The sequence below is a fragment of the Pseudochaenichthys georgianus genome, chromosome 5 (assembly GCF_902827115.2).
Source record: "Pseudochaenichthys georgianus chromosome 5, fPseGeo1.2, whole genome shotgun sequence".
Classification (NCBI taxonomy): domain Eukaryota; kingdom Metazoa; phylum Chordata; class Actinopteri; order Perciformes; family Channichthyidae; genus Pseudochaenichthys; species Pseudochaenichthys georgianus.
In genome coordinates, this window is record NC_047507.1 from 16,404,160 (window position 1) to 16,540,089 (window position 135,930).

Genomic DNA, 135,930 nt, shown 5'->3' on the forward strand with positions numbered 1-135,930 from the left:
AACATAGTCATAGCCAGGACAAGTCCTATGCCCAAGTACCAGACATAGATGGGTGGTTTGTAGAACGTTTTCCATCTGCTGGTTTGAGTAAACAGGAAAACCGTGTGGTCAACCACAGTATTGGTTGACCTGTGTGTCTACATCATATACACTCGAACACACTGTAAAACTTATCTGTCCATTGCTTTGTTAAGAACTGTGAGTGTACAACTGAAAATATCATCTAACCTGGTGTGCACTGGTGTTCAGTGGCTGGGTTTCGGTCCCCAGTGGGCTGGGTATGTTTCCATTAACCATCAGATTGCTTGGACCCTGGCTCGTCTCCAGTAAGGAGGCTCTCTCCACCAGGAGGTAGGCCACCTGCTCACTGGGGCTGCTGTGAATCAGCTCTGTGAGACCCTGCTGGTACAGCATTTTAGCCACCTCGCTAATCTGGGAATCTATCACAACAGAGAATGGTGACAGTGTAACATTTCTAAGGTATTAAGTTATTTCATTGTCATTTTCACAAACTGCAGTTGTTGTCCCTTGTTGCTAAACATGTGATAATATAATAATATAAATAATATATGAGTTTGAGTTTATGAGTCTCACAGCCTGAGGAAAGAAGCTGCTCTGTAATCTGCTCTCCAGTCCTTTGTTAGTATGTAAGTGCTTAGTTAGTATATAAGTGCTGTTTATTTTATTTAGTTTTTTGTTTTCGGATTTTCATTTTATTGCTCGAAGTGGAGTTGAAAGAGATGAGTTTTCAGTCTGCGCCGGAAGATGTGTAAGCTTTCTGCTGTCCTGATGTCAATGGACTTGCTAGTTTGCAATGTTTCTCAATCCTGTTTTACCCCTATGTTCCTCCCTTGTGCCACATGCTCACTTCCCTAGGTATTGCTATACCCAATCAGTCCGACGAGTCTTTCACCTGTCCCAGTCACCTGACTCTCATTCACTCTTGCTCACCTGTTTCTACTTTGCCTCATCAGCCCTTTATATATCTGTCCGGTTTGCTTTAATTGTCCTGCAGATTGTTTATTTTGAGTCATGCTGTTGCCTTCCAGACCCTGAACCCTGCAAGTATTCTGTTACCTGGAAACTGACTCTGAATATGTGCCTTTCTGCCTGCACTATTTATCCCCTGCCCAATTTCTGTTACCTTTGGGCTCTCTTTTTCTTTTGACTGGACATTATACTCATGTCAGTACATAGGCCTACTTTCACTTTATCAAAAAAAATCCCTGATATCTTCCTCTCTATCTGAATTTGGGTCCTTTTTCTTGTTGCCTCATCGTCTCCCACCATGTTAGCCTGTCACGACAAATATATATTTTTAAGTATATATTTTCCGAGAAATATTAGCTTTTTATGGGACCACCTTGGACTGTCTCCCAAACAGTCAAACATCAAAGACAACAAAGCTGATGACACAGTCCAGAACCTGAAGATTGACATCTCAACAATTGCCAAACAAGATAGGTAAGTTAACATGGCTTGTGTTACTGAAAAAAATTGTAAATTACATTGGAAAGACATAAGTAGAAAGCCTTCATATTTTTTATACCTGCAGTCCTGCACTGCAGTATAATTTAAGAATTTGAACGATTAGCCTTTTGGAAAATACCATACAACAAATTAGAAATACTATTTCATAGTGCAGATTGAAGGTTTGGAAGTTTGAATGTGGTCACTTACACTTTTATAATTTGAATATGTTTATTTATAGGTACAACTGTCAAACCTTGAAGGGATACTATAGGCCAGGGGTGGCCAACCCGCGGCTCTCGAGCCGCATGCGGCTCTTTGCCTAGTTTCATGCGGCTCTTCAGTTCATATCGAATTGTATATTGCGGCTTTCCCACCAGCGCTTTTCAGTTTCTAGCTCCGAGCGGGAGCTTTTCTGGTTCAGCTCCGGTTTCCCTTTTCAGCTCCCGCTCTGTACACACCGCCCACTGGCGCCCCAGAGCTGCCCCTGCTGCGTCATGACGTCACCGTTTTCATCGCTGATTTGCTCCCCAACGGCACCCATTACGGCGCTCACAACAACAACAACTGCGTCGGGTCGATGATCGTGTTGCTTTTAATCACACGAAGCCAGAATAAATTGAATAACGACTTCTCCAACCTTATACTTTTCTCCAGAGTGCCGTGGTTCATTGTTTATTAATGTGTTTCTGCAGCATTTACCGACCGCTGCAGTGTTGGCTGCTCTTCCACGGGAGTTTATTCTCCCGTTAGCTCCCGGTTAGCTCACACTGCAGCGGCCGCTCTAAAGTATTCACTGTCCGACTCACACAAGCAGCTGATGCATATCCCCAGTTCCCCTTAGCCTAAGTGAATGTGTGTCAGTCTGAATTGACACTGTTTGGTATCACAACGCTGTTATGAAAGTTTCTCTGGTATAAAACGGGTGATGTTAGCATAGCAACCGAAGCTAAACTGACTACTTGCATCCGATAGCTGCAACAAAACAACACGTCTGCCTCTCTCCACAATGATCGATAACAGTGAACGGATGGTCAAAGTAAGGTACAAATAAACAGAATCACACGAAGCCTGGTTAGTGTTGCCTGACTTTATAAAATGTGTTTATAAGCACTACTGCTTGTAGGCAGGCATAACAGTCGACCCATGTTCAGGGGAGGTGGGTTTAGTTTCCTGCACGCCTCGACGTGAGAGAGACGTAAGTAGGGTTGGGTACCGAGAACCGGTTCCGGTTCGGAACCGGTTCCAACATTTCGATTCCAACGGTATCATTTAGAAATGTGAATTTCGGTTCCGCTTTTCGATTCCTGAGGAAATGTTTCTCGCCGCTCTCCGTAGCCTACTGCATGCCTGCGGGAAATGTAGCGTTGTATCTACATTTCCTACAGTGTAATCTGAGACCAGGGCCGGCCCGTCGCACTGGCATTATAAATGTTCGCCTAGGGCGCCAGATCTGTGGAGGCGCTGCGCTGACAGCTCTGGGAGAAAAAATAAATGTTTTGACCGTTGGTGCTCATCCTAATTTTCGGCCTTGATGTAACAACATTCATAATTAAGTACATGTAACACCCTTTTCACCCCGGTTACACTTTTCATTTGCCCTGTACGATGGGCGCTGCAATTGATGAAAATGGGGGATGTTGGCTTATCTGGCAACCGCAGCTCACAGCCAAAGTGCGCGTGAGCGAGGGAGAAAGGGAGGGTGCACTGGAACCGGCGCTGTTGTTATTAGCATCTGGTGCTAGCTGCTCTTACGGAAGAAGATGTTTCTACATGATGTGGAGGGAGAGTCCTCTCCAGTCAGACTGAGAGGCTGATAACTTCAGCTCAGTGAGGTAAAGGACTCTGAGGGTTTAGATAGTTCACTTTAGTCTAAGTTATCTCAGTGGGTCTCAAACGTTTTGATCACAATTTATGTAAACACATATTTCCAAGGCACTCTTTTATAATTATTCGGATAAAACAGGTTTGAAATCATTCCAATGTATACTATAGGACAGTAAACCAGACATATCGTTTTAAACTGGAGAGATAAGAAAATATGCATAAATAAAATAGTAAAATAAGATATGAATGAACAACAAAAATAAAATGCATTACATGTAGGCTATTTGTTATTTAATTATTAAAATGTAAACCGATCTTTTTCATATGGGTGTTTAGAGTTGTACCCCCTAGATCTAGTCTCTAGTAATTCTGCGTGTGCACCAGATTGAAGCATTTTACTTCAAAATGTTCAAACATTTCTTCCCGTTATGCCTGAGAAGGCAGATATGCTTGTTTTTCTCAACAAGAACTGTTTTTAAAAGTTGGAGTGTTGCACTGTTGTAGCTTCAGTGGTTCTCAGGTTAAAGTTACATAGCAGTGAATATAAACAGACTGATTAATGTGAATATTACTTTAAACTAACCTGTGTAAAAGTTTCTCGAATAAATGTAATTTTTTTGGTGGAAGAAGCATGTATCATTTTTTTACCCTGCCCCTCAAAGAATCGGAATCGAGAACCGGAATCGAAAAGTAGAATCGGAATCGTGGAAATTCAAACGATACCCAACCCTAGACGTAAGCGACGTCGCCTCTTAGCTCCGAAGCTCTTGCCTCTGGACCGACAATTTTTTGGAGCTGGAAATGAAGCGGATTCCGGAGCTAAGAGCCGGCGCCACTGCGGTGTGAACAGGAAAACCCGGCGCTTTTCAGGCTCCAGCTCCGAGCCGGAGCTGAAAAGGCGCTGGTGTGAAAGGGGCATATGTGTGAGTTTGGGGGAGAGACACTGACCACTGACTAGTGTTGCACGGTGTAACGATACTTGAATGGTAGCGCGATACCCTGCCGTTAAAAACGTTACGATTCCTCTGTTTCATTAGTATCGGTACTTTAAGAATGACGGGGGAAAGTACTCCGGTGGGAAAGCGCCGTTTTAATAAGAGCCGTGTGTGTTCAGCACTCTGCTTCCACTCCCTGCACTGCAGCCGTGCCTGCAGTCCCTCCCTCTCAAGCACGCTCTAAGTCCCTCCCCTCTCTCGTGCACGCGCTAGCTGCCAGAGCATGTGAGAAAACGAGAAGCATGGCTGAAAGTGGGAGTGCAACTCAGTGTGCGAACTATACCACGGTCTCCAGGGGAGCCGGGATTTTTTTTTTGCAGGGGGGGGGGGGTGGGTAAATGCTGATCCGTGCATTAATAGCAACAGCACAGACATAGGCCTATTATAAAGAGAAAACCTGTTGCACACGGGGTGGTGCCACAGGTCTACATTTACATGAAACGTCCCGATGGATCATGTTCATGTCAACAGATTTCCCGAGCATGTATGGGCTACGCAAACTTCAATCAACTTGATAATAAATAATCCACGGACCACCAATGTAACGTTTGACTGTTTAATTAAATCAACTTAAAATGATATATATCGAACACACGCGATAAGAGCAGCCAGCGGCACCAACCATGAACAATATTAATATTAATATTAATAATACAGCTATAGCACAACACAACCCTCTCACTGCCTGGAGAGACGCGACGCCACACACACTACACCACGGCTCGTCTTCTTGTGTCTCTTCAGCCCCCAAGTTAACGTTAGCTGTCAAGTTAGCACTAACACTGACCTTAGCTCCCTCCTCTCTCGGTTCTGTTGTAGCAGCAGTCACAACGTACGATATGCTACCACCAGCTACATTCGGTTGGTCGTCTTTTTAAAGAAATTGCTATGTTTTTTTCTTTTCGACATGTCAGCAGCAGCAACAATGCCTGGTAAACATGCAGTGCTAACTAAACGAGCTTGTGACTGAGTGGGTAGTGGGTGGAGCTGCGGGCAGCGTGCACGGTGCAAGCAGGCGACACTTTTTTCATGAATCATAAACTCTAAATATAATTTTATTTCACTTATTTTACACCTTTGAAAAAAAAAACATTTTAGAGAGCTCCCCCCAAATTTCACAAACCATGTTCCCAGGGGAGCTCATGTCACCACTAGGGGAGCTATAGCTCCCCCTGCTCCCCTCCAGTTCGCACCCTGGTGCAACTGCCGCTGCGCCTCGGCTTGTTGACAAAAAAGACGCCAGAAGCGAAATGTGGAAGTATTTTAGCGATATCTCTGACAGTGAGGGCAAGCCTACGGACACCACGAGGCCTATCTGTAAGAAATTAATTAATGAATTAATACATTTTATTTAATACGAATTATTGTAATCTATTTTATTTATTGTTCTCATTGTTTAAATGTTTGTGTTATGGTTCTGATGTGAAATAAAGCACAATAATTACATTTAAGACTGGTTCCCTTTTTTTTTAAAAAAGGACCGAAAAATATCGGAATCGCAATTCTTGACTTGGTGTCGGTATCGTGACAACACTAGCTACTCCTGACAGTTAAACCTGATATTTAGTAGGTCTGTTAAGTATTGAATGCTGATAATTCTGACGTAATTTGGCCGGTCAAAGTTGTTTGGGCTCGGATAAAATCGCTCCGTTACTTTCGTCCCATATTACTTTCGTCCCATGTTACTTTCGTCCCGGCTCTCCCTACGTGTGTATGTGTGGTGTCAGGTGTCAGTATGAGAGGATGACAGCGTGTCTAATTTTGATGTGGCCCAAGAGCCAATCACAATAATACCTGCGATGCAGTGAACCAATCACCTTTGAGGGGGGGGAAACCTATCGTTGATTAAACACTATCCAGTGTTTCCCCTACCATTGTCCGCCAACGGAGCCCCGCGCCCCCCCTGAAATTCAAGGTGTTATATAATTAAAAAAAATATATATATATATTCCACCAAATTGCAAATAATCTATAACTACTGTCACTTTTCACATTGAACATGTGCTCTTTTATTAAATAAACTAAACGCTTTCATCTTAAGTTGTGAGTTTAGTGTTTTTGACCCTAAGAAACACTGATTCATTAATCAATAACAATAATCCACAGCTCCTCTCTCTGCTCCAGAGGATTTAAAATATATATCCCAATGCCACAAAAATGCATCAGTGACGTGGTTGAAATCTTGTCTCCAGAAAACAAAACACTGAAACAACCGGTATCAGTGACTGTGTGCTTGATGTGGCTCTTTGCAGTAACAGAGAAAAAATGTGGCTCTTAACCTCTGACTGGTTGGCCACCCCTGCTATAGGCGTTGCATCTGGTCCTTGAGGAGATCGTTTTCATCTTGTATCTCATGCGCCAAAACATCTTTGTGATCTGTAAAGAATCGGATCTGCTCCAAGGACTTGCGTACCTTGCAAATGGACCGAAGCAGACGCAGAAATTCACTAAATCTTGCTCTTATTGGCAGTTTCTGATGTCACTAGTAAAGCAGCAGTGATTACATACCGCCATCTCTGCTAAGTGCTGTGAGCGCTGCGTGTCCAGGTCCCATGTCACACTGTTCAGATGGCTTCTGGTGCGCTGGAGGGCACTCCACAGCAAACACAGCTGAGCCTCCTTTGAGGAGTCAGGAGCGAGTCCTCCTGTAACCATGTGGAGATCTGCTCCATTTCCTCCTAGAGATGGTTGACATGTAAATATGGTTATAGACAAACCACCTTGTGTCACACTAATAAAAAGGCTAACTACTTGTAATGAACATTATGTAATTTAACTGTGTGTATAGGATCAATAACAAAATATATTGTTTTTATTTAATCTTATCCTGTCACTTTTATTCACACTTAATATATAAAGGGCAATAATATGTTGGTTATTTACAACCTTGTGTGTTATTTATTTTTTCTGGGATTATTTTAAGATAAAAGGCTTGTCAAATACATCTTTATCAATGAAGGGCTCCCCAACTCTGAATTAGACTGAGATAACTGACACTTCTCTTGGCTGTTTGCACATTTCGGGGAACAGCTGTTTCTTTATGTGGGGACAGCTGGCATTGCCAATGTGTTACTGCTGGAGTTTATTTTTACCATGCCTTTCTGTGGTAGTCTGAAACTGGGAAAAACTAAATAACAAAACAAAGTCACGGTTAACCACCCGTGTGTGTTAACGTGTACCCCTTTAAAGCACAATCATTATTTTAGTGCAACGCTTTGCAGCCACACTTTGAACCTATGTTATACAGTCTATGGCAGTGGTTCTCAACTAGTCAGGCCCCGCCTCGGTACCCATTTTATCCTTTGACAATAAATCGCGACCCGAATTTTGAACCACTCAAATCTATTCAACGAAAAATCGTGCTGTAATATATAGGCTTTTCAGCATACAATATTAATTAAAGTGAAGTACAGTGCATATATCCCTTCACAGAACTTAAAAAATGCTTTTAAATAAGGTTTAGATTTTTCTGAAATACTAATATATAAACTACGCATTCTGGTACACCCTGAGAAGAAAATAAATACATCTATTACTACCCAACATATTAATAATATTTTATGGCATTGTTTATTTTTCACTTTGTTCTGAGAGCTGAACTTGCTGCTCCACACAGAGAGAAGAGGAGAGGGACCTGCAAAATGCACCTTTGTAAGTCTTTTATACATGAATATGTGTGTCAGGGAACTCACCAAGTGTCAGAAAACACAACCCTCTCTCTTTTCCTCCATACCCAAAATCTCTAAAAACAGGGCTTTAACAGATCTGATACAGACTGATACAGATTTGAAAATAGTCTGATGTCAGTGACGAGGAGCTCCGCCTATATGGCCAACTCTCCACCAATCAGGGGAATGAGAGGTTGCCGTGGCATGGTAACAGCATGGTAACATGAGGCTCGTAACTCGGCCCCCTCCTTTGCAGGGGGGCGTGGTCAGCTGCAGCGCATGCAAAGACGGGGGTGGAGGAGAGCAAAATAGAACGAAATGAGGCATGGCTAAAATGCATGATCTGTTTGATATTTTGAAAAAGAAAACGTAAATATACCTTTTATATAGGTAGGGCCCTACAATATATTATTCAAATATAGCATGATAGGTCTCCTTTAAATTGTGGGTAGGGTAGATAGCCCCCATTGTTCTGTGACCTGTCAATCATCAAACTGGGGGTCATATTTCATTGTGTTCATTTGTATCTGAAGTTGTACCCATGGATGTATAAAGAATAGTTCTACCGTAGTTATTCTCCGTGGGGACTTCCGGCAACAATCTTGATTCTGATTGGCCAGAAGACTCGAAAAAACATTAGCAAAGATGTGTTATTGAGAAGATAATTTTTTTTCCCAACTTTTTTTTTTCTTCACTCACACATCTGCGACCCACTCGAAAAGGGTCCGCGACCCACCAGTTGAGAACCACTGGTCTATGGGACTCTGAACTGAAAACTCACAATATATATATTTTGTTTAGTTAACATCCTAACGTTTGCAACGATTCAAACTGTATCAGGATGAGGATAAACATGTATTGCATGACGCACAAGAGATCTACAACATTACAATTGATTTAATGGCTCAGGGATTCGAAAACAAAATAAACAACGAACACGAAAATATTCCGTGTAAACATATAGCTTGCAGAGCTGGAACAAGCTGGAGATATGTTTATAATCAACTTTGAAGTTTAACTTAAGTTGGGATAAAGGAAGAAACTGTAAATGGACTCACTTAATTTCATCACCAGCTTTGTAGCGAAAAATATAATCAAAAGTGTTAACGGTCTGACGTTTTAGATGAAGTGTAGCGGTTAGGTAAACTAAACAAATGTCAAATGTATTCGGTACCTGTGGTTGATCCATTTGTCCTGCGATGAAAAACAACTATCGGTCGTAGTTTACAGTCACATTTCAACCTTAAATGTTTTTCGTTTTCCGGAAAAATCCGACCTCGACTCCGAACACCAAAAATCAACGGTATAGGCTACGTAGAAAACAGGATCACACCCAATAAACTGCCCACATACGTTGGGGTTTCATTAACAGATCATTCTACTCAAAACCAGCGACAAAGAGAGGAAGGCTAATGTGGGTTTAGGCTGAGGGAATATAAACATTATCTTTGTCGGTGGTTGCAGTTATAGCGAGGTTCTGTTACTACTGGTAAGAACTCCCGGCTGTGATTGTGGGCTGTCCGATGGTCCTGGAAGGAGTCTTGTAGGAACCAGTGTAAATAGTTTTAAATCACCAGTAGGCCCACATCTCAGTAAAAACTATGCTTTTTTTAAGCACCCATGTCCTATTTAATGCTCTCCTTTTTCCGTTTTCTAAACTTGATGAAGCTTACTTACTTTGCTTCTGAGTATTTCAACAGCATACGCTATTATAGCTCAAACGTTACACCACTGCATGTAGGAATTTGTTGTTGTCTATTAGCAGATAAAAAAAAAGGTCAAATGGGTTAGAATCTGCCTTAACAAAATACACAATTACACAAATAAAGGGCAACGTTGAGACTAAACAATAGAGGAATGAACAAATATGAAGTTAGAGGAAATAGATTAACTTCATGATGTGATAAGAAGAAGGAACCTTTTTTTAAATGATTATTCTGCTTTAAGTATGATTTATAATTTGTTGTAGTAGTACGTGGGGTTGTGCTACATTTATTGCTAATTGTTCTTTTTATAGCCAGATCATATAATTGAGGACTGTTACACTATAATATTATAAGCTATTTAAGCTAACATAAAGTTGTTGAAAAAATTGTATAATGAATACATAATTAATAATCAGTTGAATAATAGAAAAGAACATGCACTGTACTACTGAGAGCACCATATATTGTATTTCTACTTTTTGTCTATTTTTACGTTACTATATTTTATTTTAATGCATTTTTTAAAAATTCTAGGTTCATGTAAAAACTTTTGAAAGCCTTTGTGTTAAAACAAATAATATATATATATATATATATATATATATATATATACGGATAAATACTTTGTATTACTTACAAAGTAAGCCATGTCCCCCAAGGCCGGCCCTAGACTTATGGGGGCCCTAAGCGAGCTTTGGCTTGCACCCCCCCCCCCCCCCACGCATTCTCACTACACACAACACGGAACCAACTTTTGTCTTACGGCCCGTCCACACTACAGCGTCGGAAGCGTCGACAACTCCGATCTGCCCATTCACTTTGAATGAATTGAAAAGCAAACTGCCTGCAGTTTGCTTTTCATACTGGAACAAGAAAGCAGCGGAGAAGTAACGGGGCAGAAACCCTCCTTTGTACGCAGCGGTCCAGACATAGACATCAAACGGCAAAACATACAGTGGGCAGTTCCTTTGGCATTAGGGCAGGGATATCTAGATACTTTCCATGGTTTGACATAATGAGTTGTGCTACTTTTAAAGCAAGCAACGATGTTTTCAAATCTGTAATCAAAGAGGTCCGCAAAAATACTATCGGCCAATCAGATTGCTTGATTTGACTTGTCAGTTTTATAAATATATTTACATTTCTTCAGTTACGGAACAAACTTACAAAGCATAAGATGGAAACATTTAAGATTAACTTGGACCTCCGGGGGGGTCTTACTATGGAAGAGTGGATTGAGGAGTGCCTATCTCCAGAGAAAAAGCACCTAAACGACGACATGCAGAGCTACGTGAAGAGCAGGTAGACCAACTGAAAAAGTAGCACCATTCAAAAGCTTTCTGATGCGGGTCTTGAAACAAAGCAGAGAAATTATGACCGTTAGTGGCCACAGGTGCGAAAGCTCTCTCTCTCGAGCTACTGTAAACCGAATCTCGGGGACCGGAGAAAGTGGAGCAATATTCTCACCACGCCAAGCAACAGCCTAGAACAACCTCAACAAGTAACCACGTAAGCCATGCTACTGATGCTGGACAGGTTTTCAGTGGCTGCACAATAAACGGCAACATACAAATGAATGTAAATAAATAGCCAAATAATGGATCAAGGCTCTCTGTCTAATATGTTCGCTAGCTGTTAGTGTTGTTGCATAGCAACAGAAGGCAACGGAGGGACTATTTTATTTTGAACATCATTATTTACGAATAAAAACTATTTAAATTAGAGTGTGTATTTTTTTCCCATATTGCCACACTTGGTAACCGTTTTATAAAAGCAATAGCTCACTTCAGGCCGTGATATATGCTCATTATATCACAGCTAAGGGGGTTGTCGACCCTCCGCTTCGCGTCGGGCCGAACCACGCCCCTTAGCTGTGATATAATGAGCATATACCACGGCCTGTCGTGAGCTATTGCTTAAATAATATAATACATGACTTTGAGAGTAGGCAATCTAGGCATATTAACACAATTAATTAAACATACTTATCACGGTGACGGTGTACTGAGATTTTGTTGTTGTTGCTAGGGGCCCCTTAGTGGCTGCGGGGCCCTAAGTGGCCGCTGATGTCGCTTAATGGGTCGGGCCGGTTCCCCATATGTCAGCTGTTGTCTCAGTTTCAGAATTTGTTCTTGATTTCCTCTTTTCAAGGAAACGGCAACATCTGATACTGATCAAGATTGGTCTCACTTCAGTAACACACAAAATACATTTTAGTCAGAGGAAGTGATGGTTTTTACCAGATGAGATTCTGGGACAGTTACTAACAGCAGCACAAATACACACATGTCCGTGTTATGTGTAAGAACGTGTAACGTTGCTGCCTTCTTGGCCAGGTCAGCATTGTAAATGAGATTTTGTCTCAATGTTTTCATCTGGTTAAATAAAGGTTAAATACAATAAAAAAATATATATTTGTTATATGTCAGATTCCTCCGCGTACCACTAGCGGGAGCTGGCGTACCACCAGTGCACCAGCATTGTTGAGAACCACTGGTCTAGTATGACAGTTAAAGTGACTTAAAAAAAATGTAAGAAATGTGTAGTGTAGGCGATGCTAAATGTTTGAGTTATGCATTGTGTTGTTTTCAGAGGTGGGAGAAGTCAGATCTTGAGTGAAAGTAGAAGTACCAGAGTGTACAGTAGCAAGTAAAAGTTCTGCATTCAAAATGTTACTAAAGTAACATTTCCAAAGTATTAAGATGAAAAATATACTTAAAGTACTCATTATGCAGATTGGTCCATTTTAGAATAATATGTATTTATGTTTTCATTATATTTATTGATGTATAAAAGTGTTTATTAAAGCTGGTAAAAGTGCAGCTAGTTCTAATGACTTTGTATACTGTACACTGTAAAATATTACCATGATTTCACAATATTTAGCTGTAATATTTACAGTCTTTACCTGTAATGTTCACAATATAATACTGTCATTTTTAATTTCACAGTGAAATAAATACAGGCACAGTTAATTACTGTGAATGTACAGGATAAATGATTACCAGGATTTCACAATATGTTACTGTATTATTTCACAGGAAAATACTGTATTCAGACCATCCTCTGTGATAACACAACAAATTAAGTGATTTTCTTGCTTTCATCGCTCTTGCTTGGCTTGACTAATTTCTTTCTTTGGTGCAGGTTTTACTTAAATTGAAAGGGGCACCGCTGCATGTGCCTTAAAATAAACTATGCAACATATACATCTATGTAAAATTGAAATGGTTGTCCTGGCTTATTTATTTCAGGTGCTTCCTGGGCATTAAACCTGAGACGGGCTCGAGGCATGGCAATTTAAACCCCCATGTCAGCACATTCTTCAGAAAACTTGTTGACTTTGAGTGGATGTCTGCACATGTTACGTGCTCCCCTCCTTGTTTTCTGTCTGTCTCCCTGCTGCAGGTGCACCTGGTCTGCCCCTGGCTCCGCCTCTGCCCAGGTGCACCTGGTCTGCCCCTGGCTCCGCCTCAGCCCAGGTGCACCTGGTCTGCCCCTGGCTCCGCCTCTGCCCAGGTGTTCCAAATTCCACTTAGCCGTGTATATATAAAGAGAAGCTGGAGGAGAAGGATGTCTCGTCTGTCCTAACGCCGGGAGACACTCTCCTTAGAATACCTCTTTGCCATTTTGAGCTGTAGGCCATATTTTTGCAGGTGTGTTTATGTTTAGCCTGGAGGACCTGGTAGTCCAGTTTTCGCGGTTTTATTTTGTTTCCCATAGGGTTTATATTTGATTTCTGGTTAGGGGGGGGAGTTCTGGGTCCTACGGCCCGTGGTGTGGCTGGCTCGGGTTCCTACCTTCTGTTTATTCCTTTTGGCCAGTCCTCCAGACCTCTTTTTGTTTCCCGTTTCGCTTGTGTGAGCAAATGGCTGATTATCAATAAATGCTCGTTACCAAGTACCGGTTATTGTGTGTATTCTTTCATGTTGCGGGTCTCAGCACGAGCCACCACCGCGGAGTAGAGGTTGGGGCCGTAACAACATGTCCAAGACACTGTGAAATGTACTTTGCACTTCAATGGAGTAATAAAAAGTTAAAATGGGCATTTTCTTTGTTGATTGAGCTGATTGAATTGTGTAGTTATGGTAAAATCCCAGTGAACTAGTCAGATTTACAATATATTATCGTATTATTTACATTTTTATATTTACAGTAAATTACTGGCTACTGTGTTGCATTACTTCTACAGTACTAGTGTGAAAATGGAGGTAATTACTGTAATTGATGTACATCAAGGTACCATAATACCACAACTCTGTACTGCTATATCACAGTAATTCCATGGGCATGGCAACTGTAAAGTCACAGTATGTAGTTGTACTTTTATTCTAATTTACTGTAAAATATATACATTAAATTACTGTGAAATATTCACAGTCAATTACTGTGCAATATTCACAGTCAATTACTGTGAAATCCATGCAACTAGTAGCCAGTAATTTACTGTAATTTTACAGTCAAACATTTTACAGTGTAGGGTATATTGTGAATTTACTGCAGGTGTAACTAAAGCCTTATTTAAGTGTTTATATTTCACATCATTAATCCAGGTTCAAAAGACCTATGAAAGAAACAAGAAGTGAGGATACCCGGCCCGGAGGAAGCCCGGGGTCCCCTTCTGGAGCCAGGCCCAGAAGGAGGACTCGTCGGCGAGCGTCTGGTGGCCGGGCTTGCCACGGAGCCCGGCCGGGCCCAGCCCGAAAAGGCATACGTGGGCAACACCTCCGCTTCTCCGTCCCGCGGGCCCACCACCTATGGGAAACAGCGATGGGGTCGGGTGCGCTGCCAGAAGGGTGGCAGTGAAAGCGGAGGGTCTCGACGGACCAGACCCAGGCGACAGAAGCTGGCTTTGGGGATGTGGAACGTCACCTCTCTGGGGGCGAAGGAGCCGGAGCTTGTGCGGGAGGTGGAGCGTTACCAGTTGGATCTGGTTGGGCTCACCTCTACGCACAGCGTCGGCTCTGGAATCTTACTTCTGGATAGGGGTTGGACTCTATTCTTCTCCGGAGTTGCTCAAGGTGTGAGGCGCCGGGCGGGTGTGGGGATACTCACAAGTCCCCGGTTAGGTGCTTCGTTGTTGGAGTTTACCCCAGTGGACGAGAGGGTCGCCTCCCTACGCCTTCGGGTTATGGGGGGGAGAACTCTGACTGTTGTGTGTGCTTATGCACCCAACAGCAGTACAGAGTATACGGCCTTCTTGGAGACCTTGGGAAGAGTCCTGTATGGGGCTCCTGAAGGGGACTCTTTAATCTTGCTGGGAGACTTCAACGTACATGTGGGCAATGATGGAGACACTTGGAGGGGCGTGATTGGGAGGAACGGCCCCCCTGATCTGAACCGGAGTGGTGGTTTGTTACTGGACTTCTGTGCTAGTCATGGATTGGCCATAACAAACACCATGTTCGAACATAAGGATTCTCATAAGTGTACGTGGTACCAGAGCACCCTAGGCAGAAGGTCCATGATCGATTTTGTTATCGTATCATCGGACCTGAGGCCGTATGTTTTGGACACTCGGGTAAAGAGAGGGGCAGAGTTGTCAACTGATCACCATCTGGTGGTGAGTTGGGTCGAGTGGCGGGGTAAGCCTCTGGACAGACCTGGTAAGCCCAAACGTGTAGTTCGGGTGAACTGGGAACGTCTGGAGGAGGCCCAAGTTCAGGAGGCCTTCAACTCACACCTCCGGCTGAGCTTTTCGGGCATTCCTGTGGAGGTTGGGGACATTGAACCAGAGTGGTCGGTGTTCAAAGCCTCTATTGCCGAAGCCGCGGCGGGGAGCTGTGGTCTCAAGGTCCTAGGTGCCTCAAGGGGCGGTAACCCTCGAACCTCCTGGTGGACACCGGTGGTCAGGGAAGCCGTCCGACTGAAGAAGGAGGCCTTCAGGGATTTGTTATCCCGGGGGACTCCCGAGGCAGTTGCAAGGTACCGACAGGCCCGAAGGGCAGCAGCCTCATCCGTGGCCGAGGCAAAGCAGCGGGTGTGGAAGAAGTTCGGAGAAGACATGGAGAAGGACTTTCGGGCGGCACCAAAGTTGTTCTGGAAAACTGTCCGACACCTTAGGAGTGGGAAGCAGGGAACCATCCAAGCTGTGTACAGTAAGGATGGGACGTTGTTGACCTCAACTGATGGAGTGTTAGGGCGTTGGAAGGAGCACTTTGAGGAACTCCTGAACCCGACAACTCCGCCCTCTATGTTAGAGGCAGAGCTGGAGTATGACGGGGGATCAACACCAATCTCCCGGGGGGAGGTCACTGAGGTCGTCAAACAACTCCACAGTGGCAAAGCCCCGGGGGTGGATGAGATCCGCCCGGAGATGCTGAAGGCTCTGGGTGTTGAGGGACTGTCATGGTTGACACGTCTCATCAACGTTGCGTGGAAGTCGGAAACAGTACCGAAGGAATGGCAGACCGGGGTGGTGGTTCCCCTTTTTAAAAAGGGGGATCAGAGGGCGTGTGCCAATTACAGAGGCATCACACTACTCAGCCTCCCCCGGAAAGTTTACTCTAAGTTACTCGAAAGGAGGGTCAGGCCGATTGTCGAACCTCAGATTGAGGAGGAACAATGCGGATTCCGTTCTGGTCGTGGAACGACGGATCAGCTTTTTACTCTCGCAAGGATCCTGGAGGGGGCCTGGGAGTACGCTTATCCGGTCTTCATGTGTTTTGTAGACTTGGAGAAGGCGTATGACCGAGTTCCCAGGGAGTTACTGTGGGAGGTGCTGCGGGAGTATGGGTGAGGGGGTCTCTACTCAGGGCCATCCAATCTCTGTACTCCCAAAGCGAGAACTGTGTCCGGGTCCTCAGCAGTAAGTCGGACCCATTTCCGGTGAGGGTTGGCCTCCACCAGGGCTGCGCTTTGTCACCAATCCTGTTTGTAATATACATGGATCGGATTTCGAGGCGTAGTCGTGGGGGAAGGGGTCTGCAGTTCGGTGGACTAAGGATTGCACCACTGCTTTTTGCAGATGATGTGGTTCTAATGGCTTCATCGGTCTGCGACCTTCAGCACTCACTGGATCGGTTCGCAACCGAGTGTGAAGTGGCTGGGATGAGGATCAGCACCTCCAAATCTGAGGCCATGGTTCTCAGCAGGAAACCGATGGACTGTCCACTCCAAGTAGGGAATGAGTCCTTACCCCAAGTGAAGGAGTTCAAGTATCTCTGGGTCTTGTTCTCGAGTGAGGGAACAATGGAGCGTGAGATGGGCCGGAGAATCGGAGCAGCGGGAGCGGTACTGCAGTTGCTTTACCGCACCGTTGTGACGAAAAGAGAGCTGAGCCAGAAGGCAAAGCTCTCTGTCTACCGGGCCATTTTCGTTCCTACCCTCACCTATGGTCATTCATGACCGAAAGAACGAGATCGCGGATACAAGCGGCCGTGATGGGTTTTCTCCGCAGGGTGGCTGGTGATAAGGTGAGAAGTTCGGTCATCAGGGAGGGACTCGGAGTTGAGCCGCTCCTCCTTCGCGTCGAAAGGAGCCAGTTGAGGTGGTTCGGGCACCTAGTTAGGATGCCACCTGGGCGCCTCCCTAGGGAGGTGTTCCAGGCACGTCCAGCTGGGAAGAGACCAAGGGGTAGACCTAGGACCAGGTGGAGGGATTATATCTCTTCGCTGGCCTGGGAGCGCCTTTGGGATCCCCCAGTCAGAGCTGGTTGATGTCGCCAGGGAAAAGAAAGTTTGGGGCTCTCTGCTGGAACTGCTACCCCCGCGACCCGACCACGGATAAGCGGGAGAAGATGGATGGATGGATGGATGGATGGATCATTAATCCAAATATGTAAAGTAACTAAAGATATTAAATAAATGTAGTGGAGTAAAAGTACACCATTTAGCTCTGAATTGTAGTGGAGTAGAAGTTCAAAGTAACATAACATGGAAATACCCGGGACGGTACTTAAGTAAATGTACTTAGTTACTTCCCACCTCTGGTTGTTTTTAGATTGATTGGCTATAACCGTAAAGTGCTGATGAACATGTAAGAACATTATCATATAGTGACAATATTTCTGTATTAAGTACTTTTGTGCTTTAAGGGGGAGGAGGTCATGCAAAATTGTGGCATGTTAATTATTTGCAATTTATGTTGTGTATTACTTTGCTTTTACTTTTTTATGGTCTTCTTAGTGACATTAGATCAGTGGTCGCCAACCAGTCGATCGTGGTGTAGTGTGGTGCGGTTAGATCGCGGACCGTTAAAAAAAAAATAACAAAAGAAATACAAATAAAATAAAAATGTTTGAAAAATACGTTTTTAGATGCAAACCTATCATCCACCACCCCGTTAGCAGGTGCCACTTGATTGACGTATATTCCCGGAGGAGCATCCCTCCGGACCCCCCTAGAGGAGATGAGGACCTAGAGGAGGTGAGGACCCCCCTAGAGGAGGTGAGGTCCGCCCCCCACTCATAAAAAAAGCACTTTACCCCTGCCTATATGCCGTGAGCTGATTATGGAGCCTTCATTGTAACAGTAATTCAGATGCAATTAGCCTATATAAAAGGCCTCAAATTGGAAGCACTGTCTGGGCCGTCTTTTTTACTCAATTCTGCAATAGGTAGATCTCGCCTTTCACCTATTGGCCTATAGGCCGAGGTCGGTGATCTTGGGCTTAAAAAGGTTGGTGACCACTGCATTAGATGATATATTTTCGCCCTTGGTGGACAAATAATATTGTTCCCCCATTGTTTTGTCATTTATCAAAAAGGAATACTTGTGCAAATTGATATGTTTCCTAGTGATTACATTTATTAAACACTGTATGTTGTGTCCTGGGAGGTCTGAGATTTAAGTAAAGATTGGGCAGTATTCAGCCCTTTCAATCACCTCACTCTGGAAATACTGTGGTGGTCCTCATGCCAGCTGCACAGCATGAGAACAGCTTTTGCACAGGTGAGGCTTTAATAATACAAAATGTAACCATTGCGAGCCCACACATCCAGCACAGTTGAAATTACAAAAATGTGTTTCAACTGTGTGAAGTCTTAAAAAACGTAAGCACACATTACTTTATCTTATTTAGTTCTACAATTCAATACAGATTGAATGTGTGCAGCTTTTGAGGAAATATTCAGTTTTTATTCAGTTCTCGAGGAATGTTATTGTTGGTATTGAGTTGGTCCAGACCACACATTTGAGGGGGAGGGCAGAGTAACTCTAGAGGAAATGGGTGTTGAGGACTCCTCCTATATTTAACTCCACATTCCTTTTCTGTAGCCTTTTCGAAGTTTTGGAGCCAAGACTGTGAGACCAGAAAAGGGCAGAGGAAGGATAACTGCAACTAGAAAGCAGTTGTCAACAACCACTGAACATTACAGACTCAAAAGCTCTGTAGCTGAAGGGTAAGAACTTCATCTTTGTTATGTGAGCTTAAACAGACATTATTCATGGACTTTCACGTACAGCTTAGTATGATGAATCTATTGCCCAATAAAATGCAGGTCACTCCCTAATGGGATCAAATGCTAAAATACGGTTTCATTATGATATTTAACCTTCATAAGGCTGCGTTTCTGTTGATCAACAGTGCATTTTCTGTAATCATCACCTTCCTACTGCCTGTGCTAGTTACCACAACATTATTTAAACCAGATGTAGCACTATCTAATCAAACACATGCCTCTCTGAATTGTCCACAATGGAACAGAAACAGTGGTTTCCCCCTCTGGACAGAGCTGGGTGGGAAAGACAAACATGAGCAAGGCGTAGGATACTCATTCCTTAATGTAAGCTGTCTAGTTAAGAGAGGACCAATTACAAAAAGGAAAGGTCTACCCCACCATTTGTATTTCAAAAGTGATTTAATGATTTATGAAATTGGCTAGCAACAATTAACAAAATGCACAGTTAATGTCCCATAACAGCATAGAAAAACTGCACATAACACTTGTTTCTGTTTTAGGATTATTCGTTTTTTAGTTATTAATGTATTTACGTTTGACATGATGTCCGTTATGTTTTTTTTGCCGTTAGTTATTTATACCTGTATCTATGGGAAATGAAACCAAAAAGTCTTGCTTAATGATGCGATTGCCTGTTTTTGCAAGTGTCCTCAAAAATGTTGGATAGAGAAAGTGAATCATACCATTGAGTCATTCATTTCTCCTTTTTAAAGTTGTTCCTATTTAACCCTTAAGAGTCCCTTAAAAAAATGTGTTCCTAAGGCCATAAATTGCCACCTTCACAAAAACTGCTATAAAAATATGATATATTAATATTTATTTCCACTTTAAAAGAGTCAATCTTTTAAAACCACTCCAGCCTGACATACACATATGAAATATGAATTATATTTTAGGAATTTTAACCCTTTAAATGCCAGTTTGTTGAAAAAACTCCACAGTTTTTGTATTGAAAAGAACAAAAAACTAGAATCATTTAAAAAAAATACATTTCAAGGAATATTTGATTATTGTTATTATTAGGTCCCTAGATTGGTCAATGATTGGCAACAACATTAATTTGAATGCATTGTTATTTTTTTTGCAGTGTTAGATTTAAACAAAAACTCACACTCGTGTTCCTAAGGCCAGAAAATGCCACCCTCACAAAAACTGCCATAAAAATATGATATATTCATATTTTTTCCCACTTTCAAAGAGTAAATCTTTTAAAACTATACTCCAGCCTGACTAAAATGAATAATACAAGATTATTTTGAATCGTTTCTGCTGCTGCCAGGATGGCTCGATTGATGTCCACAGGACGTGGCGTTGTAATGGGAAATGTCGACCAGGTTGTGGAAGAAGGCAAGTGGCCAGCGATTTGTTCTCCTCCTGTGGCAACAACCTAACAAAAACATAAAACAAGACAATTTGAATAAATGATTCCAAGCATTTTCTCTCATGATGCAAATATTAATTATTTTATAGGAAAATGCTCATTTGAAAAAAACCTACATATATTTCGGACAAGAATATAAAAGTATACCTTATCAAGGTTGTCGACACCTCCTTTGCATCGGTAGTCTTTGATTATGACTGGCTTTCTCTTCATTTCGTCGCTTACGTCTGGACTGGGGTGTTTCGTGCTTAGGAGCAGCACATTCCTGCCCTGTTGAGGGATGTAAGAGACCAGTGTGTGGGTCTTCGTAAAGGCAAAGGTGGAGGAGAGGATCGCTCTCGCTCTTGCCTGGAGCAAAATAGGGGGAAGCTCAGGCTTGTTTCGGCGAATTGTGCCAACCAGGGCCAGTTTTCTCCTGAGCAGCTCCTCAGCCAGTGCGAAGGACGTGAACAAATTGTCACAGGTAATGATGTGTCCCTGGAGCCCCTCTGTCATCTCCAGGACCACCCTCATCCCCTGGTTGACTTCAGGACGACTGCCAGCTGCTTTGCCTGTATACACCTGCAGTCTCCAGGCGTAGGATGATTTTACATCACAGTTTGCCCAAATCTTTATACCGTATTTGGCCAGCTTTTTTGGCATGTACTGCTTGAAGCTGCACCTGCCTCTGAATGGGACGAGCTGTTCATCCACGCAGACGTCGCTGAATGAGCTGAACAGCATCGGCAGGCGGTGCGTCCACATATCCCAGACTTTGCGGAAGGCAGCCAGCTTGTCATCACGGCGCCGCAATCGGGATAGCTTGTCGTCGAACCGCAGTGTTCGGCTGATTTGGTGAAACCTCTTGTGGGACATCGTGGCTCGGAAAATGCTCCGTCCCGGAGTGCATGTGTGCTGTAATGCCTTGCCATCTCCAAAGAGACTACTCCTGCACTGATAGTAATACCATGGCTGCAGTGCACCTGAGCGAGAACCAAAACAAAGTCCAATTTTGTTTTGGTTCTCGCAAATCATTGTTTTTATTATTGAATTAGATTATTACGCAGTGTGGCCTTCTAAGAGAAAAGTCTTTTGAGGTTACACACACACACACACACACACACACACACACACACACACACACACACCATTATCCAACATCAAAAGTGACACACACATCATTTCAGTAGCAAGTAACCCTTGCTGAAAACAGTCACGTGTGACATTTTGCACAGGCTTCAAAGGGTTAAAATTATCACCATCTTGTAGACAAATGTAAAAATTGAAAATTGAAAGCTAGAAGTCCAAAATGAAATCTTAACATAAAGGAAATCAAGAGTTTATGATAAGATAAATGTGGGGTCAAAAAAAGCATTTTCAATGGTTTTCAATGGGGCATTTTTTGCCGCTAGGAACTAATGTGTCGGTTTATGTGTAGCTTAGCCATTTTAGGCTAATTAAAAAAACTGAGACGACAATTCAATATACAACTAAAAAAGAATATCCTCTGGCAAGTTTGAGCAATATTCATTCAACACAGCTAAAATGGCATGAACATGAAAACCCGAATGGCTGAAAAATGGCCCCAGGGACTCTTAAGGGTTTTAAATGCCTTTTTGGCTAAGGGCTGTAAAGATTTCAGACTTTCACTAAACAATTATCATGGCAAAAGCAATGCACCAGTGATAATATTATCACAATATCTATAAAATATTTGAAAGAAAAATAGCACTATCAGTCTGATTCATTATTATCCTCTTGCCAATTTAACCTTGCTCAATATACGGTGTAAGAAAAATGGAGAGTCTTTAACCATAATTGTACAAAAGCGTACAAAAACAAAGAAACGGAAGTTATTCAAGAGGCGCTAGATTGTTATCAATCTTAACACAATATGACATTGTATCATAAGATAATTTAAATGTTTTTTTCTCAAATTGAACCCGATGTATTATGATGGATAATCATCCTTTATACTGCAAGGATCTTTGACTTTGGATATGTCAGACCCTTGTTAGGTAAAGTTTCAGGATAAAGCTTGTTTACAATTGTTCCAGGGAGTTGATGTTCTGATTCCTCAGAGACCGGAGCTGCTCTGGAGACGAAGAGAAACTCTCTGTGTCTTGCATGCTTGTGGCTGATAAATGGGCAGAGATTGTCAGTGCAGATGTTGAGATGTGTGATGAAAGTGCTCAAAGTTTCCCCAAGAGGCAGACACAGGGTCCACTGTTTCAGGCCACTTCCTTTAGAAATCTGATGAGCATTTTGGAAATGGACCATAAAGCTGCTGATTCACAAATATCAAAGTTTTATCATAAAAACGGAGAATTCAATTTTTTCAAAACGTGCCTTTTAAAAGGCAACTTCACTTTCATTCAGTTGTGATGTCACACTGATACTTTACATATAGGCAGAAGGTTCCGTCACATTGTTGTTCATTCCCTGGCTACAATGGCAGAACAAACACGCAGCTGCTAAAGAAGTGTCAAACAAATGATTAATACATATAGTCAGATGGACACTATTAGAAAAAAAGGTATTTTGAACAAATACAATACAAGAGGAAACCTGCTGATGAGCATTACATCACTCCTGTAGCCCAAACAGATTTTACAGATCTATAATTATAACTAGAGAATGCAATTCCTGAAGAAATTGCTAGTGGGAATGCTTTATGCTGAAAAGCTAACGCTAAACTGCTATGCTGAAATGTAATGTGTAAGAATAAAGTGAAGAATTGAGATTGAAATAATGATACATGAACACTGGGTGCTTGAATTTGTGATGAGAGAAGAAAAGAAAGTAAAAAGGCTTGGAAAAGAAGCAGAATATTTGAACTGCAAACTTTTGAACTAACTTAATGGTGAATAATCTGTCGCCATGCCAACGGCATTTGATGACATCCCATAATACGCTTAGATGCGTTGATGGCTGCATCGTTACCAAACCTGTGAAGTTTTGGGGCGTTTGGAGCATTTTCACTGAAGTTATGAGAAAACCGTGAGTGTAATTGTTGTGTACTTTCGGGTTAATAATGTGACCTTTTTGGCAGTTTAACTAAAGGTGTGCGGCTGCTGTCGTGAGGAAATATCAACCTGAAATTACACTGGGCTTTAATGGAAGCATGTTGAAACTTTTTGTCACTTCATGCCCTCAAGAGGCATTTTGTTGAATTATTTTCCTTAATTATTTGTCATTTTTCAAGCTACGAGATGTTTTCCTACGTTTGTCATGAAAAATGATGTCTCAGGAATGTAGGGTTTGGGAATTATGGCAAAATTATGAAGGCAAATTTCAAGATTTCCGACCCTCTAGCTGTGACATCACGCACTCTAGTTAATGTTAAAATCTGAAGAAAACCTCTTTAACAAGGTCTGAACAATGTTTAATATCTCTAAAAGTAAGAATCAGATTTAAGTTGTGTTACATGAATAATGTCAGAAAGATGTGTAACATTTTAAAGTTGGAATGAGGTTTCTGAGTGAAAGTATGAATGAACAGTTAGCAGTTGAAGTCGCATGAATATTTGTTGAAGTCTGAAGAATTTCTCCATTGACTTCAATGTTAAAAATGTGATGAATTATGAAAGTTATGAATGAGAAAAGTAATAGCCATCGATTCCCGACCGAGCTGAACGTTGTGATGTTTGCACGGAGTTTCTGCGATGTTCAATGCGGGAGGAGAAGAGGGCCAAAATTCCGGCGGAATAATAATAAACTTTTTGTGCGTAGAATAACATATAGTGGGAATGCTGTATCAGCATTCCAACTAAATTACATTACAGGTTTGTTTGTACACAGGATATACCACACTCTTCCCTCATTTCCAAGCAGCCATGGTTTTCCTGCTCATATTCATGACCGTGCTGCATTTGGTGACCTTGGCCATGCTCCTCATCTCCACCCTGGAGAAGGTGAGACGCATGTTTTCTCTCTTCCTACAGTAGATGTCACTGTTGATCCCTGTATGATGTGAATAAAGGCTCACACAAATGCTGCGCATCAACTAATGCCAGCTGTGGTTTTGTGCTATTCTGAGAATCTGTCTTTGAAAACTGAACCAATCTTTCTTTTTGCTTTCTTTTATTCTTTCTGCAGTCCTGGTGGATATGGGATGATTTAGAAATCACAGACCTCTGGTATAACTGCTTCCATGATAATGCCACGAAGACCTGGATGTGTGCTGCTACAAATGAGAGCGGTACATTTTAAATGATTTGTTTGCATGCTAGCCTGCATTATTTACTGGTCAAGTTTTGCATTGTGTTTTGCTTGTGAATGTCTTACACTCATTCTCTGACTCACACTCCCAGACTGGCTGCAGTCGGTCCAGGCCCTCATGGTCCTCTCTGTGGTCTTCTCCTCCATCTCCTTCCTGGTTTTTCTCGGTCAGCTGGTCACCATGTCCAGAGGAGGACTCTTCTACTTCACAGGCCTCTGTCAGGCATTTGCAGGTGAAGTCTTGAGTTATTACATAAGCCATATCAAATGTTGTCAGCTTTTATTATTTTTTCACTTTTAAGGGCCATTAAAGCTTTGAATCTTTTGTGAAAACTTGACTGCACTTATATTTTCTTTGCAAATGTAGCTTTTGTTTCTACAGTTGTTACGAGAGTAGACCTCTGTCAAAGTATAACTTGATGAGTGAAATAAGCTTGGTTTTTCTCTCTCTAATTATTTTGTGTTTTTTTGGAATCGTGCCTTTATATTAATTTAGATGAATATATAGTTCTATCAATTTGAATATCAGTCTATCCCACATTCATAGTCTTGCTGCTATTAATAATAAACAAGACTATAATAATCTACAACGGAAAATGTTAGTTAATTATAGTCCCCTATAAATGCACTAGTTAATCCTGTAAAAACATACATGCCCATCTGTTTTCGAGAATTCTGTTTCAAAATGTTTTATTTATATTTACAAAGGGATCCTAATTAATCCTTATCAGGTAGTCACACAGGCATACCATGAAATGAACAGGTGTGGTGAGACATTTTGAACTAAAACCTTTTAATATCTTGCTCCTGCAGGCTTCACAGTCTTTGCTGCTTGCCTCATCTTCACCTTCCACAGAAAGGAGATCTTAAGTGAATCCAGAGATCTTAGCAAAGGACGCTTTGGCTACTGTTTCATCCTGGCCTGGCTGTGTGTCCCTCTCCTCCTGGTCAGTGGAGTGCTATACGCCCACCTGCGCAAGAAGCAGTGAGCCACAAACAGAAAATATGCAAAATAAAAAAAGAGCTCTTCACTCACATTCCAGAGTAAAGATAGTGTACATGAGGAGATAAGAGACTAAGAAGAAAATACTTCTTTAAATTATGTAATACTTTCAGACACAAAATCCACCCTACCATGCTACATGGTATGCGGGATGATATGTCATGATGGTGACTCTCTAGGAGACACATTGTTATTGTTACTCAAGACCAAATCAAGAAAACTTCTAATCATGAATAATTCTTTAACGGAAGTATTTGCTAATCAATGTATACCATGTACTTAATGTATGATTGTGATTATGTTTGATATGTTTTGTATATATCTGTGTACTTATTAAAGTAAACAGAAGGTGCAATCCTCTGATATTATGCTGTGGTTGCTAAAGGGTGTGCCAATCGTTGTTAAAGCATCAGTCAACATGTTGTGGCATTCAATGCTTACTTTGATGTGGTATGCTTGCATTTTCCACATCATTTCAGAGGAAGTTGATAATGAACTAATAAGATATTGGCCAGTTACACTTCAGCAGTATCACATTCACCAACACATTTTTCCCAGAGGTAATAAAAAGGGAACTACTGTAATCATACCTTTTTTAGATGGAAAGTTATGTGTAGTGTGAAACTGTTGCCTCCAAACCTACCTATCAGGCTGGACCAGTCCAAAAAGGGAGCTGTGAGTTAATAAGCAGTCTCTAAGACAAAGTTGACACGGCACTATTTGTTGCCACACACGTCGAACGCGTTTAGTGTATGACCTAGAGCCAGAATACCAAAGACTCTGATTTAAGTAAAGTACTGCAGCTGTGAAGACCATAGAGCGACACATTCGGCTCGAGACTGTGTGTCTGAGCAGCGAACGGATCTGTCAGCTTTGTAGAATGTCTGGAATCTGAGAACAACGTTGGTTGGAAGGAGTGGAAGTGTTTGGAGAGGTGAGACGATCGGCATGGGAAGGAACAGATGAAGAGGTATAGCTCTTAAGAGCTTTTTAGTGATACTCAAGCCTGAGAGATGAGACATGCTTTCCAGGAGGTGAGTTTCACATTGTGTTTTGTGTGTTCAAAACACAATGTATTTTATATGATTTACTCATAGATTTATTGAAAATGTGTCCAGGACTTTTTCTCACAGAGCATTGTCTGCACCTTCAAGATATCATATGTTTTCGGGGCTGGTCTTGCCAACATGGAGATATTGTGACTTTTTTCCAGAAGAATGAATGGAATTACTTCAACTAGATCCAAGGGTGACGTGAGCTGGTCTGGGTTGGATTTGATATCACACCACAGAAGTCAGTAGTGGAAACTTTGTTAGCAGTTTTACACAGAGACATCAGGCTGCCGTCATGTCCAACTCACACGAGCAGAGCCTTGATGAGAATGTAGTTTTTCTACCGGTGAATGAGTCCTCCCCAGAGTTCCTCCATTGTGAGAAGGAGCGTCAGGCAGTGGAGAAACTCCTCAATGCAGGACCAGAGGCCTTCTACAGCTCCATCGGCACAGAGCGCTCCGGCTGCTTCCTGTCTTCTGAAGAGGTCAGCCAGATAAGCAGCTGGGCTCAGGACTATCGCCTTCACCCGCTACAGGTGCAAAGACAGGAGAATGGAGAGGACGGCAGCTCAGAGATGGAGGACTTCTGTTCCACATACTTCCCCTCCTTCACAGACACACCACCACCGGGCCTGGAGCTGGGCTGGCCTGAGAAGAGCCCCTGGGGAGCCAAAGACAGCGTTAGAGTCCACACCAGCCCTCCTGCAGAGGGGGACCCTTCTGTCAGGCAGATCATCAGATGGCACTTGCAAAATGCTGGCGAAGTATGCAAATATATCACGTTATGGATAAACACGTTTATTTTCATATGGTAGAGCTGGAACACTCTGATTTAAGATCTGTTTTTATGATAATGTAATTTATTGAGAGTTAATACTTTAACACCACTATATTTCAGAGATACATCTTATTTTTTGCTATGAATCTGGAGACTTAAGTTAAAGATCGTACTACAAGAATAGAATAAAATATAAAGAACTCCTTCAATTTAAACTTTTCAACAATACATAAAATATAGAAACATGAAGCAACCTTTACCAGCTCCACTACACAAATGCTGCCTAAGGGTTAATGCATCAACCCAAACTACTTGTACTGCTTTTGTGGTTAATATTAGTTCAGTTTTACTTCTGTGAAGTAGCATCACATCTTCCTTTTCTGCATCAATATGATATCTTTAATCTTTTAGAAAAATAAAGAAGAAATAAAGGGTTCAATTTTGTGTATGCCACTTTCTGGACAATCTGATCAAGTACAGACTAAGGGACATATTTGTATAATACACAGGTAATTGCCATTGTGACGGACAGGTTGACAGATAGTGCAATTATTGGAGATTTACACAAAGCTGCTTCCCGGGGTGTCCCTGTGTACATCATCCTGAACCAAAGGTCCATTCAAGAGAACTTCACGCTCAACAGGCTCAGGCATCCGGTGAGTCACCTCCTGCAAATTAGCACACACCTAGCAGCCATTTGATTGGGTATGTTTGACATGACAATAAATGAACCCAAGCACCGCCAGTCAAAAGGGCCACTGGGTTACATCTTAAGGTTACATTAGCGTTGTTATAAACTTGATACACTGCATTTTGTGTAGTGGTGTCTCTTACATTCCTGTTGAATAATCTTAGGAATGTGAAATGTACTCTTGACAACAGTTAAACTGGTTGCAGAGCATTCACAGTTGACTGTTTCTCTTGGTGAAATGCTGTGCCTGATGTTGAATACCCTACTACAAGATATCAATTCATTTCATGATAGCAGTTTATGAAATTGATGAATGAACCAAATTTTAAGTTCTCCATCCCAAAAATGACTTGCTCACCATGAGGTTGACATTTGTAGTTTTTAGATAACTGCATTGACTATTGTATTGGTTGCCATTACATTTGGTGAAGACATTACAACCCCTCAGAATGAATTTTGTCAGGTTGGTGATCCCTTAACTTTCATCTGATGCCCTCAGGCCAAATACTTTGGTTAATGACGCAAAAAAGTGCAAAACTAATGACAATCACATCTCTTCATCTTTACTTTGTTTCTGTTACTAACTTGCACATTTGTGCATGCTAACATGCTAAACCAAGATGGTGAACATGGTAAACCTGTTTCTGCTAATCATCAGCCGTGTGAATGTAAGCATGTTTACACCCTGACATTAGCTTTTGGCTCAAAGCACTGCTATGTCTATAGTACAGCCTCACAGGGCCCCTTGCATGGATACTCTTGTTTACTATAAACCCTGTGTAAGATATTATACCGCATCATCTCATTGTATCAAAGATAAACAACACCTTTTTCATTTCCTTCTATCTCAAATTTCAACTCTGGTTTGTGGTTTGGCAGAACATGCAGGTACGTGTTCTTGGTGGGAAAACCTTTTGTTCGAGGACAGGAAGAATGGTGGTCGGAGAAATGAAAGATAATTTCCTTCTGTTCGATTTACAGACAGTGATTCATGGCAGCTACAGGTGAGCAGTTGTTTCATTTACCTCATTTCCCATTGTTTTCCTTATTGTAGAAATCATCATTGACATGTGGATAATAACTTCATGCCATTTTTGTATTGTTTATAATTTCAATAGACCCATTACTTTCTATATTCAATACAAAAAGGTTATAATGATGGGTACTTTATTCCCATCATTTTTTTTGGTTGTATTTTCCTAGAACAATTAATAAACTGACAGTTAAATTAACTTTTTCTTTACATTTTCATACTATATTGTTACATCCTTGGCTTACAGCTTGATTGAATGTTTGGTTTTGATCCTAATATTTACTGTCATCCTTCATTTTCCTTTAAATGTATCGGAAACACTGATATAACAAGCTATCTTTGCACTCTGCAGCCTCACATGGACCGACGCCCACCTGCACCGGCAGCTGATCACCGTTCTGAACGGCCCAGTGGTAGAATCATTCGACAGGGAGTTCAGGACCCTTTTTGCTGCTTCACTCCCTGTCCCCGACACATGGAGGGAGGCAGGGACTCATGGAGATGTGACTCATCATCTGAAAGACCCCTCAGATCTCGGGTTTCAAATACATCACCTGTATGAGCCTGAGATTACCAATCCTCCATCCCCACCTGCTGATTCCCTCCTTGACTGGGTAGCCATGGGGGTTATACACACTACAAAGTGCAGTCCTCTTGATCAACACGATGAAATCATGACCAAGGAAATGCAGGATAACAAAAGGTACATGGATCATCTTGACTTCAATCTAAGTTGTATTTGGACCAATCATACAGAATGCTTTTAAAATTGTCATTTACACAAATACAATGTTGGTATTTTTAATTAAAATGTAACTTAATACTGAAAACTGACACTCAAATGAAAAATCGAAACATGTTTTCTGTTTCTTTTCATTCTCTAATTAATTTCCCCTAGCACAGAATTGTTGTGTAATATTTTGTGTTACAGGTTGTTTGCATGACTTATATATTGCTTTCTTTCTGTATGTGACAGGGTGTATCGAAACATAAATTACCAACTTTCAAGTATGTTTTCTTACAGTCATTTTTTAAATAATACTGATGAAGAGTATTTGTTCTTGTCTTCTTCTAATAACGTTGTATGCTAATCTGTTTCCTGGAATCTTGATTATTTCCATAGAAAATTATTGATTTATTGTGTTATTGTTTTTATTCCCAGCAGGGTGGATCACATAATACATAAGGCTATTTCCCGACAACTCTCTGCAGAGAAGAGCACCAATTTAGATGACAGAACACGAACAAGACTTGATGATAAAGGAATAGAACCAACACACCATATAAACATCCTTCCGTTTTCGGAGAGAAGAGAGACCTTAAAGAGGGAAGCCATATTGGGAAAAGTGGGAAGCATAAATAAAACTAGCTCACCCATGGAGAACAAACCATCTTCTAGAGTAAGTAACAGGCCTTTTCTACCAAAGCACTTGAGTTAAAATTGTGGAAAACTGAGATGCATTTCTCTCCTCACAGAAACCTCTGATCCTAATGGTGCCGCAGTCTGAGAGCTACAAATCCCTGAGTAACATCATGAAGATAACTCATCCCCAGCAGAGCCCTTCAGGACAGATCAGGAAGGGATCGAAGGCCGCCGCATCAGAACTGACCCAGACTATGATGGAGCTGAGTGTAAACAAAACACAAAACAGGGGAGTCCCGGTGCCAAGGTTTATGGCTAGTGTAAGTGTGTGGATTATTTATATCTCTTTCTGTATGTGCTTGTGAAGAAGTAGTGATGGAGGAGGAGATAATTCTTACGAAAATAAATGAACAGCCCCGTTCAAAGCTTACAGAGATGTTACTCTTTTTAAGCTAAGACAATACAGGAAAAAACATATTTTTAATGCAATGGATCATTTTAAGAGTTTGGGCTATTTTGGTAAAATTGAAAATGGACTCTACTTATATAGTGCTTTATCCAGTCTTTAAGACCACTCAAAGCATTTGACATACTACAAGTCATCATTCACACCATTCATACAGAGCAGTGCCATTTGCACATGTAAGCTAACATTCACACAACACATTCACACATGCCATCGAGAGCAACTCGGGGTTAAGTATCTTGCCCAAGGATATATCAACATGTTGACTGCAAGGGCTGTGATCGAACCCACAACCTCCTGATTGAAAGGCGACTGCACTTCCTTGCAGCCACAGTCGCCCATTGTATATCTAGTGAAAAGTAAACATCCACAATAGACATTGAGTTGTAAGTATAACCCAAAAGTCAGCATTAGATAATGTCTCATTTCCATTTTTTTACATAATATCTCTGAACAAAAACATTTAAAAAAAAAAAATGTCTTTGTAACTTTAGGTGATAAATATGAATATTGAGCCTTTATCCAATAATCAGATTTGTGTTTCATGTATATTTAAATCAAACATATTTAATAAGGTAATGGATATTTTGCATATTAAGCTAAACATAACTTGTAATGATATGATTTGAATGTGTTTTTGGTGCCTTAAATCTCCTTTTTTCTTTGACAGTGCTTTGACCCAGATCAAATGACACCTGCTCTTAACCTGATGAGGAAGAGGAACGATGAGTTGAAACCGTTATTGTACAGAAGTCAACAAAACCTTTTGCCCAGAGAGAGGCCCCGCAGCTCCTCTTATGCGTCCTGGAGGTGGTCACTCGCAGAGGCGGAGGGAAAGCAGGAATGAGAAGCAAGGAAGAACATACATGATCAATAACTTCTGTAAAAACATTTGTTTTCACTGACCAAGGACAGCCGTCAACAGTGGATGGTTACAACCTCTGCAGTGTTAACCCAAATCAGGCTATGACTCTGAGAATAAAGCCATTGTTATATGCATGTCTGTAAATTCTACCTCTACCTGTTTTTTTATTTGGTTAATGTTGTTCCTCTTGAATAGTATTAATATGTAATGGGACCTTTTGATTGAAATATAGAATAACACATATTTGTAGACCTTTATTGAATGGATATAAATGTACATTTGTTTTGATACAGTATGAAGGTCAGGATTTGTATATTATATTAATTGGAATTAATATAGTATATCATGAAATAGATGGTATATGAAATTAATGCAATAATCGTTTTAAAGGTGATGACGTTAAAGGTTTAAAGAAGAAAGACACAAATACTTTTGCTAACAGTTAACGCACATGAGGTTATGTGCTTGTTGAACAGTGTGAAGCTGACAATTGAGCGGCCCGACCAAGCAAGGAGGCAGAACGTCCAAAAATATAACCCGGCGTGGGCATTTATTAAAAACATGGGCACAAAGTTCACCGCCTCAATCTGCGGTTCTCCTTTCACCCATCCTGCAGCCACAAGGATCTCTCACACACACCCAGCCTTCTCAACAGACAGGGCAACAGAGCCTAAATACCCACCCTCCAATCATCACAACAAGACACAGGTGAGAGGGGAGGAGACACCACAGGACACCAGGTGCACACAGCCACAGACAACCTATACTGTGCAATCACGCTAACAAAGTGCCATATCACCAGGGCCGGATTAACCATATGGGCAACCTGGGCAAGTGCCCAGGGGCCCTTGGGCAAAGAGGGCCCTCAGTGACAAGATTAAAAAAAAAAAAAATGTTTTATTATTATTTTATTTTTTTCGGACACAACCTCACTCATCATACATTGTTTTTAAATAACACTCACTCTTCGCTATAAATAACACAGCTTTTCTATAGGGTCAAATTAATATATTTTCTAAACCGTCTCTGTACTGTAGGTCTCACCAGTGGCGGCCGGCCCATAGGGGCGCCGCCCCACCTCTTGCCAGATACAAAATAAAAAAAAATATTAAATAAAAAAATATATATTTAAAAAAAATATATTTAAAAAAAATATATATTTTAATTTTTAATGAACAAGGTAAATATCATACAATTAGTATCACAAAAATGTATAATCTACAATACAATCTCGTTTAAAATTATGTTACGATGTCTAAAGTTACTGATAAGTCACCTGTTTCCTGCCTGGCCTTGCCCATGGCATTAGTTTATCATTACGGGGCAGAGCCCCCGAGCGAAACAGCAGCAACCAGCAGGTTGCAAACGTCTCAATAGTAAACTGTGCCGCCGAAACATAATTTCAGCCAATCAGCGCCGTCAAATATTTTGGTCACGTGGGCGCTCACGTTGGCGCCCATGTTGCTTACGTGCGTTGACGTGATTTGTTTTTTAGACTCGTGAGTAACCAAGGTGACGCAGTATTTGGATGAGAATGGTGTGCAGGTGGAGTCGCCGGAGCCTCGGTCCGCCCAAGAGCTACTCTCCAATCCTTTTGAAAGGAGAAGTTTGGGAGATAAATTGATACTTAAAGACCTTGGACCGGACCAACCCGATTTGTATATATCACAGCAGGCTCGTGAAAAAGACAAAACGTATCAACAAGGCTTCTCACATGGCTAGCTGGATGCAAACAGGTAAATGCTATCTGTTGTTTCACATGCTTGCTCTTCAAACAGCCGTGGACAGATACGATCTGTTCAGAAACTAGACAAAAGTTAAACAAGTACAAACCACAGACTGTCTGTGTCATGGAGAATACAGTCGCTGGTTTATTTATGTCTGTAGGCCGTTGTTGTGAGTGTGTACGGTCGGAGCATATATAGCGTTAGCTTAGCCAAGCTCCATTCAGGGAACAAGCATTCTAAAAGGTTTTTCGCCTGCCGTCTGTCTGCAGACTTGTCAAAGCATTAATTCATGGTTTTTACTAACCGGTATCAGTATGTTGTTACGTCGGCATCATTTAGAAACGTGTATTACAATTTAATCATGGTAAAATATGTTCATGTTGTTGTAGCTCCCGAGCCAGCGCGTCTTGTTTGAATGATGCGAGTAAACACAGCTGACAGCTGCGGTGAAACTCGAGCGACTAGAGCGATGCGATAGGAGCGTTTAGAGCGAAGCGAATATTCGCATCGCGTCCGGTCTGAACGCAGCATTAAAGCGAGCTCCACGCTGCACTGGAAACGCGCCATTACATCACCAGAAGTCCTAATTTAAGGGGTCATTTGTCCCAAAAAAAAATGTTTTACTCACTCTATCAATAGCCCCACCAAAAATATTTTCCACCAGCCGCCACTGGGTCTCACTATGTATGCGCTCAAATGTATTACTATGCGGCGGCAGTGTATAGCCGAATCACAGCCCCACCCTCACTCATGTCACATTTTGTCACGTGAGCAGAAAAAATGGATGGTGCCGGTAGCCAAACGCCCAGCGGGGCTGCGAAAAGAAAGAAAAAGAAAGAAAAAGAAGAGAGTGGCGGCTGCATTAAAAAATGTGCCAACAATAAATAGCTTTTTCAAAAAAGCAAAAAGTGACGAAATAGGCCAGCAACAACCACAAGGAACAGTGGCGGCGGTCACGGAGGATGTTGTTGAGCTAGCGAGCAATGTTAGCCTTGAACCTAGCATGCTAACGCAGCAGCGAGTAGAAGAGGAAGATAAAGATGAAGACGAGCCTGACGAGGACGTCACAGAGCAGGGTGAAGGTTCGAGTTCATCGGAAGTTCCCCGTGTCTCTCAGGACCCTGCACAATGGGGATTAATTGCTGGAAATGTTCGCCACAAACAGTTTACACTTTTTAATTTAAATTGAGTTATTTTAATAGCTGATACCAAACGTTTAAGACTCACAGCACATGAACCATGACATAGACTACGTGTACAACAAAGAAAAAATAAAATAATACACCAACTCTCTCTAATGTCTGTTTAAACTGGTTTAAATATGTTTGCTGGGTTTGAATGGCTGCCTGTACACATGACCACATTTGAAGAAATGTGAGAGGTCGACTAAAGGCTGGGTAGCAAGCAATCATTGCGAGTTAAGTATTATATTATAATATCCAGAACAATCTTCATATTACCAAATATCGTACAAGCGGAGTTGCATTTTCAGTCAGATACAGTGCTCCATTGGTTTTATATTATTCACTCATGTTTTGTTCTCTCCCTGCACGTTAATTGATAAGATATACTTTATCGATCCCAAATTGGGAAATGTTTTCATTGCAGCATGTACAAGTATTGCACATAATTAGAAATACAAAAATAGTGGAAAATAAACAATTGTACAATAAAAACATCTCAAAATAGAACATAAAACATAACTAAAAGAGTGAAAATAAAAAAGTTGACCATGAGAAAAAATATGTAAACTATCTGACAAATAAAACACTATTGGCGGACTAAATTACAGCTAAAGTGGGATTTTATTTACTGGTGGCGAGGGTGGGTGGGGTTACAATTGGTGTAGACTTAATGTATTTGATTCAAACCTGTAAACAAGTCATTCAAAACTCAAACACTAAATCAAATAGATGTATGTAGCCCTCCCTCGCAGCAGAGGGCGGTGTGCAGCCTTCACGTCGCTGTGGAGACCGTCATCTAAAGTAAAGTAGAAGAAGAAATCACGGAAGCACATGGCAACGACAGTGGAAGTGTGTCGATTCAACGCTATACAACTGGATATTTAATACAGTTCTCTTTTGTTTTATCTCCAGTTGTCAGCACTGGTGTTTAAAAGCATTGCTTCTTTTCCACTGTAACGTCCTGTTTGTCTGCTAACGTGCAGCTAACAGTGTATCGTTTCCATCATGGTTCGAGAAAAAAGGTGAGTTCGGCCAAAGTTAGCTAAACCAGAGTCTGCATGTTTTTATGTTGCTATGTGATTGTTATGCTGCTAACGCTGCATTTAGCCTCATAGTTAGGCAGAGGTGTTCTGATACAGTCTATGTTTATGATATGCTTTGACACCTTGTAATCGATTTTTGTCTAAAAAGTTTACGTTTTTTCCTTTTCCAACTGGACTTACAGTAAACACTAAGTTATTCCATTATTATAACGCTAAACATTTTCCAAATTCCTTGAAAACGTATCCTAATTTTCTACAGTTTTGCCCTTTTTATTAACCATGTATGTTTGCTTTTAGTTCAGTTTATTTAGGTATTGTGCTTTCATTCTTGTCTAAGTATGAATGTATTTAGGTATCTGTAAACTTGAATGTTGTATGCATGTGTTTTAATTAGTTATGTTATTATATGAGAGGGAAATCCTTCGATACTGTGTGTTGTATTGTTATATAAGTGTAATTATTTAATGTCGGTCTCCTTTCTTTTACCATTCAGAACTATAAAGGCCCCAAGGCAAAAGAAGCCAGTGCAATATGATGAAGATGACCCTGAGGGATACAAGAAGATGCCTGTCCCTGACAAGGTAGAGCAGCAGATCGGTCCCTGCTGACTGCACTGTTGTTGTTGTTGTTGTTGTTGTCGTCATCATCACAGTAAGACAGAGATGCATGACATACAAAATGTAGGGTTTGACAGACTGAGAGAAATGTACCTAAGTATTATATGTCAGTGTTTCCCACAGATCTGAAATATACTTGGGGGGGTTGAGGTGATGTGCAACAACATTAACCTTTCTGTCGGTCGCTTGTTAGCAGACCCTTCACGTGATGGCAGAGCGAACAGGTACAGGCAGGGCCCATAATAATAGCCCTATAGTTTAAATCTACTACCCACACATGAACATATGGAAATGAGTTACTATTTAAAAAAAAAAAATGTATTTAGGAACCTATCCATGTGATTTTTAGTGGGAGTCGAGGTCCAGGGGCAGAACTCACAGCCTTCCGATCTTCAGCCCACTTCACTATCCATTAGACCAATCACTATCCTCTCAAATGGAAATATGTGTTTACATAAATGGTGACTACACCGTTTGAGACCCACTGAGAACTTAGACTAAGTTAACTATCTAAACACTCAGATAGTCCTTTACCTCACCTGAGCTGAGCTTATCCCGGGCTTGAATGACACACAGAGACCAATCAAGGGCTTTGATTTATGATCTGTATCACAGTGGCCATGTCGGCAGGCCACATCATGTGGACAGCCAGTCACCCTGTGTGAGGCAGGCCACTTAACAGGCCAGAAGGAGGCGAGATCAGAGCAAGGGAGCGAGGGATCATAGTCCACAAGTTAATCGATCGCAGATGGCGTCTTGGTCACGGACGAATAACGAAAACAATTATATATTAAAAAAAAAACCTAAATGGGTCGCGAAATATACTTGGGCGGCCGTTAATATACCTGGGCGGCCCGCCCAAGTATAGTCTGTGTGGGAAACCCTGTATGTAACCTACATCTGTTGGTTAATGATTAATAATGATAGGTGATATTTTGTTATCGTCACTTGAGTTTCAGAAAAGTTTTTGACTGTTATTGATCTACAGTATTAAATATATACTAGATGTGGCTAGATTTCAAATAATAAAAATGTTTGCAATCGATGCAAAACTGACAACATTTTGAAAATGTTTCTATAATACTGTTATCTTCTTGTAATAACCAGACACTGGTGATATATATCTCGTACATCAATCACGTGACTCTTAACTAGGGATGGGTATCGTTAAGGTTTTAACGGTACTACTACTTTTATCGATCCGGTCTTTTAACGGTACTTTTATCGGTTCTTTTGGAGAAAGAAATAAGGTAAACTAAACAAATTGTGAACAAAACTAACATTGTTTTTTATTTAAATTAAATGCATAATATTTCACATAAAAAGAAACAACAATGTTTTAACACATCGTATTAAATAATCTGATGACAGAATTGTAAACGGAATAGCTGAAACTTTAACAAACAAAATAACTCAGTTACCTCTAATTATTAACCCATGTTTGTATAATTAAGTTAACTCCTTGTGTTGCTGCTAGCACACCTGACGTTACTCGTGGATGGAGCTACAGAGCTACTAGAAAGACAGTCGAACCCGGTGCATTTCTCCGTCTGGATGTGGTGCACTTTTGCTAAATGTTTAGACAAATTGCTTGTGTTACCCCCCTTACATGCTAAACTCTTATTGCGCTATTGGTAACGAGCATTGTCCACATCGAGAAGGGTACAGTTTAACCACACCTTGGGGGGGGGGGGGGGGGGGTGTGTGTGGTGTGTGTGTGTGTGTGTGTGTGTGTGTGTGTGTGTGTGTGTGTGTGTGTGTGTGTGTGTGTGTGTGTAGCATGCCACGCGTGTGTAAGCTGCCTCGCCCCCTCGCACACAGACAGGGGAGAGAGAGATCTCTTGTCTGGATTGGAAAGATCGAAAATAATCATAGGCACATTTGACAATCTTTTTGCGTATTAGAAACCGAGTTGGCGACACTAAAACTGCAATATAATGTTTGTGTAGCACAATCCATATGACATATATTTTTTACATGTCTCCAGTACCTATAAAAAGACCGATAACGTTGGAGCTTAACGGTACCACGCAGAGGCGCAGGAAGGTATTTTAAGTGGGGGTGCTGAGGTGCTGGACTCCAGTGAACACCATTACGGGCACTATAGAGCACGCACAAAAACACTCCCCACACGCAAACACACAGTACACCGACTGTTACAATGAAGGCTCGATAATCAGCTCACGGCATATAGGCAAGGGTAAAGTGCTATTCTTTTACGAGTGGGGAGCGGACCTCACCTCCTCTATGGAGGTCCGGGGGGAAACTCCCCGGGAAGATTTTTTTTAAATATTGAAGTTGAAAGCATCAATCTGGTGCACTTTGAGAGCAACATTAAGAGATCTATGGATACATCTCTCAACACCCAGATGAAACACAACTGTAAGCAGATGTTCTTTTTCTTTATGGATATTTTACAAATCACTCTCCTTTCAAACTGTATTCTTGTTTTACTGCCATATAGTATTTCATAACTGTTTTTCCTTTATTCTCTTATTTTGTTTATAACTATAATGATCATATGAAAGTGTGCCGCGGAAATAATCTTTTGAATAATTTGTGACCAAACCGTTTGAGACCCACTGAGATAACTTAGACTAAAGTTAACTATCTAAACACTCAGAGTCCTTTAGCTCACCTGTGCCTCTCAGTCTGAGAGGAGAGCTCTCCTCCAGCTTGTTGTGGAACAAACAGCTCCGTATGTCCGTTAGTGCAGCTAGCTAACCAGATGCTAACAACACGGTCCCTGCTGCTGGCACCGGTCCCTCTCTCTCTCCCACTCTCTCACACACACACACACACACACACGCACACACACACGCACACGCACACGCACACACACACAATGCGCTATTTGCACGCACACACACACACACACACACACACACACACACACACACACACACACACACACACAGCCGACCTTGAATGACACAAGCACACTTTTATTTCCATGCAACTCTCTGATTGGTCTGGTGTCTTGCCTCTGTTGCATTCACTGAACACGGGAAATTACAGTCCTGTCGTCCTCTCTAGTGTCATGATGAGGTTCACGTAAAACACGTTTAATGTATTATATTATTGAGGTAGAATTGTCCAGGGCTACAGAAAAAACATTCGGGGCAGGCCAAAATATTATTTTACCAACAATGTGGAATTTATTGGCTACATATTACACAGATTATGCACAGCGTTAGCATGCAATAACCGTCAAATAATAATTCAGACAGGGGAGCGCCGCATCCCCTGCCTGCCTCTAGGGGGTGCTGCAGCGCCCTCAACACCCCCCTTCCCGTGCCCATGGTACCACGGTCTTTAATAATTCAGCCCCGGGGTCCCTTTAATACCGGGGCTCGGTACCCATCCCTTCTCTTAACCATCAACAAACTTTCCTACATCAACTCTGTTTTGGTGTTGTAGATTATTTTAATGTCATATTTGAATGTCTTCCCTCTTCCTTTCAGAAATCCTCACAGTACGCAAAGGACAAAATTGATGAGTTTCATGATGACAAGATTGCAGTAAGTCCTCCTCATTAGTAGTTCTTCAGTATGTGGATGTTGCTGTGTTTACGTTCTCTTATATATATTTATTTTGCTGCGTTTTTTCTTTGTCACAGAAACTTCTTGCCAGCGGTGTTCAAATGGAGAGCGACCAGGAGGAAATTGATGAGGAGGTAGTGACTTATGTGTTTGCTGGGATTTATATTCATTAAATAAATGTAAATCAAAAACCAATTCAAGCTCATCTGAATTTCACAGGAGGAAGTGATGGCTCTGGATGATTCGGAGTCAGATGATGAGGAGGGAGAAGAGGAAGAGGAGGGGACAGATATGGAAAGTGATCTAGAGGAGAAAAAAGAAGACGGTAAACATACAATCTATCTTTTTTTTGCGAAGGGTTTTGCCTTACTGTATATAAATAAGCATATTTAACTGTAACCTTGCTGTCTTCCTCAGATCTTCCTAATGAAATGGCATGGGGCACCAAGAAGAAGATGTTCTATGACTCTGACTATGGGGCCACCAGTAAGCATCTTTTATCCCCACCAATATTATCCGGGTAATTCTGGTTTTCTAAATGGCTAATATTGAAAGAAATGTCTTTGTGTTATTACAGAGGGTAAAAAGCAGGATGAGCTGGAAGCTGAGGAAAAAGAGGAAGAAGAAGAAGCTAAAAATATCCAAAAACGTTTAGCTGCAAATCTGAGCGAGGAGGATTATGATTTAAACTTCTTCCAGGTATTTTGTTATTCTCTTTGGTACACCATTTTGGTAAATGAAAATGTAATGATAGAAAATGTTTTTAATTGTGATTGTTTGATTTGTCTAAATGAAGGAATTTGCTGTGGAGGAGAAGGATGATGACAAGACTGCGGGAAAACAAGAAAGGATTGTCAAAGATCTGAAGCAAATGTCCCAGAAAGAGAAAATGAAACTTTTGAAAAAGGAGTCACCAGAGCTGCTTGAACTTATTCAGGATTTCAAAGCAAAGGTAAAACACAGGCATTCAACCAAAATCAATGTGTTAAAAACTGTTAGAGAAATATCACGCGTCACCGGCTTGATCTTCAATATCAAGACACATGTATTTATTATCCTGCAAGAAAGGAAGTAGTGATCACAAAGCTGCATGGAACAAAATAGTTCCCCGAACAGTGTCCTTGACATGCTTATATACAAGAGTGTTATGGCGTATTTCCACTGCAGGGCCTCGCACGGCTTAGTACGGTATAGTTAGGCCTTGGTAGGCCAGGCTCACTTTATGCTGCGTTTCCATTACAGTTTAGGAACTGGGGTAGTAACTATAGTAACGCAGTGTAGGCCGCAGTGTAGGCGGAGCCGTGACGTCATCTTCAACGCGAAACACAAAACCAACATCAGCTGTTAGCACTCAGAGCTCACAGCTCCTCATATCTATTCAGAAACTAGACAAAAGTTAAACAAGTACAAACCACACACTGCCTGTGTCATGGCGAATACAGTCGCTGGTTTATTTATGTCTGTATAGGCCGTTGTTGTGAGTGTGGACGGTCGGAACATATATGGCGTTAGCTTAGCCGATCTCCATTCAGAAAACATGCATTTAAAAAGGTTTTTCGCCTGCCGTCTGTCTGCAGACTTGTCAAAGATTTAATTCATGGTTTTTACTAACCGGTATCAGTATGTTGTTACTTCGGCATCATTTTGAAACGTGCATTACAATTAAATCACGGTCAAATATGTTCATTTTGTTGTAGTTGCCAGCGATTCTCTCACTAGTTTAGCATACTCAGCCCGGTTGTTGGCCCGGAAAGAACCTCGATTTTGGAGAGCCAGAATAACTGTGAAAAAGTACCCGCTAGCCGGAACGCAACCAAAAACGGACCAGGCACGGCACGCTTAAACCGCGCTGTAGTGGAAATTCGCCATTAGTCACAAGATGCAGAATACCGGTTCAAAGCAGTATTCTGGCATTAGTTCTGATTATCTAAGGCCTCAGTAAGCAATACACATGACAGTCATATGCCTATCTCCCTAGGGGCTGCGTCATCTATGTAATCATACATCCTGTTACGTACACAGCTACATAGGGCCTTTGTTATCATGTGCTACTCTAATATTCAAAGAGTACATTCAGTATTTTCCCAACAAAAACCTGAGCTTTAATAAGCCAAAAGATACTTGCATAGTTACCACAATCCAACATATTTTGTATGTGTGCAGCTAAATGAGCTGAAAGACGAGCTGCAGCCTCTTGTACAGATGGTCAAGGATGGAAAGATCCCCCCAGGAAAGGTGAGCACATTAACATTTGGCTGTATGAGAATCCACATTGAAATCAACCGTGGCTCTGATTAGGTTCTTTAAATAGCTGTAACTGGATTGATCATTAGATGGGATGGCTACTGTTATATTTTATGATGATTGGTGTCTGTATTGTAAGCTTCTAATGTCCATATGTCTTCAGAAGTACCAAACCACATAATAATACTGTCATGTAGCTCAAGCAATCAATTCCTAACCAATTGTTGTGCTTTTTTCCAAAGGGTGCTGACTACCTCAAGACAAAACAGCAGCTGTATCTCAAGTTAGTTGTGAATCAATTATTATTGCTTGTTAGATCATGTCAACGTTTTTTAATTGGCGGCTAATTATTCTTTCCTGCTGCAGTTACTGCACGAACATCAGTTTCTACATGGTGCTGAAAGCAAAGCGAATCCCTGCTCATAACCATCCTGTGATTGAAAGACTGCTCATCTTCAGAAATGTGAGTGCACACAGTGACACCTGTTGCCAGGGGAACATAGCATTAGTAAAGTAGTATTAGCGATTGTGTTTTCATTCTATATGTCAAGGAAACTGTACATGTTCTCTTTTACTTTATAGAGCATTATATTTGTTGCTGGAATTTTGTATTTTCACATGTATATTATTTATTTTTGTATATTTTCCACGTGTATATATTTTATCTTTTAACTTTTTAATGCTATTTTATTTCTATTTCTGAAATATATTGGACTGTCTTAGTTTTTCTTATGTACATTTCCTTTCCTAAATTGGGATCAATAAAGTATCCAGCTACCTACTGACCGACCGATCGATCGATCTATCTATTAGAGCAGCTTCCTTTAGTGTGTCATTCATGTTTTGATGCTACTGTCGTTTGAAAATGCCAGAAATGACTATTAGAACCCTGTGTCTAACGCTTGAATACCTTCCTGCAGCTCATCAATGAACTCAGTTCAGTGGATGCTCGGCTTGCACCGCAGTTTCGCAAGCTTCTAGCTGGGGAGGAGAAGGATAAATCCAGCAAACCTGCACAGGGCAAGAAGGCCAAAGTCTCCAATAAGAAGGGAACGGTGAGATTTTTGTGTTCGTTTTGTAACACTATTGCATAAACTGAAGGGCATCCTCGATGTAGATCCACTGCTGATGTTTTGTATGACTATTGAATGGTAATGAGAACACGTTGTTTGCAGGATTCTGAAGAGCCTATGCCTGGGGTGGAGGATGACTCTGACTCTGATATGGACGAGGAAGCGGCTCTGCGTTTCTACAGAGATGCGGAGGAGCGTTCGAAATTGAAGAGAAAGGTCGAAGAACCAGAAACAGAAGAGTAAGTTTGATTTGAGTCTTTAAAATGGCTGTTTGGACAAGATCAACTCTGTATCTGATCAATGTGAATAAGAGTAAGTTTGATTTGAGTCTTTAAAATGGCTGTTTGGACAAGATCAACTCTGTATCTGATCAATGTGAATTTGTTGCAGGTTGGAGGAGAAGGAATATATGGAGGAAGATCCAGATGCTAAGAGAGGCATTACTTACCAGGTACAGTGTTACAACCACTAGCACTCTGAAGTATTAATAGCTAGTCAGACACTCTCACCTGGAAGTTCATAGTAATAATATAACAGATCTATCAGAACACCTTCAGAGCAGGTGGTCATTTCCGAGTAGGCAAATGGATCCTGACAGTTACTTAGACATAAATGCAAGTTATACTCTTTTTAATGCTTGAATAACAAAGCTGAATACATTTTTTTTTTACATGTTTACATCAAATAAATCGTATGTAGTTTCGTCGTATGTAGCAGTGCGTGTCTTGTCTCTATGTAGACAATTTCATTCTCAGTTTTTGAAGAAAAACTAAAGGGGGTATAATGTGTGTTTTATAGTACGTTTTTTTTTATATTTGGTGCCCCTTACTCGGTGATCACTTAATGCATTTCATTTTGAGTTACTTTAACTTATCATTATGAAATTAGATTGCATAATTGAAAGCTATAAAACAGTGACACCAGGTACAATCTCCTGGGAAAGCTTTATTTACAGCACAAAGTTGTGAACAACTGAACGCAGTGTGTTTGAGTGGAAAGGGATTTTGGTTGTCTTTGCGACAACTATAGTAGCCTTTTTGAAGTTTTACGGGGTAGAAGTTGTCTGTTGCCACTTTAAACTGTCATTTCTGTTCAGTTATTCTAATTATGTAACTCTTCCAATTTCACAGATGTCGAAGAACAAGGGGCTCACACCAAAGAGGAAGAAGATTGACCGTAATCCCAGAGTCAAGCACAGAGAGAAGTTCAGACGGGCCAAGATCCGCAGAAAGGGCCAGGTTTGTATTCCATACATTGATGAGAACATTTGTATTACACTGTTTCAGTGCATCATGAAGCTTCTGAGGACTGCAGGCTCATCAGTTTGAATCCAGAGTATATGTTGAAAAACAAGTTCAGCAGTTGACAAGGTCGTTCAATTTCCCCAGGTCCGAGAGGTTCGTCGGGAGGAGACGAGATACAGTGGAGAGCGCTCTGGTATTCGTGCTGGCGTCAAGAAGAGCGTGAAACTTAAGTAACCAAACAAGAGTCCAATACGTGGAGCCAGGGGGTTGAAAAAATACCAATGGATTAAACTTGTTGATTTTTATTATAGATTTGTAGTAAAGCATGTCACTGAATTATTCAACCGTCAGTCCCTTGTGTAGAAAAGGCAATAACATTACTTTGTTTCTAGTTCATTGCACAATGTGAATAAACATTTAATAAACTTTCATTAACTTGTATTTTGTCATTGTACAGAAACAGTAATCAAAGCTTGGATGATGTTTTTTTTAGAGTACATTAGAAAGGTCATGGGAAGGCAGGATGTGTTTAAAGTTATTACCAAGGTTATATTATCAATATGATTAAAGTATTTATTCAAGCCAAGCTCAGGAACGAGTGAGCGCACAGACAACAACTCATGACTCAGGCGTGCAGTATGGATGATTTCTGTCAGCCCCCTTGTTGAGTTATGAACTTGTCGTGAGCTGACGTCAGGTTGCTCACTATCCTCTCCTCTATCTCCACCTCATTCTTGGCATCCTCCTCTGAGATGATCAGCTCAGCCTGGGTCTCGGGGGTCACCACCACCACATAGCCACGTCTGGAGTCCAGCACGTTGGCCACCACCGCCTGATGCCTGTAGGTGTCCAGAGCCCGGCGAGCCTTGTCCAGCAGGATGGATGCATCTGTCTCCAGCTTAAAAGAAATGACAAAAGCCTGAGGGGCCCAGTCTTTCACTAGTGGGGACAGTATCTTAGGTACCATGTTCAAACTGAGCTGAAGGGGAGAAAGAAAAAGTATATTGCCATTAACAACCAGGTAAAGGAATACTTCACACACAAAAAGGTAACCTTGTATTCTTGATTTTTTTTTTTTTAAGTGGAAAGGAGGAAAAATCTGTGGATGAACCAGGATGTTTTTAGCAACAGCAAAACTATATAAAAACAACTGTTAACAAACTCAAGTCTTGCATCCAAATCATTGATCTAGTCATATGCACACAACTTTACAAACATACTATTTTAAAACAATTCCACATACACAAAAATGCAAGATTTTCTGTTGATACATGCCATTCTATTTACTTCAGAGACTTATTTTGGGGGGTTATTCTTAAAGAATGTCACAGGACAACCATGCTAGCAGCTCTTTTAGGCTGTGCTTAGCCACAGAGGATTGGAGCTGAATTTACAGACAGACATTGTCACCCCTTGAGTCGTGATTCTTGCAAGGCTGGAATTTGAAAAAAGGGTTTGAATGTTTTTTCACCTACTTGAAGAGGTCCATTGGAAGACTGGATTTTGTGTTCGGGCATCTCAGATGCTGGGATATAGAAATCTGACACAGCTGCAGCCAAGTAAAACATGGCCATTGGTCCTATGTGCAGAATAGGAGGTTATGAGCAATACGCTTGACAAAAGCCACACATTCAACCTGTAGTAAGTTGTTAATCTGTACCTATAGCGCTGAGTGCCTGTGCTGCTGCTTTAAGAAGATGCAGATACTCTGACAGAGTGCTGAACTCGATTGGCAGAAGGAGGTTGCCTTCTTTCACTTCCTGGTATCTCTTCAGTGCTTTGGCAATGTTGGGAAGCACCTGCTGGTTAACCACCACTTCACCAGAGGAAGCTTCTTCTTCCCCTCTGAACATCAGGGCATCCAGCATGTTAATGGTAGAGAACACCCGTGTGTAGGGGTAGAGGGAGCGATGCCTGTGCAGGAAGATGACTGCGTAGCCTGAATCCATGAAATACTCCGCTGAAGAGGCTCCTCGCCTGCCACTGCTGAAGTTATCTAGGAAGCGGACGGTGCGGGACTCTAGGGGAACTTTGGTTCCTCCTGATGTGATGAGAACCACTCTGCGACCCGCTGCAGCGTGTAGACTGGCGAAAGCAGCCATCTTCTCTTTAACCTCATCAACATGGCAGGGGACGGCAAATTCTTCTGCCAACTTCCCATCGATGGAAGATACTCTGGGATTAGCCATCACCTGATGAGAGAGAGGGCATCATAGGGATTTTAATGTTGAATGTTATTCCATTGTTTCTTGTCTCAAGGTTTGTCATTGATGTTGAAAATGGAGCTGCTGTGATGCAAAGAAAATCAGACTTGAACTGACAAAATAAAAGGATTATCATCGATAATCAGGAAAGAGGATTTAGAATAAGAGGATGGGAGGCTGTGGCTCAGTGGATAGTGTAGCGCCATATAGCTGGACTTCGAAACAGGGGATAGCAAGTTCGAGTCCCACTGCAGTCAGCATGTCGTTATGTCCCTGGGCAAGACACTTCACCCCAAATTGCTCCTGTGGGGATTGCCCACAGTAGTGAATGTATGTAAGTCACTTTGGATAAAGGCGTCTAACAAATGACATGTAATGTAAAGAATAGAGTTGTGATCAGTCAGGAAGGTTTATGTTATGTCTGTGTTTAATGGGGAACTTTTGGATATTAATATCCATTTTGCCTGCCTGTTAAACCGGGTCTTTTGGATTTTAACATCCATTTTGCCTGCCTGTTAAAGTAAAAGAACAAAAGTATTAGCATCAGAATATACGTAAAGTACCAAAAGTGAAAGTTCTCCCCTTTCTGAATATTAAATATTATTTGTTTTGATTATAATTACTGATTACATTGTTATCAAAGCTGGCAAAGGTGGAACTACTTTGTATTATTTTATAGTTTGTGAATTTACTCCAGGTGTACCTAAAGTATTTATTTAATCGTTGATTATGTTTTAAATCAATAATCAAAATCTGCAAAGTAATTAAAGGTATTAAATACATGTATTGGAGTAAAAGTACACAATTTACCTCGAATTGTAGTGGAGTAGAATTACAAAGAAGCATAAATAGGAGATAATCAAATAAAGTACAAGTACCTCAAAATTGTACACTATTTGAGTAAATGTACTTAGTTACTTTACACCACTGGTAGAATGAACATAACTTACTGTTAAATTGATGTCCCACTGGCAGATTCAGGAATTAAATACCATGCTTTAAAAGTTGGATTGTGTTATTAAACTTGTGCAATAGTAAAGTAGTGTACAGGAATAATACTTGACTTTTTGTGGAGTAATTTCAGAGAGTAGTATTAGTAATTTTACTAAAGCAAAGGACCTGAATATTTCTTCCACCTCTCTGATCACAGTATGCATACATGCTACAGTCAGTAAACTTATCAGGTGAACCTTGACCGTCTGGCGGCTGATTCACTGAAGGACACACAGCCTATTCAAGGTTTTCTGAATTGTATCGGCAAATGATCAGTAATATGACAGGTGGTGAGTCATTTTACACACGCTGCACACCGCTGAGCTGCTTGCTATTAGACAGTAATTTGCCACCGTGACAACAGCCTTAATAAAAAACACATTTGCTTTACCACAATATACTCACTAAACTGCGAAATGCCCTACTTTCAATTCCGATGTTGATGTCAGTCAGCTTCACAACAACTTCTGCACTTCCTGAAACCACTGAGCTGATTTGGTTGCTCTTAATAAAATAGAGAAGAAAACCTTCAGCGCCCCCATTGGCCGTAAACTGCACTGCACCCACGCAGGTTAAATAATGTCGACTCGTGCGTCAATTACTATTCTCACTTTCAATGAGGTGTTACTCTTAATTAATTAACATCACCAACACACAGACTCCCATGGGGCAGAGAGGGATTTCTCTTAAAGCGGATCTTTTCACCTTGACTAACCCTCTGAGTCAGTGAGTTTTATAATGGCAACACACATCTTGAAGTGTTGCTGCTGATCTGGTTATTTTATATTTATGATAAGTTTTGTATTATGGAAATCAGTTTTTTAGAACAGTTCTATAGTATCACTCATGACTCACATCTATAATTACAGATACACAAATGAAATGCAGTAAGACTTCTTTCTTCTTGCCAATAGTCCAATATTGTAGATTCATACTCTTGTTTTATACAAAATAATCAGATGCCTATTTGGTAGTCATGTGGCATTTTAATTTAGGCCTTTTTCTTTTTAATGTCTTTGGCCTATATTTAGTTTTATTCTGGATATGACTTGTAACCAGAGGTGGGAAGGAACTAAGTACATTTACACCAGTACTATACTTAAGTACAATAATGAGGAATTGTAAAGGGAAAAATACTCAAATGATTACGAAAAAAGCAAACCAGAACTTTGTTTGACTACAACAGTAAAATGCTCCTTGATGCAACAATATTATCTAGAAATGTTACTAGAAATATATATTTCGACACAATAATTACTTTTACTCATTATATTTTAAGTACATTTTGCTGATAATACTTTACTGATTTTGAATGCATGACTTTGACTTGTAATAAAGTATTTTGGCAATAATTTATTGGTACTTTTACTCAAGTAATGGATCTGAATACTTGTTCCACCACTGCTTGTTACCTTACACAATGAAACATGTCCCCACTAGAGAGGCTACATAAAAGGAAGAAATGTGTTTTATAATTTAATTTGAACAAATAAATGCTGTAGGCTCCCTGAATGACCTACAGGAGGCGCTGTTGCCCTGCTGAAGAGTCGATCACATCACTTAAGCATGGCTGATTTCGTTAATGCTTAGATTGATTTTGTCCACTAACTGGATTAGATTCCACTCGATTTGTGGACATGCATGTTTACTTTTATAAAAAAAAAATCACCACGGTAAAATATAAAATGGCCAAAAGTCAATAAAATACGAAAAGATAAGATTGTAGAATATAAATTCAACTACAAAGATACATTGGCTCACATCCATCGTCCCTGCTACTTTACTTTAACTTCATATTGTATACACCAGATATCCTACTAGTATTACAAATTGATAATTTAACTGAACGTATAAAATAAAACCTGTAACTCTATTATAGGAGATAAGACAACAAAATGAAGACAGGTTAGCATGACCTCACTAGACCTCACTGTCCAGTGAGTCCATTAAGGATGCTCATGTCCTTGACAACAATATTATGTTTTTAATCCGGTAATGAGGTATTAAGTTACCTTGAATTCAGTTTCCACTGTTCAATAAAGAGTTAGACATGGTGAGGGAAATATAACTTATTTAATTAATTGTTTTTGTTTTTAGGCAATAAAATTATGTAGGACATTTTTTCAAACTGCATTTAGTGGATGGCGTAGTTTAGAGATATTTTTAGATCATGGACTAGAATACTTAATCCTTTATCAGCTTCTGTATATGTTTTTTCTTATCTGTACAACTTTAAGATAATTCCCGTTATTAAAATGTTTGTAAGTTATTACTAATAGATTTATTAGTGGTCAATGAACTAAGATTTCACTAATGACAGATCAATTAAATAGATTAATGAGGGAACACCTTTTAGGTAGCCAGGTGGTCAAATTAAAAATAAATCCTTCTAAGCTGTTTATCTGCCAGTGGAGCATGTCTTTTATTTAATCAGAAAAACCACAGTGGTTCACAAAGATTTTGGTTGTTAGATTAAGGCTAGAATTATATTATGAAGAAAGAAAAAACCCATGATCAGATAGTCACCATGACTCTTACACGTATAACTGCAGACTTCAATTTCACTTATTAGAAAGTGTGAGCACCTCAAGTAACGTATTAATATTTTAACATCATCTAATACACTTTAATATGCATTGTACCATGAAGGACACCAGTCACAGACCTGTTTAACAAACCTGACAACCCAAAAGTTCTCCTGGCTTGTAACTGGAAAATTAAAATGATTTATTAGCCTTTAATTATAACTTGTAAAACCTTTTATAAGAGGTGACTCATTGCACAGTGGCCCCCATGTGGACTTCTTTGCCTTTATTCTGTAACATTGTTTTAACTTGTGTGCTTCTTCCTTCTTTATTAAAAAGGTTATGTCCTAAAATATTAACCGTGTTGGGTTATATTCAGTTACAATGCTCCTTTAAATAAAGCGCTTTTTTTAATCAATAGATGTATTGATAGGATCTGGTGAAGTGCAACCTAGTACATTTACTTGAGTCCTTAAATATAATTTTGAGGCACTTGAAATTTTGCCTATTGATTATTTCAAATTGCTGCTATTTTATAGTTATACTCCATAACATCTCTGAAGCAAATAATGTACTTTCTACTCCACTGCAATTATTTAATAACTTTAGTTTCTTTACATAATTGGATTGCTAATAAATTACAAATCAACTTATAATGTAGTGTCTATCCTAATATATTCTACAAAGCAGTATACATACAGTAACATTCGTTCACCGTCTATTACAATAAAGGGATTCAATAATTATAATCCAATTATATTAAATAAGTCTAAAATATATATTCACAATTATTACTTTGTTTCTAATATTTTGATATAGGCCTAGTTTAACTTGATTATGAATGCAGGACTTTTTTTGTAACTAAGTATTTATACACTTTGGTATCACTATTACTTATATATCTGAGTACTTCCTCTAACACTGTTGATAGACAAGCGCGTGTTTGGTGGAACAAGTTCTCAGATCTTGCACTATTTAAGTGTATGATTACTCTGTTACAAATAAAAGTCCTGCAATCAAAATGTTACTCAAGTAAAAGTATTAAAGCATTGGCATCTAAATGTACTTAAAGTTCCAAAAGTAAAAGTACTCATTATGCAGATTGGCCCATTTCAGAATATATGTTTTTTTTTTTATGTATTAATGTTTTTATCAAGCTTGTTAAAGTGGAACCATTTTTAATTATGGGTAGCATGTGAATTTAATCTAGGTGTAACTCAAGTTTAATTAAGTGTTTGTTTTTTAATCATTGATCCATATCTACAAAGTAACAAAAGGTAATAGTACACTATTTGCCTCTTAATTTATAGTGGGGCAGGAGTACAAAGTAGCAACACAATTGAAATACCTAAGTAAAGTAGTTGTACCTCAGATTTGTACTTAATTACAGTAGATTAGTAAATCTACATAGTTACTTTACAACACTGTCTGGGGCTCGTGCGTACACCGCGCGCTAGTTTCTGTGGCGGCAGGGGTGGTTAGAGAGGGAGAAAATAAAACTTCATGTGCGTCGTCGTATGGGAAAGTAGTTCCGGGCACTTACCAAACGGGGGGGAGAGTCCCGGATGTTGGCTCGGCCGCCGAGAGAAAGGCGAACGGGAGAAGGCGGAGAGTAGCTGAAGAGGGACACCACGGCACCGCGGGCTCACCGGTGAAGCTAAGGCTACAGCGCTTCTTTTGCACAGGACGGTAACGTCAAGAACACAGGACCCTCCTGGGGAGCCCCTGCGAGCTGAAGAAGAAGAAGAAGAAGAAGAGAAGGTGGAAGGAAGGGGAGGGGGCAGTTACTCTCAAACTACCGACAGGATTTAACAGACAGCCGCCGTCACAGCAAGCTTTCACCCAGAGTAAGTGAGCTACACGGGCATGGAAGTTGAACTAAGGCCCACGAAATGGACGACTTTAGCGGGGAAGTGAGCTGCACTGAAGTTGTGGGGATTGAGCCCGGGGAACAGGCCTTGGCACACGGCTTTCCGCTCGCCTTGGCGGGGCGTGCGGTGCGGGGGACACCTTTTTTCTCAGAGAGGCAGTCCGTGTTTCCCCGTGGTCAGTGTTAGTACACCCCGGCCGTGTTGATGTAACTCTCCAAGTTGACAGCTCTGGCGTTAGCCCGCTGCTAGCACCGCCGTGCAACCGGTGACAACTGACAGGGCAACTTTGACAGCTAGCTAGCCAGTTTTGGTAGCCAGCTAACTTTAGCTGAGCGTTGTCGGTGTTTTCTCCTGGGCCAGGACTAGGTGTGTGCGTGTGTTTTCCCCTCGCAATAGGTGGATATAATGACCTATCTCAGCCCTCCAACAGCTATCGTTAGCTAGCTTTTTTTGTTTGTGTGACTGTGTGACTGACTGTGTGTGACTGTGTGTGTGTGTGTGTGTATAAACCTAGTGTCATTTGCCTTTCCTGCATGCTCTGATGGTATTTGACTCACAGCTGTTGCAGTGTGTTTTCTCGTCTGTCAATCGTCAGTTTCTCAGGCGGCTGGAAAATTCCTCTAGAAAATAATGATCTTCGTATGGAAAACTAGTCGATCTTTATGAGAAGGCGCAGGTCTGTCCTGTGGCTGGACAATCAACAAGTGCAAAGCATATTTCAGGTGAATTGTCTGCAACTGAATGTAACCTCGGACTGTGTCTTTGCCTCTGGTGGAATACCCTTGTGGATTGCCCTGAGATGGTACAGACTGTGTTGCAGTTTAACATTTGGACCTGCATGTCTCTCTGCTTTGATGTTTCACCAGTTGGTGTGTGATGCACTGATTAGTTAACGCTACGACTTTAAACTAAATAGCTGTGGCATTTGCGTGCAGCTGTATACAAAACGGTGCCCTTGCTTTCTCCTAACGGCCTTTATTAGACGATGGATGACTGAACTCTTAATATGCCCCGCTGTCAAATTGTGCACGTTTTATCAATGAAGTCACGTTGTTGTTTTAGCGACTGAACCGACTGCGAATATTATCACATGACATCATACTCCCAATTTTATTCAATTTATGACTAAAACAAACCATTATAAATTCCCCCCAAATAACCTAACCCTGCCAGACGTTTTGCTTCAACTAACAAAATGCCCATAGCGTTAGTCAGCTCCCACAATCAAAGGTCAGACCTGGTTTGCTTAATCACCCATCCTTTAAATAGCAGGCCTACAGCGAGCTGTCTGGATCAGAATATCTGTGCATGCAGCTTTAGAAAGACACATGGTGTTTGAGTTGTCATGCTCCCCCGTCCAGGTAAGCAGAGCCAGAGTAGCTTTATATATATTATTTTCTAGTACCTGGTTGTTCTGTCTTATTCTTTGAATTGTCCTACTGCTGTTCTCTGTAAAGCTCCATGTGCAGTTTATATGAATTGGCATTTTGTTACAGGGTCCCTAGCTCCGTATAACATGAAAAGACATCCCAGCTTCTCCACAGGAAATGTCTAAATCGTTGATGTCATCATGAAATTCAGAGTGTTTTACAAGCAATAATGTCTACTGAAACAACTATGTGAAACGCTGCAGTGGAATAATTGGCGTGGACATCGGAAGTGACATGTTGCTGTTGTATGCTGCCTGGCTGTAAGACAATAGACCTGGACTGCAGCCGCTGCTGGCTTTCCTTTACATACTGTGTGCAGAAACATGAATACCGGCCCACACACCTTTTTTAGAATTTGTTCATTAGACTTATAACATCCTTTCAATTCCATTAGCTATGTAATCATTCAGTTTTGATCATGACTCGAGGTGTTTTGACTTAAAGGCTAGATTTGGCTTGTTTTCGGTCCGCTTTAAGCCGCTGTAGTAGTGGCTATGTGCTATTCTCATCAAATTAAATTGAACAGTGTTACCTTTTTACATTTGTATGGGTCACCTGCTTTAAAACATGTTTTGGATTAAACAGTGGAGAATATAGCATAGAGAAGATCACACATCTGTTTATCCTTACAGTAAGCATTTAAAAGTGTGGATGGGAGGATGTGATGCAGCCTCTCTTTAATGCTGGTTTTGGCCTGCAGTGCTCTGAGCAGTCTTTTGCCTAATGGTTTAAAAACACCTTTGTCTCCAGGTCTTCCTGTGTTTTGTGTATGGCGCCAGTTAGAACATTCATCTATCGTCCCTGAATAAAAAAAATACTCTTTCATCGTCTGTAAGGTGAGAGTATAATTAATATATTTAATAGAATAGTGGCATGATATGAAGCTCATTTGGATGGGTGCAAGGGTCAGCGTGCTAGTATAGTAGAGGGACTTCAGAGCAGTTTTACATTGGAAAAGCTCCTCATTTGGAATTCAGCATGTGGCCCGGTCCCTAGCCCCTTCTCACTGAGAGGCTTTTTAATTTCTCCCCTTGTTGAAGTGATTATTCAAATGGCCATCCATGAGATGCAGTTATCAGACTCCTGGTGGTAGTTCCGCCTGTGGCAATATGAACGCCCATCACAGCCCCCCCCCCCCCACCACCCTGTGTTGTTGGACTGCACCCAACAGGTCCTCTCTGTAGCCACCCCTATTAGACCTGCCACATCTTAACCCTTTAGGCTGAAAACCTATTGTGTGAAGCCATTGGCAGATGGCAATTTATTCATGAGGACATCTGATATATATTTCTATTTTTTGGCAATGCGTAGCCGTGATGCTGTTGTTCAAAGCCCTCTCTCTATTTTTTTTACAATTTATTTTTGGTCTCAATCCAAAGTGGCATCAATTCCTCTCTGCTGTGAAATGTAGCGTTATTTCAGGTTGGGGGGTTTCATTCGTTTTACCTCATCGCCCATCATCAAGTGCATTTTCCCCTTGGATTGGGCAAAACAACACTGGATCTTTTTTTTTCTTTTGCAACTGCTGTTAACTCTGCATGGAGGCTAGGTGACCTCTAATGCAGCCCAGGCCAAATGACTGGACACATTTGTTAGAGATGTCTCCCCGCATTGTGCTTTTATATCCAGTGGGAGGTTTTGTTCTCGCTGTGTTGGGGAGAAAGGTCTGGCTCAGTCTTCATTAGCAACGCTGTGCATCACTAGAATGCAGATGAGCTATGAAGCCATTCATCTGCTGGAAATGCCTCCCTGATTCCAATTTGAATCTTGTTTGCAGTCACATTGTGTGAGCCCACTTCTCCATGTTAAAGAAGTCTCTTTATGTGAGAGATCAGAGGGGGATAATTGCACTTAAGTGAACCTCATTTAGTGCTGGCCAGAGCAATTACTGTAACTGCAGTTCTCTGCGTTTTTGGGGAGCCTGGAGCAGCTGTCATCGAGTCTCTGTAGCTGCGATATCAAATGGTGAATAGAATGACATTGGCATGGCATCATGGGAATGGCAGATCCTTAGATGGATTATAATTAGTTTATGCAGGTTTCTCCTCTGCCCCTTTTTTTTCCCATCCCAAGAAAAGCGTAATTAAAAATGACAATTAGAAATGCATTATTTTAGTAATGATTGAAAATAAATTATTCTCAAGGTGCTGTAAGGTGAAAGAAGCCAGTACCCCTTCTTCAGGCAACCCCCCCCCCAGGCTTGAGGGAGATGTTTTATCATTAATGTTATTCCGGAGCCACATTTTGAGTTTTGCTCAGCTGGGTGCTTTAATCTATTTTTGCTGTAAATTAATGAATTTTTAAAGAGCCCCTTGCTGGATATGGGTGGATGTGGGAATGCAGCATTCAGTTTTCAAACAAGCCTCTACTCCACCAGCACCCCCTCCCCCTCCTCACGGGATGGAGAGAGCGAATTTACTGAAGCACTACACTTTCATTTTTTATTCATCCTGCAATACACTGCCTAGTTCTCCTCGACCGACCCCCCCCCCCCCCCCCCCCCCAGTCTATTGAGTTGATTCTGTCAGTGAACTAGTCCTATGTGCTCCATACTCCCGGGTTGGAGTCGAATGTGGACATGAATCAGTGAAAGGAGTATGTGATGTTTAATTCAACCGAGTCGAATTATCGGCATATTTGGTCAGAACATGTTTTATCTGAAAGTGTTTAGCCATGTATTTCCCCAGTCTGACTAATCAGGGCCCATCTTTCTATTCGGGCATCTACTATAACTACCTACACCAGTGCACTGTAGGAGAGGATCCTGGGGTATATATTGGTGACTTTTGTAGTTCATTGCGGTTTCTCTGACTCATTTCAACCTTTGCTGTCTATTTTCAATGTTCGGTTATCTCTGCATCAAGATCAATTCTAGAAACTTGAAGAGGGAGATGAAGAGAAGAGTTTGTGTAATAATAGAACATGTGTTGGAGGGAATTGCATTGGAAGTCAGGGCCTACAAATCCCCCAACATCAAAGGGGAGTTGATGTAGTGCTTAATAACATTTCAAACAAAAGATTTTAGAATAAATGCAATGCTGTGTCATTTGACATTTTACTGACCAAGACCTGCTTAACTTTCCAATGCCTTCAAGAAGTCACCCTATTGTATGCTGTATCCTTGAGTTTTGATAAGCCATCGATATCAGTGTATTTCTCAAGCTTTTTTGCACTTACTGCGTAGAAGCAGTTGATATGCTTATATGGATCACACGGTTAGAAGGCTTTCGAGCTGTGTGCAGCGAAAGAAGCTGGCTAATCTGACGCAGTTTAGGTAATAAGAAGGTGTCTTTCATCATCTGGTATCTGTTTGAATCAATACAGGGGCTCCTGTGGCAGATACAAAATGCACATCCAGGTGAAACGGCAAAATACCCAGACAGTTTTAATATAAAAGACATGGGGCCTTCTGTCAGTTTTCAACGGGGAATATTTCAAAAAAAAAAAATTGATAGCACCAACAACTGGCTAAATAATGCAGCTTTGTGTGCAGTTCAGCAAACACATAGCTGTTCGACATGACAGATCATACACCTGTACTCAAATCCCATAGAGATATCACAATTTAATAACATTATATTCCCCAAATGGTACTCTCAGCTTTCTTCTTTGAAATGAACGTATTTCAAGGCAGTTTAAATATGAAACCATGACGATGTATATTCAGCCATAAACTAGACTTCATTGATAATGAGATGGTAAGCGAGGCAGTGGTTGGGGCATGCATGAGTATAGAGAAACAATGAAAATCTGTCCGAGTTCAGCAGGATTTTAGATATACTAAGTGACTCTTAATTCAAAGAGATAACAGGGTTGTCTTGTCAGTCACAAATCCATAGTCATGGAGCGTTAACCTGAAGCCAAAGTGAGTTAGATCTCCTTTAATAGGCCTATGGACAGTGAGGTTTGATGGGATAATCTCTGCTGTAATAGGTGCTTGCTTGCATACTGCAGCAGTGGAAGTAGTTGCAAAGGAAGTGCAATGCAATGATGTAAGCCCCATAGGTTACCTTACCCCTGTGTACTACAGTGCCATGTGCAGCAAACTCTCACATGTTTGGATGTCAATCTGCAGATGCTGAGAAGAAATTCAGCGATGGTGATGTCTAATCAAATCCACAGTCTGCTTTGTAAGGATAAACAGTGGAGTCTTCAAGACATGGTTGACTCCCACATCACTCAAGATCATCCACTGCTGATGGTAGACTGGTGGGAGACGGATCATTCCTCATGGAACCACATGACGGGGCACATTTCAACCGCTTTGTGTCGGTGGATCAGAGCTGGAGGCTGTGCGCCGTGGCCTTTATTTGTTTTGTGATTGCAGACAATGTTAATGTGGGCCGCTCCAGAAATAGCTTCATGTAAAAGTTGGAGCCTGTGTGTGATGTGGTGTGTGAGGCTCATGATCTGTAGGGGCGAGTGCCAACTTCTGCAGATGTGGTGTTGGGAATGAGCCGCGGTGGATCCGTTAGATTAAACACTTTTTCTTCATCATGCCTCATTGTCCTTTGCATGCTCAGCAGAATTGCACATCATAAACCTCTCTCTTGTCGTCATTAGTCACTTTTGTCTCTGCATGGAACCTGATGGATTATCCTTAGATGTAGTACTTGGAGTCTCCATCTGTGATTCAGAAAACCCCTCTCAGAAGCCAAAGATTCTCTCCGTGGAGTTGGAGGAAACGTTGATATGTGTGTGTGGACCAGGAAACCCACACTAAAGTTGACTCCCTTTGCTTCCATTTCCAAGACATGTCACACATAGTCTCTTAATTATGAGTCCTCACTCTTTTTTCGTTATCTCTCTCTGCGCCTACTCTCCTGTGCTCTTCACTTAGCAAACAACACGTCTGTAGAGAGTTCAGAAGAATGCGTCTTGTTGCTCAGATGAGTCATACTTCCTCTGGCCTGCATGCCTCTCCCTCATGGTGGATGAATGAGAGGGCGGAGGGGTTAGCTGGAGGAGGGGCTCCATGGCGGAGGCAACGTGGTTAGTGCCAGTTGCCCAATGTAATTAAAGTATCGGTGTGTCGGTCACAGGGCCGGAGACTCATCAGTGTGGTTGTCCCTGGGTGGCTGTGTGACCGACGGCTTTAACCAGGCTGAGTCACCGCCTTCAAAACTGTTTGGAAATCTCATGGCCAGCTCTGACCCTGCGTGTCGGCCCCTCTGCTGAGGTGCTGTGGCCCTAGAGGGCGGCCCCTCTGCTGAGGTGCTGTGGCCCTAGAGAGAAGCGAGACTACACCTGCAATCTGAGAAATCTCTATAGTGGAATGTAAAGACTCATGTGGAGGAGTTTGCACGTAACTAGACAGAAGTGTTCCTCAGTGTTCCTGACTACAATATACATCTGTGTGTGTGCCAATGCAGCTATGTGTGTGACACAGTTTTCTTGTTTTAATTTCCTTAACTTCTGCATCCAATTTTGCCTGATATTATATTGTACCAAAAAATGCACAGTTGTAAGTAAAGTTGATTATGTTTTTATTAATAATAATGAAACGGTATCAGTAAACCATTAGGCCCTTCTTAGCTCGAGCTGTTTCTCTCCCTTACCTGCTCTGCTTGGTCCCCTGCCAACATCTATGACTCACAGGAGACTGAGTGACCTACTTTTTAAGTCTTCGAGGAGTGCCAGAAGATCTTTTTTATTTGCAAGACAATACAGTGGGTAAATGTAAGTCAATTAAAATGCACTTAATGCACCCATTTTTGGATATAAGCACCTAAAGGTTGTGTCAGCTTGGCAGAAAGCTCCCAGGAATGCCTTCATTATCACAAGGAGAGCAGATATGTGGTAAACAGTTGATATCTTATTATAGGCAAACTGAGTTTAAGGCCACACTGGCTCTCAACAAGCTCATTTCAAAAATATAACTCATTTAAGTGCTCTCATAATCCTGCAATCTCTGTGTTCTTTTATATTGCGCATTGGCAGTTTATCCAGGTTGTCAGAGATTATGGTCTGTACTTGTAGACAAAGCATTTATTTACACGAATCAGGGAAAGTTGCCTCAAGGCCTAGTCAGTTTGCTTTAGTAATGACAGAGTTTTGTCTGTACTGGGAAGGTTTAAGTCTGAACAGTTGCTCTTAAATATGATGGGGATTAGGACAGGAGATGAAATGTTTGGGTACAGAAGCCGTCTCCCTAATGCCTGGTTTAGAGTTTGCCTATACCTCTGAAAAGAAAACTAGCATGGGATCAAAGGCCATAGGATATCTCGGATGGTTTGAGCTTGTTTTTCATTGGAAGAAAATGCCGCTTTGCAGTAGATGGAATTTCCACTTTAATCACTAATTGGCGTTTTTTGGTGGTGTTGTCTCTCATCGAAGCAGAAACAAGCTGTGCAGCTGAATGCAGTGTCTTCGCTGCTCTTTTCCCTTAAACAAGGCTTGGCTGCTTTGATATGTCAGTTTTGTTTTAGTGTGCCGCCTCCGTCTTGACACGATTGGCCCCGCTCGCTCCGACCTCCTGGAAACCCCCCGGCGTGCCCGCCCCAGGGTGTGTGTTGTGTTCAGTCATTTATTCGGCTTCCTCTCAAAGGCTGCCATGCCTTCACTTCCCTCTGGTTTCCCTCCTCTTATTAAGATGCAGAAGGCAGAGCGGGGTCTGAAAGGCTTTGTGACTGGTGTGTGCAGTGGGGGGTTAGGGAGGGACTGCGAGCAGGGACACTCTAATGACTTAATGTGCAATGTAAAGACCGGCCACACTGCAGCTAAGTTCCACAGCTCACAGCGCTCGGAGTCCAGTCTTTGTCAAAATGATGCTCTGACAAAAGTGACTATAATTGGAGAGGAACAAATTAGCAAGTCTTTGGTTAATGCTGATTGCTGCTTCGGTTTATGCCTGATAATCCCCATTTACTCATCTGAAATGACTGCCTCTGAAAAGCTCTTTTCTCTTGTCATTTCTCCAATAAATGTTGTGATATTTTTGCCACTTTTTCAGAGGCTCGAGCGTCGAACCACTTTGAGCTCCACTCTGCCATTTTGTTTTCCGTGTAATCTTCCTGGTGACTTTATTCGAAACCTAGCAGGACATTTCTCAGTTCAATACATTCATAGTTGCCTATATCACTTTACTGTATTTTCTCTCTTGGTCTGTTACAAACGCACGTCCTTTTATTTGTGGTTTGCTAGAATACTGCTACTGAGATAAGAAGCAGGGCTAGTACAAATAATCACTGGTGATACTGGTGCCTGTAAATTCAGTTCCTGCTGGCTCCATCAGACAATCTGCTCACTCCCAAAAATGTGATTCAGCACCACACATTATTCCCCACAGAATTGAACATATGATTTTTAGTCACAGGACATTTTAATATATTTTAGAGCCATGATGAGCTGCGTCGATGAATTGAAAATCCATATTTTTAAATGCATTTCAAGTAGAGGTGAAAGGCAGTGAGTTATGCACAATGAACCCACAAAGAGACTTTTAAGTGTCCCATTATATTTCATAAACAGAATTCAACTTGAATATGACTTTATAGAACCTCATATGTTAAAGTTGCAAATGGCAGTGGCTACTTGTGTACGTCTTTACTAGAAATATCTCTGCCTCATGGCATTGGATGAAAGTAATGCAGTGTAATGCAACAAAGCCTCCCGTCATGAAGATTATAATATTTAGTTTTTCGTTAAATGGTTTTCGAGAGGTTTTGATTATTTTGGAGGATGTCCTTTTTGGTGCTGTTGTTGAACTGCATTGCATTTCATGGAGTGTTGAAAATGTTGAGTCACACTTAGCCCATTGTCATACCGGCCTAAAGTAGAGATTGAAATGTTTACCAGCTTTTCCATCATCTCTTCATCACAACAAACACTGCAGCCACATTTACTTCGTGAATCACGGCGGTTTAAGTGTAATACAATATCATGTATTATCATTACACAGCTTCAATGACAGAAAGTCCCAGAAAAAAATCCCTACAGATGAACTTAATACAAACATATCAACAATGAACCACTATCCTATTGACATGCAGCAGGTTTATCTTGTGACATTCAAGAGCCAAAGCGCTCTGGGTTAATACGATGCTGGTTAACATTTGGGTTTTTAAACCTCCAACATTTCAGAAACCAAGAAAATATATAGGCATATTACACATAATGTTCCATTGGGGGGGATTTACCTGTTTGATGATTGGCTTTCAGTTGTTGTGGCTGCAGTGGTTTTCTACTCACGTCATCAGTCAAAGCGTCCTCAACCACAACCGTCACCAGCTTCTACGTAGGGAGAGTGAAACCCCTGAAAAAAAAACTGCATTTCTGAATGGCAGTGAAAACATTTGAGGTAATTTATATTCCTGCACGGCAGATTGTGGTTTTACAGTTAAGACATGTACAGAGGTTTGTTTGAGGAAAGGTTTCTATTCTCATAATGATACAACTCTCTGAGAATATGGATCTGAAGGTCTTGAATCAAAAATAGTGTCCAAGTTCTCATTTCTAATTTCTCTTTATTTAGTCTAGCTGCTGAGTGTGAGTCAGAGAGGACTGAGGAGGATGTTCCTTCTCAATAACGGGTAGTATCTCAAAGTGCAAAATAAGGAGCAGCGCAGTCTGTTTGAGAATTTCCATTTGAAGAAGATAAGGCTTTAAATGTTATTTTTTTGGCTTGGTGCTATTCTAAATAGAAGTCCATAGTCACAGGAACCACTACAGGTCTGGTCAGGAGCGTGCACGGTGCACGGTGCACTGTAGGTCTCTCTGCTCTTCCCTTTCACAGTGACTCATGGCACATGACTCACCACTTTCACTAGGAGTCATCTTGAGCAAAAGCTCCTCATTCAAAAACAGAACATGTACTTTTTCCTCTTTTTGGAGGTTTTGCTCTTTTTTTAGTAAAGTATGTGACATTTAGTCATTGCTGTTGAAACTCACCTTCTGCGCAACAACTTTAGATGTGTTGACTTGTGACTGATATTTATTAAAATAAGAGTTAAAATATAAAAAGGTCAGAACAGCCTGCACCCTCTGTGCATAACATTTGACCTGAGGCAAAGCTAATGTCTTCATCTTGATCATTGTTTCCAAACCAACTTGGTCAAATGTAAAGCTATTCAATTTATCATAATATCCAAACATTTATTCTCTTATTTAAAAAAGTGAAACTAGCAGCAAGTAAAAATGTTTGGCAATTGTCTAATCAGTTGGTTGATTAATCATTAAAGCACTAAAACTACTCCGAAACAAAAAAGCTCAAGTATTTAAGATCTGACTGATTTAGTTAAGACTTGAGTGATTTCATTATAGAATGTATTTATTATATGATTTTAGATGGAGTCTTTTAGAATGATCCCCCAGCTGTACCCAGTGTATTCATAGACTGTTAAATAGCGAAAGGACCAGTTGAAAAACAATGTCATGCACATAAAGAAAAGCCGGTCATCGGTCTCAGGTGTGTGAGACCTTAGCGTGAATGGAGACCAATGGCTCCATCCCATAACTCACGGTCTCATCCTTCTCAGTTGAGCACACTTGATTTGTAATGCACAGGAAGGGGAGCAAAGGCTGGAAGGTAGACCTCTGTTTTTCGTGTGTGTGTGTGTGTGTGTGTGTGTGTGTGTGTGTGTGTGTGTGTGTGTGTGTGTGTGGGTGTGTGTGTGTGTGTGTGTGTGTGTGTGTGTGTGTGTGTGTGTGTGTGTGTGTGTGGTGTGTGTGTGTGTGTGTGTGTGTGTGTGGTGTTGTGTGTGTGTGTGTGTGTGTGTGTGTGTGTGTGTGTGTGTGTGTGTGTGTGTGTGTGTGTGTTGTGTGTGTGTGTGTGTGTGTGTGTGTGTGTGTGTGTGTGTGTGTGTGTGTGTGTGTGTGTGTGTGTGTGTGTGTGTGGTGTGTGTGTGTGTGTGGTGTGTGTGTGTGTGTGTGTGTGTGTGTGTGTGTGTGTGTGTGTGTGGCCTGCATTTGTTTGCTGTCTGGGGCCCAAGGTGGAGCTCTCTCTGTCAGATGAGTGAAGCTCTGCAGAGGCACTGGGAGTTCTGTTTCATCTCCTCTCATACTGCTCTGGAGCAGACATGCAAATCTGCTGTAATGAGTGCAGCCTGTGTGGTGGTGGTAGGGCGAGGAATTTAAAGTGGGGGGGGGGGGGGGGAAAGGTAGGTAAGACGCCGACAGCCGAGCCAGATAGCAGAGCACGAAGAAATGTAAGGGATTTAGGAGAGGGTATGTCAGGAGCGTTGGAAGTGACAGGGAGTCTTCCCTCTCAAATCAAACATTCATTAGCCCGCTGCGGCTGCTCCCTTCCCTTCGCTGTGGAAACACCGAGGTGAAGATGCAAATGGTGCCACGCTAATTAGCCTTATCTTTTACACCACCAAGACGAGGTGTGAAAAAAAAAACCCCGCTGCATCATCATCATCCCTGTTAGCGAATGTAATGAGGCTTTTGTGTGATTTCTTCCGAAAGTTTAGCATCCTGAAATGCTTGTTTGTGTGAATGTATTCTCGGTTTACTACAAAGAGGTGACGTGTTAATTTATCACAGCAACCCAAATATTTTGAGTGAACGCGAAAAATCACGACAATAGTAACAATCACATCATGAGTTAAGAAAACAAATCCATTCAGTGTTTCCTTAACCAGCAACAAACTGGTTCTACTAATGATGTGTGCTGATGGATAAATACTCTGCTGTGACTGACATGCTGCAGGAATATTTCACCTGCCACCCGTGCTGCAGTCCGTGAAGTGTGTCGTAAACCCCATTAGTCAGTGCTGGGCTGTCCAATAACTGTGCCAATGTGATTTTATTCACTCATAAAGAATGAAATCCCCAGTCAATGTTTGGATGCTTTCGCCTCCGTCTCCATCCAATAATGTAAAGCACTCAAGACTTTTGATGAGCTCTGCAGATCGATCGGAGGTTAACAGCCACTTCACATACGCTGAGACCTATAATATGTCATCATGGGGTCCTTAAATCTCTAACTATTCAGGGGGCAGAGCCATAGGGCTTTTTGTGCCCAAAGGCCAAAGTAACTATAAGCTCCAGGATGTTATAGAAAGAAACAAGAGTATCCTTTAGTGCATTTTTTACAACAATTAAAAAAACCATGAAGATTAGGCAAATCAGATAATGGATTTAAAAGCTTGGCCTTAAAAAGAGTGGTCTTTTTTTGTCAAGCACTGTTGCGTGACATGTAGGATATTCCAGGAATCCATAATGGAGATGGTTTGGATTGAGAAATCCGGTTATTTTATATTTTCAGTTTCAATTCTCTGACCTTTGCTATTTTACCATTTCCTTAACTTCCCGTTTCCTTTTTTCCTTACCCTTTTATACAATTGATAAATAACAACACATGTGCAGCTTTAGTCCTATTTAATGAGGACCAAGTGACAGCTAGTGGTTTTTATGCTCTCTGAATGAAAGCTATACACACAATTATTATTACAATTTATGATCAAAACAGTTGGTAATAGTTTGTCTTTGTAGATCAACTATCCAATGCATCAACCAATTGCTGTAGCTCTTTGTATAGACCAGTAGAAAAAGTACCTTTGGAGCAGAGACTTGAGTGAAGTTGGACGTAGGATTTTGACATTTACTGACTTTTCCATAACCGTGTCAGAAGCAAGATATTTCGAAAGTTGGGAGTGAGCTATTGACCCATCATGGCCAATATGATGCTAGAGAGCAGAGTGTTAGCAGCCCACACGGTGTCTTCACCTTCCTCCTTCGAAAGGAGTTCCTCATTGGAAACACCGCAGCAAATGTCACAACAGTAGAGGAGTATCTCCTTCTGCTCTCACCTCCTGTCTGAAAACACACTCGGATTGCCTCCTGCCTGCTTCTCTAGAGAGAGAGGTCCCCGGAGTTTCTCATGCTGTCTGGGCCTGCTGTGACCTTTATTTGTCTCTTACTGACAAACACGTTGACTATTACTCATCTGCACTTGATCAGTGCTGAGTGGTTAACGGAGGCCTTAATCTTATTGTTTAAAAATAAATTGACCACGATAAATTGACCAATATCATATAGTATTTTTGAAAAACATCTTTCGACACAAGAAGTTACCTAACTGACATCATCTTTTGACAACGTTCATATTTTGAGGAATGCTTGAATTTAATGTAATCGTCATGCCAACTCCTATGACATCCCTCATTGGCTTATAAGATATGGCTTGCGAAATATCAATAATGCACCACCTTGCCTTGTGCAAAGATAAGCTGTATTTAACAAATTATTTTTGTCAATTACATAAAAAGACAAAAATGTTCAGTTATTTTGATGTAGTATTTTTTAAGGAAAACAGTCTCACACATGACGATGATCTATCTTGTTGCAAATTGTGTTCCTTTTGGATTGTTTGAACTTTGATGACATTGCCTTTGAGCAGGAAATTATACTGGGTATTTTTCACTTTTCTTACGTGGTGTTCTTATTTTCCATTAAGCCTACACTATAGAAATGTTGTCGTTTCCTATGTACATAAAATCCAAAGGTTTACTTTAAACATAATGATGAATGAAGACCAACGATATATTTGAAAATGTAATCAAACTTCTTCAATGATATTTATTTTCAGGCTACAGATCATTGTTATTAAACATTAGTCATATTTTTGTCTTGATTTTTCCACTGAAGGAACTGCCACATATGTAGTTAGCTAATTTGTGGTTAGTGCCCAAATAATGCCAGCAGCTAATCCATCATTTGCCTAAAAGCCTTTCTTCAGAGGAGTGCCACTATGCTTGAGTAACCATTCAATCTCGTCGTGTCGGTTTAGCAGTGAAAGCCACAAAGGTTTGACTGTAGGCCTAACTCACGTGTCTGCTGTTTAAATGGTAAATCCTCAGGTTTTGTGATGAGCTATTGTGGCTCTTGTAAGGCAGTAACCTCACAGTGATGAATCCACTTTTATGCTAGGAGGTATTTTCAATGCAGAGCTTAAACCAACAATGACTGCTGCTACCTTCCCCCTTCCCCATCCACACCTAGATAAATAGCAACATTGTCTCCAGGATACCGAATTAATTGAAATGATCTGGAACGGAGCAGAGTGAAGAGAACAGGCATAGACAACGACAGATGTCTGTCCACGTGAAACCAAATTCCTTGTCTGTCATGCAGCGCTTTAGACAGCCACAGCCTTATAGTTTACTCTTCCTAATCAGCAGCAGTAGTAGAAGACAAAAAGCTAGCTGCCCCCAAATGACCATGGAAGTCATCTGGAGAATGCTCAAGGAATTTATTAGCTTCAATAAACACAGACAATTCCTGGTGACTACGAGAGCACCAGTTAAATTCAACAGCTGATTGGAGTTCTGTGCTGTATTCTGCCAGACTGTCTTTCAGGAATAAGATACATTTTCATCATTACGCAGATTATTGATCACGTGACTCTCCACATATAGCCCTTTTACCATGCAACGTACCAAGATTTAGGCCAGCACATTGTCCAGAGTTTACATTTCCACCAGTAGCGCACAACAGGAGACTGTCTTGGTCAGAAGCATTATCCCCTACTGGGAATACTGAGAGTGAGTCTTAATGATACGAGGGGTGGCCCATGGGTAGATCGCGCTGTAGGCCAGACGAGATGCATGTGTAGCCGGTTCATGGTTTGGTCATCAACAACCAAATCTCTTGCGGTTCCTTGAATTTGTGTTACGATTTCACTTTTTACTTACATTAATTCCAGATTCAAGTCGTCTCTCAGTTCAACAATTTTGCTCTGTTTTTTTTGTAAAGAGACCCTTCTTCTTTACCCTCAATTGTGTCATCAATATGCCCACTTGCTCTCTGTGAATTCTCAACAGTGAGTGCTTCTGTTTATACATTGCTCAATCAAACATTAAGTGGACTAAGTGCTATATATCTGGGTGTGAGTATGAGAGGTCCAAAAGACATTTTCGTTCTCACATAAAGCTTGTCCAGTTAATGTCTAGATCATTTTAGTATGGCAATGCATGTGTGAAAAGGTGTGTGTTATTTACCTGCACATTATGTGCTTGACGGGGGGATTGAGTCTGGGGGTGTTTCTCAATCTCGAGTACGTTTGCTTGGTAGCACATGTCTTCTGAGCATCTTGCTTCAGAAGCGAGGCAAGAATACTTCCTGGGATTCGGAAAACGAAGAGTGGAACAGGCGAGCAAGTGTGCAGGTGTGCGTCATATGAGAGGCCCTGCCTTACATTTTCCGCCCCAGATTTTGGGAAATTGGTCCGTGTGCAAAGCATTGTGGGGATTTGAAGACCGCGGAGTCTACACATGTGCAGCCTCGAAATGTCTCCAAACGAAGTACGCCAGGCTCGGTAGAATAGTATGCTGGACATTGGAACAGTACTTCGGCGGCACTCAATGACGTAGTATGCTTGAAATAGTGGCTCTGGAGCAGCTTTACTCGACATTGAGAAACACCCTCAGACACTATAGGAGTTTTAGCTATACGTGATAACACAGTGGTAGAAAAAGCAGAAGAAAATATGTAACTATTGACCTGTGACTTTTATCCCTCTAATATAGCACATATTGAATAGCACGTATTTGTTGTGCAACTTCCAATGTATGCTGCATTATCGCTCAGGGGGAAAGGGCATGGATTTATGGCCGCCTCTCAGCAATATGCCATGAATCAACCAGCTTGATCATAAATGGCTGCTATTTCCTGTGAAGCATTTGCATTCAGCAGACTGTTTAAGCCTTCCATTTGTCACGTACAGGTTCACTCATGTAGCTCCAAGTGTTTATATGTAACATGTTCAAAGCCAGTGGGAGAGTATTCACGCTGCGTGTTATCAGTGGGCTGTGTTATGATCTGCAGGTACAGTGCTCAGTGCATGCTCCAGGAGCATCTTAAAGAGCCTGTACGGAGGCGCAGTAAACCAGGGAAATGGGACATGCGGAGTCAAAGAGCAGCGCTTCAACAGCTTAATGATGTAGAGGCATCCAGCTCCGTCAGGCAGTAAACTCTTTAATATGCTGTTAATTATTTCTGAGAGATTGAATATTGATTAAAAAAACCAAATGGTTTTAATTATAACTCCAGCTCCAGTGCCATTTTAAATGAAGACGATTTGAGGCTTTACGTGAGAAGAACATCTAACAAATCTACCAAACCAAAGCTAAATGTAGTTTTGACTGTTCTTTCTGGGTTTGAGAGCAGCGGTGCTCTGCCTTGGTGTAACCAGTGTCTCGGCTCCTTTAGCTCCAGAGCTGCCAATGCTCATCCACTGTCTACATTTGAAATGCATGACCTGATTCCTGCTCTGTGTAGCACATGCATTGTCAACCCAGGTAATTCCTTTAAATCACGCTTGGGTAATTCTAGCATGGTTTCTTTTGTAACACGTCTCTGTCGCACTTAGAGACACGGCTCACACACTGTTGTTTCTGAGAGAGATGACATGGATACATTTAACCATGATACATTGTTAAAAGAGAAACAAATATTAATAATAATATTTCTTTGCTCAAAGTATACTGTTTTATACTTAAGAGTCACATCATACGGTATTTATGTAAACAATTAAATGTTAGGTTCTCATTTATCCAAACAATCTTTTGTAACATTCATTACAATGCGAACAAGCCTGCCTGCAACCAATGATTATTTCAATTAACGAGCAATCTGACAATTATTTTCGCAATCAATGTATTGTTTAAAGTGGCATAGAATAGTGTTAAGAAATGGCTGTCATCATTTCCTGAAGCCCCAAACCCAATATATTCAGTTTACGCTCACAGAAGAAAAAAAAGCAGCATGCTCGCAATTATTATGCTGTTCCAATGAATGCTTGGATTTTTTTCTAGCATTTAATGAATTCTTAAAAATATTTGCCAATCAATCTTTTTTCAATGAATAAATTCTTCCATTGACAATTGGCAGCTTTTTCCTCCCAGGCAAACGGACACTCGCAGCTCACTGCGTGGCTCAGAGACTGGCTCGACATGTAACACTGACGCTGGAACAGATCTAGCGAATGCTGATGTAGATCAGCCCTCACCAAAAAGCTTGGCCTGCCGGAGCCTTAAGTGGTCTATTTGTGATTCAGCAGCAGGACCTTGCTGGCTGCCAGGCTGGCGTGGAGTCTACCTCCCAGGGGGAGTGTGTTAATGCGGGCCCCCAGGCCGTGGGACTGGGGTAATTGGGTTCGCATGGTCGATGTCAGGGCACCCCTGCCACCTCCAAAACAAAAGCCACCTCCGAGGCAAGCTGTTAGGGACAGAGAGACCAACCTCTCCTGATCGCTGCTCCGATTCACTGCAGAGGCTTATTCCATTACTGGCATGTAATGTACGTTTTTTTTTTTAACCTGCATATTAGATTATGAGCTGTTGTGTGTGCTGCTTAGATCTGTACCTTTTTATCTACATCCATCCAACCAAACCCACATTTAGATGTCTGACTGCTCAGAGCATCTCTCTATTATCTAAATGTGCTGCATCTATTCACATTTCTCTCTGGTTTGACTGTGTCTGGAGTCAAGGGTCACACACCCTGTTGCTTGCTCTGTGTCCTCTCCAGACAGCCTGAAGCGGCTCTGTTGATCCACTGCCAGCTCCCAGACCTCTGATCCTCCGTCCCTCTGCCCGTCCATCTCTCTGTATATCTGTAGCAGCTGTATGCATGTTCTCCTCACCACATTCAGAAGACCTTTTTTTTGGCACTGACTAATAAGACAAAGGTGTCTCTTTTAAGGTTCAGTGGGTTTAAACAAACTCACAGTTTAGCTTTGCTTTGTTGACAACTCTCTCTCCTCAGCGTTTAACCGCCCCACAGCCACAGTTGCGCTCCCGATTGATTGGCAGAATAATTATGAACTTGATTTGTTCATCCACAGGCGAAGTGGGATTGAGGGAGTAGGGGAGCAGAAAGAGCATGTATACCATTATTCCTTTGTGAGCAAAGAGGTCTGCTTGTCTGCATCTTAAAAGCCAACTCTAATACAACATTGCCTACTAATAACACTGACACACAGATTGCACTGTAAAACATAGACGTTTTTGCACATTATGTCAGCGGCGAGGAGGCCCCGGTTGGCGCCCGGCTATGCTTCAGGCTGCAATAAGCTGAACAATGCGCTCAGTCGCGTGAGCGCTGAAGCGATAATTGACACATCCTGAAAACGCAAGTAAGGACTGGGTTATTAATGCTTCTTTCCAGGGGGTGGTTTGAGCTGAAACATTAAGACCTTAATTGAGAAGGAAGACTGACATTTTTTTTTTTTTTTAATGAAGACGAGGCTTAGGGTAGTTGGCTGCATAATTACAGAGCTCATGTGCGATCACAATACTGAGATGCATGCTATTTTAGATTGAGAGATTTCAAAAATAACCCTCCAAGTCCTTTGCCTCCAGGGCTGGAACAAGTGAGGAGTCTGCCTTTTGACTGAAGGGCAGGTGAGCAGAGTTCCCACCCCTCCCTGTTTATCCCCCTTGCAATCGCTAGGAAAACAAAGGCTTCTCCCACGCTGGATATAAAGCCGTTGATATGGAAGGTATGACCCGGGTTTCGGTCGAGAGTAAAGAGGCCAAAGGCTTGTTACCAGGTTACATCACTGTTGTTGTTGTGAGTGCATGTGCCAAATCTTCAGGCATAACAGGGAGCACGCTTCACGATTCTCCTCCCATTTGCCAAGTTACCATCACACTACAGGAAGATTCTTGTCATAATAAGCTCTCTCTCTCTCTCTCTCTCTCTCTCTCGACACACACACAGCAAGGTTTTGCCAGCATTTAACAATCAGTGGTGTAAATATTTATTTTGGTCTGTTTGAAACCTAGTGACATTGTTATTAATGCAGCATTCATCACGTCTACTGTTCTGAGGTAGCGGATACCGTGTGGCGGTTGCACGTCTTAATGGAAGTGTGTGTGGAGCTGAGCAGACGCATGCTGCTGGAGTGTTAGCCCTGGCGGATGCATGTCTGCTGTAGAAGGGGATTAATCGAGGAAATTGCAGATAAGTGCAGGAGAGTCTGGTACCTGTCAACAGTCATGTGTCTGCAAGTGGGAGTGAGAATGTGAGCCGACTAGCCTACTCTTTTCTCAGAAAGGAAATTATGAAAGTAATGCACAGGTATAGTGTCTATGTGTTCTAGGTAGATAAAGAAATAGGCTAGGTGAGTGTTATATACAAATATGAATAGCATTTTGGTGAGTTTGAGGATTGAGCCTATTTTGTTTAAGTCTGTCCTTAGATGCAACAGCAAACTCACCAAATAATAACAAATACCAATACTTTTACATCTAGACTTTATGCTAAGCTAGGCTAATTGACCTCCTGATTCTTATTTAACACACAGGCGTTACGAAGGTATCGATTTTCCTATTCACTATGAGAAAGGAAGGAAAGGCAAGTTTATCTATACCACATTTCAACTTAAGGCAATGTAATGTGATTTACAAAGATACAACATTTTAAAAGCTTAAACATCAAGTGCAACAGAAACGCATTATAAAATAGCATTTAAATAAATTAAAAAGCCCAATAAATAAATTAAACAAGCTAAAATAGAATAAGAAAGGTATAAAATAAAAGCATTCAAGTAACAGTGCAGTGTAAGATATAAATAGTTATTTTATTTCAGACCAAATTAAGCACTGCATCTGATTTTGTATTTTCTTTTTTCGCTAGCACTTGCTTTCTTTCATCCCGCAGAAACACAATCAGCTCACAGCAGGTAAACTCATGTGTGTTCGGTTCATCAAACACAGTACAAATACATTTTGTCAGGTTTATTGACCAAACATTTAGAGACAGAAATGGCAGATGAAAAACATTTAGTGTGCGTCCTGTCTCCTTCAGTTAGGGATATGCTTCTTAATTATCCTTGACTAACACTTCCTGTGGGGTGTGTTGCTGTGTCTTTAAGTATTGCTCACTACTTGTTGCTCTTGACTGAGACTTGGACTGTAATTTAAATGGTAAAATCAGTCGTATTCACCTTATTCAGTTTTACATACTTCCCTTTAATGTGCCTCTTTTACTTCTGCTTCAGTCAGCGGTTCCCTCAGTGGTTCCCTCTGGTTTTGCAGAATGTCATGAAACAGGAGGCGTTTGTTTCATTCATTAAACTAAAGATTGCATGTGACAAGAGTGCAGGGATATTATTATAGTGTATTTTGTGGCTGTCGAAACCAGTGGTTTCAAATAGTTCCTTATGTGTTTCTAATATTTGTATTGTTATAGTCTTTCAGGTATGATATTTTGGATGTGTTGGATCTCATAGATTCACAGCACATAAACCATATGCAAAATAACATGGTTTTGATAAAAGCAATATTGTTATTCAAAGGGGACCTATCATGCAAAATGCACTTTGTGATGTCTTTCATACATACATATGTGTCCCCGGTGCGTCGGGGAACTAGGTTTTGGTTGTGCTGTAGAGCAAGTTGTAAAGCTTTGTACAACATCATCTAGTGTTACTGTAATTGAAAAAAGTTACCTAACCCACAAATAACAAAATACAGCATCCTCTGTTGATGCTTCATTCTGATGTGATATTGACAGTACTTTCCAATCGTCATAAAACAGTAAGAAGTTGAACTTATGTTCATCGGATTAATTCAAAATTCAGAAATGAGTAAAGATTTACATTCAGGGGTGGTTCTGCATTCATCGCATCATCAATACTTCATCAATACTTTCTGCATTAGGATTCAAATAAAGTAGCTGCTTATTGTCATTATATCAATTGTTTATTAAAGAAAGTCATTGTAGCAATATCCCACTTTAAGTATTCATTTGATCCCGGGCCAGCCATTTTAAGGGGTACTGAAACATTTAAGTAGTTGCTTGAGTACAGACATGAATTTTGCAATAGTGGCGATGGGGAGCAGAAGTGACGCAGTAACTGTCTTGTCATCGGAGTACATACTTGCCTAACAGGATGAGGTTGACGTAATCTGCTGTGTTGAGTATCCCTGGTTGTGACTCAGCTCATTGTCTCACTGGAGATTGTTGAATAAAAGCGCAGTCTGGCACATGTTTAATAACCAAGCTGTCAGTTTGATTGAGCCACTTCAGACTTAGGAGCTGAGACACAAAACACAATCACTGGTTTACTGTCAGTGCACTGTTGGCAGCGGCAACGTTGATAAATCCTGTCGAGACCTTGGTAAATTAAGATGTTACAAAAACGCTTTCATTTCCCATTCAGAACTAAATCTGCCATTAATCCACTGAGGACAAAGAAACTTTGAGTGTTGAATAGAGAATACATTTGACCATCTTTTTCTCCCTCTCAGCCCTCAAATACTCTCCATTCTAAAAACAAATTAAAGTTGAGAAAGAAATGTCCCTTTCCTTTATTTGGCGGTGACGGTGATGGAACCCCATTTTCCTAGAGCTGGATCAAAGTGGCTGTATGTGTTTGGGATCCCAAGTCAGTTCCCTTGGGCTCGTAATAATAGCGCCTGAACTCTGACTGCTACATCTCCCCTGGCTTTTTCTTCTAATCTGTTCCCGCCTCACCCGCCCCAGACCCAGTTGGTGAACACACTCCGACAGTCATCTCTGACGCGGCGGCGGCAGGTCGGGGCTTGTCCCTGCTCTGACTGCCCCACTGCCTGGCAGCGTAATGAAGGCAGCGGGGGGGCCGCCTCACTGACTGCCTGTGATGCCCTGCTTCATCATTCCTGCCTCAGCCTGCCGAGGTTTCTCTAATTAAGACACCGGCTTGGCCCTGCAGATTATGTAGCAGCTGGATCATTAGCGGAGAGGGTCAAATGGCATGTGTCTCTGTGTAGCGGGAGGAGCTCCTTTCATCCCCCCCCTCTCCATCAGCTCACCTCTGGTGGTCGCCAGGAGGCTCTGCCTGCTACTTCTCCTTCGATACCCTTATTCATTCTGAGCGTTTAGTGTCAGTAGCAGGATCACAGAGACTTAACCTGTATTAAGGCTGCTCAATTAATCGTATTTTAATCGCGATTACGATTATGGCTTGCAACGATTACGAAAACAACGTAATCGAAATAAAACGATTATTTTTGTATTATTATTACTTCTTTTTTGGTTTGTCAGTTGAATTATACTTGGGTAATCAACTATTAAAAACATACTGTTCCAAAAAAAATTCTCCAATAAATGGATGTTTTCAAAGTCAATGAATAATCGCATTTAATAATCGCAATTACAATTATTGACCCAAATAATCGAGATTATGATTTTTGCCATAATCGAGCAGCCCTAACCTGTATAGATCCTGACACTGAGCTGCCAGTTCAGGTGCACCCATGAAATGAAATGTATTAAATAGCTACAAGTAATTACTATTTTCAGTTATGATTCATCTGCATTTTACTGCAGTTACTTCAAAGGCGTTTTCATCCAGGTCTCCAACCTGTGAACAATTTGCACATTTTAAATGAAGGAGGAATAGAAAATAATAGAAAATAGGCTTTTTTTTCTCCATGTGAATAATTTAAAGTTAAACTCGATATATCTTTGCTTATCAAAAGGTTTGGCCATAAAACATTTGTTGTGCTGGTCTCGTTGAAATAGTACCGCTGCGGACAACTTTGATTTCAGTCAGTTGCAAAAGATTTGAAAGGTCACAAGTATTCATAGAGATAAAACCGTCTCAAACCACTCCTCAGCAAAATCCCTTTTTTGTTTTCAACCTTCATGCTCGGTAAGTTCCAAACATTCACCATTTTGCCAAACAATGGCAAAATAGGCTTCTTTCAAGTCATGCTTTCGCCCTTCTCAAAGATTTTGAACTGAGCCAGAAGTTGCATTCTGGGCGATAGTTTGGTGAAAATATTTTAACATGTTTATGTGGATGGCTCCAGCAGTGATACTGATACTAACATGTAATGCAATGAAATCAAGGTAACTAACTACTGTTCTAAGTACAGCCATCTCTGAACTTTGCTCAACAAAGGATAAACTTAAGGCGGAATACAGGCAGGATATTCAATGAATTAAAAGGTACATACAATTAACAGAGAAAAACATTGGATAGGAACTTTAAAGTTCTTGATGAAACCCAACACTGATTATAAGGTAGTATTTATTATCAAAGCTTGACTCCATTAATGATCTCTACTAACTGCATTTGGCTTTTTGCTTCTTAAAGTTCTGTTGGGTATTTGGAAGAGAAAAAAAAGCCTCCATCATCTGGCTCTGGCTGTGCACGCTGATGGCAGATTCTGAATTGGCTGCTGAGCACCGGCTCCCCCCCGCTGTGAGAGATCAATTGAAGGAACAACCACAAACTGCTTGTGACCAAACGACTGCCAAAGCAGTTTGCCCAATTTAGAAATATCTCAGTATTCCTGCTTCATTTCATATTGACAGCAGATGCCCATAAAATGTATGTTTTTTTTCAAAACTCCTTCCCAACTTTTTGGCTCGCTAATGAAGTAACATACATATTTTTTTAAATATTGGTGTACAAATATAATACATACTCCTGAAAAGACCAACCTATTTAAAGCTAATCTCACTGTGGTATAGTATTTATTAAGATTCATGTCAAAGTGGTTGAATGGTAATAATTGAGATTCCTTATACTATATTTGAAATATATGGTATTTGACCTATTGAGTGCAGTCAGGACTATTTATTCCCAGTGTGACAGCCAGAGTGCACACTCAGAATCGCACATGCTGACACACACTCACTCGCTTGTGCGAGCATGCTTAGTCAAGAGAAATCCCCCCACTTGTTGAGGATTTCTCGTTCTCCCGCCTTTTCTCTTTTCTCTCTCCTTCAGCCAGATTGCAGTGTCATCCTGCTCTGGGTTTTTTTTTCTCCCACAGATCCGCGTGTTCACCTACGATTGTAACTCTAGACCTTTCTACTCTGCCCTTCTATTTTAAGCCGGGCAGGGCAGTGTGCCGAGAGGGACGGGCAGACAGGCTGTTGTGGCCTGCGCAGCCCGGCCGACACGCTGAGGGTCGACGACGGCTTTGCAAGACGACACTGGCTGGCTTGTTTACGGCAGAGGCTCCGTCTGGGGGAGGAAGGGGAGGAGTCATGCAAGCTGGCAGACAGGGAAGAAAAGAGAGGGGGTTTACTATCCTCAAGAGAGTCGGAATTCCTCCTGAGCCATTCCCCCATTTGGCTGGCAGTTGTGAAAACAATTGCCTGGCATTTACTCTCTCTCTCCGTGCAGATGGAGTCCCTATGAGTCAGCTCTGAGAGCAGCAAGCGGTGGAGAAAGTGGTGGGCTTATGATCTACTGCACGGCGAATATAAGCATACTTTACAGAGACACTCGGTTTTTGATGTTGGCCAACTGTTCCGAGGTGCTTCCTAGTTTGCATTTCTTTTTATTCTCTGCAGTATTGATATGCATAATCCATTGCTGTCCTGTGCTCTTTGTGAGATAGAAAAGCTGTCTAATAAAGCCTTCTCTGTTTCCTGTTTCTCCAGAGTTGACCTACGGAGGACATCATGCTGATGAGCTGAGGGAGCCTTCATCCTCAAGCTGTCACTCGTCTGTTTGTTATTCCGCACCTGGTCCACTCTCCATCAGTCACCGAGCGCCAACAGCAACCACCACCACCTCCACCTTTTCCCCGCCCCCCTCCGGCCCAGCCTGCCGTCACCATGACGTCAGAGCTGGAGAGCAGCCTGACCTCCATGGATTGGCTTCCTCAGCTGACCATGCAGGCGGCCATCCGCAAGGCGGACGCCCAGAATGCCCACGGGCCAGGCATGGGCAAGAAGAGCGCCATGCTGGATCCTAACACCACGCTGGACCAGGAGGAGGTGCAGCAACACAAGGACGGCAAGCCGCCCTACAGCTACGCCAGCCTCATCACGTTCGCCATCAACAGCTCGCCAAAGAAGAAGATGACACTGAGCGAGATCTACCAGTGGATCTGTGATAACTTTCCCTACTACAGGGAGGCGGGCAGCGGCTGGAAGGTAAGAGAAAAAGCCTTTCTTTTTAGCTGATGTAGCTGTGTAGAAGTCTATTTTCATAATAAGGGCAATTGGGTTGCATTCTGATTAAAGTGGGGCTTCAGCCTTTTTACAGACTTCCTGATTTCTTGTCAAACCAGTTTTATTCCATTGTTTTTGAATACCGAATATCCTTTTGGTTTTTACAACAGTGGATATACAGTTACTCATATAACCTAATTCACTCATTCATTCACATTCTTCTTTGACCTTACCTTCTGAAGAAAGCTGTGGACAGCCTTTGTGAAAGAGTTGAGATTGATTTTTTCCTTGACTTAAATCATTGTTTTGTGGTCGCTGGGCATTTTAAATAAAGTGAGATGCCGTTGGTAATCACCATTGTCACTTCTGAGAGAGCTCAAAGAGAAACTACGAGTGCGCCAAATCACACTAAGTGCCTTACTTCTCTGAATGAAAAATGGTGCAGCGCTGAGAGAAGCATAGAAGTGTAAAACCCTGGATTAATATTCAGAGAAGTGGCCCCTATCTGTGCGAACAGACTAAATAGCCCATTCATGGGTGGTATTATTCATTGCAGATGCCTTGATAGGAGAAGGCCATTATGCAGAAAAGAGACAGTCAGTGCTGTGTCATCATCTCAAGGAGCCCATGATATACCGAGATGAAGCTATGCTGATTGCCTTTCTAAAGGGTCCAGATGGAAATTGATATTAGAATGAGTTTTCCAATCAGTCGACGTTTATTGGAAATAGAATCTTAGACACTGCTTTATTGCAGTCAGACAAGATGTATGAAGCCCATTTCCTGGGGCGACGAGGTGTGTGTGTGTGTGTGTGTGTGTGTGTGTGTGTGTGTGTGTGTGTGTGTGTGTGTGTGTGTGTGTGTGTGTGTGTGTGTGTGTGTGTGTGTGTGTGTGTGTGTGTGTGTGTGTGTGTGTGTGTGTGTGTGTGTGTGTGTGTGTGTGTGTGTGTGTGTGTGTGTGTGTGTGTGTGTGTGTGTGTGTGTGTGTGTGTGTGTGTGTGTGTGTGTGTGTGTGTGTGACACTATGTGTGACTATGAAATCTTTTGTTTCCTCCTTTGCCTTTATCAACCCTTATTAAGTTGTCAGAAACACAACAGTGTATGTGATGTCACGCTGCTTGTATCCCTGCATGGAGACACAGGCATCGTCTTGATTGTGACACCACACCACACACCTTCTTTAGCATCCAATTGAACTATTCATCACACACTTATGGTTTTCTCTACAGATATTGGCACACGTTTTCAGCACTTTTGTTGTTTCTTTTTTAAGAGGGTTTGGTTGCATATGGCACTCATTGGTCAATCTGTATCATTTATGGTACTTTAAATTCTTAATGTTTCTTTGTACGAGAGAGAGTTAATCATCCTGATGTGGGTTGAAGTGGACGTTATTGCTTGTAAGTAATAGTGTGACTGGCTAGCACAACTAAAATAACTGTAGATAAGACGCAACATGTATTTGACACTTGAATGCATACTGTTCCCTGCTTACACATTTCAGTGTGGGAGTCCTCAGTGAAAATCAGACCGGTACTGCTGCTGCCACCTCTGCACTTTTGTTCTATCCATTACAGCCCAGTGTAGATGGAGCAGAAAGGTGACACATGATATTAATTAGTCAACGCTTGGCTAACGAGTGTGGCCATTCGCGTGACTTTGTTTCCTTTGTTGTCTCCTGTGGTTTTGACATGAAATCAGCTGCTGCTTTCAGTATTGCTTTGTACAGGAGACACTTAAGAAATGGTTATTTTGTTAAAACCTCGTCTTAAATGCCTACAAATATTTAATAAATGGCACTCAAGAATTGGAAATGTCACACAGTATGGATTGATAACGGGTTGTTAAAATATCACAGGAGCTGTTTTGAAGATATGACATTTTAGATGAGGCTGAAATCTCTATTTTCAGGATTTTTGAAAGTGTCCGATTTAATTTGGAAGTAAGAAAGCATGCTGTTTGAAGCAGTGTTAGATTGTGGAAGATTTTTAAGATGTATACAATTCAATGTTTGTATTATTATTATTTTTTACCCACAGAGGTAACACTTACAGAAATATAAAATGTGGAAGTGGAAAGTGTTTCCATTAACTGTAGGTAGTAATGTAGATTTGACATGACTGGAATAACGCCATGGGGTGTAAGAGCAAGTTATAGATTTAGTCAGCATTGGTTGAGATTACGCCGCCTTCAAGTACTTTCTAGTTTAGTAAAGGTTTGCATAGATCTACAGATTTTGGCCTTATTGTGGGCTGCAACTGTAGAAATACCTCTCGTGTAAAAAACCACATCACGTTAACCAGGATGCTCAGTACAGGAAACTCTGAAATGCGGTTTGACGATGAGCTCAAACGCTAGAGCCTGCGTCACATATTTCTCAGTTCTTGTTAATGTGGTGTTTTCCATGTCATTGTTTTGTTTTCAGAGTATCTTAACAACTGAAACAATGTGTATCGAGTATTTATAAAATATTTTTATTGCATAAGACATTTGAATGAAATCCAATAGTGCTGTTTCCATGCCTGGGGCGTTTGAGCGAGCTCCAGCAGCCTTAGGTTAGTTCCTAATGTTTCTACGCTTGGAGAATTTTCACATCCCCATTACACAAATGATATTTTCATCCAAGTCTGTGCAAAAGCATGAGAAAAGTTTCCCTCCCCAAACTCCAGGAGGTCACTCTTGAGTTGTTTTTGACTTGAAATCCCTCAGAAATGCGTCTTTGCAAAAAAGAATCACACCATTTAAACGGTATAATCATGCAACGTGCATGCAGGAGTCACGTTTCCCTGCACTGTGACATTACTATGGTATGATTCCACCTATAGTGTGACTGAGTGTGCACGTTTATAATTAGTTGGAAGCGAGCATGCCTGGGTGGGGTGAATGTAGGTCGGATGTAGTCATCGCTCCTCTGTTCCCCGGAGATGTCAGTCGCTGGAATTTGGGACTCGACACACGCATGCGTCTGTTCTGTATGATAATGCAGGCTGTGCTGGCGAGATGAGACCGGGCTAATCCCAGTACCAGCAGCTCATTTAATAATCTCAATAGAACTCCATTAGCCGGCGCTTTTAAGAAATATCAATAAGTGCTGTCAATAAAAACAGATAATTCATCAAGGTCAAAAAGTGTGAACGCCGCCTTGGAGAGTGCGGAGTATGTGCTCGGCATCTACGAGCAAGCAATTAGGCGGGGATTTTCTTAACACCCTCTCCAGCTCTCTGAGGTACTCTTGATTTGTATTTGGCAGGTCAGTCCAAGCAGTCTTTTGTGCGTTTCTGCTTGTATACTGTAGGGTGAATGGCAAGCGCGGCTTATTGAATATCTGCCAGATTCCTTAAGGATGTTTTATATACTAGGATTCCTAAACGCATTATTTCCTAGAAGAGTATAGGGTTCTGCTTGCCGTACGTGTAGATTGCAGAGTACTACTTCTGTGTCTTCCTGATTATAATTCATATCCATCGCTCAGTCCCATTCAGTCGAGGTCAGAAGAGCGTTTTTAAAGATGTTTTACATTAGGTCAGTTTCATTATTTTAGAATTCCAAAGAGCATAGTTGGAATTCCTTACTAAACCTTTTTAGTAAATGATGATTAGTAATAAATGAATGGACTACATGAGCGGAGTTATTTCTGTCCAGTCTGCGGTCACATCTTTTCAAATTCTTCTCTTCACAGATACTGTATTGCGTGTCATTAAAGGACAATCGGCGGTCTCTTACTTTCGCTACAACTGTTTGTGGGGCAATTGCTTCATAAGTCATTTGCAGACGCGTGGCTTGAAGAAGCTGCAGGGGGGGGGGGGTATTCCCCTTGTCAGCCTTTGCGTGCATGCATCATGATGAGCAGTAGGCTAAATGACTAGCTGCACTATACATCCAAAGGTAAAGATTTAATTACAGTAAGTGTAGATGCTGACATGACGGGGAACCAGTGTCAATGCATTTGAATTATTGGTTGAAAACATTAAATCAGTCAGTTCAAATGTGACAAAATCATCTTAAAGATAACTTATTAAAAAGTAGTTCTTCTCATTAGATGTTAAGAGCGGCATATTAAACTTTTTACACATCAAATGAGTATGTGATATTCATTTGCTGTGAAACTCACAGCACTATTTTTTTAAATAATAAATAAATAATATTTTAAATGGTATTTTAACTTTATATTTAAAAGTCATATAGTGAATTCATAATTTAAAGATAATATGGTGACTTCAAGATCAGTCACAAAGTCACCGTTAACAGAATATGTGTTGTCTCATAGTGGTCGATACTAAAATAAATCGTAGTTTTCAAAAATGTAACTATTGCCTTTAATTCTTGCTGCGTTTAAATGCACTGTATCTCAATTTTCAACAATATTTAAGCTCATGTTTTGCTACAGAAATACTTTGATACTGGAGGGGTAATTAAAGCAAACAGACTGTACGAAGTCCTTCTCCCCCCCTCTGATCAGCCGTCAGAAAACATGAAGCTCTGCTCATCTCAGCCGCAGAAGGAGTGACTGTGTGCCATTTCTTTTCTGGGATATTTTCTGTTTGGAAAAGTGGGCAGGAACAGTATTGAGTAGAGCCTCCACATACACTCTGAAACGTTGACCCTCATCTCAAACCTTCTCGCGGCTCCTTATGGGCTCTCTCCAGGCAAAGTGTGTCAATTCCCCTCTGCATTTCTTCGAGGTGAAGAATGCCAAAGAAAATCTGGAGCAATTCTCAACCAGTTTAGAAATGTTTGAAATGTTTGCTCTTGAACTTTAACTGTCGAGAAGATTGTTGCTACTGGCACATTTGTTTTCTTTTTTACTTCACTTCAACACAGGAATGGAAATTAACTAAAGGAGAATGTGGGCTACTGTTGATTGCCTCACAAACATCCACTCTCCCACTGCTTTTTCACTGAGGCCCACAGCTCTTAGAGGGGAGGGGGGGGGGGGTGCCCTGGACCTTGCTTTGATCTCATTATAAAATGCAAATACACAGTACCCTAAACAGATCAAAGGTTCAACTTCCCATTGGATCTGAGGCTTAATAATAGCAGCCTGGAGCAGTTTTCTATTTTTTTTAAGCGACTTGGGTAGCTACTGGTCCTCCAGGACATTATTTACTCTGGAGATAATGTTCCTGCTTCTGACTAGTGACTAGCCACAGCTCAGAACATCCCTGCTCCTGTTGCCTATTTAAATGAGATTGGTCAGGTATGAGAATCTGTGCTTCCTGCCCCTATCTCCCACCTCAAGCTTAGGTTTGCAGGGCCTGAAATCTGAAAGTGTAAAATTGCTTCGGTGCAAGACTCTCTGATACCTGCATCTACTTTCTCAGCCTGTATCATCATTACACCGTAAAGCAAGCATTTAAATGTTAAGCACTTTGCTCATACTGAATAGTTTAGCAGCAGTGAAACATATTTAGAGCACCACTCACACTAAGTCAAAAGTGATCCTTTTGACAAAGTTCATACATTTCTCTTTTTGTAGGTGTCATAGAAACCTTGGCTGGGTGATGAGGTGATGCAGCAGTATTTTTGTCTCACCCTGAATTCCTTGTTAATTGTAGAGACAGCAAGTGGCTGCATACCGGCCCGGCTCTGACTTTGTCAGGTGGTAGGAGAGGTGGTGATTCACTCAGCAGCCAGTTTGATCCTGCTGTGAGGCGGGTTCTTGTGTCAGGAAGCTCCAGCCTGGCCACCCGCCCACCAGCCTCACCTTGCACCCGCCTACCGGCGCCCCACCGCTCACGCTCTGGCCCTTAGAGTGGGCGGGGAGAGCAGGCTGGCAGGCCTTGGCACAGATACATTTTGGCAAGAGCTGCTGTCCCCACTCTCCGCTGAGTGAAGTGCTGACTGCAGTGCAGAACATAAAAGGCCTGAGGCTTCTATCGCTTCCTCTTGTGGCCTGCAGCCCTGCGAGGAGATGTTGGCTTCAATTTGACTTGAAACTAGCTGTCTTTTTGACAATCATAGCTATGGCCTTTTAGTTCATATGTATGGCTCCTGTTAGCATTTTAGGCAGACATTAACGGCTCCTTCCTGTTTGCTCTGGAGATACAGAGAGCAGGTTCTAAACGCTGTTGACCACGGTCATCAATTGATTCAGTGAACTTCCTCCTCCGTGATAATAAGATCTGTTGAAGTCGATACTTGACTTACACTCTGGGACACACCACTTGTGCTAACAGGCTTTTTCCTTCTTTCTAAGAATCCTTTATGATGCAGATAACACTGGACTGTGATGGGATGGTGATCCCTGCACACATCCTAAGACACACGCTGAAGAAGCTCTTACATTAATCAGCTGGCATTGTTGAGGCTGGCTCTTCAGTTGGTTGTTATGGAGAAGGATGAGAGGTCAAGGCAGTCATGTATATTCAGTAGCTACACTTTCTCTCGTCCCCTGGCTAGTGAGGGCCTGGCATCTGTCTCAGTTGGATAGGACTTTGGATATGAGAACTTTATAGTACGCTGAACTTTTAAAAATCGGACTGGCATTAATGAGACCCATACGACTCCCTAATAGGGGGGGAAGGGTCAGGATCTGTATTACTGTCTTTGCTAGAGCTCTCCGTTTATGTGGTGACTGAGATCATCACCTCCTGTAGGCCGTGCCCTCTCTTAGTCACAAACATGTAGCCTGAGGCACAATTGGGTTAGAAAATCAACCCCAGTGTCACAGTTAACGTTATAAACTGCCTGGTATTTGAAGCACATTTCAAAACAACTCATAACTGGAAAAATCATTAGTTATTTCTTATACTCTTCAGAGGGACAGATGAAGGGCCGTGGGCAGCTGCTCAAAACTCTTTAGTCATCGTTCCATAGCTAGAAAGATTTAGACAAAAATAGCTCTTAGCTTTCCCCTGTATTATAACTTAGTTTTCCCAGTGAGTGGCCTTTTGCCCTCCATCATTTCTCCACTTGGTTTGCGGTCGCCTTTTGTGTAATGTAGCGTGTGTACAGTTAGAGTTTAATATCGCTGAGCATGTCTGTGAATACAGCCATCTCCTCAAAAGAAATTGAAAGAAAAAACATTTCCTTGAGTATTTGTTAGCGTGAAGAATAAGAAAAGCGAGCAGTATTGTAGTCCGTATTACAAATTAATCATAATTGCATTCTCAGATAAGATTTCTGGTTTGCATTTTTCTTCCTCAACTGATTTATAATTGTAAAATCCAAACTGTTTTATGCATGTTCTTACAATTTACTGTTCAACTGTAAGTCACCAAAGTGTGAATACAAAGTAAACATGAGCGGAAGCCACCAGCTGCTAAAAGGCTACAGTATTCAATACAAACCTAATTGCCTCCTTTATTTGTATTAAGATACTGAACTGTTTCTTTGATATCCATCCATAATATAACATTGGCAATGCTCTAGTGCTCGTACAAGCCAACAATGCACCCGGTGAACTTGTATTGTGTAAATATGAAACACTGCCTATTATGTCCCTGAACCAGGACACATCTCTATGAGGGATGTTTTAGAAATGGTCCTTGTATGTCCATTAGGGATGTAACGATATATCGAATATCGCGGTAAATAAATGTCTCGATACCGTCGTGAGACTGACAAAATATACCAAGATCTTTTTATTTTAAACCTTTATTCAACCAGATGGTTCCATTGAGATCATCAATCTCTTTTTAAAGGGAGACCTGTCCAACATGGCAGCAAGTAGGTTACAACATGAACATAAAACAACCGATAACAATAAAGGACATCGTATTTACAGGTCTACATGTACATACCTAGAGACATTGACAAGTACCAACAGTTATATCTTGTCCTGTCAATGAGCCTCACCTTCTTGGCAAAAACTGTATTGTTTTTGAAGTGGTGGAGAGACAATGCACAGTTTTACCCACTGCTGTTACCCATGGCCAAAGCATATCTCTCTGTCCCAGCAACATCAGTACCAAGCAAGAGAGTTTTTTCCACAGCAGGGGATATTGTAAACGCGCAAACATCCCAGCTTCTACATGTGGACATGCTCGTATTCCTAAAAGATAACCTTGATGATGCTGAGTGAGTGAGTTGGAGTTGAGTTACTTGAAAAACTAAAGTGAAACTTGATTTATTCTATTGCAGGGTCTGATTATTATATTGTTGACACTTTAAAATACTACTAAAATGCTGTACAAATCAGATGTATTATTTAATAAAGGGAAAAAAAGAAATGATAAATTACAAAATAAATTCACATTTTTTTCCTTTATTTTTCAATATCGCGATATTATCGTACCGTGAGTTTTTGGTTGTAATGTCCATATCAACTGATAGTCTCTCTAAATATTCATATTAACTGGCTGTAACTGTACGCAGCCTAACACAGTCAGAGCCTCCAGTCCGGATGCATTAGTGCAGCGATTGGTTAGTCAAATCAAATCCTGCCCTCCAGGAAACTGCTAATAAGAAGCCAATGTCGGACTGAATAATGGAGTTGTACCATAATGGCTATTCAGTCTGAATATGACTCTACCTTTGTTGACACTGGGATCACAGATGGTGCCTTTTAACATCAACTCTTATGTGTGCACTGATTTCTGCCCTGACAAGGAGGCAGAGATGTACGCTGATGAATGCTATAAATAGATCCCAGTCCTTTTGAATGTGCCTTTAACACTGATTCTGCCCCGTTAGGTTAATCGGAGCTGGGTTACACTGTCTCCTGCTGCCAGCTCCATCCGTATACCAAATGTTATTTTAGAAAAGTAAACAAGGTGGCATTTAATTTCTAACAAATGTCTTTTGAGTCTGATTGATTTTTTTTTTTCTCCCCATCTTTTTCAAGGTATAATTAATAATATTCATAATTAAGGTAGCCTGCTCTCCCTGAAGAGCGCTTGCCTCCTGTGAAGCATGCGGTTAATTGATCTGCCAGCGCTGTAGCGTGCACGCAGCATTTCCTTTTTGGAAATGAAAGGAAAAGAGGCTGCAGGACTAATTGGCAGAGGCTGGAGAAGGATCTTTTAAAAAAAGTCTACAGCAACCTGAGACTGCTGATAGGGTCAGAGGTCTGTAGCTCGATTGTGGCAAAGCCCTCCACTGAATATCCACTCAGAGCGACGTGGGCTCAGCCTTACGTCCACACTGCAGGTCGGTCACTTTTGATAGAAGATATAACAAAATGAGTACACTGGCCCTGATGATGACGTGTTAATCAAATATGCATGGAAAGTAATTATCTTGAAAAATACGTCAGGCCGATGTTGTCCCATTTCCTCGTTTGATTTAACCACCTTCTCCGTCAGCCTCCCGCAGCTTCACTCTGCTCTTCACAATCCTTGCTTTTTTTTTTAATCAAAGGTGAGCAGCCATGTGTCCCGACACAGTTCTGCTGCTGCCCGCCATTAAATGCTGCTTATTGATAAAGATGTCACCATGGTAGAGGATATGTGGGGGGGGGGGGGTTGTCCTCTGACTACTCAGTGAAGCAGCTTGGCTGTCTCTTATCCCAGAGAGATATTTGATCATGCTGCTGCGTCCTCAGTGGGGTCAGCAGTCTGTGAGAGGGGGACGGTGACACAGCTGTGGCAGCCGAGTGGAACCAGTGATGGATGACATGCCAGATTGGGCCGCGCTGCCTTCCCCGGCGCCTGCGATGACAGGGCCTGGCTCTCGCATCTCACATTCAGCATCAGTAGGGCTAATCGCGGGTCATGCCGGCCACAGATGTGACACACAAATATCGCTCCTGTAATTGCTCGTTTGTCAACGTCACATTCTCGAAGAGCAGATTTCTGCAGCCACTTTATTGAGTAAAACTGGCAGAAATGGACAAACTCAAAAACAAAAGTGATGAAATGAAATGGAAATGCAGGTCATTTTACACAAAGTCCTCACAGGATAAAAGCATTTCTGTGCGTATAAACGGCTATAATCAATATTTTTGTATTAAAAATAAATAACATGGCTAAATGTAAAAAGCTAATATTATCATCTGAGTCTTTTACTTATCACCTAAGTCTTTTACTTATTTTATCGCAACATTTTAGTCCACTGATGGAGTCGCTAAAGACCCAAACCATTGTCTCAGGAGTCGGTGGAAACCAAAACAGAGCTTAAAGGAGATTTTACATTCATTGGTCAACACAAAAACAATCTACATTAACGCTCATGTTACTTCGCATCTGCTGGACTCGTAAAAGGGAAAATGTCCAACATGTTTGAAACGTCAACTTTCAAAAATATGTCTGTGTTGCTTAAATCTTTTTTATACCTCCTCTTCAGTTATTCTTATGGACAGTATTTTAGAAAACGCACTGAAACAGAAATGTAGCTGAGGGTAATTTACTAACAGTATCACTACGGATACATTTGAAAACGTTGAGTAAATGGCATCCATTCTTTTCTTTCTTTTCTTCTCATATTCAATATTGAAAGCTACATTATTTTTGAACTACAAATGCTCCCTGCTTGTAGTATGTCAATTGTTGTGTGTGTGTGTGTGTGTGTGTGTGTGTGTGTGTGTGTGTGTGTGTGTGTGTGTGTGTTCACATTATAATCCCAGCCTGGCTCTAAGCCCTTCAGCCTGCGCTCTTCCAGCCACAAGGCCACAGCCTCTCCTCGCCAGTTAATTGCATCTGAATTAGCCCATTAATGTGGCCGTGTAGAGGGATGCAGAGGTGCACCGAGGTGTCTGGCCTCTTTTGACCACTGCAATGTATTATTAATGGGTCAGCAAGTATGGCAGCTCTGCATTCACTTGGCTAATGGACTGTAGGGTGGGTCTGTGATTTCCTTTTCAGAAGAAAATCACATCTAATACATATTACAAAAAAAAGATTCTCTTAGGCCCTTTTCAGGATTTGTTACCCAGAGCAGAGCAGTGATTTAAAATGTTGCTTCTTGCCGTTGCTTTGTGGACTTGCTCCCTGCTGACAGGTTGCTGTGGGGAGTCCAAGGGTACACTGAGTCATCATCACCCTGTGTCTGTCATGGACATGTACCGTGCTAATGAAAAGTATCAGTTCAGATTCATACGGGTGATGATAGTAAATGGCTTACTCATTCCTCTGCTTGTGTAGTAGCTGAGGGTTTTTTAGAGCATTGAGATTACTGTACCAAATGTATGTTTGCACACAACGGAATAAGACCTTTCTCCAGCTGATCTTTGCTACTGACAGCCCAACCCTTTGAAGAATACACGCCTTCGCTTTGTGGAAATAGATAACACCAGGCAGAAGGAGAGGCGTGGTCATGTTGAATATCTCTCTCCTTATGATATTTAAATATCATACTTGATTTTGAGTTTTTTAACCTAATATCAACGTAATGGATTTCTTTGTTTGATCCATTTGCACTGAAAGAACAGTGGTGTGTAGTTACGGTCGCTTTGTTTCTCAACAGTCAGCAGCCACAGAGATATGACAATGCAAATATAGAAGGTTAGGGAACGCATGTGACTGTTTTATTTATTCGTATGCTAATGTGCATATTGAGCAGCAGCATCAGCTCTATAATGTGTGAGTAGACATGCAGCGGAAATAAAAGGTCAAAACCTCTCCGTCTTTCCCCCACGAGATATCATGCGTTTTCAGTAGGACTTTTTTCTGTTTAGCATTTTCTCTCCCGAACATCACATTTTACAGTCTTAGTACACGGATGCAAACTGTGCTCCTCCTCGCTGCCTGAGCCTAGACAGAAAAGGATGTACATTGAAGTAGCACACAAAGATTTCTGTGCTGCTTTGTAATTTGTCTAACTCCTAAGTGGACAGTTGGCACTACCCCGTCACCATTAGTAGCTGCAGTCAGTTCTTCATTGTTAGTGGGCACTGTAGTCAGCAGGCTGCTGTGAGCCATTGTCAGAGGATAGCATCAGAGGCTCTTCTGGCTGATAATTAAGTGGCGTACTGACAAACGGCTTTCATCAGATCCCTCATGTGGAACTGAGAGCATGCGAAGGCTTTCAGGGAGGATAAACCGGAGGACGTCACTTTGCCTCCAATCTTTCATGGCCTTGAACAGCCTCTGCAGTGGAGGAGGAAGGGAGAGGAAAAGCACAGGAGAAGAGTGCAAGCCTGAGTCGCTCACAGAACCACATTTACAGCGCTGTGCAAGGCTGCTTTATCTGCTTATATGCACTCACCGTTTCCCTCAAGTGACCAAGCACACAGTATGTGTCTTTTTTCCCGATTTGAGTATCTGTCAAATTATTTGTGTTGCCTCTGGGCTTGTATAACTTGTGATGACCTGAGTGCATGAGAAAGGAAGGCGAACCAGAGCGTGCAATCACAATTATAACCCCTAAAAAACTCAAGTGACTACCACCTCCCTGTTGTTCCCAACCCCCCCCTTTGGTTCAGGAGTAGAGTCACTGTGCATGCTGTTTGCCGGCTCCTCATTTTAGATTAAGCTGCTGTACAAACATTTATTGTGTGGGTTTGCCAAACTGTAACAGAAAACTGTCGTCTGTTGTGATATGCATTGCAAACTGCTGCCCCTACGCTCGGCCAAAGATGGTTTGTTTGCTAACGTTAGCTCATCAGCAGCTAAGATGGAGGCCGACGAGCTCTAAACAGGATCATTCAGATGATAGTCCATGTTGCTATTCACCAGAAATGACCAGAAGCATTTCCTATATCATTCCATATTTGAATGGATTTAATGATTATATTATTGAACATGTTTTTGATTTGAACATATACAGTAATGTAGCTGTTATTTCTTAAATGTGAGCTACAGTCAGTTGTTCTGGTTTTCTAGATACATGTAGCTTTTTAAGTTCAAACTAAATATTGATGGAATATTTCTCTGGTGAAACAAAGCAGTTCACTTTCTTGATTGCAACACGATCCAATATCTGTTTATTTGAATACAAAACAAGATATGTGACTTAAATAAAATAAATGTTCATGTCATTGTAATGTATTTTTTAGCACAATAGACCCTCAACAAAATGGTGTGTGTGTGATCACCCAATCTGCATATGCAATTCTCCGCCCACCATCATTTCTTCTCAACGTTGTTGTTCTCATCGCCAAAGACAACCCTGTCGAAGGTCAAATCTTTTCTAAAATAATCTACTTCATGGAATAATGCTGCACTTCTGCATGCCGCGCCGCGCTAATGTTTACACATTGGAGGTTGAACAAAACGTCTTGGCTGTGTGCGGTTTGGAGTGAGAGGCAAAGAGAGACAAAGACGGATCGCCTCTGAAGGACTCTGATCAAATAGGCTTCCTATAAGTGGCTCAGAGCTTTTGTGGTTCTTTGACCTGCCATTCAGCGGTGCACTAAGTTGCATTTCCCACATGGCTTTTCAAATCAGCAGTGACCGCCTCCCAAATTATAAGGGGAATGCTCCATTTTCAAACGTAGCATTCAAGCCAGGGCTGTAACCCTGAGCGCACCTAGAAAATAATGCAGAAGCAGTTTTTTTCCCTTATTTTTCTGCAGATCCATTCCAAGGTTGGCTTTACAACAACAAAGCAGGAAGGGAATGTGGGTGCATGGGCCCGAGTGGGATTGAGTTCAGAACATTTATATTGAAGGTTTTGGTCTCCAACCCCACGCTGCCGTTGAAAGGGAACATCCTTGGTGCAGCATTCATAAACCTCTTTTATGCCACCAGAGAACTATGGGGGTTTTGTTTTGGCTCAGTCTATTGCCTGGGCTCTATAGGATCTATAGGATCTATAGGCAGTATCCCTGGATTACCCTCGGCCAAATGACTTGGCAGATAAAGTTGGATTTCTTTTTCTTTCAGAATAGGCAGGTAAGATAAACATCTACTGCCGATTTCCTTGGTTAATGTGTATCTGAAGGTGGTTAATATGTAGACGGCTTGTATTTATTCAAGATAGTGACGTGTAGACACCTTTCTCCTGATTATACTCTTAGCCTTTCCTGCAGTGTGACTGTATAGAGCTGACCTCTGGAAACACAACACCTGTGGATACTGATGCAACACACTGACCTCAGTTGTCATCTCCGTTTGCTCCCCTGTAGCGGGAGGCAACATTTGAAAGGTTTTTATCTTTTTGTTTTGCTCTTTGTTCCTTGTTGTTATTTTCCATAATTAAAGCTTTTTTAAAAAAAAACATAATAACCAAATCCAAGCATCTCACTAAATGTTCTGAATCTTTCTTCCTGCCGTCACTGTTCTCCCTCCTCGTGATAGCAATGTCTTTTTGAGTCCACACAACATGTAATCGCTTATCAAGCTCATTTCTTTCTTGCATGTACTGGCCTCATTATATGAGCCTGCCGGTGAAAAATGGGTTTAATTTAGCCAAATGCTCATTGTTAAGCGGAGGAAGAAAAATACAATTTCCCCATAGTGTCATCTCCTGCTGCACAAGTGGCTGGTGAGTTTTAATTACTATAATACCTCAATGTGCTACAGCAGATGACCTGAGTCTACGTAGTGAAAGTTAGTGATCAGCGCTCGCTTTCTTTTGTCTTTGCATCGTAGACATAGCGCTCTCCTAGCAAGGAATAACCTGTGAAATGTTTTTAGGACAATTTTGCATTTTTCTGCAGCAGGCAAGCAAACTGTATGTTTTATTAAAACTACATACAAGTCAGTAGAGATCAGAGAGTACTGGGTTTAAAACCTTGCATGCCAACATACTACTACTAGATGTCAAGGGAGGCAGATCAAATGCCTTTGAAGATGGTTGGAGTAAATCAAGTTAAAAATCGTTATAGTTGTTTTGTGTGTGTGTGTGTGTGTGTGTGTGTGTGTGTGTGTGTGTGTGTGTGTGTGTGTGTGTGTGTGTGTGTGTGTGTGTGTGTGTGTGTGGACTTCTTAAGTCTGACAGTATGTTGTCTGCGGGGGAGTGTTCAATGTAGTCAATAAGTCTTAAGCAGTATGATAGAATACAACATGTCTGTAATAGATGCCTAATGTAATATTTTGAGTCATTAAATCCCAGGAAAACCTACTTACTTGACTTTCTCCTGATTTCCATGTACATGTTGTGAACGTGTGCAGTAGAACACGAGGTGACAGTGAAGCATACAGCTTCCTGCCACTTCCTTTGTCATCACGCAGCAAGTTCTCATCCAGTCAGTCAGAAGAGCCTCGTTGGAATGGCCTCAGGGTCACCGCTCTTCTCACAGCTAACAGGATTAAATCATCCTGTGATTGCACCTGCATGAACCTACCTTTCTCTACCTGTGTGTGTGCGTGTGTGTGTGTCCAATAAAACCTTCTTTTAAAGCCTTGCTGAGCGAACGCTGTGGCATCCCACATGCCTTCCCACACCCACTACAAATAGACAGCGAAGGTGCTACATTCCGTGGCCTCGGTGCAGATCCCCGAGGCTGAGGAGTATGTTCTGTGTTGGTGGGCATGTCACAGGGTCCTTAGAAAATAACAAAGGCCTAAAAATACAGTAATCTACCTGCGTGTGTTACTGTACTCTATTGATCCACTTCCAGTTCCTTTTATCGTGGGCTTGCTCGCTGCTCTTAGTTCTCGCTGCTCCTCGCTGTCACACCTTTCATTCTTTTTGGTAGTCTCTTGGTAAGGCCTGCAAAAAGTCTAATGAGTTAATGTGTACTGATAATTAGCTATAGATTAAATGCTTCATAATATTCTGCTGTATTTTTATAATCTTTCAATTGTTCTAATTGTACTTCAACGACAAATTGATTGGAAACAAAGTAATATTTTCTTGAGTTTTGTAGGGCTGCAACTACAGTACCTTTTTCATTATGGATTATTCTGTCCATTATTTGTTTTAGGTATCTATTTTGTGAATGCGACTTATATTTACCTCCAACTGAAAATCACCTATTCAAATATTTGTTTGTATTCATCGAACAGTCTTAAACCAGAAAGTATTCAGAGTGCTCTCAAACATGCAGATTAACAAACCCTTGAAAAAACGAGTTAGTTAACAATCAATTTCACAATTTCACAATTAATTTTGTCTCAACGCGCACAACTGATGCCCTGCTATGGATCCCTGCCCACCGTCTCGTCCCGTTTTAAAAGCTGCACCACCTCACCATCCACTTCTCTGACAGATGTACTGAACTTGAAACCCATGTTGCAATCTTGTAAAAGCTGTTTGTGAACTGCGTCTTTGAGTCATTTGTGAGTGATGTCAGTGTGTTAGTCTAATGTGATAATATCTGCTATCTCTGACTCTGCAGTAGAGAGCCTTCCCACCATGATGTGAAGAAAGCAGACCCCACTTCGTCATTTTTGACAGACGTCCTCCTTTTCATAATATAATCTTGATAAAATATCGCTAATTCACTTCCGTCTTGTGTGGCAGCCACTTCTTTCTTTTTTTCAATGATATCTACTCTCCGCGTTCATTTACACATGTCCAACCACCAGGTCTTTCTTTCAATTTCTTTGGCTACCGTTTCACTCATTCATTCTTTCTCTCACCCACTCAACGAACTGCTTTATCTTTCCGTCTCACCGTTCATTCCTCCAGCAGATATTATTTCTCTATGTTTTAAACTGATCCAAGTCTCGGCCATGGCGCGAGTCTTTTGTGTCTCTCCATCATTCAGACTTGTAGACAGGTCAATGAGAGGTCCTCTCCTCTAAAGGACCAGCAGGAATACTTTCTTGTTATTTCAGATTTTCATTCTCCCTCCTCTGGACAGACACGCGATACAAGATATTAGACGTGGCACCACAGGCCTGTCTTATATTTTCTCATAACTTAACATATTTTTCCCCACTCTAAAAGCCCTTAAGCAAATTATGGTAAAGTTAATTGTTAATGTGGAAACACTGTGATTGGGTACACATTACAATGCCCCCTTAACTGACTCGGAGTTTTAAATTGTACATCTTTTGATTCAGACCTGCTCTTAATTTGAAATATAAATGTAACACGGACAACATTTCTATTTGAAATATTTGCTTTCATGTGCAGCTCCTGTAGCGGGTGTTTAACCACTGGTTTCTGACATCATTCAACGCGGCCTATTTCCCACAAACGGCAATGCCAGGGAGCCCTCATCCCAGACACAGCAGCGTTTCAGCCCCCCTTCTTTCTGGAGTTTAATCGTAACGCTTTAAGAGCCGCTGTAGGTCATCTTAGCCTCTCACTCAGGAATGTTACAGGTAAACTCAAAAACTGCCTTTTGTTGCTCTTTGTTAGTTGTGGGAAATGTAAGAGTGGGCTGTGTGTTGGTCCGTCAAAGCCCCCGCACACATTTTTTTTTTCTTTCCTTTTTTAAAATCTTTGTCCTGAGGCTCAAAAGTTTCAGGAAGTTGGTGTGAATGTGGGAAGGCCAGGAAGCTGCGGAGGCATTGATTAATTCACGTCGGACCGCAGTGGGGCTCCTCCTCTCCCTGGGTTGCTGGTGCTCATCCTATGTCATATCCGGTATGTGTGCATATGTGTGTCTGTCCCAGCATGCCGAGTCCGCTCCCCTGGGTCCCTGATCGTGTGCACAGGGTGCCTCCTCCTCCCTAGCTGTGAGGAGCGGGGCTCTGACATGGCCTGTCCCTTTAGCTCACTCTGAACGTTTGACACGCAGAGCGCAGAGGTCAGCCTGACCTACTTTCCCCTGGCGGTCCTTCTGCTGAGCTGCAGCGCTCCTCAGCGGGGGGGCAGGCAGGGGGGGGGGCAGGCAGCGAGGGCGGAGCTGCCTTGCGCCTCCTCTGCTGTCCTGGTGTGTTAAATCACCGCCATTTGTTCGCAGACACGTACCAGTGTGTGTGTGCGCATTTCTTTAGGTGTGTAGGAGGCATCCCACAGACACACACAGGCCTGTGCTGAGGTTGGATACGAGGCGCTCTATGGGGGTTGCAGGTAGATGCTGGGCAGCACTTGGGCCGGACCCCTGCAGTGGGCTCTGTCTAACTCACTTTGTGCATCACTGTTCACATCTTGTGACCTCTTCCGCCTACCTCACATCCCTTTTACCCTCATAGTGCTCAAACCCATTTTACTGTCTTTAAGCAGATATACTTTGTACATAAACAGCCTTAGGATTTAAATCTAAGGAGCTGCTTCTCAAATGCTGACATTGTTTATATGCTCAACGGTAATTGGCCTTCATTTTTCATCAGCCTATCGTAGTCTTGGTACTCCTTTCCCTCCTACTCAGCAAATGCACTGCGATCTATTAAATGCCCTGATAGTCTCCGTCATCATGTTTTTACTTTTCTTCCCCTGCTGCCGTTGTAATATCTTCGAGTTCCCTTTTGTTCTGGTTCATGTCTTCGCCTGCAAATGACCCACAGCCTGTTAGTTTCACGCCACAGATGTGTCTAAAGCAGTGGGGAGAGTTTGTCTGACACACTATGTGGCTTCACGGCCTGTCAGGAGGAGAGAAGAGCAGGCAGGCAGAGTTCATTAAAAAGTCAACTTCTTCTAATGTAGCGGCAGGCCTCGGCTGCTTGACTGTATCAATGATTTAGTCCCAGCAGAAGGTCCTTAATGGATAGAGCCACCTCTCTGAGTTCAGCTGCTGCCGTCCGCCTGGCATCAAGTGGCACACACACTCAGGGGCTGTGATGGGGAAATGGTTTGAAGTACTTAAGTGTGTATAAGAATTGTACAGCTTGCATCACCGCTCAGACACTCTCCTGTTGTCATGTCTCAGGGTTCTAAAGTAGCAGAGCTTGCTGAATTGAGAGCCTTATATCTGTTAGTCACCATCCACTATGCATGATCACATTCTGTGTTCACATCGTTTTATTCATCTGAACTAAAGTCCAACTGTGACAAGGCAAGGGACAGAGTGAGGCTAAAAGGACAACGTCTGTGTAATGGTGCTGACACTGCAGCCTGTGTGAGGTAGACTGCCTGTGAAGAGGAAGAGCAGCTGAGTTGAAGGGGGGGCAGGATATCTGGTGGTACTTGGCAATATTGAAAAAATCGATGACGACAATATATTGAAAAAAACATCTATTGACATTGTGGTGATATTGTACGTTTGGCAGTTTGTGCCTTCATAAAACTTTTACACAATGATTTTGTTGGTCAAAAGAAATCATCAGAATGTGGATATAATGACTAAGTGGGTACATTTGAAATGTACATCAATTTACTGTAGTGCATCCTTTAGAAGCAGGAAAAGCCAAAAATAATTGTGATATTACGAATTCCAAAATGGAACACAATATCTGGTCTTATATCATGATACCGATATAAATCTAAATATTTCCAAGCCCTCATTTCCAGTCACGTTTATGTGCACTCACATTTGGGGTCAAACTGTATGTTTAAGAGCCACCACATCACTAATACTGCGTTTGAATTCAAGTCTTTGTGATTCTTCTCAGGTCCAAGCCTACAGATCAGCGATGATGCTGCAGCGTCACAGCGTTGCACACTCGGAGGGAAAGTGGTTATCATGTTGGCTGGATTTCATTCAGACCACATAGAGTTCAGTCTGATTTCTTCCGTGTGTAGTTTTGAAGATCCAAGGAGAATATATTGTTGTTTGAGACCTGTCCATAAATGCATACTAGTGTGTAGCATAGTTACGTAACGGATAATGTTTCAGAAAAGGCGAGACATGTGTCTCTCTGAACTTGGCATGTTCACTCTCTTTTGAAAGTAATAACAGAAATCCACAAATAGGTCATTGAAAACATATACAAGATTTCTTGATTTTGAAAGTTGAAAGGATGTGTGCGAATCTCCTTTTTGTGACTTTTATTTGAAACCTGATGAACGTTTGTGTAGTAGGCGTGTGATTCCTGCTTCTTTAATATCTCGTGAGAATCTGTGTCTCTCAATACCCCGTCTGTTGTGCTGTTGTCTTTGTCTGTATTGTTCAAATACCCTCACTTCAGGTGTGTAGGTGATACTTCAGCCCAAATCTTTATCGTAATAAACACTTAGCCCTGCATTTAGCTCGTTCAGAAACAGCTATGGTTATCTTGAATTAGTGTAAGTTATTTAGAATGTGGTGGTATTGACACAAATGTTTTGTGAATTATGAGTCATGTGGTTTGGGCAGTTTCATTGGACATGTGTCACGCTAAAAATGTAATCATTTAAAAAATAATTGATCTCAAACTAATACATTCTTCTTTGATGAGTGCAAAGTTATTTTAAGTGCAACCTTTTTAAACGCACAACTTAAATCATGTCCAGTGCTACAGTCCAAGTGCTTCGGACGATAAAGTGAGAATGTTACTGACAGGCGTAATCTGCTGTTGTGCGCGACATGTGTGAACACTGTCTGGAGCTCTTACGGGACAATTTGTGAATGGGTGTGCCAGACTGCCGGTTTAAAGGACCCTTCCTCCTGACTGCCCTGCAGGCTGCGAGCGCCAACAGATAGCTAATGTCATGATCACATGTTGGGGATCCATTGTAACATGAATTCATTGTGAAGAAGCAAACTGCCTTCTTTCAAGCCCGCAGGGAAGATTATCTGATACTCAAAAGATGGATTCTGTATTGAGTTTCACTTTCAGAAAAGATTTCCTTTTGGCACAACAACACAATTGTTTTGTCTATTGCTCCAGTTTCCCCCGCTACCTTTTCTGTTGGGAGAAAAGTGTTAGACTTCTTCTGGATTGCATTGGCACTTTAGAGTGATTTACCAGAGAGACTGACAGCATTACAACGAGGCTCTCATTATCATGCCTCCTGCGCTATAATTGCCCATACTGTTGAATAAGCAGCTCCCATCTTTCGCACTTGGGGGGTCTCTCCCTCCCTCTCTCTGTCTCTCTCTTTTTGTCTCTCCCTCCCTCTCTCTTTATGTCTTTCTGTCTCCCTGTCTCTCTCTTTCTGTCTCTCCCTCCCTCTCTCTGTCTCTCTCTTTCTGTCTCTCCCTCCCTCTCTCTGTCTCTCTCTTTCTGTCTCTCCCTCCCTCCCTCTCTCTGTCTCTCTCTTTCTGTCTCTCCCTCCCTCTCTCTTTATGTCTTTCTGTCTCCCTGTCTCTCTCTTTCTGTCTCTCCCTCCCTCTCTCTGTCTCTCTTTCTGTCTCTCCCTCCCTCTCTCTGTCTCTCTCTTTCTGTCTCTCCCTCCCTCTCTCTTTATCTCTCTCTTTCTGTCTCTCTGTTTCTCTCTCTCTTTATTTCTCCCTGTCTCTCTCTCTGTCTCTCTCTTTCTGTCTCTCTGTTTCTCTCTCTCTCTCTGTCTCTCTCTCTTTATTTCTCCCTGTCTCTCTCTCTTTCTGTCTCTCTTTCTGTCTCTCTCTCTGTTTCTCTCTCTCTGTCTCTCTCTTTCTGTCTCTCTCTCTTTATTTCTCCCTTTCTCCCTGTCTCTCTCTCTCTTTATCGCTTTCTGTCTCCCTGTCTCTCTCCCTTTCTCTCTCCCTTTCTCTCTCTCTTTCTCTCTCTCTTTGCCTCTTTCTTTCTCCCTGTCTCTATGTTCTCTCTTTATGTCTCTCTTACTCTCTCTCTTTCTCTCTCTCCGTCTCTCTCTTTATTTCTCCCTGTCTCTCTCTCTCTCTCTCTCTCTCTCTCTCTCTCTCTCTCTCTCTGCCTCTCTCTATGTTCTCTCTTTATGTCTCTCTTACTCTCTCTCTGCCTTTCTCCCTGTCTCTCTCTCTGCCTCTCTCGACGTGTGCATCGGTTAAACTCATCAGAGAATCTACAGCTCTTTAGTGTGGCCATCTGTCAATACCACTCCATAAAGTGGAGTAGACAAACGTGTGCATCCATTGGTTCTTGTTCGCCAGCGGCTGGCCTGCCTCCAGCTGCTTCTGAGGGCCCCGCTGTAGCTGGTTAACCCGGGGGCCCGGAGCGTCGCTCTCCAGCCCTTGTGGCTACTCCAGCCCTCCCCCTCCCCAATCAGGCAGCTGGATGAACCTCTCTTCACCAGCGTGGAGTAGCTTGTAACACTGTAATGAGTTAACTTTCAGAATGATCTACATAATTTATTTCCTGCCCCCCCAGGAGCTCGCTGAAGCATTAATTAATATCAGGCCCAAGTATCAGCAACCATCCCAGTGTGGGATTCCTTCTGGCACCTACTTTTGGCACCGGAGGAATTCGATATGTTGTGCAACCAGTCTGCAGTTTGTTGGACATTGATGAAAGATACGGCTTCCTGTTGGCTTGGTACACACACTGGGCTCGTGCATGTGTTTGTGGAGTGAAATCTGGACACAGTGGCAGGCCAGATCTCACGTCACTGAGACGAGCTGACTTCGATGATAGGAGCTGTGACTAAACCTTAAAGATGCATGCCAACGAGTTGTGTGCCCTTGTTACTGCCGGCGGTGATGTTCTCACGTCCTGCAGACTTGTTTGGGTTATCTTGTTTTTGATATGTGTACACTGACCCCCCCCCCCCCCTCACCTTTGTCTCTCTCTGTCTGTTTCCCCACAGAACTCAATACGGCACAATCTGTCATTGAACAAGTGTTTTCTCAAAGTGCCTCGCTCCAAAGATGACCCCGGAAAGGTGAGAATCTGAAAAGAATGCATGCAGTTAATAAAAAGAATATATATAGTTTCTCAGCTGCCAAAAAAGCCCTGTTACAACATTTCTTTGGTGTGTATCAGCCTATCTCTGGCAGAAAAATGTTACCTTTGAATGGCTGCCAGGACTCTGACACTCTGGAAATGCATGGCATGCTCGTAATCTATTATGAACCTCCCGCCCCACAGAACTGCATTTTAAATGTAAGGAGACTAGTTGGTTGGACAAGCACAGACGGCAGATGTGGGTGATGGAGAAGGGAAAATAGATGGGGCCGTAACAGGGTGGAAGTCAGGTCATTTCCAGAATCTCAAGGTGAACCTGAAGCTACTCTAGGAGAGAATCAGCACTCATTATCTCTCCATTCTGCTCCCATTTATCTTCTCCGTAAACAATGTAAAGACCAACATGTTAATTTGACATTTGAGTCTCAGTAGGAGCACCTTCAGTTGCTTTTCCAGCCTCCAAATCTGCAGCGACATCATCCTGATAAGAAGTGCTCCACTGAGGACTATATTGAGTTTGACGGCATGCATAGGTCTAACCATATGTAGCCTAACCCAGATTTTATCCCGGCGCTGTCAGAGCATACGCTACATATGCTTAGGGAACTGCACAAATAATTACACATACACACGCACATGCACACCGACGCATGCATGAAGAGCTACGCCTAGCTGTGTAGAGGATGGGGACTGAATGCTAATTTCATGTTTTGCTGTAATCCTCTGATATTGACACTCCTGGGAGCTGCTCCACTAAATACAAAATAATCTATTGCTGTATGGATCCCATTCCAAATGCATGGCCAACATGCTCGCATCCTTAATGTTTAATTTTGAATTTTCCTCACTCCCTTCCCCCCCGAAGACAACTTCAAAGAGGCGCTAGCCGCTCTTGATATGTTGCATCAATATTGTAATGTGGCAGGAATATGAGAACTGCTGGTTGGATGAGATAGGAGAGTCATGCTATTCTCTGTCTGCCTCTCACTCTCACTCGGAGATGGTGTAGGAGATGACAGTTGGTATTGTACATCGACACCCCCCAAAACCACCTCGGAGGTAGAAATTCATGCCGTGAAGGCTACCGTTAATAATCATTTTTGTAATTGTCTTTGTCTGGATTTTCCAGGACCGGTTTACCTGTTGTGTTTGTTCTTCCTTTATTTACACACAAAAGGGGAACTACATGATAACACTTATGTAGATGTATGAAAATGAGCGTTGTCATTTACGGGAAGAGAATAGGTCATCTGTTATCAGTTTTATTTAACAGTCTTTACAGCAGCCTTTGTTTATATGGCTGCAGAGGAGAATGTGGCTGTGCCCCAGACTCCACTTCACTTGGCAATGCTTCAGTATTTTGCAGTATATTTGTGAATAATTTAATGACTCTTTATATGTTTTTCTTTTTTTCCTGCCAACTCTCTTGGGGTGGGTGTAGGGAAATGCAGAAACTCCCCTCCCATGAGAGTTAACTTCATGTTTTCTTCCCCCCCTAATTAAAAGAAACGCCACCAAGCCTGGCTTTGTTTCTCTGACGCCTAATTTTGAAACATCTGCATCAGTACCCCTGCGTTTAACCCCTTCATCTTAACACGGAGATGAAGCACATGTAGATATGCCTTTTTCTAACCTAGCCATACGTTTGTCAGTGAAGCTTCATGTTAAAACACGGGGTGGGTAATGAGGTTTTCTGCTTTAGCCTACATCGATACGAGATGTTTCTTCATCTTTGCTTGATTGTGCTGTGAATTATTCCTCCCCTCTGAGGAAAATGTTAATTGACCCCAAAGCCTCGCACATAATACAACTTATAATGTTAACCCCCCTGACAAATGTAGGCCAACCCTGGCTTTCCTTTTTAACAATTGCAGTAGTTGTGCATTCGAGCCGTAAAAAAAGAACATATTTTCTGGCTTGAACAAGAGCAGGCCGTTATGCAGCAGTTACTGTACAGACACTTGAGATACAGCTGCTTCTATTTCCTCCTGTTGTTCGCACAATTTCTTGTGGAAATAACAATAATTTTCTCTGCTAAAGAAGTAATTTTAAAGGTCCTGAACTCACTTTCTCTGGACAATTGAGATTTTTATCGGGGGGTCATATGAAATATTAAAAATAAATTCACAACTCGCAGGGCCTCAGGGTGAAAATCTGTACTGTGAGCGTTGTTCCTGTTGGCTTCGAGGAAGAAAAGCATTGAAAAATCAATTAAATGGGAATGCAAAAGATAAATAATGCAGCCTGGTTGTTGAATTGCTAGCTGCAGCCCCAGAGCCAGCCCAACTGTTCTCTCCTTGATTAGCCTTGCTCAGACCTGAGAAGAAGAAAGCAACACGGCAGGGCGAGCGCTGCCTCAATTCCTGAGCTGAGACTGTGGAGCCTTCATCCTTGGCAACAGCACTCTGACTCAGTACCTGAGGCTGAGGAAGTACAGCTTCAGAAAAGGCTTAGCATTTCACCACCACCAGCTGCCCTCACCAGCCTCTCATTGAGAAGCAGCCGCAGAGGAGGAAAAGCCTCTCTCACTAACAAAGCCCACCCACACGCCGCACAAACAGCTCAAATATATATAATAATGCTCGAATAACAGCTTGGGCTGATAGATTTTAGCAGAGCAGATTAGACCTCTTATTTCTAAATAATGTTGGAACCAAACACCTGACGTTCGTGTGCTGTGATTTGTGTCATAGAGTAAATGTCCAAGTCCAGTGCAAACACTGAAGGGATGTCGTGTGAAACTAGGGCTGCTCAATTAATGGTATTTTAATCGCAATTACGATTTTGGCTTGCAACGATTATGAAAACAACATAATCTAAATAAAACGATTCTTATTTTATTTCTTTTTTTAAATGTATTGGTTTTTCAGTTGAATTATACTTAAAGTTCAGGGTAATCAACTGTTAAAAACATACTGTTCAAATTTTTTTTTTCTATAAATGGATGTTTTCAAAGTAAATGGATAATCGCTTTTAATAATCGTGATATCAATTATTGACCAAAATAATCGTGATTATGATTTTTGCCATAATCGCACAGCCCTATGTGAAACAGCAATATGTTGTGTTTTATCAGCTCACAGGTCTTTTTGTTCTGTCTGCAGGGCTCTTACTGGGCCATTGACACCAACCCGAAGGAGGACGCCTTGCCTACACGGCCAAAGAAGAGGCCGCGGTCTGGAGAGCGGGTGAGTCTGATGAAAGAAACGGCATATTCTTGAGGAAGCTCTTAATGTGCTGCTCCTCTGCTTACGCTTCTGCCTCCATCTCAGTATTTATCTGTGCCTCTGTGCCTCTTCTCCTGCCTCCTTCCTTTTACCCTCCTTTTTCTCCCACTCTTTCTCTACCACATGCAGACACACACACACATGGATGAACACACACACAGACTCAGTAGGAGTTCATATCCAGACTTTATGTAACTGCCTCTCCATGCTGCTTCGCTAGCCTGTCATAAAGTGGGGTCCTTATTAATAAACCATGCCCGAGGTAGCCATTACATACATTACATTCTGCGCCCACTTTTTTTAACAAACATCAATTAATGCAGAGCTGTGCGCGCCGGCTATTCTGAGCGGGAGCTTTTGTCTTTAATTATGGATGAGGTTCGCCCAGCATTACGTACAGCTGTACAGGTTTTAGTGCGCCGCTCAGATTGACCTGGCCCTGGGGCATCCCAACACGGGGAGCTCTTGTCCCCACAATGTGGCTGACCGGAGGCTACGAGGGAGGGTGGATCCTGTTAGGCTGGCCCAGGCAGACTCATGCACGCACACGCCTAACACACGCCATTGTCTCTAAAAGACACGCACAAGCACGTAGACGACATAAAACTTAGCATGCTGTTTATGTATTGGCCCTACAGCAGCAAAATACTATCACATTCATTCAACAAACTACGCCTCTTTTGCTTGTGTGAGATGTAATAGACAACAAAGGTAGAGAAAAAGGTGTTTTTAATATGCAGCTCTGCCAACAGTTTCAACTAAAGCCCTTCTGATGCTGTTCTGTTCATTTGAGCATGACACAAAAGAACGCACCAAGTGAAGAGTGTGTTTTCTGTAAGGACACATGCGCTGCGTTCACCCTTCCCCCCCTCTAGACACTGTCTGCCTGCCTCCATTAAGAGTCTCAGACATTGAAATTGAGAGTTTGTGAAATCTCATTTATGTTTATCATGAATTAAGAATGGTATTGTTGGCAGCCAATCCTCTTACAGTAAGCAGTTTTATGAGACAGGCATGGCAGAGTTATCTCTCGCTACAGTGCGCCTATACAGCAAGGCGTGCGTGCGTGCGTGTGCGTGTGCGTGTGTGTGTGTGTGTGTGTGTGTGTGTGTGTGGTGTGTGTGTGTGTGTGTGTGTGTGTGTGTGTGTGTGTGTGTGTGTGTGTGTGTGTGTGTGTGTGTGTGTGTGTGTGTGTGTGTGTGTGTGTGTGTGTGTGTGTGTGTGTGTGTGTGTGTGTGTGTGTGTGTGTGTGTGTGTGTGTGTGTGTGTGTGTGTGTGTGTGTGTGTGTGTGTGTGTGTGTGTGTGTGTGTGTGTGTGTGTGTGTGTGTGTGTGTGTGTGTGGTGAGGGTTGGGATGGGGGGGTTGTCTCCATCGTCTCAGAAGGCTCAGTTCAAATGTGACCTAAATAAAAGTATTGCAATAGTTCTGCTAAATATTTTTGTTTTGTGCAGAGGGGCATGTATCATGTCTAGGGTTGCACAATATATCGTTTTTTCATCCTCGTCACAATGTCAACCTGCACATTAAACCCATCGTTACAGACTAACATATTAGGGATTTTTGTTTTCTACAGATATTTGGGGGTCTGTGGAAAACTGCACTTTAAAACCTAACTGACATTCGTTTTCAGTTGTGCCTTTTGTGTTCAGTGACATGTTAATTGGTCAACAAACAAAATTCTATATTTCTTTATATTTCAACAAGCATGTTGTCATGTTTAAGCACTATAACGAAACATCAGCATGCCAGAACTTTGTACACTTAAATATTTATCTATAATATCTTTATATTCCCTTTTTTCAAGTAGTTCTGTTTTTGCTTATTATCGCTCATTTACCGCACTGTGCAGCCCTTATCTGGTCCAAGCAGCAGATCTGTCACAAACATAATACAGGTCTTTTTTTTTTCCATCTGCAGTTGGATTTGGATTGTTTGATAATTAGACTGTGTTGAATTGTTGTTATTTATTTATGTATTTTTTGTCTGCCTCCCAACCCCCACAGGCTTCTACGCCGTACAGCCTGGAGTCGGAGTCTTTGGGGATGGAGTGTATGATCTCTGGAAGTGCCTCTCCAACACTGGCAATCAACACTGTGACTAACAAGGTACTACAGCCAGCCATCCAGCCTCCAGCTCCAACACACACCTGGCTACACGGCTGCACCCTGACCCCACCCACTTCTCCAACCACCTACAGCACTATTCCCCACAGAGAGAGGAGCACTCTAGTGGAGGGGAGATACACACACACACAAGCACAAGCTCATATGCCTAAAGCTTCTCTGCAAAGCATCCCATACCAAAATACACAACTATCTGCACTGCAGCACCTTTTTCCTCTACAACAACAACAACAGGCAGCAGGCTCTTGTTATCTTCAACACGGAAATATGACGCTCACACTGATACTTAGCTCTTTGCAACCTGATAGACCTCACGCAGTCCCGTGAACACTTGCAATAGGATACACCGCACGCTGCATGGGGTTCCTGCGCTCTCACCTGTAGTGGAGGTTAACGCCCAGAGTCGTGTTTCTCATTCTGTGACCACGTTGCGCTGTTACACCACAGGTGACCGTCCCTGCTGCTGGCTCCTTCTGCTCTCTTTTTTTTTGTATTCATATATTTAAAAGCTTGGAACCACTTGCACATCACAGAGCAAAGCCACGGGGACTGTTAGCTGTGAGTGTGCCGCTCACTCTGACATTTAAATAGGCTTTTTAACCTTAAGCTCCCATCCTCTGGGCCCAGTGGGGGCGGCTCTCAGGTGTACTTTTAAAAAGCCTACAAGAGTCGCTTATTCATTTGCTGCCAGCATTAAGAAAAACGATTTAATGTGAACAGGAGTGTTCACCGGGAAGAGGAGTTAGTGTGTGTCTGTTTGACAGGGGCTCCAAAGTCTGAGCATATGTCGGTGTGTGTTATAACTTGCGTGTACATGTATGTAGTGTTACCGGGGGTTTCAGCTTGTTTTGACGAGCGTGTCAGTGACGATTAGCTCGAGGCTGTTTCTACAGAGAACATGCCGTTGTTCATGTTTCTGTCGCAGAAAGATTCATGGGCCTTTTCCTCTGTGATTGCTACAAACAATCACTTGCTACAAGCACCAGTCTCTCCACCACCAGCATGAGTGCATAATGAGGCCCTAACATGCAGAGCTGACAGATTCAAGTTTGGACTCCTGCCATCAAATAACTCATAAGTGCAACCAGCAGAACACATTTAAATTGCATAGATCATGACTTCCGTGGGATTCCTAGAGATGATAAAAGAAGCCTGGTGTCTATTTGTTCACTTGATAGTGACAAAACTTTAACAATGGTGAAATGAACAGAAGACAAAGTGGAATAGCAACAGATCTGAGGCCTTAACTCCTCGGAGGGAGCTTGTTTCTCACTGTTTTACACTGTAAACACACGACAGGCCACGCCTCTTTCGGTGCAGTGTGCCAAGCCACAGGAATTCCCTTTCTGGTTTTCTCTCCCCTTCTATTCCAGCCTCTCTCCCTCATTCCCGCCTTCTCAGATAGACCAATGGGAGACGCTGGCAGGACGAGTTCTGAACCAGCAGGAATCTCTTTCTTTCTCGTCTGTCGGACATTCCTCACAATTGCCCCCCTCCCTCCCTCTTCTTCGTGTGCCTTTCTCATATAGACTAAGATATTACTCCCCCAACCCCCAAAGGTTGTATTCCGGGGCAGCCCTAAACATTGGCGTGAATATGATGAAACTCTGGCACTGAGGTGTGATGATGGATGTAGAGAGGGGATTGTTGGAAGTGTGTTTGCTGATGAATAGTCTGGCTCCTCCCTCCCCCCTCTCTTTCCCTTCCCTCTGCCTCTCCCTGTCTGTTCAATCCTGCATGCAGGGATGGTGCTGAACACTAGCTGGCATTGTTGGAGACACCTGGGCCAATCTTGCTTTGATTTCATAATCCATGTCTCATGCTCCAGATTAGGCCCCCATGTAAAAGACTCCTCTGGTTTTTTACTTAATTCACTGCTAAGAATAGAACCTGACTCGCTTGCCTGCTAGCTCACAGCGTACACAGTATTTACCGCGGAGCCGCTCCTGCCTGCATGAGCATGCCTGCCTCTGTCTGAGTGTTTTTCTGTGTGTGTGTGTTACCCTACCTTAGTGTACATCTGTAGCTGTACAAATGTGTGTTTGTGCATGCTTCTCCGTATGTGGGTGAGAGGCGACTGGGTGTTCATCTGTGTCTTCACTCGGGGGACTCTGGGGTCTGCGTAAACCACAGAGCAGCGAGGTTTAGAAATCATCACACTTTATGGGTGCGTAGAGTAAAAATAGATTACGGTGAGAGACTTGAAGCTAAAAGCCTATTTTATGACTTCATTACACATAACATTTATATTTCTGTGGCGCGCTGTTTTTGATTAGCATTGTTGAGCTGATTTTGTAGATGTGCTTAAGCCTTCAGTCTTAGCTGCTCATTGAGTTCCCCTTCACACTAATGAACGCTGGAGCCAAGCCTACACTGAGTGGAGAAAGGCTAGAGTTGCCTAATGAGCTTCTCTTACTACCCCCCCATTCTCCTCTCCCTCAGCCCGACCCCTCTTCCTCGTACAGCGTTGTTTGGATTCAGAATGTGCGCTTTGCTTTTAAATGCAGTCGTTACTATCTCATTGTAGCAGCTCAGGAGCTTTATATTAAAAGCTTAACATTATAGGACCCTCTCACCCTGCGTGTGTACGTCCGCGAGTTGTACCAGCATGTTAGCGAGCGGGCCAATCAGTCAGAGGAGAGGAGGCAGTGAGAGCTTCCTTCCCTCCTTGTGTGCCTCAGCAGAAAGACAAGAGGCTTCAGTCCACTGCTGCCGCTGAGAGGCAGGGGCCCGGCCAATCTGCTTGCCTGAAGGCTGCTGCCACTGCTGTCTCATTGTGCTGAGCACAGAGCCCACTCTGTTCTACTCACAGTGATGAGCAGGAACCACCACGCTGCCCTCATGTCATGGACGGACACACACACACGCTCGCACACACACCAGTGTTCGAATGCCAGGCCCCTCTTCCACTGCAGCACCACCATCAGTGCATTACCGCCATTCCTTTCTCACAATAAAAAGCTCATCACATGGACTACTCTCTGCGGGTATCATTATATTCATTATCTGGATCGTTCTTCTTACTATTGTTATAATTGTCTGACGGCGCACTTTATTTGGGAAGGGTGGGAGGGCCAAACCTTGTTAGACGATCATTAAGATTGTCGTCCTGAAGTGCTTCGGCTAGTTTCCCTCATTGAAAGGTCAGTGTTGTCCCAAATGGAATTGCGCTTGGTGAGCAGATGTGGTCGACTTCGCCAGTAGTGTGACCTTTAGTGATAGGAATGTCTCGGTTGTCTCCAGACCCATTCACACGTTCAGCATGAAGCCCTTAGTGGCTGTGGTGGGTATTCAGCTCTGCAGCACCCTGCGTCTCCCACACACACTCTCTCAATAAAGTGAAGAGCAAGTACACTGCTATTATGACATGTCATTGCATGCAGCACACACACACACGCTCAGGCTTTACATTTCCATAATAAATTACATTGTTTAACTATAGACCAAAATTAACTCAGAGGAATGCTGACATGCTCTACTGTGTGTGTGTGTGTGTGTGTGTGTGTGTGTGTGTGTGTGTGTGTGTGTGTGTGTGTGTGTGTGTGTGTGTGTGTGTGTGTGTGTGTGTGTGTGTGTGTGTGTGTGTGTGTGTGTGTGTGTGTGTGTGTGTGTGTGTGTGTGTGTGTGTGTGTGTGTGTGTGTGTGTGTGTGTGTGTGTGTTGTGTGTGTGTGTGTGTGTGTGTGTGTGTGTGTGTGTGTGTGTGTGTGTGTGTGTGTGTGTGTTGTATTTGTGGGAGGATATCTTTGCTCAAAATCGACGTGTCCTTTCTGTGGTTAACTTAACAATTATTTTGGCCAGAGTTAATATAACAAATGGTCACATCGTTCCTATGTGTGTGTCGGAGATAATAATCTGATGTACATGAATGTGTTTCAGGTGGCGTTGTACAACACAGACCAGGAAGGGAGCGATAGTCCAAGAAGCAGCCTTAACAACAGCCTGTCGGATCAGAGTCTGGCCTCCGTCAATCTCAACAGTGTGGGCAGCGTGCACAGCTATACACCGGTAAGACCGCTCTCACAGCTCATCAGTCTACATTTTGCACTCGTTCTGTTACCTTGCTGTTCCTTAAAGGTCATTTTCCCTGTCGATGTCGCAGCTCCTAAATGTCTCTTAGTTGGATAGTAGGAAGAAGATATTTCTATAAATCTGCTAAAGTTTGGCACAAAGCTACATTGATGCCAGATGATAAATCCTCATGCTATCCGCATTTTTTAAGCCTGGAAAGGAGCAACAGTCACTAAATGAATAAAAGACGAAACACCGCCAGACATGGAATGTGTACTGTTTCCCTTATTTCCTCTGATCCGAAATCCTCCAGAGGTTTTTCTTCAGAGGAGGCAGCCGTAGCCAGCAATAGACCGAGGTTCAAGGTGGACATGCGCTGGAGTACAACATCAGGAAGGGGGTTAAGGGAAACAGAGAAAATGTGCACGCTCCTGGAAGCCAGACAAAGAAAAGCGCTTCCTCTGATGTCCTCCCACCAGAGATGCCCCCTCTTTGGTGTGGTCCTCCTGCATCCTAGAGTGCTCCCTGCTCCAGGCGCTGGGCATCGATCGGCTCAGCCTGATGGATGTGCTCTCTCTCTCTCTCTCTCTCTCTCTCTCTCTCTCTCTCTCTCTCTCTCTCTCTCTCTCTCTCTCTCTCTCTCTCTCTCTCTCTCTCTCAGCAGCTCACAGTAAACACTCTGGCTTTATTATCACCTCTTCACTCTTACCCGAGCCAGACTGCGAGCCGTGCACTACAGCAGACTGCCCGCATCTCGGGCGAGGAAGATGTTGCGTGATCAAATAGTGGACGTGACCTCTCTTGCAATGCTAGCCCTGCAGTTGTCAGGTCCTACTTTGTAAGAACAGCAATGGTTTTGCATCAATGCCTCTTGCTCCGATAAATCCCGTAGACAAACTTGCTGCTGGGGGGAGCGCTGCTTGCCGCCTCACATCTCGGGGCAGTGCATAACATTGACTGCCCACACAGAGACGTGGATAAAATGCTTGCTTATTTGTACACGGTATTGCTATTGATTTTGTTTTGAATACATTTCGCTTGGCCACCAGAGTATTGGGATTGTGTCCATTTGAGTTGGTCTCTTAATGCTGTGTGAGCCAAGGTGGTTAAGCACTGACCTATATTGTTGTGGTTGGCCTGATTGTTCTTTACATGCTGTGTGAGTGACACCTCCTCAAACAGGAACAACAGTATTCCAGTGCCATCGCCATATTTAGCTCACACATTTAAATAAACCACAAACGTTGCTTTAAGTATTCTAGAGACTTTCTCTTTGCAGCTCCATAACCATATGAGCATTGCGGGTATCTTTTGAAAAGTATGTATATTATTAATGTGTATGTTTGAACATTATAGTGCGCTCCTCTTAGCCTCAGTAGTCCCTGTGGACTGTGTGTAGCAGAACTGAGGCCAGTGTACTTCCACGGAAATCTATCCCAGATTAAACATTAAACATAATCTGCTCTCCTTGTAGCCGTTTGCTTCTGTCAATCTTTTTAAGATTTTTATTTTTTTATTTGCATTTTTAAGATATTATTCACAAAGCATACATAACAAAATAAACACATCTAGGTACATAAATTAACTACATAACAGTTGACAAATCTGAAATGCAATAATAATCATAATGATAATACAAATAAAAGAATGGATACAATATTAATACATTAATTGGTCAAAAAATAACAATTAATTTCGTTATGGATTAATCTACAGATTATTTTAAAGTTGTTTGTTTTACCCTCGATTTACGAATCGAAGGAAAAGGCAAGAATAAACTTGAAATGAAGGCAGCCCATGAGGTCAAATCTTACCTCAAGTCTTCATTATAGTGTTCTATACTTTACCTATGTTCCTCAAAGATATGCATCTGCTTCTGTAAATCTTAAGCTCTCCTCATCTCTCCAGGTGACCACTCACCCAGAGCCCGTGTCCCAGGCCATGAGCCTGCAGCAGCCCCCCCAGTCCCAGTACAACATGCCAGACAGGGACAAGCAGCTCCTGTTCTCCGAATTTGAAGATCTCAGTGCCTCTTTCCGCAGCCTTTACAAGTCTGTTTTTGAGCAGTCCTTCAGCCAACAAGGTGAGTGGCCTCCCAGGACCATCGAGTGGAAATCTAATAAAGAGCCTAAGCTTTATTTATAAAGGAACGGGATGATTCTCTCAACGATTTTCCTAATGTTGGTTTGTTCTTAAGAGCCAGGGCTATAGAGAGTCTTTAGGCACTAATTAGGTTTACAGAGACACGAGCAGGTATTCAACAGGCTGATAGCCTATAGTGCAAATCTACACGGAGCATGTGCATGCTCTTCTGCCAGAGTCATGTGGAAAAGGTCTCATTTCATATTCAAAATAAGAATCTGAGAGTTCATGTCTTAAATATTTCATTACATTAGTAAACAGATGTTACTGCTTTCATTTAACGGTTAATACAGAATTGATACTCTATCCTTCTTGCTTTATGTTTTTCAAATTACTTGAAAGTTGTCTGCGTCTTGTTTTAGATGTCTTCTCATGTAGGCTGTGTTTCATCAGAGGGGAGGAGGAGTTTGCACAGAAATCTGTTGGATATGAGGTTCATGTTTCATAATGATAGGGAATTTGTTATGATATAATATATACTAGCGGATAGCGCACAGCTTTCCAAAAGCTTGTGAATCCCTGCTGAACAAAATGCATTTTTGCTTGTAATCTGATTGACTGATAAACAAAGAGCACTTGACAAGCGGGTTAGGAGCAAAGTATACTGAGCTTTCTGTGCATAACCTACTTTCACAAATCAAATGCATTTCATGCTAATGTTTTCAAAGAGTTCCTCTCCTTTAATCTATCATCTGTGTTTCATTAGTTCAAAGTTGTTACCTTTTTTTATGCGCATAAAAGTGAAATCTCTTAGTCAGTCAAGCTCTAGCAATTAAAAAGCGTAAATAATCGAGCTTGACGATTTCACACTCTGCCGCTGTAGACAGTGAGCTAATTCACTGGCTTTGATAATAGGTAATGAGCTCGCATTATTATTCTGGTGCCGCGTTAATTGCTTTCTGTATTTCCCTGGTTGGACAATGGGCTTTCTCTGCCGATAAGAGATGCACCTTTGTCACCCCTGCAGTGAGTGTTACGTGCCGATTGTGGAGGTTCAGGGCTAGAGTCAGCTCTAAAAGCACTCCAGTGGAATAGGTTTACCGTGCCAAAGCTGTGAAGGACAGGGCCTCTTAAGACCACTCCCTGCCACTCAGATGATTGCAGTTGTGTGTGCAGATGTTCATGCCGCAGTCATGTTTGTGCCGCAGCACCGTGAATTTGTCAAAGGCAATCCCGAGCTGTGTATCTGGAGAGGAGAGCGACGGTGAACCTCAGAGACACTGCTGATGCCGAGTCATTCCCTGATGCAACAAAATGGCAGCTGGTGTGTCTCAAGAGTAGAACTACTTAAACACAGGAGACCCAGATCCCATTATTGTAAGATGTAAAGATGTATTTAAGTCATGTGACAACCGTGACCGTGTGTGTTTGTGCTCAAGTTCGTTATACTAAAACACGTTGGTCTGAAACCATTTTCAGTGACATTTGTGTCGGAATCAATCGTCTCAATTCACCGGTGAAGGCTTTTACTATTTTTATTGTCAGTTTATTTATCAAGATTTATCGGTGATTTCTGCAAATATATTCCATTTACAATGATAAGTGATGGCATTTTTAACTGATAAGTTGACTTGAATGTTCAGGTTAATTATTCATTTGTTCCAGCTTCCTCAGTGTGACAATTTGTTTGTTTTATTTAATTGTAAAATTGATTGCCTTTTTTTTATCCTTTTCTAAGTTTTTGATTTATTGGAAATATTAATATTCCATATTAATGAATAGTGAAACATTGAAACAGGGATTCCAGGGTTACCTCTCAGGATAAACAAGGGTACAATTACAGTAAGGGAAGTAGATATTACTGTTTTAAATTTGCATTTTCATTCAAACTGAGTTTTGACTTGCCATGTGTACACATCTTCTTTTTAAAATGTCCTCAACAAAATTGTACAATACCCTGATTATACTGATAACCATGATAATGTTGGTCAATATGAGTGTGAGGAACCACTTTGTTACCGTTTCATCACTATTTAAGGGCAGACAGATCCATTATCAGGATTGTTGCGAGTGTACATAATTGTCTGTCATGGACTTCTTGCAGCAGCACACTAAGCAGCCCTTTGTGCTTTGTCTCCAGGTCTGATGGGCATACAGTCAGATTCCTCCCAGCAGACCCACACCTCCTGCTCCTATCAGCACTCCCCCGGCGGCAACATTAGCACTCAGAACAGCCTCTCAAACAACCAACCCAACAACAGCCACTCCGCCAACAGTGGCCAGGTGCCCCTGTCCCACCCTGCCCAGGCCCACCCTGGCCACGGCTCGCCCCACGCACAGCACCTCCCGCAGCACGGCGGCCCCCACACCCAACACAGCCAACACGCCCAGCACAGCCAACACAGTCAGCTCCCCCAGCACCCCCAGCACGCTGCGCACTCCCAGCACGGGCAGCACCCATCGCAGCACACGTCCCACGGCCAGCACCCACAGCAACACACGCCACACCCCTCCCAACACACGCAGCACAGCCAGCACCCACCGCAGCACGGGCAGCAGCACCCGAGCCTCTCCCTCCAGCCCCATCCTACCCAGCAACAGATGGCCTGCAACCCAGGTAAGACCCTCTGTGCATCTGCGTCTACTCGCTCCTCATCATGTTCATCTCACACGTCAACACGTTTAGAGCTCGTTTTGTATACATTTTTTGTAATAAAGCATTTAGACATTGTTGTAGGTGGTAGACAGCAAATCATCATCTGATTTATTATCTGTGCTGCTGTGAGAACAAAGCAATGCTGCATCCAGCGACTCCAGCAGCTCTTTCAGAGTCGACTGGCGCCTCCTAGTGGCCGCAGCACACAGCTCATCTGTTTTAAAGCCTGGTAAAATGTTTTATTTGGTGCTACCTTCTCATTCATTTGGTGCTACGTCTGGCTGCACAGCTGTAAAAATGTGACTTCAATGAAAATGCATCATCTGGCATTATTAGCTAACCCACAGTCAATAACAATTACAGCAGCAATTACTGTGCAGTTGTCCATAAAAGATGTAATGAGGACGACATCTGTATTTGTCCCTGGAGTAAACTTGGTGCTGGAACCAAAATGACTTGTTTCCACCAAGTCTCGTATCTTGAAATGTTACAGATAGTTTGCTGTGTGTGTTGCAGGTTTACTGTCTGACTGGTACCCAAATCTGGATGCACTGAAAGAAAGCTGTCGTATTGCTAGCAGCTATAACTGGGCTGATGTCGACCTTTCACCTTTCCAAGGTGCGGTTTGGACACAACAAATAAACCTTACTGCATTTACAAATACTAAACACACAATGAACATGTAATGTATTTGATTGAATTGTAGGAGATTAAGATTTTTCTAGATTAAAGAAGGAAGAAAACATTAAAAACCGGGAGCTGATAGTACAGTTCTGCCCTGGCTTTGATTGAGTGCTCAAGTGTTGACACTGTGGAGTTGATTACGAGTTTAATTAAACTGAGCTCTTCAATTAAATAACACTGCCTTCAAGTTTAATTACCAAAACACCGAGCTCAGCAGGTCAGTTTATCCAATTACAGTCTTGGATTGCAAGGTAGGATGTTTTTTTAAATATCACCCACTGAAGGTTACTGACATAATGAATATATATTGCAACCAACGTTTTTGCTTTGTGTTCGTTAATTAGTTTCTCATTTACTATATTTATATTCGAGAGACAGTTGGCTGGTGCAGTTTCACACATTTCATTGTCACTAATGCATTTTAGAGCAGATACTGTCCCTAGATCTGGTATTAACTTTGATTGTTCTCTCTATAATTGTGTGTTTTATGCTCTGAAGGGTTGAGAGACAGTATGAGACAAGCGGAGTTGAACAATTGGTCCCTGGAGCCCACCCAGATCGCCGACCTCTGCTCGTCCATCAACCAGTTCTTTGCCCGCACCGGTGTAATCCAGCCACAGGGGGCAGTGCAGCCTCCTGTCTGTCACGGCTCCATGCACCCCAACAAACCCAGCCAGCACCTCAACACAGGTCAAACACACACTCCAGCACACACTCCAATACACACTCCAACACACACTCCTTCACCCTACCAACTTGTTAAGTAATGTGCTCTGTAGTTGTTGGCTGTGGTTTTTGTTTTGATATGAGGAAGTTTTCTTATGTGATTTATTATAATCTTGTTGAGAAAGCACCTTTTATCTGGTTTTGTTTTCTGGTAATAATATATGCTGTAATTGTTCATTACTATGAGGTATTTTTCTTTATCTGTAAGGGTATTTTCATACTAAACTCTAGTCTGAAAAAGCCAGTATAAGTTAACCAAGAGCCTTAAGAATGTATCTAACCTACATTTCCTTATATCAGAAAGTGCAAACAGTCTGGAGACGTTGTGCAAACAGTGAGCTCTGCTCGCTCTTCATGCCAGCGATCTGCAACCTTTTTGGTCCCTTGAAACCAAATGGGGTCTGCTTGCGTCGCCTCATCAACGGCTGCATATGTCTATAGTTCACCCCAACAATGATTACACCGAGAGCAACACAGTTCTTTAGCTGCTGTATTAGACTTTCTTTTGGTACACGTTACTTGCAAATTCTAAACATTAGTTACAAAGTTCACTTACTATTTTGGAAGTGGTGTTATTATAATATCAACTGATTTCAAGTGTCAAACAATAACAAATATTTGTATAGACCATGATGTTTTTTGTGTGGGTAGTAGCTATAATCTGAGCTAATGCAGAGTTCCTTCTGTAAAATGACGCTGCAGGGCCTCACCCTGAAACTAGTTTGTTATTTTGCTTGACATCAAATTTCGAATTCTATCTTCAGGAAATATCTACATGGACACCAGACAGAGCATGTCCATGATGGGTCCTCCAGGATATCCCCACATGACCCCTATGAGCGGCACAGGACCCACAATGACAGGTGACATGACGCCACAGAGAAAAACATTTAGCTATTAGCCTTTGATTTAATGTTTTATTGATAAACTGGGCCGATCTGACTCTCCCCTCCCCCCTCTCTCTGCAGGACACCATGCACAGATGAACCAGCAGCACATGATACCTACCAGAAACTTCCAGATGCATCGCATGCCAGCTGATGACATCCAGGACGACTTTGATTGGGACTCCATCGTTTAGCCCCCTAAAATCTCCTTTCTGCAAAACAAAAGGGAGCGAGGAGAGGAGTTGGAGGCCAGAGGAAGCCAGGCTGAGCTGAGAGGCCGCAGGAGGAGGAGGCCGCTGTGGGTGGGAGGCAGAAGAACGTTTGACAAGCTTAAGAGACAGACAGACTTCACAGCCCTGACATTTCTACGAAAAGCAAAACATACCTAGAAAAAGTTACTTTGAAGACAATCATATTCAGTTGGACATGTTAAAGTGATTGCTTATGTACTTGTCTATAGACGAGTAGAACACATTGACGTCCAAACCACTCGCTCCTCAGCTCCTCAGCCGGCCCTCTCCCCGTCCCTCGCCAGCAGCCTTCCAAAGTCCGAACCCCTCTCCCCCCCGACCCCCTGCTCCGTAACTGTTATGTGATTTGAGCGACGTGTTCAGCTTGTAATTCTTCTCGTGTTGACATTGGCCTCCGCTGCCTCTTGGATGAGTTTATCTCTCTTTTATTTTTTAAAAACAATTTAGTTTTGTTTCTTTTGTTTTTAAGAAACACAGGCCGTCTCTGTGAGTAATGTGATGGTCACTTTTGGGAGAAAGTGGGCCCCACTGTGGCTGAGCTGGTGGAAAAGTGAGGTTTACAATAACTTTGAACAGGGTGTTAAATGTTTAAGCAGGCTTGATATTATACAAACTGAGAGAGGAGGTGAGAGGGAGATCACAGAAAGTATGGTGATCTGTTTTCAAAGCCAACCATCGTGATCAGGCTCACTGCAACAGACCAGTGATGGGAGTACAACAGCTTTTTCTTTTTTGAACTTTTTCTCTGTCTCAAGCACTTCAAGGCGCGTGAGAATGATGAGTGAGAAGGTGAAGCAGGGAAGTCAAATGTCTTTTTTAATTCACTCCACCCAAAGTAACATGTCGGGTCTCTGTGTGCATCGTGTCGGGAAATAATTGCTTTACCTATCAGAAAAGAAATTCACGTTTTATGGTAAAGTTGACTTTAAGGTGACTATTCTATTGATCATTACACAAGCCACCATCGTTCAGAGACAATTAAAGTAGATTTGGACGTATTGGTAATGCTAACATCATCCGCTTATCACAAATACTTCGATATTAGCATTTATGTCTGCTAATAAGTACAAGCTGGTTTTGAAACAGTTTGCACCGCTCAGCATGTATCATGGCGACAGTTTCACAGACACTTTAATGTTAAAAAACTAACAATGGCCAATATATCATTATGTTATTATGTATCATAGTAAACATATAGTCATTTGGGGAGTAATATGACAAGATTGTTTGGTAGATACACTTCTCAGGATGAAACGGCTAAACTGGCTCTGACTGAAGCTAACAAAGCTAACACATTATATCTCCAAAAATTTAACGGTTTGACGTTTACGGGGGGGGGTGTGCTGGAATATATTTCAGATGGTTACTATGATGACTCCCTGGAGATATAATGTGGTCATTTCTTAACTTTAAAGTTTCTGGTTGGCTGATTCTGCGTTAGCGCTAGACAGAGCCATGCTAGCTGCTTCTCTGTGTCCTGTTCCTCCAGACGTGAGATTGGTTTAGAGCTAATCTTCTAACTATCCAAGAAAGCGTATAAACATAATTTCTATAATGCCAAACTATTAGTTTAAACAATTGTGTAAAATTGTATATACGAACCATGTTATAATTGTTTTAACTAGTGAGAGAAACAAGGAAAAGTAATGAGCCTGAATGCAATTTTTAGAGTTCTGGTTTCCAGCCTTGCCGATTTGAAACATTGCTCGTGGACAAATAAAATGTGTTTGTATAAAGGCTAATGAAGGGTGGTGAAGCTTCTTAAACGTGCCATTATTGGATTGATTAATGATCAATAGGATATGCATCAAATGGTGTTTCCATTTGTAAAAGGTAAAACAAAAAAAACATTATTTACCGAACTCTCCTTTTTTATCCAAATCCACCTATCGCACATCAAAGCGATATATCGATGCTACACGTGTTCATTGTCACTCCTGACATTCAAATGACAGAGATACGAATCTTTCAACTGCCCTGTGTTTTGTTGTGATGGTTCGATAGCGTCAGAATTTGCTATTATACAATCATAACATAATGAGAAATGTGACTCATACAATGTGTGTGCGTGTGTGTGTGTGCGTGTGTGTTGGTTGAACATATGGTGTGTGTGGGTGTTTTGGTTTTATTGTCATTTTAGGGCTATGATTGATTGCTGCAATCATCTCTATGCCATCTACGAGCACAAAAGCAGATGCACACAGTGATTAAAGAAGAGATTTCAGACATGCTTTTTTTGTGGGAAGGGTTTCCAAAGCACAGAACGGGGAGATCCGCGGTTCTGGAAACCTGTCCTCTGCGTCCTGAAACGAGTGGCTCCTCAATCAGACAGGTGCTGAACCTTAGATACACTATGTTAAAAAGAGCCCTTTGCACACTTACACTTTCTGTTGATCCGTTTCTAAGATGCAAAGCACTTCTGGATCTCAAAGCTATCTGACCCTACAGTTGACAATAAACATGATTCTTCCTCCTCTATTCTATACTGGTAAACATGTACAAGATGGTGCTTTGCATCTACTACACCTTATTGAAAGGATTAGTTTCACATTCTGAGATGTTTTTTGAAGCTACAGCCAGCAGACTATCAGCATTAGAACTGGAAACGTTGGGAAATAAGCTAGTGTGACTCTATAGGTAGCGAAATATGCCTGCAACCTCATCAAAACGATTTACTTAACACGTATTATATTATGTGTTTATCTGTTTGAAAAAGACAAAACAAAAACGTTTTACAGTATGTGTTGGACTATTTAATGTCCACTTGCAGTAACTTCCTGGAGTTGTAAAATGTTAATTACTGAATTTTCGAGGTGCTGGTGAGTAGATTCCTGTCTGACAGAGACAGGCTGGCTGTTCCCTCTGTTTCCAGATTTTAAGCTAAGCTAACTGTCTACTGTTTGTAGCTTCATATTCTAAATACAGTCACCAGTGCGGTTTTCCCATATTTACCAAAATGTCTAACTATTCCTATAAAGATAATTTCCCAGCTAGGGACTCCAGCAACAACGTTTAGGTTTTTATTTCATATTTTGAATGACAATCATGGATTCTTTTTCTATGATATTACACAATGTCTTTGTTATTGTGAGAAAAGGCATGTTCAAATCTCACACGGTTGTTTTATTGGATATTATAGAACCAGATGTTTTTACATTTGAACACAGAAGGTTATTTGAAACTAGAACCAGCCCAGTTTTATATTGTCGGTCTTCTGTTAAACTGTCCACAGCTGCACTGTGCGGATGAAGTCAAGTTCTCTTCTTTCAACTGATGATACTGCCATTCATTTTTATATTTTCCTGCCAATCATACAGTGACTGTCCACTCCTGCTACTTTCTGCTCTGTTTTGTCTGTCTTTGTATATCAAATGTCCGCCTGTGGATCTCAACTATGAGTTTTGTTCAACTGCCAGAATTTCCTCATTAGTGCTCAGACAAAATACTTCAGTCCGTTAAATGACCCAAATCATAGCTCCTTTAGTCGAGTGGGGGCCAATCGACTGCCACTGAAGACAGCCGTGAAAAAACATCAATTCGTGTTTTCATTAGGACTCTTTGTACGGACAGTAGAGAGCGTCCTGTGAGTCCTTGGTTGGTGTGAAGTGTGTTTCAGTTCCTCCAGGTGAAGATCGTGAAAACGCACAGAAGCTACTGTTTGACCACAGCAGCACATTGGGAAAACAAAAATATTTTAGTGAACGGATGTGGCTAAAAGGGAAAAAGGTGAAGACAATGACTGGATCACAATCACAATGTTATGTCTATATGTGTGTGCGTGTGTGTGCTTGTGTGAGATTTAGTTGTTTTTCAAAAGACAATTTAAGTTTTTAAAAACCGCTGGACATGTACCTGCCAGAGAGATTACAATTATTGGGAAAAAAGATAAAAAAGCCTCATCACGATATGGGAGAGAACTGCCAACAAGTACTGCTGATTGGGGCCTATTTTATTCAGTGCTGGTGTGTTGTTGTGCTTGTACATATATGTCTTTTCAATCATCCCTTTTTTCGTCTCGGGGGTGGGGTATCAAGGCTGGGGGTGGGTCTTATTCATGAAAGACAGGAGCGAAAAGAATAGAGTATTTTGTTATTGTCCAATCAGAGGGTGACAGTATGTATATAGCTATATTGTATATATGTGATGAAAATGCGTTGGCTTTTTGTGTGACACTACCTTTTACCTGTACTATGGTTCTACATTCAGTGTTTCAGTGTTGATAATATATATTTGGTTTGTGTTTTATTTTTCTGTTTTGTTTGATTTTGTCTCTGTCATTTCTTGTATTTTTTTCTCCTATTTTTGTTTATTGCACGGTTTATTACTTTTGTTGTCCAATGAGATGACACAGCTACTCTCTGTATTTGTTAAGTGCTGTAAAATAACTCAAGTGTTATTAGAATTGTCGATACCATCGTCCACCCCACCCCCTTCCCCAATATGCATGAATGGCACTTAAAGAAATAAAATATGGTAACTTCACTGTGGAATAATGTGCTGTTTGAGCTTTGTTCCTGAAGACTGCCATCAGTAGAACATGGCAGGAAGATGTTTCACTCTCACATCATTGGCAGATTTGAGGAAAGGAAACAAATGGCCTCAGAACAGATAAAAGATCACTCCCTATGATACAGTATAAGAGCATTTGTACATTGCCCAAAGGACATGCTTATACATCTTTAGAAATGATGCAAAAACTAGTAAACTGTAAGAGAGCTTTTCTTACAAACATGTATCTGCTTATTTAGTGGGAATGCTGACACAGAATTCCAACTATCTGTTATGCTACGCACAAAATTCTTTATTCCGCCGGGTTATTTTGCGCTGCTTCTTCTCCCACATTGAACATCGCAGAAACTCAGGAACATCAAAGCGTTCAGCTTGGTCGGGAATCAATGGCTATTACTTTTATCATTCATAACTTTCATAATTCCAGAGATACATCCCATAATACATCCCATTTTTAACATGGAAGTCAATGGAGAACTCTTCAGACTTCAACAATCTTCAGCAACTTCAACTGCTAACTGCTCCTTCATACTTTCACTCAGAAACCTTATTCCAACTTTAAAAAAATTCTAACATTATTCATGTAAGATACAAAAAATTAAGCAAAATAATTAAACAAAATTTCTCTTGAGGGCATGAAGTGACAAAAACTTTCAACATGTCTCCATTAAACTCCATTGTAAATTCAGCCTCACCTTTCCCCACCACAGCAGCTGCACACCTTTAGTTAATCTGCCAAAAAGACCACATTATTAACCCGAAAGTACAGAAAACGTACACTTCAGATGCTCAAGTTCCTTAACATGCTTCACGCTTTGAAATTTCACCGATATCTGTTACGGTTCTTCAACAAAACGTTTACATGTAAGAGGTTTATCTCTCATCCAGAACAATGAAAATGCTCTCCTCTCACTGATCACCATGGAAACCTTTGATCTCTGGACATGTCATTAGCTCAAATATAAACACCTGTGTCATGGAACACGATGATGTCATAACTCCAATTGACATAATTAGAGCAGCAGACTAATGACGTGGTCACTGAAGTTTAACAGACTGTCAGCCTATTCTTTTTCGTCTGATGGAGACTTCATACTGACTTCAACATGTTCCACATATTTTAGACATTATTGGTGACGTATGCTTTTAGTTCTAAAGTTTTCAGTTCAAATATTCTGCAGCTTTTTCATGCATTTAGACTTTTATTTTCTTGTTCTTATTTCACATTCAAGTCCCATCTATTCATGAACCCTTTAAAGTACTCAGCCACACCACTTATATACCAGGTGTGACTATTGCTATGTGAGTTAATCTTTCAAATACAAGGTTGCTTGTTTGATTCAAGCTCTTGTCAACCTTTGATTTCTGGACACGTCTTTGGCTCAAATATAAACACCTGTATCATGGAACACGATGATGTCATAACTCCAACTGACGGTCCTGCCCGTCAGCTCTATGTTAATTATGGGGTATCATCATATGCCGTTTCCATGGAAACACATCCCTCACCATAAAAGACGATACATTAACTCCTATGAAAATGTTCAAAAAGTGCTCAAACTTCACATGTGTGCTAACAGTCCAGCCGTGAAGACATCTCCGGGACAGTTTTGAGATTTCTTCAAATGCCCGTTGCCATGGCAACACAATGCTCGCCTTGAAACACGGTTTTCTCATAACTTCAGTGAAAATGCTTCAAACGGCCCAAAACTTCACAGGTTTTGTAACGATGCAGCCATCAACACATCTAAATTTAAAACATATAATTAATAAATGGGTGAAAATTGATTGTGCCCATAATGGGCATCATTAATATATATATACACACACATGCCAGCTAAGGTCAGAAAAGCTTTATTTAACAGCTGGTCTTATGTTTGTGAACCCTGTTGTTAATTGATAACATTACATTAAATTACATTAATTGATAAGCCTGGAACATGCACTTGTCAAGGTTCAGAGGCAAATTTTGCAAATATGGCAGTAGCCATCGATCAGCTTAAGAGAAGATATACTTTATTGATCCCAAGTTGGAACATTTGCGTTACATCAGCATGTGTAACAGTTGTAAATATGCAGTTGTGTTTATTTGTAAATCATTTAGTATAATCACACAAATTCTGTGTTTTATATTTAACAATTCTGTGTTCTTTATTTATTGATTGTTCAATACCTGACAAGGCCGGAGATGAAATATCTACATACATCTTATAAGAGTATAATACATTATGTATAATATCAGTTAAAATAAGTGCTTCAACATAGTTAACATTGCTGGAGGTATGCACAAATATTGATAGATGTCTTGTAATGCACTATTGAGGAACCTGCGACCCAAGTTTTTAATTCAATGCAGAACTACACCATAGTTGTGTAGGCCTTATGATATGTCAATATACCTTAGAAAATCTTGAAATCTTGAAAGGGATGTGCAAAATAGTCATTATATAAAGTCTTTAATTAACTATTAGTAGAGAATAACGAGTAATGAATATACTTTATAGGGATCCTATTAATATTTAATAATAAAAATAATCAAATTCAATAACATGCTTTAACCACTAGGTGTCCCTTTATATCAGCTGTGCACCTTTATGGTGTAAATACAGCCTATCTACCAATTGGATCAAATATAAAAGTCAGCCGAATTAGTGTTGATACTGCAAGGAGAAGTATTGTGTGAAAATAAATGTAAGATGTTGTTTAATGGCTGATATATTTATGATCCACGTCACGTTTTCAGTTCCTCATGTTTGTCTAGAAGTCTTCTCATCAGGGCTCTATAAGTACAGAACTACGGCAGATATGTAATATGTAATGCAGCCGAACCGTGTATTAGAATGCCGTTATGTGATGACTTTCAAAGAGAAAAGCAAGCACACTCGGAATAAAGTATTATTTTTTTTTTTTTAAATGTTTTCGGTCTGTTTCCGGTATTTGTTAATGACGATGTGCTGTGAGATGTGAGACTGGAATTGCACAGGGGAAAATAACGTAGGCTATCTTTAGATGCGGATTTTGTTAAACTAATATGTTTGCGCTGTGGACCAACACTATACATTGGCGGGGAAGGGGGTAGCAATAAAGATAACACCATTAAACAGTTACACAACATAACAGAAATAATATCGAAAGCAGCGTCCCTAGCAACCACCTTGGTAACAATGAAAACGTCGCGATTTCCTGAAGTAATCTTGGTAATAACTAGCAAACTAAAGATCATGTACATCCACTGCACACATAATCTGAAATAACAACTCATATTTCTCGCATCAAATGACTTCAAAACGCATTTTAATGGCCAAACTAACTTTAAAATAGGCATTTTCCACCGAGAATAAAACGAAGTTCGGCCATGTTTTCTTTTTCTGCAGGGAGAAATTTGAAGATCACGTGACATAGACGCCAGCCATTGGAATGAATGGTGAAAAAAAACGGGGTTTGTCAAACAGAGCACATGGTGTAGTCCAAACGATAGCTGGGGATTCTGGGTAGTGTAGTGTCTTCTGCCATCCTTTACTCCGAAAACACATTTGTTTCTCCGAATCGAAGGGGAAAAATACAAAAGCATTGCACACAATTTAAACCAATCAATGTTGTGTAATTAACAAGGATAATCTGGTGTTTTTTAGTCGATGAGTAGTGCAGATATCACTGTAAAATCAATCGACAGTAAGAGGAATACTTACCTTCCGGGTGTACAATTCTCCGTTATCCAATGGGAATGGGCACTCGCATTGCCTTTAAAGGCAGCCGACACAAACGAATGCCGTGCTTCCATGAGCGTCAAATCCCGCCGCAGATGGGAATACATTGCAATCAGTTGAAAGCTATTTGCGTCCCTTTATGACGCTGAAGGAGCCTAGGAGCGTCACAACTGGACGCCACGGACACTGACCAAACGCCGCTCCTGGACGCTTAGGGAGTGAGAGTGTGTTGATAAACCATGTCTACCAGCTAGAAAACCTAGAAATGTATTAGCATTCCTAGATTATCCCGAGTACAACTACTCTAGAGATGCCAACAACTTTATTACGAGCTTCATTCCAGTTGATGTGAGAATTAAAAGGTAGTATGTCCTTTATCCCAACTGTACCAAATAATACTTCATGTACTATGAGTGGGTCATTTTGTCTGCCATGTGATATAGTATTCACTAGGGGTGTAACGGTACACGTACCCGTACCGAAATTATTCGGTACGGGCCCTTCGGTTCGGTACACGTGTGTACCGAAGTGTACCGAACGAATATAACGTTAAACGTAAAAAATTGAGAACGTGAACAACTTCTTGGAAGTAATCTCAGGTGCTGAGTCGCAGCATTCAGAGTAATTTTCTCCCATTGTGTTCAACGCGTCATAGAGCGAGCAAGTCATTTCATTGGACGAGCTGGTCAGAGGGATGCGTTCAAATGCAGTCAGTAATTTGAGGAACTGTCGAAATGGCGAACGCAGATAAAGTTGAGCTCGAAAATCCTACAGCATCATTGAAGTCTCCGGTTTGGGAACATTTTGGTTTCGCAGTTACGTACAAGGATGACAGACAAAGACAGGTGGACCGAACCAAAGCTGTTTGTCGGCATTGTTCAACTAACATTGGTTACGCGGCTGGCAATACATCAAACTTGCACACTCATTTGAAAAGGCATCACCCGAACGTGAATATCACCGGTAGCAAAAGACTGAAGTGCAAACCCAACTCCCGCTAGCATTTAAGCCTCCACCACTCGCAAAAAGTTCAGACCGAGCCAAAGCTATTACAAACGGCAAATATCCTTATGTTGCCATGTTAGCAAAGCGCTACCTGGCTGTATCTGCTACCTCTGTCCCTAGCGAGAGGGTGTTCTCCACAGCAGGAGACATTGCTAGTGCCAGCATGTCTGCCCTTTCAGCAAGCAATGTGGACAAGTTCATCTTTCTTTAGAAAAACATGAAAAGACAATGACAAGCAAGTCATAATGTCAAGCTGGCTGCTTAGGTACTAGTACAGTAAAGTTCAAATACAGATTATTTCAGTTCATCGAAAAGCTGCACCTTAATGTTTATTTTATTATATTTTATATTTATTTGAGTGAATATTCATAGTTTAATAATAATTAAAAACCCAAAACTAATAGTTTGTTTTGTGAGTACTACAGTAAAGTTCAAATACAGATTATTTCAGTTCATCGAAATGCTGCACCTTAATGTTTATTTTATTATATTTTGTATTGATTTGAGTGAATACATTATTCACAGTTTAATAATAATGAAAAAAAAATATGTTATGTTTTGTGATAATTTTTTCTGCTGTACCGAAAACGTACCGAACCGAACCGTGACCTAAAAACCGAGGTACGTACCGAACCGAAATGTTTGTGAACCGTTACACCCCTAGTATTCACAGAGCAAATATCTAAAAAGGGACCTGTTGTGCAAAATGCACGTTTTGATGTATTTTATAAATATGTGTCCCCGGTGTGTCGGGGAGCTCACGCAGCGTAAGCAAATAAAACCCTCTCTCTTTTCCTCCTACCCAAATCTCTAAAAACAGGGGTTTCCGATATGACGCAATATCGGAAATGTGGACCTACGGAACTATCAGAAAGTTGCTATCAGAAACAATGCCCGACTGATTTGGAAGTAATATGGTCTTTGTTTACATTAACAAGCATACTAAAACTCACGGCTAACGCAGTAGCCTACTGGAGAGAACACATGTGTAAAAAAGCAGAAAATAAAAAAAGGAACTCACCTTGTGGTAAACCGGCAAGAGAAAAAGCATTTGAGCTCCATACTCTTTCAGAAATAATCCTTGATGTGGCTTGGAACATGATGGCATTTAGTCACGGCAGCATTGAGCTGAATCTGCCGTGTAATTCTGAGCCGGCATTAGCTCCACCTCCTCTTTTTTTTCTTTTTTCTTTCAAGCTAAGGACCCCGAATCAGCAGTTCTCTAACAGGGCTAAAACAGAGGGATATGAGGGATGTCTAAAATGCACGATCTGTTTGGTATTTTGAGCAAAACACATCATATAGGCAGTGGTGACTGGTCATTAGGGGCAGGTGGGACACAGCCCCACCTAGTGTCAGCAGAAAGTATTAAAATAATGATTACAACAAAATGCAAAAAATAAATTAAAAAATATATAAAATATATTTTAAGATCATGTTTAATCATCTGATTCGTCTGTACATTGCTGTTTTAGTATGTGTTCTTCTAATTAGTGTCTACAGTGTGTGCCTATTGAGCTGTTTAGAGCCATGTGGGACAAAACCTGATCCTGCCCCTCCCTCTGACTGTCTCAGTCAGGGATGGGCAAATGGCGGCCCGCGGGCCGCATGCGGCCCCCACCTCCTCTTTTTGCGGCCCTCAGATTAATTTATAAACAACGTAATTAATCAAAAAAAAAATTAAAATGTAATTTTTTTTTTTACTTGTAGTACTGCTACCGTCCACTAGACTCCTAGTTACGTCGCGAGCTGCGTAGATGATTTCAAATACCGCGAAATAATCTGTGACGCATTTGTGTGTATTGTGTTTGTTTCCCGGGGAAACCCTCACAAGAAACCCCGGCTGTTGTTATGCCTGCTGTGACGTCAAGTTGCCGCTTGTAATTATGCCTTTACAATCTTAAAAGTTGTTTTCATCTGAATTTGGCGAAACAAGTTTAATATTCTTAAAACCAAGACTTTGTTTATTTGAAATCAGATGAAAACAAACTGTCACGGACCCTGCCATGTTATCTATGATTACTACGCTTTTCATTCATAATTTCAGCGGTAGGGAGGGGGCTCTGAGGAACAGCAGAGTGCGGGCTGACAGGTGTCTGTGGGGACATTCCCCTTATTGTGGAATAAGGGGAATGCTGCGACAGGCTACAAGTGTTTTAGGTTCAAGTTAGACAACTAATGTCTGGGTTAGAGTTCATGACTTCATGTGTATGTCATCTAATGGTTCATCTCAATACACACACATTTTACGTGCTTTCCAATAGTTTAAAATAGTTTTATTCCACTGTTTAATAACCCGTTCAATTCAAACATGCCACTTGTAAAAAATGAAATACAATTTCTGTGAACTGATATTTGTTTAGTGAGCTTATTAGAGGATGTTCCCATTTTGTGGGGATGTTTCCTTTGATTGTAAAATGTCAATGAAGATGTCAGACTTAGTATATGTGTTAATAATTACATACAACATACGGAATTTGTGTGTGTGTGTGTTCCAAGTGAATCTGCGGCCCCCTGGTGGCCAGTACATCAATGATGTGGCCCCCACCACCATCAAAGTTGCCCATCCCTGGTCTAAGTGAACGGTGACTGCAAAAACTACACTGCGCATGCTCAGAGTATTACAAAAAATAATGACCATAGGGGCAAAGTGCTGCCATCCCCACAATTCAGAGCTGATTGGCTGTATGTACGTGTGCCGCGAAAAGTGTGGTGTGTGAAGAGGAGGAGAGAGAGCTGCAGTGAGGTGTCCTAAAACCAGGAAGTAAGCTGCGCATGGCTTCCCTCGACAAAAAAGCAACGAGATTTCTCCATAGGATTTTAGAAAATAGCTCAAAATAAGATCTGTGGGAAACGTAGCTGTTAGATAAATGCACGTTTTGTTCAGCCGGATAATATCCACATGTCTACCCTACTTTTATCATTTTCGAATCAAAAATCTATTGATTAGATTAGATTTATGATAGACTTTTGAAACTACAAGAAGATAAGGAGGACTTTTACAAAAAAGTAATAGAGATTTTTGTCCAGAAGGATAGGCAAATGGACTTCATCTTCAAGTCAAGGTAAGACTGCAATTTTATTGAAAATGGGATCTCACTAAGAGAGAACAATTCAATATTTAAATGATAAAATTAAATTGTTTTGGGTATCCTTCTGTTGAACTGTCTGTTTAAAAGTAATTGAAGCATCAGACAAAAAAAGTTTTGAAAATAATATTATATTTTGATTTAATATATTTGTAAACCTGAAGAGTCAGTGCCAGTGCCTCACCAGCCATGAACCTCTCTGCAGAAGCTTATATATAGACATCTGAGTTTTTTGTGCCCCACCACTTTTGTACATATAGAAACGCCACTGCATATAGGCTACATGTTCTTTTATACATTTGTATATATCTGAGACCCATAATATATGCCTAAAAATAGCATAATAGGAGACCTTTAATATAAGTTCAAACTATTTTTTAAATCTTTGAAAAAAGGTTATGTTCCTTAACATGGTGTAACTTCATATATCTGTTTCGTAAGGACCTTGTTAAGGTGTTTTAAGATACATTTTGACCTTTTAATCCAGGATTAGAACAGCTGGTGTCGAAGAGGTCCATGTGATCATAACTCTCTCATACCCAACCTCAAAGCACCCTCCCCAAATTACCACATGGTGTGTCACTTCACAACATGTGTCCACACTGACACTCTACACGTATACTGCCCCCCTGCAGGATATTCCCTCTCAGTGGGGGCACCGGTCACACTGCTGTGTGGGAGTTAGTGGAATTGATTTGACTCTAATGAAGGGACTGTGACAAGAAGGACATCATGTTCAAAGCTTCCTCTCTGCTCCTGCTGACCCTGCTCCTAACGGTTCAGCTATGCTCATTAGCACCGATACGTAAGCCATGCTTTTCCTCTAAACTCTGTGACATGACCGAATTCTTAGAAATGAAATGGCTTAAGATCAATGATGTAAAAAACGAATAGACAGCTTACTCTCTGTTAAAAAAGTAGGATTCTTTAAATGTATCTATATATTGTCTGTACAAAATTGTATAATATCAGGCCAGTGTGTGTGAATTATTATCTTAAGGTTACACATTATTGCAGACTCGGTAAATGTAACTGAATTTTAACTATATAATTCAACAAATTGTTTGAGCTACAGTTCATTAGGTTTGATCATTAATGATAACATGAATGTCTGAATACAGCTTCATTCAAAATGTGTTTCAAAAGGTAAACCTGTGTTTGCTGTTTTATGATTGGTAGACTATCAGTCAGCAGAATCGAAGACAGGGGAAGGCAAATATGGCTTTCAGTGTTTTCTAGCTATTCATAAAACAAGAAGAAGAATGCAGTCAGGAAAGGACCTCAGTCACCTGAGTAAATTGACAATAAAACACCTGTGCTTTACCGCATTGATGTAATTACCAACCAAACTTCTAAAAATAGTTTAATTGCGTTCATGATGACACACCTGCTCCTGTAGGCATGCAACCCTGTGACATATTTGAACTAAACTTGGATCACTGCACACCCTCCATGTTGTATCAGGTCCCTGGAGATGTTTTGAATTGTTACATAATCAGCCATCGTTCAGAGCGTCAATATAGTGCACTAGGTTTCCTTTGTGGAAAACCTCTACATGTATTATGTCCAACCTGATCTCACCAGAATGCGTGACTCCACCACGACTTCTTAACACCACAATGCGTGGTGGAGTCACGAACTTTGTTACATTTACGTGTCGGCCAACACGTTCTCACTCCCATCCCGTCACATATTGACGGACGGTCAGGGCCCCTCCCCGTCGCTATATTACGTACAGGGTACCCCTTGCCCGTCAGGCTTCTACGGGCAGGACGTCCCATAGACCCTCATTGCGGACAGCGAACCCCTTGACCGTCAGGCTTCTACGGGCAGGGCATCCCATAGACCTTCATTGCGGACAGCGGACCCCTTTACTGTCAGGCTTCTACGGGCAGGGCGTCCCATAGACCTTCATAGACCACGTGATCAACAACGATGGCCGATCTTCGTGTTATTCTCGGTGGAAAATGCCTATTTTAAGGTTCATTTGGCCATTAAAATGCGTTTTTATTTCTGATTATTTGTGCAGTACATGTACATGATGTTTAGTTTGCTAGTTATGATGAAGATTACTTGATGAATGTGTACACATTCATGGTTGATAAGGTGGTTGCTATGGATGCTGCAACAGCTCCCAGACCACGTGATCAACAACAATGGCCGACCTTCGTGTTATTCTCGGTGGAAAATGCCTATTTTAAGGTTCATTTGGCCATTAAAATGCATTTTGATGTCATTTTATGCGACTAATGAGTTTTTATTTCTGATTATTTGTGCAGTACATGTACATGATGTTTAGTTTGCTAGTTATGACGAAGATTACTTCATGAATGTGTACACATGGTTGCTAACGTTTTTTTGGTGGAAATGTGTTTTTTCACAGCAAAGTCACCCTCTGTACTTGGACTTATTGAGAGAATCTAAAGGCAAGAACATCCCAAATATTCATTTAGGTCTTTATTTTAGACCTTTAGTGTTGCCGTCTGTGAGGAAAATACATGGGGCTCAGAGCCTCGTATTTTTAAAATCTTTTTTTCCTTCTAATTTGTTATTCTTTTCAAAATAACACACTGTTATTTACTCACCAATAACACACAATTATCCTTGCTTTTATTTATTGGTTTAATTCCATAATCTCGGGCTTTTTTGGCGTTCGTCAGGAACTGAATTTCAAAATAAAAATAACCAGAAACAGACGTAGGCATTTCGAGCGATTACCCAAGATCCTCAGCTACGCTGATTGGATGTTTTAGCCGCAAAGCATGCTGGGATTTGGTGTTTATATTATATGAAATCCGGAAAACATTTTTAAAAGAATAAAAGAATACTTAATTCCGAGTGCTCTTGCTTTTCTCTTTAAAAGTCATCACATAACGGCATTGTAATACACGGTTCGGCTGCATTACATATTACAGATCTGCCGTAGTTCTTTATTGATAGAGCCCTGATGAGAAGACCTTTGGAAAAACTGAAGAAATCCCGCCGAAACTGAATACTTGACGTGGATCATAAATATATCAACAATTAAAAAACATCTTCAATTTCTCTTCACACAATACGTCTCTTTGCAGTATCAACACTAATTCGGCTGACTTTTACATTTGATATAATTCATAGATAGGTTATATTTACACCATAACGGTGCACAGCTGATATAAAAGGACTTGTAGTTTTTAAAGATATTACGAATTTGAATTTGATTGAATTTTGAATGTAAGAATGTAAATACTGAGTCTGAAATAGTATAGCAATATGCTGTAAAATTATGTGAAAGCATGAATAAAACTACACATCTTCAGATGTTGTACATACACACTAATAATACAAAGTTATTATGGCTGTGTGTACCTTGTGTGCACCGCCTAGTGGTTAAAGCACGTTATTGAATTATTGTTTTTATGTGTTATATTTAATTAAAAAAATATTAAGAGTACATATACTTTCATAGGGGGAAAGTAGAAGGTCTGTGATAGAAATATAGAATATAAAAAATCAAGAAGATACTATAAGTGATCTCTACAATAAAACAGTTTAGTGCAGGATACAAAGATATTAATAGGAGGAGGTGCAAAACAGAAAAACGAATTAACCTTTATTTAAACATTAAATAACAGATTAAGGTCTTCTTTTAAATAAGAAAAAACTTTGGGGGTATCTATCTACAGATAAATATTAAGCCTGAAAAAGTACTTAACGTCTAATATATTGCTTTCCTGCAATGTTAACTATGTTGAAGCACTTATTTTAACTAATATTATACATATTGGATTATACTCTTATGTATGTAGATAGAATAAGAAATGTGCTGAATATGACAGTTTAATGGTGGAGGTACACACATATTGATAGATGTCTTGTAATGCACTGTTGAGGAACCTGTGACCCAAGTTTTTCATTCATTGCATAACTACACCGTAGTTGTGTATATGATATGTCAATAAACCTTTAAAATCTTGAAATCTTGAAAGGGATGTGCAAAATAGCCATAATATATAGTCTTTAATTAACTATTAGTAGAGAATAACGAGTAATTAATATACTTTATTACTCGTTTCCATTAATGTCAATTGCAGATACATGTTTAGTCTTCTCAAGCACCAACTATCAAATATCTCTCCTGATTGTTGGCACTTGACAATCACCTTCCCTGACTTTAGTTAACAGGTGTAACTAAAGTCTGATTTAAGGGTTGTTTATATTTCACATCATTAATCAGAATCTGCAAAGTAACTCAAATAAGTGTAGTGGAGTAAAAATACCAGGTTAACCTCTGAATTGTAGTGGAGTAGAATTACAAAGTATCAATGAGCTGTCATGTGGGTATATATTAATGCTATATATTGATGCTGCACATTATGGACAGCGATTTTCACCCATTTATTAATTATATGTTTTACATTTGATAACACCAATGTGTTTAATACTGGCAACTTCTAATTGTGGGGAAAACGAAAACGTTCAGTGACGTCCCATAGAACATTTTGCGAAACACAATAGTGTAGTGTGTAGTTCTGGGGGGGCGTTCGATTCCAGTTTTGGATAATCTGGCGTGGTTTCGTTCCATTTCAAACAGCTGTTTGACGCTCTGCGTAACCTTGGCGCACTGCCACTCCAACATCCAATCCCAGACCTTGAAGAGTAATCACGGGGACTGTAGTCCTAAACGATAGCTGGGGATTATGGGTAGTGTAGTGTCTTCGGCCGATGCTCGAAATGTCCCTTATAGGCCTACGTCTGTTTCCGGTTATTTTTATTTTGAAATTCAGTTCCTGACGAACGCCAAAAAAGCCAGAGATTATGGAATTAAACTAATAAATAAAAGCAAGGATAATTGTGTGTTATTGGTGAGTAAATAACGGTGTGTTATTTTGAAAAGAATAACAAATTAGAAGGAAAAAAAGATTTTAAAAATACGAGGCTCTGAGCCCCATGTATTTTCCTCACAGACGGCAACACTAAAGGTCTAAAATAAAGACCTAAATGAATATTTGGGATGTTCTTGCCTTTAGATTCTCCCAATAAGTCAAATAAAAAGACGTGAGCATTCATGAAGTAATCTTCGTCATAACTAGCAAACTAAACATTATGTACATGTACTGCACAAATAATCAGAAATAAAAACTAATTACTCGCATAAAATGACATCAAAACGCATTTTAATGGCCAAATGAACCTTAAAATAGGCATTTTCCACCGAGAATAACACGAAGGTCGGCCACTGTTGTTGATCACGTGGTCTGGGAGCTGTTGCAGCGTCCATAGCAACCACCTTAGCAACCATGAATGTGTACACATTCATGAAGTAATCTTTGTCATAACTAGCAAACTAAACATCATGTACATGTACTGCACAAATAATCAGAAATAAAAACTCATTACTCGCATAAAATGACATCAAAACGCATTTTAATGGCCAAATGAACCTTAAAATAGGCAGTATGAAGGTCTATGGGACGCCCTGCCCGTAGAAGCCTGACGGTCAAGGGGTCCACTGTCCGCAATGAAGGTCTATGGGACGCCCTGCCCGTAGAAGCCTGACGGGCAAGGGGTACCCTGTACGTAATATAGCGACGGGGAGGGGCCCTGACCGTCCGTCAATATATGATGGGATGGGAGTGAGAACGTGTTGTGTCGGCACCACGCAAATAACCCCAATGTAAAGTGAATGAGGCTCCTTTGTCGTGGTGCACACACGCATTTCTACAACGTCCCGCAGTGAGCTTTTATTCTATAAAACGTTTTTTTAAATCTACTTTATAGCTTGTGATAACTCACGGGAGGCTTCTTTTATTTTATTTGTATTCATAATAATTTTTATTTTTCGTCAGAATGTGAAAATTACATTAGTTACGAATTTTTGTTCGAAAAAAACAGTGCATTGTGTGTAATACTGTGATTTTTATTAAATTAGTTAGTTTTTAAGGAAGGCCAGAGCTTCAGCTGTGTCGAATAGATTGTTCCCTTTAGTTAACGTTATTTAAAAGATAATGATCATGTCCCCTGTATTGTATTACGAGCGTCCATTCCCATTGGATAACGGAGAATTGTACACCCGGAAGTAAATAATCTCCTTATTGTCGATTGATTTTACAGTGTTATCTTCACTACTCATCGACTAAAAAACACCAGATTATCCTTGTTAATTACACAACATTGATTGGTTTGAATTGTGTGCAATGCTTTTGTATTTTCCCCCTTCGATTCGGAGAAACAAATGTTTTTTCGGAGTTTTAGGATGGCCGAAGACACTACACTACCCAGAATCCTCAGCTATCGTTTGGGACTACACCATGTGCTTAGCTTGACAAACCCGTGATCAGTCCTCAACCTCTGTGATTGGATGTTGGAGTGGCAGTGTGCGAAGTTTACACAGAGCGTCAAAAAGGACTTTGAAATGGAATGAAACCCATCGACGGCACACTATTCAAAACAGGAATCCAACGTGTCCTACCCCCCTCCCCCCTTAGGTCACAGGCTCCTCCAACAGTGCTACGCAATAAAACAGATAGGCCTACACAGAAAAAATAGTGAAATAGTGCAATAAGAGTCTACAAGTGATTGGAATATGATATATTAGATAAATAATTTATAAATAGCAGCCAGATGAATGTTATGGATGTTGTTTCTAAGTTCAGGTGTTAAGGTGTTTAATAGTCTTATGGCCTGTGGGATGAAGCTCTCTCTGTGTCTGGTGGTTTTAGTCCGGATGCTGCGGTACCGCCTGCCAGGCGGCAGCAGACAGAACAGTTTGTGGCTGGGGTGATGGGGGTCTTTTATAATCCTGAGGTCTTTCTTTAAGGTTAACCTGGTATTTTTACTCCACTACATTTATTTGAGTTACTTTACAGATTCGGATTAATGATGTGAAATATAAACAACCCTTAAATCAGACTTTAGTTACACCTGAGTGAAATTCAGTGAAGATGATTGTCAAGTGCCAACAATCAGGCGAGATATTTGATAGTTGGTGCTTGAGAAGACTAAATATTTATCTGCAGATCCGTTTAAAGCATATTCATTACTCGTTATTCTCTAATAGTTAATTAAAGACTGTATATAATTGCTATTTTGCACATCCCTTTCAAGATTTCAAGATTTTCTAAGGTTTATTGACATCATATACACAATAGTGTATGCAATGAATGAAAAACTTGGGTCACAGGTTCCTCAACAGTGCATTACAAGACATCTATCAATATGTGTATACTTCCA

At 41.5% G+C, this 135,930-nt stretch overlaps 7 protein-coding genes across 14 annotated transcripts in view; 5 read left to right on the top strand and 2 right to left on the bottom strand.

The window, feature by feature from the left end:
• The first annotated feature begins 18,881 nt into the window (after positions 1 to 18,881).
• emp3a (epithelial membrane protein 3a (MAM blood group)) lies at positions 18,882 to 26,017 on the top strand. 3 transcript variants are annotated; one of them, XM_034082740.1, is made up of 5 exons: positions 18,882 to 19,006; positions 24,211 to 24,339; positions 24,524 to 24,626; positions 24,739 to 24,879; positions 25,460 to 26,017. In XM_034082740.1, the coding sequence occupies exons 2-5, from the start codon at positions 24,262 to 24,264 to the stop codon at positions 25,633 to 25,635; spliced, it is 498 nt and encodes a 165-aa protein (XP_033938631.1). In that variant the 5' UTR covers positions 18,882 to 19,006; positions 24,211 to 24,261; the 3' UTR covers positions 25,636 to 26,017. The 3 variants fall into 3 exon arrangements, with proteins under 3 accessions (XP_033938631.1, XP_033938630.1, XP_033938632.1); XM_034082739.1 differs by having other exon boundaries at positions 24,227 to 24,339; XM_034082741.1 differs by having other exon boundaries at positions 24,260 to 24,339.
• Positions 19,472 to 24,204, bottom strand: LOC117446525 (piggyBac transposable element-derived protein 4-like). The gene is made up of 2 exons (XM_034082738.2): positions 20,595 to 24,204; positions 19,472 to 20,453 (listed from the first exon to the last, which is right to left on the bottom strand). Exons 1-2 carry the CDS (start codon positions 21,459 to 21,461, stop codon positions 20,259 to 20,261), a joined length of 1,062 nt encoding a protein of 353 aa, XP_033938629.2. The 5' UTR covers positions 21,462 to 24,204; the 3' UTR covers positions 19,472 to 20,258.
• A 306-nt stretch (positions 26,018 to 26,323) lies between the features above and the next one.
• On the top strand, positions 26,324 to 32,097 carry fam83e (family with sequence similarity 83 member E). 2 transcript variants are annotated; one of them, XM_034083845.1, is made up of 7 exons: positions 26,324 to 27,464; positions 27,988 to 28,134; positions 29,049 to 29,173; positions 29,555 to 29,905; positions 30,365 to 30,602; positions 30,679 to 30,885; positions 31,702 to 32,097. In XM_034083845.1, exons 1-7 carry the CDS (start codon positions 26,997 to 26,999, stop codon positions 31,876 to 31,878), a joined length of 1,713 nt encoding a protein of 570 aa, XP_033939736.1. In that variant the 5' UTR covers positions 26,324 to 26,996; the 3' UTR covers positions 31,879 to 32,097. The 2 variants fall into 2 exon arrangements, with proteins under 2 accessions (XP_033939736.1, XP_033939737.1); XM_034083846.1 differs by having other exon boundaries at positions 30,368 to 30,602.
• A 1,188-nt stretch (positions 32,098 to 33,285) lies between these two features.
• Positions 33,286 to 45,001, top strand: utp3 (UTP3 small subunit processome component). 2 transcript variants are annotated; one of them, XM_071203115.1, is made up of 16 exons: positions 33,286 to 33,632; positions 36,344 to 36,431; positions 39,932 to 39,988; positions 40,087 to 40,143; positions 40,229 to 40,334; positions 40,427 to 40,495; positions 40,587 to 40,708; positions 40,806 to 40,961; positions 42,173 to 42,244; positions 42,496 to 42,536; positions 42,620 to 42,716; positions 43,174 to 43,308; positions 43,429 to 43,565; positions 43,717 to 43,777; positions 44,457 to 44,564; positions 44,715 to 45,001. In XM_071203115.1, the coding sequence occupies exons 2-16, from the start codon at positions 36,414 to 36,416 to the stop codon at positions 44,802 to 44,804; spliced, it is 1,326 nt and encodes a 441-aa protein (XP_071059216.1). In that variant the 5' UTR covers positions 33,286 to 33,632; positions 36,344 to 36,413; the 3' UTR covers positions 44,805 to 45,001. The 2 variants fall into 2 exon arrangements, with proteins under 2 accessions (XP_071059216.1, XP_033939201.1); XM_034083310.2 differs by lacking the exon at positions 33,286 to 33,632 and adding an exon at positions 35,609 to 35,829.
• Positions 44,857 to 48,282, bottom strand: ppcs (phosphopantothenoylcysteine synthetase). Of its 2 annotated transcripts, none has more exons than XM_034083311.2 (4): positions 48,193 to 48,282; positions 46,231 to 46,762; positions 46,046 to 46,149; positions 44,857 to 45,549 (listed from the first exon to the last, which is right to left on the bottom strand). In XM_034083311.2, exons 2-4 carry the CDS (start codon positions 46,757 to 46,759, stop codon positions 45,223 to 45,225), a joined length of 960 nt encoding a protein of 319 aa, XP_033939202.1. In that variant the 5' UTR covers positions 46,760 to 46,762; positions 48,193 to 48,282; the 3' UTR covers positions 44,857 to 45,222. The 2 variants fall into 2 exon arrangements, with proteins under 2 accessions (XP_033939202.1, XP_033939203.1); XM_034083312.2 differs by having other exon boundaries at positions 48,173 to 48,279.
• Positions 48,283 to 52,017: 3,735 nt separating this feature from the next.
• On the top strand, positions 52,018 to 120,890 carry foxj3 (forkhead box J3). 2 transcript variants are annotated; one of them, XM_034082778.2, is made up of 12 exons: positions 52,018 to 52,139; positions 76,928 to 77,425; positions 99,665 to 99,739; positions 102,867 to 102,950; positions 104,994 to 105,095; positions 108,991 to 109,119; positions 111,031 to 111,205; positions 113,345 to 113,821; positions 114,377 to 114,478; positions 115,043 to 115,234; positions 116,035 to 116,133; positions 116,239 to 120,890. In XM_034082778.2, the coding sequence occupies exons 2-12, from the start codon at positions 77,105 to 77,107 to the stop codon at positions 116,349 to 116,351; spliced, it is 1,869 nt and encodes a 622-aa protein (XP_033938669.1). In that variant the 5' UTR covers positions 52,018 to 52,139; positions 76,928 to 77,104; the 3' UTR covers positions 116,352 to 120,890. The 2 variants fall into 2 exon arrangements, with proteins under 2 accessions (XP_033938669.1, XP_033938670.1); XM_034082779.2 differs by lacking the exon at positions 114,377 to 114,478.
• An 8,453-nt stretch (positions 120,891 to 129,343) lies between these two features.
• LOC117446179 (fibrous sheath CABYR-binding protein-like) overlaps positions 129,344 to 135,930 on the top strand; it is a 19,558-nt gene continuing 12,971 nt past the window's right edge. For both annotated transcript variants that reach the window (XR_011643220.1, XM_071203116.1), the window contains exon 1: positions 129,344 to 129,523. Coding sequence is in view for 1 of the 2 variants with exons in the window: in XM_071203116.1 (XP_071059217.1) it covers positions 129,451 to 129,523 (73 nt within the window). In the remaining variant the exon portion in view is untranslated. The remainder of the gene's footprint in view (positions 129,524 to 135,930) is intronic.

Excerpts from the sequence above, each read along its gene's own strand:
- LOC117446525 (XM_034082738.2), bottom strand. The coding sequence starts at position 21,461 with ATGATTTGCGAGAACCAAAACAAAATTGGACTTTGTTTTGGTTCTCGC. Across the intron at positions 20,454-20,594 it reads GTGTCGACAACCTTGATAAG|GTTGTTGCCACAGGAGGAGA; the intron begins GTATACTTTTAT and ends TGTTTTTGTTAG.
- emp3a (XM_034082740.1), top strand. The coding sequence starts at position 24,262 with ATGGTTTTCCTGCTCATATTCATGACCGTGCTGCATTTGGTGACCTTG. Across the intron at positions 24,627-24,738 it reads TGCTGCTACAAATGAGAGCG|ACTGGCTGCAGTCGGTCCAG; the intron begins GTACATTTTAAA and ends TCACACTCCCAG. Across the intron at positions 24,880-25,459 it reads CCTCTGTCAGGCATTTGCAG|GCTTCACAGTCTTTGCTGCT; the intron begins GTGAAGTCTTGA and ends TTGCTCCTGCAG.
- fam83e (XM_034083845.1), top strand. The coding sequence starts at position 26,997 with ATGTCCAACTCACACGAGCAGAGCCTTGATGAGAATGTAGTTTTTCTA. Across the intron at positions 27,465-27,987 it reads ACTTGCAAAATGCTGGCGAA|GTAATTGCCATTGTGACGGA; the intron begins GTATGCAAATAT and ends TATAATACACAG. Across the intron at positions 29,174-29,554 it reads GTGATTCATGGCAGCTACAG|CCTCACATGGACCGACGCCC; the intron begins GTGAGCAGTTGT and ends TGCACTCTGCAG.
- utp3 (XM_034083310.2), top strand. Across the intron at positions 40,144-40,228 it reads AGGAGGAAATTGATGAGGAG|GAGGAAGTGATGGCTCTGGA; the intron begins GTAGTGACTTAT and ends TGAATTTCACAG. Across the intron at positions 43,778-44,456 it reads AGAGAGGCATTACTTACCAG|ATGTCGAAGAACAAGGGGCT; the intron begins GTACAGTGTTAC and ends CCAATTTCACAG.
- ppcs (XM_034083311.2), bottom strand. The coding sequence starts at position 46,759 with ATGGCTAATCCCAGAGTATCTTCCATCGATGGGAAGTTGGCAGAAGAA. Across the intron at positions 46,150-46,230 it reads ACAGGCACTCAGCGCTATAG|GACCAATGGCCATGTTTTAC; the intron begins GTACAGATTAAC and ends TTCTGCACATAG. Across the intron at positions 45,550-46,045 it reads CTTCCAATGGACCTCTTCAA|CTCAGTTTGAACATGGTACC; the intron begins GTAGGTGAAAAA and ends TCTCCCCTTCAG.
- foxj3 (XM_034082778.2), top strand. The coding sequence starts at position 77,105 with ATGACGTCAGAGCTGGAGAGCAGCCTGACCTCCATGGATTGGCTTCCT. Across the intron at positions 77,426-99,664 it reads AGGCGGGCAGCGGCTGGAAG|AACTCAATACGGCACAATCT; the intron begins GTAAGAGAAAAA and ends GTTTCCCCACAG. Across the intron at positions 116,134-116,238 it reads CACAGGACCCACAATGACAG|GACACCATGCACAGATGAAC; the intron begins GTGACATGACGC and ends CTCTCTCTGCAG.